The 121,205-nt window shown below is 40.7% G+C and overlaps 1 protein-coding gene across 1 annotated transcript; it reads left to right on the plus strand.

The window, feature by feature from the left end:
• The first annotated feature begins 22,534 nt into the window (after positions 1-22,534).
• LOC149776082 (dipeptidase 1-like) lies at positions 22,535-101,605 on the plus strand. The gene is made up of 10 exons (XM_089942359.1): positions 22,535-22,884; positions 24,227-24,368; positions 24,996-25,128; positions 61,381-61,531; positions 62,787-62,853; positions 63,603-63,779; positions 64,339-64,435; positions 65,049-65,124; positions 98,391-98,526; positions 101,286-101,605. The coding sequence occupies exons 1-10, from the start codon at positions 22,607-22,609 to the stop codon at positions 101,373-101,375; spliced, it is 1,347 nt and encodes a 448-aa protein (XP_089798485.1). The 5' UTR covers positions 22,535-22,606; the 3' UTR covers positions 101,376-101,605.
• Positions 101,606-121,205: the final 19,600 nt, after the last annotated feature.

Genomic DNA, 121,205 nt, shown 5'->3' on the forward strand with positions numbered 1-121,205 from the left:
ATAATCAAAGTGATATTCCTATTTTATTGTAATGTTTGTAATCGTTGCCACATTGTGCGGTTGGATTTGATGGTCGAGGATTAAGTCACCTTATGTCATTCAATTTTTTGGGTTAGTTTGTGACTTTATTTTTAGGTGCCTTACACCATTTCATCATGGGGACGCAAGATGGAGCGAATAGAGTAGGGGTTAGTAATTGGTTACCTAGCATGTATTGTTAAGTAAATTGTCCAGTTTGTATTATTGCCTAATGTATATGATAGTTAAGTAATTTCTCCATAATATATGTGTTAATGACATATTCTTTATTGACATTGCTTATTGTTGTTGATTTTTGAATTGACCATTATCCAATGGCATTGCTTTAGGCATTCTGATGATATACCTGTTAGCTATTGACATTGACTATGTACATTATTAGCCGCATCCTATCCCTATATATGGAGGGCAGGGAATTCCAGTAGTTAAGTGGGCCACTATACGTACAATGGAAATTAGCATTACGGAGACCCCTGGGCGATTATACGTACAATGGAAATTTAACATGGCGAAAAATCGTGGGTTAATATACGTACAGGGGGAATTAACATGGGAAAAAATTGTGGGCCGATATACGTACAAGGGGAATTTAACATGGGGAATAGAGTTTGGGGGTTGTTTAGGGACAAAGGGGAATTGAATATGGGATTTTTTTTTTTTAAATTTTTTTTTTTAAAAAGGGGTAGGCAATGGAAAGGCTATCTCTTTTCGAGAAATATGGCTGGCCCTGAAAAGGGCCTTTGGGTTTATGTTAATGTATTCATTAACATAAATGGTACCGCATTGGTCTTCTTCTTGTCCTTAGGCTACGTCTCACTGTTGGTCCGTAAATCAGCACTCTTTTCAGGCATCCTTGTCTTTCAACGTAGATCCTACGTATCCACAGGCTGGTGTTTGTCCTGTGGACAACGGTCCACTTGGATCGGACATACATGAGCATGTCCGTCCGGAACATCATGGAAGACACAAGCGTAGAAGATTGCACATCGGTCCACATCTTGAAGCGACGAGAACAAGTGAATCAATGCAGTGAACTGCGCTTATTTATAGGTACAGGAAGGATTGAAACGGATTGAATTCATTCACCAATCCGAACACGCGTTACAAAATTCAGTCAGCTCGCATCCAATCCGAAGAGAGCAGTCTGTGACGTCAAGTGGTCTATATAGATTCGCTAGCGCTTGTGTGCAGTCAATCTATGCGACAGTGATTCAACATGACGGAAACTCAGAAAACGATCCATTGGGGTGCACCAGCAGGGGAGACTGCCCAAGGGAACCCGGACTTACTTTCAGAAGAGGTACATTGGGATTTTGTGGATTTTCTTACCTCGCAAGAATTTGTTCCGGAACCTTCGTTACCTTCTTCATTACCGCAAGTGGAGAATTTTAGACAGAGACAGAAAGAAGAATTGGAGAAATTTATGCAACGACAAAAGGAAGCGGAACAAGCTTTTCTCCTACAGCAACAGCAACAGCAACAAGAAGAGGTAAGAAAAAAACAACAGCAACAACAGCAAGAAGAAGTAGCAGCAAAGAAACAAGAGGGTGAAAATCAAACGGCTACGGTACTGTTGGACATTTTAGCGGAGTTAAGAAGTCTGAAACAAATGTATCAGACTTCTTTATCACGACCGAAGAGAATACGACCTTCCCGAGCTAAACACGCCAACCCTGTGACTAAGCCTGTCGTACCACCCTTAGTGATTTCAACCCAATCATCAGAAGTTGGCCTTGGCCGTGGCAAAGGCTTAAGGCAGTTAAAGTTGATTGGTTAAACTCACCCCTACACCAAAATAAAAAGGCCCTTTTCAGGGCCACCCACATTTCTCGAAAAGAAATACAATTTCAATTTGTCAATAACTCAAAAATAAACCCCCACCCATTTTACCCTTATAGTACGTATCTGTGTATGAGTGCGTGAGTGTAGCTTCTTATTTTAAAATCAAAACTCAAAGACACTTACCTTATATCATTCATGTATTCTTTTATCCATTTTTTTACAATCCAATTCACAATTCACCACAGAACACTTTAATTAAAAGTTCATTGACTTCTTCTTTCTCCTTCTTTAGTCTCTCTGTTTTTTTAATTTCTTCACCGTTTTTTCCTCATTTTCTTCCCTTCTTCTTTTCTTCTCCTGTTTCTTTGCTTCTTTTAAATAGAATTGTCTTCTTTCTTCCTCTTCTTCCTCTGAAGAATCCCTCTCTTCTTCCGAAGAATCCCTCTCTTCTTCCGAAGAATCCCTCTCTTCTTCTGAAGAATCCTTCTTTTCTTCTGACTCCTCTTGTTTCTTTTTTGGGCAATCTGGAGACCAATGTCCTTTTTCTTTACAATAATAACAGGTATCTTGACTTTTGTCTCTTTTAGTCCCTGTTTTTGTTCTTTTTTGACGGTCTGGACACTCTGAAGACCAATGCCCTTTCTTCTGACAGATATAGCAAGTATCTTGACTTTTATCTCGAAAGGAAGGAGACTAGTCCGTCGGCTGGTCTGAAGAGAATTTTCTAATGACCCCTCGCAAAGCTCTGACGAAACGTTCCATCTGGGTAGTCTCTTCCATCGTTGTGCTCGGCTTGAGAGTGAAATGAATAGTGAAAGGACAAGACACACACCCTTTTTATATACGCTGGTTTGCCAAGACTATAAATTAGTCTATGGTGTTTAAACTTGAGTCATTTGACGTTTTGCACTCAAGATGAAACGATCCCATTCATTCGAGAAGAAAGAAGAAGAAGAAAGTAAGAGGCAGAAACGTGATCTATCGCCTCGTACCAGGGCTGAAATCTTGGCACAAATTCATGCCAGTGATTTTGAAGAGGACATGAGTGAACCAGAATTTGAAACCTCTAAACCAAGTTCGTCACCCTTAGTCAACCCTGAAAAATACTATTCCATTCGAGAGACGGAAAAGCGCTCCTCTAGAAAATTTAGAACCACGGCTTACACCTACACGGTGAAGTTTAAAGATTTCAAGGCCGACGTACCCTTGGAGAAAGCAGAAGGGTTCATCACCGAGATGTGGGATTCTTTGCTCACCGCACTCAAGCGACAATGTCAACCCAAAGAAGACGATCGCTTGACACTATCCATAGATCACGACGGTTTGAAATCCCCTGTTTGGATCGAGTTTAACAGACCTGCAGAACTAACCCCTTCCAAAATATGGACAAGATTCAACACGTACAACAATCTAATGACCAGTTTGACATCACCGATGGTAAAGCCACACTGAAAATGGCCCACGTCTCTCTTCCTCAAGGGACAGGACGCAAAAAGATGTTATTGGTGAACGAGCTTCGCAGCATTAAGCGTAGTCTTGTCCAAATTCACAATCCTTATGACCAGATGTGTTTAGCCCGTGCCATCGTGGTGGGACGAACCTATGCCAACAAGAACGACACGACAGAATGGAAAAGAACCTGGAACACTATTCAACGATCCGATCGAGCCAAACAACGAAACGAAGCAGAACTCCTGTTGCAACAAGCTGGCCTGTCCAAAGACACACCCTGTGGCATTCCTGAGATGCAAAAATTGCAAGATGCCCTAGCTCCACGCTACACCTTGAAAGTGCACCCTCAAGAAATGCGCGGGTCTCTGTTGTTTCGAGGCCAAGACTTTAAGGACGGAAAATACATTCATGTTTATCATCACGATGACCATTTCGATACCATTACCAGCATCACCGGATTCCTGGGATACAGATATTACTGTGAGAAATGTGACTATGGTTATAATAATCGAAAGCAACATAAGCATTGTGGATGGAAATGCCCAGGATGTTTGGCCTCTCCACCCTGTCTGAGCGAAGAACCAGTGCCTTGTTCGACTTGTCTGCGCACGTTTGTCAGCCCTACCTGTTACCAACAACATTTGAAAACACAAGGTTCACAGAAGAAATGTGCTTGTCAACTCCTGAGATTGTGCCCTACGTGTAGACAAGGCATACGTACCAACAATGCCAAGGCACGCGTATGTCGAGGAAAGAAAAAATGTCACATTTGTCACCACATCGTGGACTAGGAACACGAATGTTACGTGCAAAAATACCAACCCCCACCAGAGAAAGAGGACGGTTACAAGAAGAAAGGCAATTTCATCTTTTTCGATTTCGAATGCATGCAAGAGACCGGCATTCACATTCCTAATTTCTGCGTGGCTCATCGAGCGTGCGAGAAGTGCATTCAAGAACCTATCTTCAGTCATTGCCCTCACTGCAGCAAGATTCCTGGAGGACGTGAAAAAATCTTTCGGGGACCGAACACGTTAGCCGATTTTGCCCGATGGGTCTTAGACCCCATCGACAAGACGTGGAGCCAAGAGGACATCGAACGTTACGGAGATTGTCATCGTCATGCCACGGTGATGGCTCACAATTTCTCCGGATACGATGGACAGTTTCTTTTGAGGTACTATACGGAACATGGCACCGAACGTACTAAAGTGATTTTGAACGGAGCCAAAATCATTTTCATGCAAGTGGGACAAGTACAGTTTAAAGATTCGATGAGTTACTTGGCCATGCCTTTGAGTCGAATGCCTAAAACGTTTGGAATGACAGAAATGGCTAAAGGGTACTTTCCACACTTTTTCAATACGGAAGCCAATCAACATGCCGTTCTACCCCATTTGCCCGAGGCTCACTATTACGATCCCGACAACATGCGTAACGAACAACGAGAAGCTTTCTACGCTTGGTACCAGGCTCAAGCCTCTGACCCCTTCGACTTTCAGGAAGAAATGTTAAAGTATTGTCGTTCCGACGTGGACATTTTACGGCGTTGCTGTGGAAAATTTCGAGAACTGTTCATGGAACACGGAGGGGTCGATCCTTTGAAAGAAGCTTGCACCATTGCCAAAGCGTGTTCCTTAGTGTACCGCCAACGATTCATGCCTGAAAACACCGTGGCTCTCATCAGTCCTCAAACGACCCACTATGTCAAGCGTCAATACTCGGTCAAAGCCCTACGTTGGTTACATTACTTGTGCGACAAGGAAGACAAATGGATTCAGCATGCCCGCAACGGAGGAGGCGAAAAGACCATCGGAACGTATTAGGTCGATGGCTGGGACTTAGAAAACCCCAAGATCGTGTACGAGTTTAACGGTTGCTTATTTCACGGATGTCCCGTCTGCTACCCTGACCGTGACACTAAAAATCAGTTTTTGCAACGAACCATGGAAGACTTGTACCAGGACACTTGTCAGCGACGTCTAAAGTTAGAACAGCAAGAATACCAAGTGGTGGAAATGTGGGAACACGAGTACGATCACCGTTTGAAATCCGATCCCGAGTTTAAACGCCTCGTGGAAAGTTACCAGTTCATGGACCCGCTGAACCCGAGGGATAGTTTGTACGGAGGAAGGACCAATGCCACCTGTTTGCTGTACCAAGCCGACGAAGAGAAAGGAGAAGAAATCAAATACTTGGACGTGTGTTCGCTGTATCCCTACGTGTGCAAATATTGTCGCTTTCCTGTAGGGCACCCGCAATTGTTAACGGAACACATCGACCTGAAAAACATTCGACAATACGAAGGCTTGATCAAGTCTAAAGTTTTGCCTCCCACGAACCTATACCATCCCGTCTTACCTCACCATTGTCAAGGCAAACTGATGTTTCCCTTGTGCCGTACTTGTGCCGAAACGTGCAACCAGGACCAACCTTGCCATCACAGCCAGGAAGAACGTGCCTTGACGGGAACCTGGGTCAGCGTGGAATTGTTCAAAGCTCTGGACATGGGATACCAACTGTTAGAAGTGTACGAAATTTGCCACTTTCCCAAGACACAACAGTACCACAAGGGTGACCCTACTCAGAAAGGCATTTTCGCCGACTACGTGGATGCCTTTTTGAAACTGAAACAAGAAGCCAGCGGCTATCCTTCCTGGTGTCACACTCCCGAAGACCAAATACAATTCAAAGAGAAATACTATGCACAAGAAGGCATCTCTTTAGACCACATCGAAAAAAACGAAGGCAGGCGATCGTTTGCCAAAGTGATGTTAAATTGCTTGTGGGGTAAAATGGCACAACGACCGTGTTTACCCAAGACGGAATATTTGACAGAACCTTCCCGCTACTTCCAGATGATTCACGACAAAACCAAATACATGAAACACGTGGACGTCGTTCGCGAGGATTTGATCTTGGTCAATTACGAAGAAGATCTGGACTTTGTACAAGACGACCCTTTTGGAAATGTCATCATTGCGGCTTACGTGACAGCTCATGCTCGCTTAAAATTGTACGAAGCTTTAGAACTGTTAGGGGAACGCGTCCTGTACTTTGACACGGACAGTTGCATTTACATCCATCACCCGATTCAACAGCACCCTGACATCGAAGGAGACCGTTTAGGAGCCTGGACAGACGAGCATCCCGACGACAAGATTCTAAGTTTCGTCAGTGGTGGTCCCAAAAATTACGGCTACGAATACCGGGACAAACAAGGAGAAGAGCACACGACGTGCAAAGTGAAAGGACTGACTCTGAATCATCGTACCAGTCGAGTGGTCAACTTTGGGGTATTGAAAGAAACCTTGCAATCGGGAGAGGATGGAAACTTTAAAGTGACCACTTATCAACCGAACAAGATTGTACGTTTAACCACTCACCACATCGTCAGTCGACCCTTGGAAAAAGTCTATCAAATTGTATACCAGAAGCGAGTGCGACTTCCCAATCCCTTCACCTTACCGTACAGTCACGTCGGTATTGGTCTGTATATAAAAAGGAACCCTAGGCAAGATCGATAGTTCATTGTTCATTGAAGTAACTTACCATGTCGTTGACGAAGAAGAAACCAGATTGGTTAGGAGTCAAATGTTGGATATCACCGAGACCAGGGTTTTGAGGCTTGGACACAAGAGGTGGCCCAGTATGCACGAGAGTTATTCAAGGAAAAAAGTTACTTTTCAACTGTGTTAGTGACGGTGCCAGAAGAACCCGTCACCCAGGACAGGACTGTCGTGGACAGGCCTGAAAGACCCTTTCGGGAGGACACTTGTGTGACCTTACCCTACTATAGAACTGGTTAGAACTTTACCCAAAACATGTTGTACAGACACTTGTGTTTATTCCACGTTCATCGTTATCATGTGCCTTTTATTCTTGTACTTAAGCCTTTGGCTTTTATGTATTTTTGTCTTTCGTATTTATGCTTGAAAAAAACATTCAATAAACGTGTTCTGAAAAAGTATATAAACTCTTGTCTTGTTTGTTTTTCGTGTCACAAGTGACATTTCTCACACCATGGCTACCTCTGCTGTCTCTGCTCCCTCTTCCTCTACTGTCAAAGTCATCGACGAACACTTAGATCGTGCCAGTTGGGAGGCTTTGTATCTTCGCCATCCCTTTAACATGCTCATTTCTGGACCTAGCGGTTCAGGCAAAACCGAATTCGTCAAACGTTTGATCGAACATAAACATCATTTGATCGATCGACCCCCTCAACGAATCGTGTGGTGTTACAAAGAGTGGCAATCGGCGTACAGCCTCTTGCGAGAAAGTCAAGGCGATTCCATCGTGTTTGTGGAAGGCATTCCTAAAGAAGACGATGGCATCGTCTCTGACTCCCGTCTAACCCATTTGGTCATTTTCGACGACATGTTAGGAGAAGACGAAGAAGAAATTAAACTGTGGTTCACGCGCAAAGGGCATCACCGTAATGCCAGTGTCGTTTACATCACCCAAAATTTGTTTCAACAAAGTAAAGCCCATCGCACCATCAGTCTCAATGCGCATTACGTGGTCTTGTTTAAAAGCCCTCGAGATAAATCGCAAGTGCAAGTCTTAGCCAAACAGTTAGGAACGCCTTGGCTGACTCAGGCGTACGACGATGCCACTCAAACTCCACACGCCTATTTACTCGTCGATTTGAAACCTACGACTCCCGAGGATTTGCGATTTCGTACCCACTTGTTTCACCACTGGTGCCAAGACGGAGGGCCTGTCCTGTACACGTCTCCGTCCTCGACTTCATTTCACTCCCCATAAAAAAATCTATAAAAACCTCAGACCCTTTTTCGTCTGTCTCACTCTCAGTGCGAACATGACGTCCCTTCAGTCGCATCTTCCCGTCAAATTGATTCGTGCCTTGTATGGCATCAGTCGAGAAAAAGATCCACAAACACGAGCTCGTGTCTTAGAAGCTAGACTCAAAGAAGTCTTACGATGGTTCACGGTCACGGCACGTCAATTACTCCAGGGAATCATTCAGATTCCTCATCAAACCAAACGCTTTTTCGATCGAAACAAAGTCGCTTTGGTCCAACTGGCCGATCCCCGCATCGACACTCAAACCAAAAAACAAATCATTTTGAAACCTGGAGGGAGCGGTACTCTAGGAGGGGTCATCATTCGCTCACTCTTAAGATGGGATCCTAATGCCCCCAAAGTTATACCCAAGACAAAAGTCCAACGAAGCCCCAAGAAGAAAAAGACCAGGTCCCCAAGGAGAACTTCTCCAGTGGCAGGACCCTCCTCTGACCAGACACCACCATCACCCCGGAAAAAGAAAAGAAGCCCCCAGAAAAAGAAAAGTCCACAGAAAACTAGTCGCAAGAGAGGCACTTCGGCCAGGACGCAACCTTACACTCGCAAACCACGACCTGCCACGGCGGTGACTGCGTCTCCGGCAGCTTCACGTTTGTCCACTTCTCCGTTAATGACACCCAGAACTAAAGAGTACTTGGAGACGTTGATCACACCAAGAACTTCTCCGTTGATGACCCCCAAAAGAACTTCCCCAGTGGCAGGACCTTCCAATATAGTGGCAGTGGCTGCTGCTCACAAAGTACCTTCTCCCAAAATCAAAGTTCAAGAAAGATCGGGCATGTTACAAAGTTTACTGGATTTGTCCAAGCAAGAACTGGCTCGATTTAGTCCGTTACGTACCCCTGCACGACGTGTCATGCCTGTCCTGAAACTAATACGACGTAAAGACAATCAGTGGCGACGCGTTCCAGTATAAAAAAGGCCTGTGACCACGTCGGGTATCAGTGTTTTTTGGTGCTCCTGAAGACTCAAAGATGTCACCCTCCAGAAAACCCCAAGGAAAGAAAAGGAAAGGACTGCCACCACGTTTAGCCAAACATGGGGACATGTTATCTGTCCTGTCCAAAGCTTCTCCACCCCTACGAAAAAAACTCATTCAAACAGCCTCCAAAGAGGTCATCGATACCGTGTGCGAATGTTGTTTGAACGTTTTGAAAGGCACGATCCCTTTGTCCAAACACCAGAAACAATGCTTAGGCAAACATCGTCACGTTCTTCGCCAAATGGTTCAAAAGAAAATTCCCATTCGTCAAAAAAAGAAGATGTTAGTGCAACGTGGAGGTATTTTACCTTTCTTGTTAGGCCCCATACTGAAAGGAGTCTTGGGAACCATGTTGGGAGGACTGGTGGGAGCAAGATAAAAAGGCCTCGGAAGTTCCAAGATCTCAGAATCGACCGCTGACAACCCCATGGAAGGACGAAAACTAGCTTTAGTGCCTTACAAACGATGGATGGAATACCATCGGTGGCAAGAACAACACACCCCGCATTTACCTCCCAATCCCCATTTGAGCGAGATGTCCCAGTTACAACACGAACTGCAGTCCTTGATGGATCGCCAAGATTTGTCCGAAACAGAAAAATCACAAAAGTACGGTCAACTCTTGCAACGACTGCAACTCTTTCACCAGAAAGCTTTAGACGAAACAGCTCTACCCACTCTGAAAGATTTTAAGACCTTCATGAAAAGTCCAGCACCATCACCAGTACCAGTACCAGTACCAGTGACCAAGACAGAAAAAGGAAAAGAAGAAGAAGAAGGGTTTCAAACTCCACCAGAAAAAGTACGCAAGGTAACAACACCACCTACCTCCAGAATTGGATGGATTAAAAAGATGATGACCACCCCTTCTTCCTCACAAGAGAAAAAGAAGGTGAAGACAGAAGTGAAGACAGAAGTGAAACAAGAACCGATATCCCCCGCTCAGACATCCTCCTCCTCTTCATCACCTATTGCCGGTCGCACACGCAAAGCATTGCAATCCAAGAAAATACCCCAAGAGAAAAAGAGTAGCATCCTCCAAGAGTGGGTGCCTTATTAACACACCAACCAACACAAAAAAATGGAAAAAGTCTTTGCCAGCATTTACTACGATCCCTCCCATCCTGCAGGTTACGCAGGAGTTCAAAAATTGTATCGTGCTGCCAAAACTCGACTGAAAAGTCTCCTTTTACCTCAAGTGCAACGATGGTTACAAGAACAAGCTACCTACACTTTACACAAACCCATTCGACGCAAGTTTGCCAGAAGTCGCACCCGAGTGGAAGGCATCGATCATCAATGGCAAGCCGATTTAGCCGATGTCTCTCATTTGGCCAGCTACAATCGTGGTTACAAATATTTGTTTTGTGTCATCGACGTCTTTTCCAAATTTGCTTGGGTCGTACCCTTGACTTCCAAATCGAGCAGCGAGTTAGTGCGAGCCCTGCAACGAGTGCTGAAACAAAGCGGTCGTCACCCTCTTCGATGGCAAACGGACAAAGGCACCGAATTTCTGAACCAAGCTTTGCAAAAAGAATTAAAGAAACGTGACATTCATTTTTTTACCACCGAGAATCCCGAAACCAAAGCCAGCATCGTGGAACGTTTTGAACGCACTTTGAAAGAACGCATGTGGAAATATTTTACGCATCACCACACTCTGAAGTACATCGACATCTTACCGCACCTGGTGCAAGCGTACAACCAATCTTACCATCGAAGCATTGGACGTGCCCCGCAAGATGTGACTCCCGACAACGAAGTGTTGGTGTTTGAGCGCCTGTTTGGTACGTCCCCGACGAGGGCTGTCCCCAAGAAAAGTGGAGAGTTGGCCGTAGGAGATTGGGTGCGCATTGGCAAAACCAAACGCACTTTTGACAAAGGTTACTTACCTAACTGGACGACCGAATTGTTTCGCGTCACTGGACGAGTGCATGGCCGTCATCCTGCCGTCTATAAATTGGAAGACATGAACGGAGAAGTGCTCAAAGGAACGTTTTATTTGCCCGAGTTACAACGTGTCACCAAAAAAAGAAGACGACGTGTACGACATCGAAAGCATTCTCGAACGCAGAACCCGTAAAGTGGGCAAACGACGTGTCAAAGAAGTCAAAGTACGTTGGAAAGGATATCCACCCAGTTTTGATTCTTGGATCGACGCTTCGCAACTCATCGACTATAAAAAAAAGTGATCATCATGCCTTTTCACACAGACGCAGCTACGTCGACCACTCCTCCTTCCCCTAGTTCTTCTGTGCAAGATTTACAAAAACAACCCTTGTGGGTGTGGTGTGGAGAACGTGTGCCTAAAACGCAAATCGTCTTTTTCTGCCAAATCTTCGTGGTGTATTGTGTCATCGGGGCAGCCATCGCCAATTTGAGTTTGCAACAAGGAGACAAACAATTGTGGACCATTTTATTGAGCAGTTGCATCGGTTACCTGCTTCCTAATCCCTCCCTGAAATTCACCTCGAACGGCAACCACGGGAACCTTGTGTCCAGTGCCAGTGCCAGTCACCACTCCAACCACAACCAGAACCCCATTTTGGGCGGAGACACGCCTCTGACGTCCAGTAACCCCTCGGACAGCCACAGAACTCTGGAATTATGAGTCACCAAAACCAATTTTACTTAACCTTACCCAGTGACAGTTCCATGGAGGTGTTTCCCAAGAACACGTTGTGCTGTTACACGGCCAAATTACCTCAAGCCATCCCTTTAGATCACGAAGCCCATTGGGAAGTGGCTTTAGTAGAAATGATTCACCCGACCCAAGTCCTCAATGTCCTTCCCAATCAAATTTTTTTTATGTGGAAGTTCATGACGAACAATTGCAACAGTGGATGGATAGCAATGTCAAATATGACAAGAAAACCCGTACACAAAAGTACACCACCTATCACTTGTTCATTTCCCCAGGCTATTATTTTAGTGGTCAACATTTGGTCAGCACCATAGCCTCCAGGTTTAATGCCGTGTTTCTGAAAGCTTTGGAGCATGTTAACAAAAGTGTCACCATGGAGTACCACAAAACAGCTCGTCGCTTCTTAATGAAATTTGAACGGAGTAAAATCCTGTCCATTTTATTTTGTCCTGAATTGTATGACATGTTGGGCGGAGACATGAACCTGAGAATGAGCATGATGAAGAAAAGCGAATTACCCATCGTTTACGACAACGAGTCTTTTAGCAAGTTATTTCGTGCCCCGGTAGAACTGAACCAAGGACTGAATTTGATGTTTGTGTACTCCGATGTGGTGGAGTATAACGTGGTGGGACACACCTCCGTACTGTTACTGCGTGTCATTCCTTTCAAAGTGGATTCTGCCACGAACACTGACGAGGAAGGTGGAAACACTTACCACGTCCACCGCCAATTTGTCCATCCTCACTATTTGCCTGTCAGTAAGTCGTATTTGGACACGGTCAACATTACTATAAAAGGAGATTTGGGACAAAATATTCCATTCACCAAAGGAAAAGTCACGGTGAAACTCCATTTTCGAAAACGGTTTTCTCACGATTCGTAAGTCATGTATCCAGTGTACCGAGGGGTTGCTCGACAGCGAGGACACGGCTTAGGAGATATGTTAAAATCGGCCTTTCGTTCGGTGGCTCCGGTGTTGAAACCGATGGTGACACGCGGATTGCACGCTTGAAAGATGCGGCACTGACGCAAGGCAAAGAATTTCTCCAAAATGTCATCATCGACAAACAAAACCCTAAAGAAGCCTTGATGAGGGCAGGCAAAAATGTCTTGCTGCAAACGGGCAAAGACATTTTAGGCCAACGAGAAACACCTATAAATGCCCTGCACGCTACCGAGTCAGGCATTCAGCAAGGACAAGGCAGAAAGAGACGACGAAGAAAACACCCTTTCACCAGACTTCAAGCGAGAAAGGCCAAGAAAAGAAGAACCGTTCGAGACTTAGACGTTTTCGATTATTGAGAAAAGAGACAAAAAAATGATGCACCGAGAATCTTGCGCTTGTTCCAAGACGGAACTGGATCTGTTTGCCATGCCCCCCACGATGATGACGATGCAAGAATCCCAGTGGGTGGAATTTCACCCCGTCTCCTCACTGACCGATTCCGCTCCCATCGAGTTTGAAATCAAAGGACAGCCCGAAGATTGCATCGATCTGAATAGCAGTTACTTGTACCTGAAAGTCAAAATTCTAGATAAGACTGGAGGTGCTATAGACGATGAAGCAGTAGCTCCCGTCAACAATTTCATGCATTCCTTGTTCAGTGGAGTGGACTTGTACTTGAATAACAAACTGGTCAGTAGCAGCATGGATACTTACCCTTATCGTGCCTACCTGGAAAATCTCTTGACGTACGGAATAGATGCCAAGAACACTCATCTCAATGCCTGTGTGGTATGGGAAGCTGACGAACCTACCAAGTTTGAAATATTGGAAACTGATGAAAAGAAAGACAACAATGATGGATTTGTAGAACGAAGAAAGAGAATCACGGGAGCCGACACAAGTTTAGAACTGATGGATCGTTTGCATTTGGACATGTGGTTGCAAGAAAAGTATTTGCTGAACGGGGTGGATGTCCGCCTGAGACTGAATCGTAGCAGTGCCGCTTTCCATTTGATGGCTGATAGTGACGGTTACAAATCCAAAATCCTAGAAGCCAGACTCTACGTACGCCGTGTGGAAGTGTTACCTAAAGTGGGAAACGACATCAGTCAGACGTTGAGCAGAACGACTGCCAAGTATCCCATACGACGCGTGGAAGTGAAAACCTTCACCATTCCCAAGGGACAGCGATCCATGATCGAAGATCATCTGTTCCAAGGACAGTTACCCAAACGTTTGATCGTTGGTATCGTCGAGAATACAGCCTTCAACGGAGCTGCCGAAAAAAATCCTTTCTACTTTCAACACTTTGGCGTGTCCAAAATAGAAGCCAGTCGCGATGGCAAGACCTTGTGTACCCGACCTTTCGAACCTGACTTTACCAAGAAGAATTACTTGAGATCGTACTTGTCCCTGTACGAAGGCACCGGACAGTTAGGAACCAATACCAGTCACGGTGTTACGTACGAGGATTATGCAGGAGGCTACGCTTTGTGGGCTTTCGATTTCACTCCAGACCAAGGCAGCGACGAGGGACATTTCCACCCTATAAAATCCGGCCAGATTCGTGTGGAAATTCAGTTTAAAGACCGAGACCCTGATGAAACGGTGAACGTCATCCTGTATGCAGAATTCGATAATACCATAGAAATCAACAGTTTGAGAGAAGTCATCCTAGATTACTAGAAACCATGGAAGACTGTTATCCCTCTTTACCTAGTGGAGAAACTTTAAAGATGGAATGTGAGGAGACTGTGGAAAAAATGTTGTGTTTTGAAAAAAAAATTGTTTGATGTTATGATGTTGGATTATTGATAAAAATGTTAGAGTTGTTGTTTAGTGTTAAGTGATTTTTGAATAAAAAATGTTGTGTTTTGAAAAAAATTGTTTGATGTTATCATGTTGGATTATTGTTAAAAATGTTAGAGTTGTTGTTTAGTGTTAAGTGATTTTTTAATAAAAAATGTTGTGTTTTGAAAAAAAATGCCTTTGTGGCTTGTTTAGCTATAAGAATGTTGGATTGATGCTCTTTCATTTCTTACTATCCCTCGCATGACACTCACTGAACGTTGCGGCTCGAAAACCGTGTGGGGGATGTTTTCCTTCACGTCCGCGCTTTGACTTTAAGAACCGGGGTTGTTTCCAGTCTAACCATCCATTGTCGACTCATCCTCCTAAGAAGATGTGTTCCAAACTAGCTAAACTCAACGAAGCCTACGTGAATTTGCATAGGGTCAGACACAGTCTGATACCGAAGCCAGAAGAAATAGAGAATGTGAGAATGTTAAAAATCACTGAAGACCTGATAGAAGAGCTCTTCAGAGAAGAAATGAACATGGAGAAAGAAGAATGGACGGAGAAGTACAGACTTCAGAGACAGCAGCAACAGCAGCAACAACAACAACAGCAGCAGCAACCTGAAGCTGACAGAGGCTTTGTCGATTGTCGTATCGACACCAAAGAGTTCTTCATCTCTTTTCGAAGAAGCAGACCTATCGCCAGAAAGTCTATCCTCAGAGGACATCGCATTCTTAGAAACTAAAAAAGAATGCCATAGCAAACAAAAAACAGCCCTTTTCAGGGCTACCCAATACTCTAGAAAAGAAATAACAATCCATTTGCCAATGTGTGTAGGTAGAGTAGTGTGAAAATAAACACTAACCCTTTTTTTAAAAAATGTGAGGGTATGTGTTTGTGTGTTTGTGTTTGTAAGTGGTTAAGTAAGTTGGTATGGATAGTAGATTAAAATGATGTCTTTTTTGGTGTTTGAGGTGTAAATTTGGGGTTAGATTGGATTGCTTTGAGTATGTGGATAGTCTATTGAAGTGATTTATAAAAAAATTTTAAAATAGTGATGGGTAGCATAAAAAGTGAGTGAGTGTTTCTTTTAGGTCCGCGCGTTGTTGTTTTTTGGTCATGATGTAGGTAAGATCAATTTTATGTTTTTAGGGGGATGTTTTCCATCACGTCCGCGCTTTCACTATAAATTGAAACTCGCTGGGCAGTCTAGCTACCCTTGTTGATTGTTCAACACAAGAATGAATAGCAGAATAAGCAAACTTCTTGAACTCCAGATACATCTGGAATATGTCAGGCGCCTGTTAAATGAACTGGCCGCGGAGGCTATAGTAGAAGAGGAAAGAATGAAGAACGAAGAGGAGGAGAGAAGACAGAGGGAAGAGGAGGAAAAGAAACTAGAAGAGAGGATGTCGTACATTATTCCCGAGACAGAGGATTGGGGTGTTGAAGCGAATCATCCTCCCTCTGCGCTCCCCAGAAGAAAGGTGAAAGGAGACTGGGGAAGAAGATGCGTGTGTGGCGCCAGGCCAGGAAGGTGCAACCATTAGATAGGTGCATCTGGAGTTCAAAAAAAACAGCCCTTTTAAGGGCTACCCAATACTCTAGAAAAGAAATAACTATCGATTTGCCAATGTGTGTGTGTGTGTGTGTGTGTGTGTGTGTAGGTAGAGTAGTGTGATTATAAACACTAACTCTTTTTTCATAGTGCGAGGGTATGTGTTTGTGTGTTTGTGTTTGTAACTGCTCACGTACGATTGTGTGGATAGTAGATTATGGATTTTGTTTATTGTTTCTTAGCGTATGTGGAGAGTATAGTTTGGGTTTTGTAACCGCTCACGTACGATTGTGTGGATAGTAGATTATGGATTTTGTTTATTGTTTCTTAGCGAATGTGGAGAGTATAGTTAGGGTTTTATTATATGAAATGAAAAAGTAGGGGGATGTTTTCCTTCACGTCCGCGCTTTTCGTATAAGAACCCACAGTATTCGTCGTTCAAACCATTCTGCAAAGAATAAAAAAAAGAAGATGGCTTCTAACCAAATGGACAAAATGGAAAAATTGCAAAACGTCCTCGACAATTTAGGAATGATAGAGCAAATGTTGGTTAACCTAAACGAGGATCACTATTCTTATAGTCCCCATCGAGTGAAGATGGAGATAAACAATTTACGAAAAATGAAGGTAATCATCAGTGATCTGTTGAAAGAAATAAAGGAGGAGAAGGAGGATGAAGAGGAAAGGATAAGGATGAGAGCATGGAATGAAAAAATTGAAAAAGAAGAAGAAAATGAAAAGAGGAAGAAAGAAGAGGAGGAAGAGAAGAAGAAAGAAGAGCAGGAGAAAAAAAAGAAAGAAAAGAAGAGAAAGAGTGTTGGAGATAAAATAAGAACTTGGTGGAGAAAAAGAAGAAACTAGAAGCAGAAGAAGAAGAAGAAGAAAACCCAAAGGCCCTTTTCAGGGCCAGCCATATTTCTCGAAAAGAGATAGCCTTTCCATTGCCTACCCCTTTTTAAAAAAAATTTTTAAAACAAAAAAATCCCATATTCAATTCCCCTTTGTCCCTAAACAACCCCCAAACTCTATTCCCCATGTTAAATTCCCCTTGTACGTATATCGGCCCACAATTTTTTCCCATGTTAATTCCCCTTGTACGTATATTAACCCACGATATTTCGCCATGTTAAATTTCCATTGTACGTATATTCGCCCAGGGGTCTCCGTAATGCTAATTTCCATTGTACGTATAGTGGCCCACTTAACTACTAATTCCTTCTCGACCCTGGCTGGGTTCGAGACGCCTTAGCGATATCAGGTCTGAATGACCTCACGTTCCCTGTCTTCCCTGCACACCGTCAAGACCGTGGGTGTGTATATCAACTAATATCCCAGTTAGTGAGTTTGGCAAATTGATAATTGGATATTGGCATTCTTAATGCGGACTGAATGGGCGTGATCTATATGTGGGTGGTAAAGTTTGTGTAACTGATGGTTGATGGATTAGTTTTCCCTCTTTTTCCAATATCAGTTATAAATTTAATAATGTTATTGTACATTGAGAATTCCGGATAGGTTGGTGGTGCGCCTACATGGTGTTGTTTGACCTTGAAAAAATTCCGTTGTACGTCGTAACGTGGGCATTCATTAACCTATGTTGGAGGTCTTCGTGTGTTGGGCAGAATAAACAGTTGGGAGGAATCTTCATAAACTGCTAACTAGCAATGTTTTTCCAACCTTGATTCTGTTTATGATTATAATATCATGTTTATTAGCTGGCTAAGGGACTTTCAAGTTTCTGCAAATTTGTTTATTTGTTTATTGTTGTTTTTTTATGAATATAGTTTTCGTCGCCATGACTAATGTCCAATTCCTTCTGCACTTTGTCGTTAATTTGTTGTCTTATAATGCTGCAGAAATTTTGTGTGCAGTAAGAGTTATGTCTGGTTCAGCTCGTCCAGTTTGGTTTTGGCTATTTTGTCAGCATTTCCATTGCCAGGTATGTCAATATGATATGGTGCCTACATAAACCCCACTATATTGTATTAGTGTTGTTTGATACTAAGTGTTTGAGTAAGAGGTTAACTTCCTGTACTAAATTTTCCCTGTTCGTAGAGTTGCCTGATTCCAGGGATCTTATAACACATAGTGAATGGCAGATGATAAAAGACTTCATTGCATTTGTTGATTTAATCCATTTTAGGGCTTCATCTAATGCCCAGAATTCCGCGGTGTAGACGAAACACCCATCAGGGAGTCGTGCTCTTAGCTCGATGTTTTCTCCCGGGATAACTGCACCAGATTCAGTTCTGCTGTGATAAGATGATTTGGATCCATCCCATTAGGTGAAGTCTGGATATAATTTGTTTAGTTCAGCTAGGATTTTAGCCTTTATCTTATGTTTAGATTTGTATTTGATAGCGTGTAGGTTGATTGTCGATGTTGTGCATGTCCGTGGTACGTCTGTTTCTTCTAACGGAATCTAGTATTATATATTAATCAGGAGTAACTCTTCCGTCTTTTTCTTCATCGGTCTTCCAATCGGAGATGGTTCTCTAATTGTCACATCTTTTCATAGTAATTGAAACGTTCCCTTTTCTAGAATAAGTTTCTTCCCCTTGGGTCTTAATATATATTTTTAATTTTTCCCTTTGTTGTTCAAAGCCTCAGTTTTGTTTATGTGGCTATCAACCATCAGGTATAACGGTACCAATTGTGCAAGTAAAGGTTGACGTAGCTTAAGGTGTATGAACATTGCATTCAGAAATAATAATAATAATGATAATGAGGACTTTGTATAGGGCCTAATCTTTAGAAGCTTCAAGCGCTTTACAACATTAGACAACACCTATAAGATAAAAAACATATATAATGATATGATTACAAACACAAGCACCATGAAATTAGAAAACATAAAAAAACATGCTGAAAATATTTAAGGTAGAAAACATTAGGTCTTTACGTTTGTTCTTGCAGCCGAAATAAGTGAGTTTTGAGAGCATTCTTGAATGTGATCACTGTGTCTTTGTGTCTAAGTTCAATGGGCAATACATTCCACGTTGCTGGGCCCTGGTATGCAAAAGAACGCTGTCCATATGACTTTGTTTTCGTACTTGGAATAATGAGTATACGATTGTCAGAAGAGGAGCGTAGGTATCTTGCTGGTGAGTACACATGGGTGAGGTCGGATATGTATGTTGGACTAGAGTCCGTCAGTGAAAAGTAGCACAGTTAACACATTTTGTGTTTGATTCTGGATCGAATGGATAGCCAGTGTAGGGTACAGAGCAGCGGGGAGGTGTGCTCTGATCGTGGTACTCTAAGTATGATCCGAGCAGCTGTGTTTTGAACTTTTTGAAGTTTTTGGAGTAGTTATTGAGATGAACCAGACAGAAATGAGTTACAATAATCCAGTCTTGAAAGTACTAATGAACACACAAGTGTTTTGGTGGCATCAGCTGAAACACATTTGCGAATGGAGCCGATGCGTCTCAGCTCAAGATATGCAGCCTTGCATATGTTCATGACATGTTGGTACAGTGTGAGAGTACTGTCCAGAGTAACACCTAGGTTTCGCACTGATTGTGTGAATTTAATGTTGGTGTTGCTGATATTTATTGTTTGAGGTAAAGAATTTGAATGAGAAAGTATTTGTTTGTAATCAGAATGGCCTCAGTTTTATCATCATTCATCTGAAGCTTGTTACATGTCATCCATGATTTCACATCAGAAATGCACCTCTCTAGACCTTGGATGGTAGCATCAACTTCAAAGAACAACACTCGCTGTGATTTGTGCATGATGTAAGTGTTGTACTTTCTGTTAGGCTTAAAAAAGTTGTTCCTCTTGGCAACAATTGAGATTATGTTAATTAATATCTAGATCATGTTTTGTATTTTTTATGATTTTTTTAAAAATGTGGTACACATGGCTGAAACTGTGCCTGTTGTGACTAGATAACTCTTAACCCTGTCTAGTTCCAGCAGAGTTGTCTCTCTTAAATGCAATGGAGTATCTGGTTTTGACTGGTCAAATTGACAATCTAGCATTGTTCTCTATGACAGTGTGTGACATGCATGCTGAGGTAGGATAAAAAGTGTATTTATTCCACAAAACATTAGCATTGAGGTATATGAAAAAACAGTTGGTACCGTGATACCATCAATGCTGTTAGGATATGGGCCATTCTTGGTCTATTTACGTCTGGTACATGCGACATGTCAATCTCCTGCGCTCACTCTGTGTATCTACATTCTAAAAAAAATCCTTCATTGGTGTCAACTTTCCTCGTCTTGAAATAGCTCTCTATAACTGGCATTTTGCGTTGTTCAATATTACCCAGTTCACTTTGTGTATGTTGTGAGCTCAACTCACAGTTCTCAACTCGCAGTTCTCAACTCAGGTTCTCAAAATTTTGTATAATGGAATCCAAGATTTCTTTGAAACTGTCATAGCATTTTTTTTTTTCGTATTCTAATATTCAATAATTCTTCAAGTCTGTCATAGCATTTTTTCCTTTCAGTCCCTTCCCAGCATATCTTACTGGTTAGGACTTAGAGATGTCCCCTCGTGTTTCTAAATTTTAAAAGTTACAAACAATGTCCTTCCCTTGTCCTCCCTCTCCTTTGTATTCTTGTTATGAATGGAAAATAGCAATAATATTTGATTTTGGTTTAAGAAATGTTGTCGAGGTTTCTTTTTGTTTTGATCAGCCATATTTAGTTACTTTTGATATCCCTTTGTTGCTTGGGCCTGAGCTCATACTTTCTCCTCATGACTTTCTTCACCGATTCGATTTCCATACCCATAGTCCTTGCTTGTTTAATCCTGGGTTTTACATCCTTCCTCTGAAAATGAGCATACCTACACATCTCCCGTTATCTCGAAAAAGCTCGTTGGGTCCGTGTAATAACGACAAGGATGAGGTTGGAGCATCCTACTACACAACTACTTCAGACAACAGATTCATCTTAGCATATGCCTAAATTAAATGACATTAAATTTAATTTTTAACCTGGCCGTTCGGACGCTAATTTTGTGGTTGAAGATGGCAGCCTTTCTATTATTCAGCGCCCTATTCAGGTATGGATATCGTTGAATAAATATGGTTATTATATGCTCATTTTTTCCCCGTTAACTTTACATTGTCGGAATCGTTCAGTATTCCCCGATACTGAACGCGCGCGACAATGCACATATAGCATTCACGTGAATAAAGGAACTACTTTCTATTGTAAACAAACAATGACGCAGACACCAGCACTTTTGATTTGTAAACAAATCATATACACTCACGTAAGAGGCTCTTTACGTTGTGGTTATTTAAATTTGTTTCTGAATGAACTAAAACATGTGTCGTGGACTGCAAAAACAAAAAAAAAAAAAACCTGTTTTGGCACATTCCGCGTTGATACAATGTTACGGATTTAGGCTAGCTACATTATATAAAACACGGACGATTATGTTCTTACAAACAACATACAAGTGACAAGGAATATACTGTATTCTTTATCTGGTGATAAGAATAGCAAAATAAAATATACTTACAGTTTTACATCCTGAATTTCCTCAAAATGTTTTTTCTTAGTTCTGCAAATCCGAATTACATGAGCCATGTCATAGGTTTTTAATCTGGATTACACATTTCGAAAGTGTGCTGTAATTTCGATGATAAGTGCAACTGCATCCTCCATACTGCACTCAAAATGAAATACACATTAAATTCCATAGCGTCTTTTTGAAAATTGCAATTGAAAGACTTCATATTTTCCCACGTTATGATTTCAAACATTCAATGACAGAAACAGAAACACATTTGCAGACGTAAACACGCTTCTCCCACGCCACTTCAATCCGATGTATTTCATGTATAATTTGCACAGATGAATCCAGTCCAAAATCACAAACCTTCGTCGAATCGAAACAAAATACCAAAATAGTCGTTGCAATGCGCATTCATTCACAATATGGCTGCAAATTTCAATTGTAACTAGACACGCCATTTTCTTTCCAAAGTTATGTCGACCGCGCGACTAAGTTCAAATTTATCTGGGTGGAGCTATGTGCGCATTAATAATGATGTCATTTTGTAATGTCAAATCTGCGCTTGTGTATTTAATTTGGAATACGGAATTCATTCATTTACGTTGTTTCTTGTAGTGTATTTTGTTTATATAATTAAACCTTAGGTAGAATAAAAAAATTAGCATATAATAAAAAGGTTACTGCATTTGTATGGGAAAATATGAACTCGTTTTGTTCGGAAGGATATACTGCACTCACAGGTTCGTGCAGTATTCATTCCGAAAACTCGTTCATATTTTCCCATACAAATGCAGTAACCTATAAGTCTGTTTTATAATTGTTACATCTAAGAAGATAGTTTACCTAAACAAGTTTAATTGCTTGATCTCCATAATATTCCTCTCAAATGGATCAACTGACATCACTACTGAAGTATGCATTTAATTATGTGCATGAGTAGAAGGTTGCATTGCCCTCTAGATAACGTATCAACAGTATACGTTTAACCCAATATTTCGATGAATGTTGACACTTAGAATCATAAGTATTTGCCATTTAGGATCATATCTCATCCACAAGAAGACGTTCAGATTGAAATAGTTTCTACGCGCAATGGAAAACTACTCCCAATCGACGGAAAAACTTTTTACCCGAACTAAATGTTCGATACAAAGTAAAAAGTTTTTCTTTGGATTTATCATAGTTTTAATTCTGGTTATTATTGCAATGGTGATAGCGCTCGTCGTGGTTGGAAAGAAATCCGATACACCTGATTCAAGTCGTGAGACAGAGACAATGTCAACATGGGAGTGTGCGTTGCACCCAGGATCTCAGACACCGGAATTGGACAAAGCGAAATGTTTGTTGGGAAGTTCACCTCTAGTTGATGGGTGAGAAAAAAAATTCTTAACAATATCATCATCATCAACATCAATATTGTCGTTGACGGCAATATCAAAGTCAATATTGTTATTTCAGCTCTCTTGAGCGAAATGATATAGTTGAACTTCCGATAATAAATTCGATTTTCATGTGGAAACCATCGCCTTCCTGACTGGAACAATGAAGAGTATTCATAACATATATCCATGGTTTTCACATACGGTCTAGACCACTGATTCTAGTAGGTGAAAACGTTTGGTTTACTTTGGGCTTTATCGTTCAGACTCACAGCATATTATCCAAATGCTTGATCGTAGAATTTCTCAAAAATTAACTAAACCTTGAATTAAATTTTGACTTGTTATTCGGGATTTGGAATGATTCGCTGTTCTTCCCTCTAGTTCCTAATATTTTATCCATCATCCAATGGGATGAAAACAGAGCAAATACCTTTTTGATTGCATAAGCAATTCAAACTGCTAACTAGATGACGTTGGTAAACAACTTCACTGTCTGGACAGTCTGTTAGACCGTAATGTTAGCCTGACTTTGAACTGCCCATGTTGTCATTTTTAGTTTAAGTTTGACAAAAATATATATTTAACAGTTAAAGCACCATCTGCTGGTTCAATCTTTAAATTTTTGACATGTTACTTTATATTTTTTATAACTCTTGAAAAGGTGATGAGAACAAAGAACAGTTGAAGACGAAATTAACTTGTGGTGATGGTGGTGATTTATGAAGAGACGTAAAGGCGCCACCTAGGTATAAGTTTACCAGATATTAAAAACAAGCAACATTCGATTGGTTTAATGCCAGTGAAGATCAAATGAGAAAATTCGGTTTACAGCGAAACAAATAAGAAACGTACTCGAATCTCCTGTCATGTGTTGTAATATGCTTCTTTTTATGTATGTAATACAATGTTATATGAGCGATTTACGTTCTGTTATCATCTTTTTTGATAAGAAATGAATACAATGAATAGAAGCAGAAGTCTACAAGATGTAAATAAATATGGCTCAAAACTATTTGAAATCAACACATTAACATCTTTTGCTTATCCCCTCCCTCGGTATTTCTCCATGATATTGATTGAACACAACCAATTCGTTTTGTACGTTGCATTTCTACATGCGCCGTTGTTCGAGGATACTTGCCTGCACCAGCCTCCTTGAAAGTCGACATGAAAAGGTATAATAACCTCTTGTATACCATAAACATTTTATGTGCGTCTGTGAAATCTCTGCTCAGTGGATTTTCTAAGAATTTAGTTAAGATTATGTTTTAGTAATTTTTTCCCTATACCTATGAAGATATTCTTGCAGTTGCTTTTCTCTTGCTCGCAGGCATAATGATTTTGCTATGCAGTTTCGAGCATTTGCAAAGAATAAAGTGTACAGCATCGACCTTAACGGTGATCTTCAAAAAGAATGGAACATCAGTCACACAGATATTCCCAGACTACGACAAGGGATAGTAGGTGCTCAGGTATACATTATATACATCGATTTTACTTTATATATTGCATAGCTTCGAGTTTCGGAGCATTACAGTTTTGAACGTCGACTAGTATCCGTCGAACTACGGCACTGGAGCATACATGTCGCATTTAGAACCGGCATGTCCCAAACGAAAACAACATATAATGATTGTACGACTACCAGACAGTTAACTGTAGTGGCAATTACGCAAGTTTTGATCAAAAGTTAACACTTATCTAAATATTCAAAAATTCAGTCACTGTGTAATTTCCTTAGCTTGGTAATTCGATTTTAAGGAGTTCATAAGTCAGTTAGTTTGAAAGTCAGTTGATTGAATTGGATCATGTTACATAGAAATAATTGAATAAGCTGATTATTTTGAAACAATTATGACCAGCTATGCCTAAAACTGTCTAAATTGCTACTTTCACAGGCTGAAAGTTTAAATAAACTCAAAATTAGTTACATAAATAATGTTAATAAGATTGCATACGTTTATGTTAGGAAGTAATTTTACCATCTAATTCGATATATATTTCCTGTTCGGAAGTAATATATCACCCAGTTCAATAGATGTAATTTAAAATCGTATTCGATATGTATAGAACTTTACAGTGCTTGTAATTTATTGTAGTTCTGGGCAATTTACGTCGAATGCTATACACAGTACAAAGACGCAGTACGTCAGTCTCTTGATCAGCTAGACGTAATAAGAAAATTCGTCAACAAGTATCCAGAGGTCTTCCAATTTGTCACCACAGCACAAGGTATGTAACTATTTTCTATCAAAACATAACGGAATTACAGCAGAAATGATAAGAGTTGCAAAGAGGACATCACCATATAGGGATCATCGATATACCATCATCTTTTTGAAGATAAAAATATCGATATTTCAATTCGTAGCTTTAAATAGTCCTTAGTTTATGGACCGGTCAGATCGCCCCAATAGTATATATTCATTTTCTAAATTTTTATTTTTTTCATCTGGTACTTCTCAGTCCTAAGATGCACGTGTCATCCCATGACTCAAATTCACTTTCTGCGTGCAGGGCATGGCAAAAATGGGGGACAGCGGCGCTCCGTTACCGCATATTTCTCTTCGCACCTTAAAATTTTGCATGCGCTATCGGTTCTCCGTGACTCTTCGCGAACAAACTTGGAACCACCAACAAAAACGAAATACTGGCGAGGATTGACATGTGCTACGGTTTTTGTTATAATTTTAAGGAAATCTTCGAGCTAGGTACAATATATATGCCTATATATTGTACGAGATTGTCCGACCTGTCCATTTGAAGAATATTTGACCCAGAAGTAATACCAAGGCAACGGATGACATGAAAGCAATACCGCAACCTGGTGACTTGTTTCAGAGACGACTTAGTAGTCATGAAGCTTATGCGGCGGCGATGGCTGCCTTTGATGAGCAATGTAAATTTACTCAAAAACATATTCCTAAGCTTCAAGCGTAAAAAAAACCCCTATGCTATTTCGTAAGTGTGCTTCACGAAGATATATGAAGGAACTTTTGCGTAACCTACTCGTTTGTAATGGAGATAAATAATAACTAGGTAAAATGTAACATTGCAGTGCAAGATACTCAGAAGGGACGGCGATGAAGATGACGACAACAAGAAAAACAATAACAACACAATGACCCAAAACCAAAAAATCGGGCAAAAAAATGCCTTGACCTATTGGTCATATTTCAATGAAAAATACCTTTTCTTAAAGAAGGTAGCGATTGTTCGTACGTGCGCGTGCACGCGCGCGCGTGTGTGTGTGTGTGATTTATAATTTCGCTCCCTCTAGGCACTGTTAGAATTGCTCCCCCACCCACGCCCAAAGAAAAGCTTTAACACCAGAGCCCCTAAAGACCTCAGCGCTTAAAAATATTATAAAAGTTTAGCTGTATACATTTTTAGAGAAATCTGAATCATTAAATTATGCCGCTCCTGAATTTGTCAACCCTAGGCACCAGGTGTGTGTGCGTGTGTGTGTGTGTGTGTGTGTGTGTGTGCCTGAGAGAGAGAGAGAGAGAGATTGACGAGTTCCAATCGATGATGAATATACAAAATTTAACTCCCTATTGAAGGAAGCGGAAAGTTCCATACTTCTTTATTTATCTATATCAGTTGGTTATCTAATCATTTCACTGTATTTATCGACTTTTATTTTCTTCGAATGCATGTACGCACTTGAACGTCTTCATGCTGTGTCGTTTCCAACGACCAACCAGCAGAGTTCACCATTACATATGCGAAGGTATATGCAACTTTTATGCACTCCTTTGTATCAGCTACAACATTCCAAACTAAGCTGAAATTCATCGCAATACTAAGAATAGAATTTCAATTGTATTTAGATTTCACTTTTTCACTTTCGCTACAATGATTTGCGTTTGAAGACCAAAATCTGAGAAGAACGCACCATCCAGTCGTGCTTTAATACCCTTCCCCGTTAATAGGCTGGACAAACCTTGTAATAAATTAAATTAAATACAGTGGGATATGATGTAGATTGACTGCAGTAGGACGTGGTTCGTCTAAAAAGTATCTCTATCTCTCTCTCTCTCTCAATTCTCTAAACATAGGATTAAGTTATATCTGATAAATATTTTTAACTATATAGCCAAGCATAGTTTTTAAAAATTGTATTTACTTAATATATTATTGCAAGGAAATAAAATTCGATGAAGCATTAGGTTCATGTCTAAATTTATTAGCTTGATATCGTATACACAATGAGTAGTTTTATCTTCCTATTTATTGTATCCACTATGCTCTCCGATTTCTGAACAGCTAACTACCTGATTTAAACAGACACTACAAAGTACGTACGTTCTCCACTGATTATATTTATGAAAATAACTAAATTGCGTTGAAGTCTAATCGAAAAATGTACATATATGCATAGGAAAAATTCAACCGAATTTCACTTGCGACATTGTTAGCGAGATTAAACATAAACAGCTCGAGGCAACAATAAATCAGTTATATTCGTATGTAAATAACCTGATCAAATAATCTGTAAATTCCATGAATCTGATTTTTTTATTTCATTATTTAGTTTTTACACATTTGTGAACTATCTGGCCATCTACATTTTGTATGTAAACTTTGTCAGAACTATTAAGCAAGAACTACCCGAGGTCACAGAGAGAGATTAAATGTCTCGCGTTGTCGCATATTTATCTTAATAAAGCCAAGACAATAAATAAAAATATAAATAAATTATTTAAAGTAGTACATATACTCATTATCATTTTCGAGGCATCTAAGTTCCGTAGAACAGACATTTATTTCAATTTTCTTTCTTGAACCCCACTGCTACACTTTCCCCAATTTCCCCAATTTGACACAAGTCTTGTCTTCTCAATTTGTCGACGCAAAAGCAGAGACACTCCATGCTTAAAGTTCTTGCCTAGCAATGTCAATAAGGTCGTTGCTTTTCTTCTGACACACATTTGTAGCAGGACATTCGAAAATTTAATTGACACAAATAAAATCAACCTTGGTGTCATAGCTTACTGAAGCATATTTGACATTTAATTCTTTCTTTTCCTTGTTAGGGGAGGTGCTGTATATATCTATAGTTTTATAACCCCTGGCACATGACTATATCGAACGTATTTAATTTTATTCATATTTGTAAATTGTACAGATTATCTTTTAGTAGATTTTGCCTACGTGACTAGAGTCTGTTTCAGGAATATTCTGAGCTCAATATTACATAGGATCTATATATATAGATTCTTACGTATGTTCTGACAATTGCTAATAATAATCTTATTTATATGACTTAGCGACATCTTTGGCTCAATTTCTCATTGGCTGATGGGGCTTGTGCGGTTCTAGATGAATTCATTAACTTTCCATTGGTTGGGCTACGTCACATGAATAGGCAGTTTCTTAAATTTGATTAGTAAGATTTGTCACGTTGGATATGTTGTAAAATATAGTCTTAATGGAGGTGTATATAAGGAGAGAACTGACCAATCAGATTCATTCCCATTTTTTGGAGTCACCCTCATTTCTTCTGTTCCTGCTATAATTCTGCATACGTATTTTATGTTGTACTTAGATATTATTCGAGAGGAAAAACATATGTTTGGACTTTTCACTGGAAACAGAAGGTAATCATTATTTGGACTATAATATTATTCTGGAACTATTATGAATTATTCAAAGGAGTTCTGGATAACGCCAACTGGACTACTTCATAATTCTTAGTGGGCAAGTACATTTCTGGTTTTGAAATTTATATGGAACTTTTCATTCTTTTGTACTTGTATAGAACTTTATCAGGATTATTCACTTCATAATATTTTAAGTTCCTCTCACATTTTCATTTATAGCTTTGATAATTAAAAACAGTGTTGGTTTTGCATCTTTCTATTACTTAGTTTTTGACCACAGAGTCGTAATATATAGCTTAAATCAATGACGTCATTTAGCATATCTAGCTCTCTTTCTCCTCATTGTGTTCCTCTTCGACAACCTGTGGAGCTATCTCGCCTTCAACAAACTCTTCGAATTCTCCAAAGAAAAGCTCACCAAAAGATCATAATAACTTCCCTCTGAGTCATTCCTTGCGCATGCATTGGTTATCATAGTTTTAATAGTATTACAGAATGGGTCGTTGTTTTTAGAAACTTTCGAAACAAAATGGGAATTTTTTTATCCTTTCAGCTCCTTTTGTGCTATCTCTGGACAGTTACTTGTCACGAACCCTGCGTTCTTTTTTATTACTTCGAGCCTCCTTCCGGGCTTCTAGTGAACTAACTTATAGATTTATGACTTGTCAATAGGCTTGCATCACGTTTAGCACCTTCCGGTTCAGTGTCAACAGAGCTTTCCTGTCGATCTCAGTAGGGTAACAAATCTGTAATGTAAGCCAATGGCGCTTGTACTGAAATCTACATTGTGCTAAAAATAGACCATGATGTCACTTTGCCTGGCTGCTACCATATTGTTTTCGGACAAAGCACCGACACACGTTGTTTTGTTGTTGTTATAGGGTTTAACGCCATTTTTCAGCACAAGATAGGCTATACATGGCGGCCAGTATTAATGGTGTAGGAAGAACCGGGAATACCCCGGAAAGAACCACCGACCCACGAGAAGCTACCGGCAAGCTTTCTCACCGACAACACGTAGTAATTTACGACATATATGCAAACATAAAGTTGGTTTTATTTGCACTTTCCTCGCTATGTAATGTTTTGATATAATCAACTATAATATGAGTGTGCACAGTAATAATTTTGCACATTTTATTTCTTTGTCATCCTTTTGTATTGTTTACAAATCTACGTTGTGGTGAACCCAATAATATTCATTTATATCTATTTTAATTACCTTTCAATTAGTTATAATGTGTAAAGGGTGTATCATTTTAATGATGACTGTCATCATTAGGGACATCAGTCTTTGTAAAGCTGTTTCCATCAATACATGCATACAATTATACTTCCGGACAAAATGGAATTGTATATATCATGTAATTAAGGAAATGTTGTATCCACGAAGTATAAATATAATCAACCACTACTTCTCTTTTTAACACCGTAACTCTAATGAACATAATGTTTCTTATAGGTTCTAAACTCTCATTAAAAATTATTATTTGTTTGTAAAACTGAGATTAAAATAAATATAAATTTTATTTTCTCCTTTCTTAACTTTGTTACTGATTAACATATTAGAATAGAAAAGGAAAATACAATCACTAATGCATAATACATTCACTAATGTATAATACAAATAAAAACATAAGAAAACAAACAAACAAAGAAACCAAAACAAACATTGATACATGTTTAATTAATATATGGAATATATATGCAACATTCTAGATTCTACATGGTTATCATGCATAACATTACATCAACTAAACAGAATATAATTTTATGCACTAAGCACATTATGAGAAATAGTCACTTTCATACATACATCCCTCTCTATTTTTTATGTTAAAACATGAATCACATATAAGAATACTTCATCGACATTATTTAACTGGGAGGGAGGGCAGTTCCTTTGGAATTTTCATCTCACATTATTCAGGGTATTTGTATCGGTGATGAAATGCAAGCAATTTGTGTATTAAACTGTTCTGAACCACATAAATTGGGGAGTCGTTCGTCAGTCTAAGTGCCCTTTCCGTATAACCGTCGACGTGACGACAAAATGCTTCACTGTCTTGGCCGAAACAAATGAGTCCTACAATAAATATCCTATTTATAATTTAACAGCATTTGGTATTATTGTTATTAACCACTTAAAATGTTAGTTGCATTCATTGTTATTGAAAATATCCAGTCCATTTATTCATATAAAGGGGAGATCAGGCATTATGGTCAATATTTCTCTAAAATATACACAAAATAGCTCATGTCTAGGCTCACCTGTTTCCTAATTTTGTCAATCGTTCCGACAGGGTCCGGGTCTCGGTGAACCCGTAACGCATGCCAAACTTTAAAGTGCTACAAGAAACATGCGGAAACAAAGCGTCAATTTGACCTATTCCTTTCCAGTGAAAAAAATGAATACAAGGTCCTAGAACGACGTGTGTGATACTGTGTAATGAAATAAAATTATGAAAGAATTCAAATCTAATTTTTTAAGATTGCGTTATTGACCGTCATACAGCAACATAGCTATAATAAGTAGGCACATTCTGAGTTAATTTTTCAGGAGCGGTTAACTGAAAGGTTTTCTTCTTATATAATTTTACAATTGCATGTATAAAAAAGAGGGTGCGCTAGAAAACAATCTATATGGCCGTTGTGAATGGTATATACATATATTAATATAAATTTATGGCAGCTGCATTAAAACCTTCTATTTTCTATTCCATTTTCCACTAGAAATATGTCCAAAATTGGGCATGACTGGTGACAGGATAATGTGTCCGGGGGCGGGGGACATCATGCTACCTGTTGCGACATTGTGCCCCAGTGCTAGACATCACTATAAACTGACACACTGCAGACATCGTAGCGATGTGACTGAAAAATTGTTAAAGCTACGTTAAAAATCCTAACCACACACACAAAGCTACGCTAAAACTCCAAATCACACTTCTTTTAATAATGATAATAAGGAAGTGCGATCCTATTTCGATCTAGTCAATACGTTACAGCCGTACTTATGTACTTTCGTATATAATGTCCTTAGAGTCATCCAAAACCTTACGTACTTTCGTATATAATGTCCTTAGAGTCATCCAAAACCTTATGTACTTTCGTATATAATGTCCTTAGAGTCATCCAAAACCTTATGTACTTTCGTATATAATGTCCTTAGAGTCATCCAAAACCTTATGTACTTTCGTATATAATGTCCTTAGAGTCATCCAAAACCTTATGTACTTTCGTATATAATGTCCTTAGAGTCATCCAAAACCTTTAAAACTAAAAGAATGAAACTTGGGTTAATGGTACTCAAATCAATGAAGATTGCACTAACGCTTCTGAAATTTGTATATCCTCCCTTGGAAGGAGTTATTTTACACAAATTTGAAAAAACTCTTTGCCGCGAAATAGCATATATAACCTATGATCTACATGTCAACGGATATCCATCTGGGACTCCTCGGTCATGTCTTGAGATAGTATCAAATCCCGCAGGAAATGAACCCATGGGTCATATCATGGAAACTATTGAGATGTCCATCTTGTTAACCTATATAACCATATATAAACCTGAAAAGGTAACATGCAGCTGACATTGCCCCCGCCCCCCTCCCCCCACCAACTACATTTAAAGACCGATCAATTCGATCAATCTGGTGTTCGTTCCTAACACCGCAGTTTAACCCTATTGTGAACCTTACCCGATAACCATATATACACTTTTTGGGCATACAAGACGGGTTCAGATGTGCTCTTAAAATTAGTTCCTTTTTGTGTTGTTTTGTTTTGTTTGTTTTTTTGTTTTTGTCTATTTGTTAGTTTGTTGGATTGTCTGTTGCTGTTTTTTTTTTTTTTTGGGGGGGGGGGCGTTGTTTGGGGGGGGGGGTGAAGGGTTGGGGGTTGCTCCTGCTATTTAGTAAAACATTAAACGTCATGACATTTAGCAAATAATTTATTCTCTTATGATCACCGTATCTGGTTGTAACTGGTGAAGACCCCTCAATTCACGAGTCTCCAGCTAGAGAAGTTTGCACTAGTGTAAACAGTCTTTGTATATTACGTACTCTATTGGTGCCACTTTCTGTCGATCAATAAAGAGCGCATTAACTTAATGCCTTGAAATGTTAATATGTGCTATGCACGTTTATTAATTTAATGTCCGGTGGTGGCGAGAAGGGAGGTTCGGTCAAGGAGAAGACTGCTCACTAGGAAGGCACCTTGGTTTATCCAGGGTATATTTTGTTTGACTCCCTTGCCTAAAGGTTAATGAATTATCGTCTTGACGGATTTTTGGATATATATCCTGCGCCGTTTTGGTTTTTATTTAAAGATAGTACCGCAACAGGGACCGCTTAGTGATAGTCTTAGGGTTATTTAAACTTTATTGAGTCTGATTTGGGTGGGGTGGTTCATGGTTTGGGTTCACCTTTTTGTGTATGGTTATTTAAACTTTCCTAGTCTTAATGGTGCGCCGCGTTGTGCAACTGGTCCTGATGGTCCTTGGGGTTTGGACCACCTCATATATTCCTAATTTTATAGTCCTAACTAGTTTCGCTAGGTATTTGGTTGCCGCATTGTGCAGCCGGCGTGATGGTCCTTGGAGTTTGGACCACCTTATCGGTATTAATTTTGGGGTTATAGTAAGTTTTCCTATCTTGATACACTTTGCCGCCTTGTGCAGTGGGGCCTGATGGTCTTGGGCTTTTTAGACCACCTTATGTACTCTAGTTTTGGGGGTCTTATCTAGGTATTCTAATTGTGTTTAGTGCCTCGAGGAGAGAGAGGCTGTGCGTTAGTGCAGTTGCGTTTGTTGTACTACATATAATCTGCGGTCACCTTGAGGTAGGGAAAGATGTTAGTGTCCTTAATTTTATGTTGTAGGATTGTGGTGCCCTAGAAAAATAATTATTTTTTTTAAAGAAAGAAATACAATATACAAGAAAAGAATATATATATATATATATATATATATATATATATATATATATATATATATATATATATATATATATATATATATATATACAATCTAGATTAAGAGTTATTGCAGTTTATTTCTTTCTATATGTGTGGGTTTAGGGATGGGCTAAGTACTTGCTAATTTATCTTTATGTTTGATTTATTTTCCTAGTTTTTTGGATGGAGCTATTAGTATGTTGTCATTTTATTTTCAGGCTAAGTCTATTTGATTAAGACAGATATCTTTACCGAATACTCGGGTCGCTAAGACATGCAAAGACATCTGTTCTTATTTTTTCCCTAATTTTAAGTTTATTAGCCTGTCTACTAATTATGATAATTGTTCCTATTTTGTTTTATTTTTGTGATGTTATTTTATTTTCAGGCAAAATCTATTTTGATAAGACAGATGTCAAAGACATCTGTTCTTATTTATTCCCTAATTTTAAGTTTGTTATCCTGTCTACTAGTTTTGGAAGACTTGGACTTATTTTGTTTTGATTATTATCCTGGCTTGTGGATAGAGTTATGTATGTGATGCTATTTTCAGGCTAAATCTATCTTGATAAGACAGATATCTTTGCCGAACGCTCGGGTCGCTAAGACATGTCAAAGACATCTGGTTTTGTTGTTCATTACATTTAGTTTGTTAGCCTGTTCCTTAGTTTTAATTAATTCAATGATAGGTATTAATTGTTTAGCGGGTCATACACTTTTGTTTAAATTCCCTCTTTTTTCCCAATGTCGGTGATTAAGTTTATAATATTTTTGTAAGTAATGTCTTTATTTAAGTTTTGTTCTTTGAGGAAATCTGGATAGGTCAGTGGGGTCCCTATTTTATGTTGTTTAGTCCTAAACCTAGTTCTTAGGGTTCCGTTCTTATGACAGGTGTTAAAAACGTGTTCTAAATCTTCTTGGAGTGGACAGTGTGGGCATTTGCCATTTGAGTTTATGTTGATTGTCAAATATTTCCCAAAGCTGCTGGCTAATTTAGTTTTGACTATTATTATCCTATTGATAAGATTTTGATACTTCTAACGAGTTGTGGTGGGTTTGTATGTCTTGTGACAATGTTTATTATGGAGTTTACCTTGCGTCCCTTTTTGCTGCTATCCCATTGTTGTTGCCACTTATTGCCGATTTTAGTTCCGATGATGCTATACAATTCTTGGACGCTGTAGTATGATGCTATGGAGTCAGGTTCATGGAGATATTGTTTAGCTGCTTGGTCTCGTTACTGCTAGTCCAACATGGGAGGCACCCACATAAACTCTATTATATGTTTGTTATTTAGCAGTTGTTTAATTAAGTGGTTGGTTTCCTTCAGGAAGTTGCTTCTTGTGATAGAGTGATTTGATTTAATCGAGTTGATGACGATAAGGGAGTCGCTAATGATAACTGCTTGTCTAGTGTTTGTTAGTTGGATCCATTTTAGAGCTTCAGTAGTGGCCCAGAATTCGGCTGTGTAAATGGAGCAGGTGTCGGGTAATCTAGCTCCGAATTCTGTGTTGGTTTCAGGGATTACTACTGCCGCAGCAGTTTTGTACGGTTTTGTAATTTTTTAGCCATCGGTGAATGTCATGGTAGTAGTGAATGGGGGCACCCTACGGACAATGGGAATTAGCATTAAAAACACCCTTGGGGCACTCTACGGACAATGGAAATTTAACATGGAGAAAAATCGTGGGGCACTGTACGGACAAGGGGATTTAACATGGGAATAAATCGTGGGTCACTCTACGGACAAGGGGAATTTAACATGGGAATAAATCGTGGGTCACTCTACGGACAATGGGAATTTAACATGGGATTTTTTTTTTTTAAAAATTTAAAAAAAATTTTTTTAAAAAAGGGGTAGGCAATGGAAAGGCTATCTCTTTTCGAGAAATATGGCTGGCCCTGAAAAGGGCCTTTGGGTTTTCTTCTGCTTCTAATTTCTTCTTTTCCTCCACCAACTTCTTATTTTATCTCCAACACTCTTTCTCTTCTTTTTTTTCTCCTCCTCTTCTTTCTTCTCTTCCTCCTCTTCTTCTTTCTTCCTCTTCTCATTTTCCTCTTCTTTTTCAATTTTTTCGTTCCATGTTCTTATTCTTATCTTTTCCTCTTCATCCTCCTTCTCCTCCTTTATTTCCTTCATCACACCACTAATCTTGTCCTTTGCTTTTCTTAAATTGTTAATTTCCATCTTTACACGATGGGGACTATAGGAATAATGGTCTTCAACGAGTCTTATTAACATCTGTTCCATTATTCCTAAGTTGTCTAAAACGTCTTGCAAGTTTTGTATTTTGTCCATTTGGTTTGACGCCATCTTCTTTGTATTCTTTGCAGAATGGTTTGAACAACTAATACTGTGGGTTCTTATACGAAAAGCGCGAACGTGAAGGAAAACATCCCCCTAAAACATAAAATGGATCTTACCTAGATCATGACCCAACAACGCGCGGACGTGAAGGAAAACATCCCCCTACTTTCTCATTTCATATAATATAACCCTAACTATACTCTCCACATTTGCTAAGAAACCCATAATCTACTATTCACACAAACATACCTGAGCTCTTACAAACACAAACACACAAACACATACCCTCACAATATCTTAAGAAAGAGTTAGTGTTTATTTTCACACTACTCTACCTACACACATTGGCAAATTAATAGTTATTTCTTTTCTAGAGTATTGGGTAGCCCTGAAAAGGGCTGTTTTGTTTGGAACTTCATGGACACCTGGTTAATGGTGGCACCTTCCAGGCCTGGCACCACATACACATCTAATCCCCCAGTTACTTTTTACCTTTTGGGGGGAGAGAGCAGAGGCAGGATATGTCGCTTCAGAATCCCAATTTTCACTCTCTGGGATTCTGAAATTTTTTCTTCTCTCCTTTTCCTCCTCCTCTTCTTTATATCTTCTCTCCTCCTCTTCTTTTTTTCTTCTTTCCTCCTCTCTTATCCTTCCCTCCTCGACAATGGCTTCAGCGGCCAGTTCATTTAATATGCGCCTGGCATATTCCAGATGCACATGAAGTTCCAACAGTTTCTCCAGTCTCGTGTTCATTTTTGGTGTTGATCAATCAACAAGGGTAGCTGGACTGCCGAACGAGTTTCAATTTATACTGAAAGCGCGGACGTGAAGGAAAACATCCCCCTAATAACATAAAATTCATCTTACCTAGATCATGACCAAAAAAAAAAACAACAATGCGCGGACCTAAAAGAAACACTCGCTCACTTTTTATGCTACCCATCACTTCAATAGACTATCCACATACGCAAAGCAATCCAATCTAACCCCAAATATACACCTCAAACAGCCCAAAAAAAACAAACATCATTTTAATCTACTATCCACACCAACCTACTTTATCACTTACAAACACAATCACACAAACACATACCCTAAAATATTTGTTAAAAAAAAGAGTTAGTGTTTATTTTCACACTACTCTACCTACACACATTGGCAAATTAATAGTTATTTCTTTTCTAGAGTATTGGGTAGCCCTGAAAAGGGCTGTTTTTTTGTTTTTTTGTTATGGCATTCTTTTTAGTTTCTAAGAATGCGATGTCCTCTGAGGATAGACTTTCTGGCGATAGGTCTGCTTCTTCGGAAAGAGAAGAAGAATTCTTTGGTGTCGATACGACAATCGACAAAGCCTCTGTCAGCTTCAGGTTGCTGCTGTTGCTGCTGTTGCTGCTGTCTCTGAAGTCTGTACTTCTCTGTCCATTCTTCTTTCTCCCTGTTCATTTCTTCTCTGAAGAGCTCTTCTATCAGGTCTTCAGTGATTTTTAACATTCTCACATTCTCTATTTCTTCTGGTTTCGGTATCAGACTGTGTCTGACCCTATGCAGATTCACGTAGGCTTCGTTGAGCTTAGCTAGTTTGGAGCACATCTTCTTAGGAGGATGAGTCGACAATGGATGGCTAGACTGGGAACAACCCGGTTCTTAAAGTTAAAGCGCGGACGTGAAGGAAAACATCCCCCCACACGGTTTTCGAGCCGCAACGTTCATGAGAGGGATAGTAAGAAATGAAAGAGCATCAATCTAACATTCTTATAGCTAAACAAACCACAAAGGCATTTTTTTCTGAACACAACATTTTTTATTCAAAAATCACTTAACACTAACTAACAACAACATTTTTAACAATAATCCAACACTATAACATCAAACAATTTTTTTCAAATACAATCTACTTTAAACAGGGCTGACAACGTTGTGAATGAAATTGTGATTTCCACTGTTGGAAATTATTAGGCCATTGATGGACACTACGTTTCCTAGCTTGAGACAAAAGATAAGCATAATGGTCACAAAACCATCGATCTACTTTCACATCGTTTCTAGCAGAAGAACGAGGATCGAAATGAGTCACTAAATGTTCTAAGGAATAGCCCAGGCTGCGATGATGCAGAAAATACACACAGTACTGTCCACACACCAAGGAATCTGTGCCTTGCAATTTCACATTATTGAATCGGGTGGTCTGAGCATTTCTTCTCATAAAGTTGATGATATCGTCTTCCAAAGGGGGCAATCCGTACGAATCGAAATATTCCACACAGCCTTCTTGAGGAAAGTAAACGGCTACCCAGTGGGTTCCTGGGAGATGACTGTCGTCCGTGTTGATCACGTAAGCTTGATGGTCTTTAGGTTTGCGATGAGGGAGTTCATCTTTAGCACAGACGACAGGATTCCAAGAAGCCGTATACGAACTGTGGTTCAAAAGGTAATAAAGTTCCCAGGTATCCATTGTTTTGTGTTTGTTTTTTTCTTCTTCACAGGTAATAATACGTCGTCAATTCGATCCTGACTTTTTGCTTGAAAATATCTGAGGAATAAACGGTTATTCGTTCTGTTTCCTCACTCTGATTCAGGAGAGCTTCGATACGATGGATCTCTTGAGTGGTTAATGGTGGACAAGAATGTTCACGCAAGTCTTTATACCACTGATGCAACACGTCTTTGTTCGAGATGAGACTCCAAGCTTCGTCCAGATACTCGTCCAATTTTTCTTCTTGACTTAACATTAGGCATTTATCGTGTTGAATTTGACTGGGATGATCGTTTTGACATCCATAGCAATTTTTCTTGATCAATTCCGTCATTTTGTCGACCAAGTGTTTGGCAAAACAGGAGACTAAATGGGCTTCTTGTTCTGGCCATCTTGACTTCATCATGATATCTTCTTCGTCTTTGTCTTGGGATTCTTCTTTTTCCACGGTCTCTTCACATTTCATCTCCAAAGTTTCTCCACTAGGTAAAGAGGGATAACAGTCTTCCATGGCTTCTAATAGTCTAGAATGACTTCTCTCAAACTGTTGATTTCTATGGTATTATCGAATTCTGCATACAGGAGGACGTTCACCGTCTCTGTTAGATTTGTAGTAAACTGAAGTTCCACACGAATCTGGCCTGATTTTATAGGGTGGAAATGTCCCTCGTCGCTGCCTTGGTCTGCAGTGAAATCGAAAGCCCATAAAGCGTAGCCTCCTGCATAATCTTCGTACGTAATGCCGTGACTGGTGTTGGTTCCTAACTGTCCGGTAGCTTCGTACAGGGACAAGTACGACCTCAAATAATTCCCGTCACCAAACTTAGGTTCTAAAGGCCGGGTACACAAGGTCTTGCCGTCGTGACTGACTTCGATCTTGGACACATTGTAATGATTAAAGAGGAAAGGATTTTCGTGGTAGGCTCCGTTGAAGGCTGAATTCTTGACGATACCAACAATCAAACGTTTGGGTAACTGTCCTTGGAACAGATGATCTTGGATCATGGATCGGAGTCCAGAGGCAATGGTGAACGTTTTCACTTCCACACGTCGGATCGGATACTTGGCGGTTGTTCTGCTCAATGTTTGACTGATGTCGTTACCTACTTTAGGTAACACTTCCACACGACGCACGTAGAGTCTGGCTTCTAGGATTTTGGTTTTATAAGTGGCATCATTAGCAGCCATCAAATGGAAAGTGGCACTGCTGCGATTCAGTCTCAGGCGGACATCCACCCCGTTCAGCAAATACTTTTCTTGCAACCACATGTCCAAATGCAAGCGATCCATCAGTTCTAAACTACGACTTCCAGCAATTTTCGCTCGTCGGTCTACAAATCCCTTTGAATGTGCAGCATCCGCAGCAAGTACAATAGCGTTGAACTTAGTTGCTGGGTCAGCTTTCCATACCACGCAAGCATCTAGATGAGTATTCTTGGCGTTTATTCCATACGTCAAGAGATTTTCCAGGTACGCTCGATAAGGGTAAGTATCCATGCTGCTGCTGACCAGTTTGTTATTCAAGTACAAGTCCACTTCGCTGAACAAGGAATGCATGAAATTGTTGACGGGAGCTACTGCATCAGTATTGTCTAGGTCATCGTTGTTCGCTTCGGTTACTTTGACTTTCAAGTACAGGTAACTGCTATTTAGATCGATGTAATCTTCGGGTTGTCCTTTGATTTCGAACTCGATGGGAGCAGAATCGGTCAAAGAGGAGATAGGAAGAAATTCCACCCATTGGGATTCTTGCATCGTCATCATGGTGGGGGGCATGGCAAACAGATCCAGTTCCGTCTTGGAACAAGCACAAGACTCTCGGTGCATCATTTTTTGTTGTTGCTGTGTCTCAATAATCGAAAACGTCTAAGTCTCGAACGGTTCTTCTTTTCTTGGCCTTTCTCGCTTGAAGTCTGGTGAAAGGGTGTTTTCTTCTTCTTCGTCGTCTCTTTCTGCCTTGTCCTTGCTGAATGCTTGACTCGGTAGCGTGCAGGGCATTTATAGGTGTGTCTCGTCGGCCTAAAATGTCTTTGCCCGTTTGCAGCAAGACATTTTTGCCTGCCCTCATGAAGGCTTCTTTAGGGTTTTGTTTGTCGATGATGACATTTTGGAGAAATTCTTTGCCTTGTGTCAGTGCCGCATCTTTCAAGGCGTGCAATCCTCGTGTCACCATCGGTTTCAAGACTGGAGCCACCGAACGAAAGGCCGATTTTAACATGTCTCCTAAACCGTGTCCTTGCTGTCGAGCCACCCCTTGGTACACTGGATACATGACTTACTTACTTACGAGTCGTGAAAGAACCGTTTTCGAAAATGGAGTTTCACCGTGACTTTTCCTTTGGTGAATGGAATATTTTGTCCCAAATCTCCTTTTATAGTAATGTTGACCGTGTCCAAATACGACTTGCTGACCGGCAAATAGTGAGGATGGACAAATTGGCGGTGGACGTGGTAAGTGTTTCCACCTTCCTCGTCAGCGATTGTGGCAGAGTCCACTTTGAAAGGAATGACACGCAGTAACGGCACGGAGGTGTGTCCCACCACGTTGTATTCCACCACATCGGAATACACAAAGATCAAATTCAGTCCTTGGTTCAGTTCTACCGGGGTACGAAAATACTTGACAAAAGTATCGTTGTCGTAAATGACGGCTTTTTGGGGTAGTGGTGTTTGTTCTACTTTCTTCCTCATCTTTATGTCACCACCCAACATGTCAAACAATTCATCATTAAAATAGAAACCCATGATTTTTTCCCCCTCAGGAAATTTCATCAGGAAGCGACGAGCTGTTTTGTGGTATTCCATGGTGACAGCTTTGGCCTTGAAAGTCTTAAAAGCTTCCCCAAACACGCCATTAAACTTGGAGGCTATGGCGCTGACCAAATGTTGACCACTAAAATAATAGCCTGAGGGAATGAACAACTCATAGTCGGTCCACTTTGGATTGACTTTGTTTTGTTTTTTATGGGGATATTTGTTATTGTCATTCATCCACTTTTGCAATGGTTCGTCATAAACTTCCACCGTAAATTTACTTTGATCGTCAATGACATTGAGGACTTGGGTCGGGTGAATCATTTCTACCAAAGCCACTTCCCAATGGGCTTCGTGATCTAAGGGGATGGCCTGAGGTAATTTGGCTGTGTAACAGCACAACGTGTTATTGGGAAACACCTCCATGGAACTGTCACTGGGTAAGGTTAAGTAAAATTGGTTTTGGTGACTCATAATTCCAGAGTTCTGTGGCTGTCCGAGGGAATATTAGTGGATGTCAGAGGTGTGTCTCCGCCCAAAATGGGGTTCTGGTTGTGGTTGTTGGAGTGGTGACTGGCACTGGCACTGGACACAACGTTCCCGTTCGAGGAGAATTTCAGGGAGGGGTTGGGAAGCAGGTAACCGATGCAACTGCTCAATAAAATGGTCCACAATTGTTTGTCTCCTTGTTGCAAACTCAAATTGGCGATGGCTGCCCCGATGACACAATACACCACGAAGATTTGGCAGAAAAAGACGATTTGCGTTTTAGGCACACGTTCTCCACACCACACCCACAAGGGTTGTTTTTGTAAATCTTGCACAGAAGAACTAGGGGAAGAAGGACTGGTCGACGTAGCTGCGTCTGCTGCTGTGTGAAAGGGCATGATGGTCACTTCTTCTTTTTATAGTCGATGACTTGCGAAGCGTCGATCCAAGAATCGAAACTGGGTGGATATCCTTTCCAACGTACTTTGACTTCTTTGACACGTCGTTTGCCCACTTTACGGGTTCTGCGTTCGAGAATGCTTTCGATGTCGTACACGTCGTCTTCTTTTTTGGTGACACGTTGTAACTCGGGCAAATAAAACGTTCCTTTGAGTACTTCTCCGTTCATGTCTTCCAATTTATAGACGGCAGGATGACGGCCATGCACTCGTCCAGTGACGCGAAACAATTCGGTCGTCCAGTTAGGTAAGTAACCTTTGTCGAAAGTGCGTTTGGTTTTGCCAATGCGCACCCAATCTCCTACGGTCAACTCTCCACTTTTCTTGGGGACAGCCCTCGTCGGGGACGTACCGAACAGGCGCTCGAACACCAGCACTTCGTTGTCGGGAGTCACGTCTTGCGGGGCACGTCCGATGCTTCGATGGTAAGATTGGTTGTACGCTTGCACCAGGTGCGGTAAGATGTCGATGTACTTCAGAGTGTGGTGATGCGTAAAATATTTCCACATGCGTTCTTTCAAAGTGCGTTGAAAACGTTCCACGATGCTGGCTTTGGTTTCGGGATTCTCGGTGGTAAAAAAATGAATGTCACGTTTCTTTAATTCTTTTTGGAAAGCTTGGTTCAGAAATTCGGTGCCTTTGTCCGTTTGCCATCGAAGAGGGCGACGACCGCTTTGTTTCAACACCTGTTGCAGGGCTTGCACTAACTCGCTGCTCGATTTGGAAGTCAAGGGCACGACCCAGGCAAATTTGGAAAAGACGTCGATGACACAAAACAAATATTTGTAACCACGATTGTAGCTGGCCAAATGAGAGACATCGGCTAAATCGGCTTGCCATTGATGATCGATGCCTTCCACTCGGGTGCGACTTCTGGCAAACTTGCGTCGAATGGGTTTGTGTAAAGTGTAGGTAGCTTGTTCTTGTAACCATCGTTGCACTTGAGGTAAACGGAGACTTTTCAGTCGCGTTTTGGCAGCACGATACAATTTTTGAACTCCTGCGTAACCTGCAGGATGGGAGGGATCGTAGTAAATGCTAGCTAAGACTTTTTCCATTTTTTTGTGTTGATTGGTGTCTTAATAAGGCACCCACTCTTGGAAGAGGCTACTCTTTTTCTCTTGGGGTATTTTCTTGGATTGCAAGGCTTTGCGTGTGCGGCCAGCAATAGGTGTCGAAGAGGAGGAGGAGGATGTCTGAGCGGGGGATATCGGTTCTTGTTTCACTTCTGTCTTCACTTCTGTCTTCACTTTCTTTTTCTCTTGTGAGGAAGAAGGGGTGGCCATCATCTTTTTAATCCATCCAATTCTGGAGGTAGGTGGTGTTGTTAACTTGCGTACTTTTTCTGGTGGAGTTTGAAACCCTTCTTCTTCTTCTTCTTTTCCATTTTCTGTCTTGGTCACGGGTACTGGTGGTACTGGTACTGGTACTGGTGATGGTGCTGGACTTTTCATCAAGGTCTTAAAATCTTTCAAAGTGGGTAAAGCTGTTTCGTCTAAAGCTTTCTGGTGAAAGAGTTGCAGTCGTTGCAAGAGTTGACCGTACTTTTGCGATTTTTCTGTTTCGGACAAATCTTGGCGATCCAGCAAGGATTGCAATTCGTGTTGTAACTGGGACATCTCGCTCAAATTGGGATTGGGAGGTAAATGCGGGGTGCGTTGTTCTTGCCACCGATGGTATTCCATCCATCGTTTGTAAGGCACTAAAGCTAGTTTTCGTCCTTCCATGGGGTTGTCAGGGGTGAATTCTGAGATCTTGGGACTTCCGAAGGCCTTTTTATCTTGCTCCCATCAGTCCTCCCAACATGGTTCCCAAGACTCCTTTCAGTATGGGGCCTAACAAGAGAGGTAAAATGCCTCCACGTTGGACCAACATCTTCTTTTTTTGACGAATGGGAATTTTCTTTTGAACCATTTTCCGAAGAACGTGACGATGTTTGCCTAAGCATTGTTTCTGGTGTTTGGACAAAGGGATCGTGCCTTTCAAAACGTTCAAACAACATTCGCACACGGTATCGATGACCTCTTTGGAGGCCGTTTGAATGAGTTTTTTTCGTAGGGGTGGAGAAGCTTTGGACAGGACAGATAACATGTCCCCATGTTTGGCTAAACGTGGTGGTAGTCCTTTCCTTTTCTTTCCTTGGGGTTTTCTGGAGGGTGACATCTTTGAGTCTTTAGGAGCACCTAAAAACACTGATACCCTACTCGGTCACAGGCCTTTTTTATACTGGAACGCGTCGCCATTGATTGTCTTTACGTCGTATCAGTTTGAGGACAGGCATGACACGTCGTGCAGGGGTACGTAACGGACTAAATCGAGCCAGTTCTTGCTTGGACAAATCCAGTAAACTTTGTAACATGCCCGATCTTTCATGGACTTTGATTTTGGGAGAAGGTACTTTGTGAGCAGCAGCCACTGCCGCTAAATTGGAAGGTCCTGCCACTGGGGAAGTTCTTTTGGGGGTCATCAACGGAGAAGTTCTTGGTGTAATCAACGTCTCCAAGTACTCTTCAGTTCCTGGTGACATCAACGGAGAAGTGGACAAACGTGAGGCTGCCGGAGACGTTGTGGCAGGTCGTGGCTTGCGAGTGTAAGGTTGCGTCCTGGCCGAAGTGCCTCTCTTGCGACTAGTTTCCTTCTGTGGACTTTTCTTTTTTTGAGGACTTTTTCTCTGTTTCTTTTTCTGGGGGCTTCTTTTCTTTTTCCGGGGTGATGGTGGTGGTGTCTGGTAAGAGGAGGGTCCTGCCACTGGAGAAGTTATTCTTCTTGGGGACTTGGTCTTTTTCTTTTTCTTCTTGGGGCTTCGTTGGACTTTTGTCTTAGGGATAACTTTGGGGGCATTAGGATCCCATCTTAAGAGTGAGCGAATGATGACCCCTCCTAGAGTACCGCTCCCTCCAGGTTTCAAAATGATTTGTTTTTTGGTTTGAGTGTCGATGCGGGGATCGGCCAGTTGGACCAAAGCGACTTTGTTTCGATCGAAAAAGCGTTGGGTTTGATGAGGAATTTGAATGATTCCTTGGAGTAATTGACGTGCCGTCACCGTGAACCATCGTAAGACTTCTTTGAGACTAGCTTCTAAGACACGAGCTCGTGTTTGTGGATCTTTTTCTCGGCTGATGCCATACAAGGCACGAATCAATTTGACGGGAAGATGCGACTGAAGGGACGTCATGTTCACACTGTGTGAGACAGACGAAAAAGGGTCTGAGGTTTTTATAGATTTTTTTCATGGGGAGTGAAATGAAGTCGAGGACGGAGACGTGTACAGGACAGGCCCTCCGTCTTGGCACCAGTGGTGAAACAAGTGGGTACGAAATCGCAAATCCTCGGGGGTCGTAGGTTTCAAATCGACGAGCAAATAGGCGTGTGGCGTTTGAGTGGCATCGTCGTACGCCTGAGTCAGCCAAGGCGTTCCTAACTGTTTGGCTAAAACTTGCACTTGCGATTTATCTCGAGGGCTTTTAAACAAGACCACGTAATGCGCATTGAGACTGATGGTGCGATGGGCTTTACTTTGTTGAAACAAATTTTGGGTGATGTAAACGACACTGGCATTACGGTGATGCCCTTTGCGCGTGAACCACAGTTTAATTTCTTCTTCGTCTTCTCCTAACATGTCGTCGAAAATGACCAAATGGGTTAGACGGGAGTCAGAGACGATGCCATCGTCTTCTTTAGGAATGCCTTCCACAAACACGATGGAATCGCCTTGACTTTCTCGCAAGAGGCTGTACGCCGATTGCCACTCTTTGTAACACCACACGATCCGTTGAGGGGGTCGATCGATCAAATGATGTTTATGTTCGATCAAACGTTTGACGAATTCGGTTTTGCCCGAACCGCTAGGTCCAGCAATGAGCATGTTAAAGGGATGGCGAAGATACAAAGCCTCCCAACTGGCACGATCTAAGTGTTCGTCGATGACTTTGACAGTGGAGGAAGAGGGAGCAGAGACAGCAGAGGTAGCCATGGTATGAGAAATGTCACTTGTGACACGAAAAACAAACAAGACAAGAGTTTATATACTTTTTCAGAACACGTTTATTGAATGTTTTTTTATCAAACATGAATACGAAAGACAAAAATACATAAAAGCCAAAGGCTTAAGTACAAGGATAAAAGGCACATGATAACGATGAACGTGGAATAAACACAAGTGTCTGTACAACAATCACATCTTTTGGGTAATGTTCTAACCAGTTCAACAGGGGGTAAGGTCACACAAGTGTCCTCCCGAAAGGGTCTTTCAGGTCTGTCCACGACAGTCCTGTCCTGGGTGACGGGTTCTTCTGGCACCGTCACTAACACGGGTTGAAAAGTAACTTTTTTCCTTGAACAACTCTCGTGCATACTGGGCCACTTCTTGGGTCCAAGCCTCAAAATCCCATTCTTTCCAGGCACGGACATCTGTCCAATGGGGATGTAAGTCACAAGCTACACACACATCGTCATACACGTCTTGGGTAGCTAAAAGTTGACGAATCTTTTTTTCCCGTAGAGGTCGAGAAGTATCCAGATGAAAACGGAAGGCTTTGAGCAAAAGGAGTTTTTCGTGACCATTTAAGGCCATGGAGGTGGTAAGTACTGATCGTAAAGAGTCCACAAAGAATCGGCTGGTAAACGAAATCCCAAAAAACAAGTCACTAAGACACACACCACTTGTCGTCCCAAATTGAATGGATACAGTTCTTGTAATAATCGATGGTAATGATCCACGGTTTGAATATGGTCATTGAGTTCCTTCCACGGAATCTGTTGGATGACATGTGACATAAGTCGTGGCATGGCAGCCTGTTTTTATAGTCTCTTTGTTTCGGAAACAATACACGTACTTTCTAGACAGAGATCTTCGTTCTCCAGTAGGGAATCTAAATCTTCCATACTGTAACCGAAACTTCAGAGTTCGTTTAGAAGTTTCCTCTTCCTCTAAGTAGATTCCACGTAAAATATGTTGATAATCCTTTAACTTGTCTTCCTCAATGTATTGCTGTAGGTGAATCTCGAAGTAACCAAAATAATGAACATTTCGATCAGTCACTAACTCAAAGTGTTGAACAAGGTCTGACCACTGAAACAATTTCTGACGAATCAGTTCTCTTATACCATTCAGGTACCAGTGGTTAAAGATCTGGTGACGTAACGGATGCAATTGTTCTTTACGTTTCACTTGTATTTTCACCAGCTCTCGGTAAATGCGTTCTCTCAACTCCACAGGCAAAGCACGAATGTTCTCTAGCAAAGTATCCATGAATAGGTCATACTAAATCCTCTTTGGTCTGACACAAGAAATGTACTCTTTGCACAAACATGGTTTCACTTCAGTGTCGAATTTAAATCGTTGAGTCACTAATCTACACATTACAATTCGTTCAGAAGTTTCCTCTTTCACTAAGTTGACATTGTGTTCAAGATGTTGGTAATTCGTTAACTCTTCCTCTGGAATTCGATGCAGTACGTTTACAATGATGTAGGTAGAATCGTCCATACCAAACCAATCCTTTTTAAAACTAGAGGATCGTTCATCAATGTCTGTCCGATGAAACACTTTCAATTGAATCAATCCTTGTATAGCCTTCAGGTACCAGTGGTTCAAACACCGGTGACGTAACGGATGCAATTGTTCTTTACGTTTCACTTGTATTTTGACCAGCTCTCGATAAATGCGTTCTCTCAACTCCACAGGCAAAGCACGAATGTTCTCTTGTAAAGTATCCATGAACAGATTATTATGGTAAGAAGTTACTTCAATGTCTCGGTCCCACTAAAGGTAAGTAATGACAATTCGGTGACCATCGAGCATGTTCAACGTAGGCCGAATCTTGCGGTTCCCAGTGGTGAAGTGACACACCGCAACTGAAGCACTTGACTTTATCTCCTTCGCCCAAGTAGAAAAATCCGGCTCTGGCTAATTCTTCGGGGGTCGGTCCTCCCAGATACTTTGGCCATTTTCCTTTGAACGATTGAAGACGATTTTCAAAGTCGCAGTATTCCGACGAACGCACAGGAAACGAATATTCGTTTTTCACAGGTTCGTTTCGATGAGGGTTGGGTGACAGGAACAGGAGTTTGCTCAGGGCTGGATGACATCCGTAGGGAGGTAAACGTGAAGGTCGACATTCCCCTTTAAACCCGGTAAAATGTCTAAGAGGACGAGCGGCATCGCTTTCGCATCCCTCAGGTTTGACACGCACAGCATCACTTTCCATGATAGGGGCAGTGAGAACAAAGTTCCCATGATGCTTTACGGCATCGCTCAGGTCACAAGGTACAGCATCGTATCCATCGCAAGGCTCACAATCGCACTCGTCTGCAAACTCCGTTACGCAATTACAATGGTAACCACATGGACAATCGCAGTTTCCTTCCGGACATTTTCCGTCGCAATGCCTGGGTCTTATCCATCCAATATTAGTCACATTAGAGGAAGATACAACTTTTTTACAATCCCCTAACTGAAACGATGTCTTTTTCAAAGTATTCATCTTGTTCGCTCGGTCTTGGTAGTCACAATGAACTATCGATCTTGACCATAGCCCCCTTTTTATACTAGTCGCAATGCAGTCTCCAGCTTGTACATCTTTCCTTTTTTACGTTTTTTATGTCTTGTTTCGGAAGGTACCGTCTCTAAGGTACCGTCAACATTGTACCGTAGTGTGATGGGTGGAAAGGCCATAGAAAGGTAAGGGCAGTGCGGAGACCATCGAGTATGTTCCAGAATAGCTGAATCTTTATAGATACATAGATCCATTCGTAACTTCAGTCCGCAAGCGAAACACTGTACCTCGTATCCCAATCCTGACTCAGGTCCCAAGTAGACAAATCCTGTTCTAGCTAAAACATGCGAAGAAGGTAATCCTTCCCTATCCGTAGGCCATTTCTGAAACGTGTCCAATCGACGGGCACAATCACAATAGTCAGGTAAGAAGACTGGAAAATGGTAGGGTTTGAACTTGGAGTTCTCATCGGGTTTCTCACTCGATTCTTGCTGTGGCGAAGTCATCTTTCTGGTGGGTGGCTATCCTCTTACAACCAATGTTTTATACCAACGTGTCCATACGGTAAGGTGAAATGATTGGGAAGTCGAACTCGCTTCTGGTACACGATTTGATAAACTTTTTCCAAAGGTCGACTGACGATGTGGTGAGTGGGTAAACGTACAATCTTGATCGGTTGGTAAGTGGTCACTTTAAAGTTTCCATCCTCTCCCGATTGCAAGGCTTCTTTCAATACCCCAAAGTTGACCACTCGACTGGTACGATAATTCAGAGTCAGTCCTTTCACTTTGCACGTCGTGTGCACTTCTCCTTGTTTGTCACGGTATTCGTAGCCGTAATCTTTGGGACCGCCACTGACGAAACTTAGAATCTTGTCGTCGGGATGCTCGTCTGTCCAGGCTCCTAAACGGTCTCCTTCGATGTTAGGGTGATGTTGAATCGGGTGATGGATGTAAATGCAACTGTCCGTGTCAAAGTACAGGACGCGTTCTTCTAACAGTTCTAAAGCTTCGTACAATTTTAAGCGAGCATGGGCTGTCACGTAAGCCGCAATGATGACATTTCCAAAAGGGTCGTCTTGTACAAAGTCCAGATCTTCTTCGTAATTGACCAAGATCAAATTCTCTCGAACGACGTCCACGTGTTTCATGTATTTGGTTTTGTCGTGAATCATCTGGAAGTAGCGGGAAGGTTCTGTCAAATATTCCGTCTTGGGTAAACACGGTCGTTGTGCCATTTTACCCCACAAGCAATTTAACATCACTTTGGCAAACGATCTCCTGCCTTCGTTTTTCTCGATGTGGTCTAAAGAGATGCCTTCTTGTTCGTAGTATTTCTCTTTGAATTGTATTTGGTCTTCGGGAGTGTGACACCAGGAAGGATAGCCGCTGGCTTCTTGCTTCAGTTTCAAAAAGGCATCCACGTAGTCGGTGAAAATGCCTTTCTGAGTAGGGTCACCCTTGCGGTATTGTTGTGTCTTGGGAAAGTGGCAAATTTCGTACACTTCTAACAGTTGGTATCCCATGTCCATAGCTTTGAACAATTCTACGCTGACCCAGGTTCCCGTCAAGGCACGTTCTTCCTGGCTGTGCTGACAAGGTTGGTCTTGGTTGCACGTTTCGGCACAAGTACGGCACAAGGGAAACATCAATTTGCCTTGACAATGGTGAGGTAAGACGGGATGGTATAGGTTAGTGGGAGGCAAAACTTTACACTTGATCAAGCCTTCGTATTGTCGAATGTTTTTCAGGTCGATGTGTTCCGTTAACAATTGCGGGTGCCCTACAGGAAAGCGACAATATTTGCACACGTAGGGATACAGCGAACACACGTCCAAGTATTTGATTTCTTCTCCTTTCTCTTCGTCGGCTTGGTACAGCAAACAGGTGGCATTGGTCCTTCCTCCGTACAAACTATCCCTCGGGTTCAGCGGGTCCATGAACTGGTAACTTTCCACGAGGCGTTTAAACTCGGGATCGGTTTTCAAGCGGTGATCGTATTCGTGTTCCCACATTTCCACCACTTGGTATCCTTCCTGTTCCAACTTTAGGCGTCGCTGACAAGTGTCCTGGTACAAGTCTTCCATGGTTCGTGGTAAAAACTGATTTTTAGTGCTACGATCAGGGTAACAGACGGGACATCCGTGAAATAAGCAACCGTTAAACTCGTACACGATCTTGGGGTTTTCTAAGTCCCAGCCATCGACCGAATACGTTCCGATGGTCTTTTCGCCCCCTCCGTTGCGAGCATGCTGAATCCACTTGTCTTCCTTGTCGCACAAGTAATGTAACCAACGTAGGGCTTTGACCGAGTATTGACGCTTGACAAAGTGGGTCGTTTGAGGACTGATGACAGCCACGGTGTTTTCAGGCATGAATCGTTGTCGATACACTAAGGAACACGCTTTGGCAATGGTGCAAGCTTCTTTCAAAGGATCGACCCCTCCGTGTTCCATGAACAGTTCTCGAAATTTTCCACAGCAACGTCGTAAAATGTCCACGTCGGAACGACAATACTTTAACATTTCTTCCTGAAAGTCGAAAGGGTCCGAGGCGTGAGCCTGGTACCAAGCGTAGAAAGCTTCTCGTTGTTCGGTACGCATGTTGTCGGGGTCGTAATAGTGAGCCTCGGGCAAATGGGGTAGAACGGCGTGTTGATTGGCTTCCGTATTGAAAAAGTGTGGAAAGTACCCTTTAGCCATTTCTGTCATTCCAAACGTTTTAGGCATTCGACTCAAAGGCATGGCCAAGTAACTCATCGAATCTTTAAACTGCACTTGTCCCACTTGCATGAAAATGATTTTGGCTCCGTTCAAAGTCACTTTAGGACGTTCGGTGCCTTGTTCCGTATAGTACCTCAAAAGAAACTGTCCATCGTATCCGGAGAAATTGTGAGCCATCACCGTGGCATGACGATGACAATCTCCGTAACGTTCGATGTCCTCTTGGCTCCACGTCTTGTCGATGGGGTCTAAGACCCATCGAGCGAAATCGGCTAGCGTGTTCGGTCCCCGAAAGATTTTTTCACGTCCTCCAGGAATCTTGCTGCAGTGAGGGCAATGACTGAAGATAGGTTCTTGAATGCACTTCTCGCACGCTCGATGAGCCACGCAGAAATTAGGAATGTGAATGCCAGTCTCTTGCATGCATTCGAAATCGAAAAAGATGAAATTGCCTATCTTCTTGTGACCGTCCTCTTTCTCTGGTGGGGGTTGGTATTTCTGCACGTAACATTGGTGTTCCAAGTCCACGATGTGGTGACAAATGTGACATTTTTTCTTTCCTGAACATACGTGTGCCTTGACACTATTGGTACGTATGCCTTGTCCACACGTAGGGCACAATCTCAGGAGTTGACAAGCGCATTTCTTCTGTGAACCTTGCGTTTTCAGATGTTGTTGGTAACAGGTAGGGCTGACAAACGTGCGCAGACAAGTGGAACAAGGCACTGGTTCTTCGCTCAGACAGGGTGAAGAGGCCAAACATCCTGTGCATTTCGATCCACAATGCTTGTGTTGCTCTCGATTGTTATAACCATGGTCACATTTCTCACAGTAATAACTGTATTTCAGGAATCCGGTGATACTGGTAATGGTATCGAAATGTTCATCGTGATGATAAAGGTGAATGTATTTTCCGTCCTTAAAGTCTTGGCCTCGAAACAACAGAGGTCCGCGCACTTCTTGAGGGTGCACTTTCAAGGTGTAGCGTGGAGCTAGGGCATCTTGCAATTTTTGCATCTCAGGAATGCCACAGGGTGTGTCTTTGGACAGTCCGGCTTGTTGTAACAGGAGTTCTGCTTCGTTTCGTTGTTTGGCTCGGTCGGAACGTTGAATAGTGTCCCAGGTTCTTTTCCATTCTACCGTGTCGTTCTTGTTGGCATAGGTTCGTCCCACCACGATGGCACGGGCTAAACACATCTGGTCATGAGGGTTCTTAATTCGGACGAGACTTGTTTTGGTGTTGCGAAGATCGTCCACCAATAACATCTTTTTGCGTCCAGTCCCTTGAGGAGGAGAGACGTGGGTCATGTCCAGTGTGGCTTTACCATCGGTGATGTCAAACTGATCATTAGATTGTTGTACGTGTTGAATCTTGTCCATGACTTTGGAAGCAGTTAATTCTGCAGGGGTGCTAAACTCGATCCAAACAGGGGATTTCAAACCGTCGTGTTGTATGGAAAGTCTCAAGCGATCGTCTTCTTTGGGTTGACATTGTCGCTTGAGTGCAGTGAGCAAAGAATCCCACACCTCAGTGATGAACACTTCTGCTTTCTCTAACGGCACTTCAGCCTTGAAATCTTTAAACTTCACCGTGTATTTGTAAGCCGTGGTTCTAAATTTTCTAGAGGAGCGCTTTTCCGTCTCTCGAATGGAATAGTAATTTTCAGGGTTAACTAAGGGTGATGAACTTGGTTTAGAGGGTTTGGATTCTGGTTCACTCATGTCCTCTTCAAAATCACTGGCATGAATTTGTGCCAAGATTTCAGCCCTGGTACGAGGCGATAGATCACGTTTCTGCCTCTTACTTTCTTCTTCTTTCTTCTCGAATGAATGGGATCGTTTCATCTTGAAAGCAAAAAGTCAAATGACTCAAGTTCAAACACCATAAACTACTTTATAGTCATAGCAGACCAGCGTATATAAAAGGGTGTGTGTCTTGTCCTTTCACTATTCATTTCACTCTCAAGCCGAGCACAACGATGGAAGAGACTGACCAGATGGAACGTTTCGTCAGAGCTTTGCGAGGGGTCATTAGAAAATTCTCTTCAGACCAGCCTACGGACTACTCTCCTTCCTTTAGAGATAAAAGTCAAGATACTTGCTATATCTGTCAGAAGAAAGGACATTGGTCTTCAGAGTGTCCAGACCGTCAAAAAAGAAAAAAACAGGGGATAAAAAAGACAAAAGTCAAGATACCTGTTATTATTGTAAAGAAAAAGGACATTGGTCTCCAGATTGCCCAAAAAAGAAACAAGAGGAGTCAGAAGAAAAGAGGAATTCTTCAGAAGAAGAGAGGGATTCTTCAGAGGAAGAGAGGGATTCTTCTGAGGAAGAAAGAAGACAGGTGAAGAAAAAGAAACAGGAGAAAAAAAGAAGAAGGGAAGAAAGGGAGGAGGAAGAAGAAGAGGAAAAGAGTGTGACGGTGAAGAAATTGAAAAAACAGAGAGACTAAACAAGGAGAAAAGAAGTCAATGAACTTTTTATTAAAGTGTTGTGTTGTGAATTGTGAATTGGACTGTAAAAAATGGATAAAAGAATAAATGAATGATATAAGGTAAGAGTCTTTTAGGTATGATTTTAAAATAAGAACGTACACTCACGCACTCATACACAGACACGTACTATAAGGGTAAAATGGGTGGGGTTTTTTTTGAGTTATTGGCAAATTGAAATTGTATTTCTTTTCGAGAAATGTGGGTGGCCCTGAAAAGGGCCCTTTTCTCTTTATGGTGAAGGGGTGAGTTTAACCAATCAACTTTAACTGCCTTATGCCTTTGCCACGGCCAAGGCCTACTTCTGAACTGCGTAATGCTGATGATGATTGGGTTGAAATCACTAAGGGTGGTACGGTAGGCTTAGTCACAGGGTTGACGTGTTTAGCTCGGGAAGGTCGTATTCTCTTCGGTCGTGATAATGAAGTCTGATACATTTGTTTCAGACTTCTTAACTCCGCTAAAATGTCCAACAGTACCGTGACCGTTTGATTTTCACCCTCTTGTTTCTTTGCTGCTACTACTTCTTCTTGCTGTTGCTGCTGTTGTTTTTTTCTTACCTCTTCTTCTTGCTGCTGTTGCTGTAGGAGAAAAACTTGTTCGGCTTCCTTTTGTCGTTGTATAAATTTCTCCAATTCTTCTTTCTGTCTCTGTCTAAAATTCTCCACTTGCGGTAATGAAGAAGGTAACGAAGGTTCCGGAACAAATTCTTGCGAGGAGAGAAAATCCACAAAATCCCAATTCACCTCTTCTGAAAGTAAGTCCGAGTTCCCTTGGGCAGTCTCTCCTGCTGGTGCACCCCAATGGATCGTTTTCTGAGTTTCCGTCATGTTGAATCACTGTCGCATAGATTGACTGCACACAAGCGCTAGCGAATCTATATAGACTACGTGACGTCACAGACTGAACTCTTACGATTGGATGCGAGCTGACTGAATTCTGTAACGCGTGTTCGGATTGGTGAATGAACTCAATCCGTTTCAATCCTTCCTCCGCCTATAAATAAGCGCCGTTCACTGCATTGATTCACCTGTTCTCGTCGCTTCAAGATGTGGACTACAGTTGAGTCATCCACCCTTGTGTCTTCCATGATGTTTCGGACAGACTTGCTCATGTATGTCCGATCGAAGTGGACCGTTGTCCACAGGACAAACACCAGCCTGTGGATACGTAGGATCTACGTCGAAAGACAAGGATGCCTGAAAAGAGTGCTGATGTACGGACCAACAGTAAGACGCAGCCTAAGGACAAGAAGAAGACCAATGCGGTGCCATTTATGTTAATGAATACATTAACATAAAACCCAAAGGCCCTTTTCAGGGCCAGCCATATTTCTCGAAAAGAGATAGCCTTTTGAATTGCCTACCCCTTTTTTTAAAAATTTTTTTTTTAAAATTTTTAAAAAAATCCCATGTTAAATTTCCCTTGTCCGTACAGTGCCCCACGATTTATTCCCATGTTAAATTTCCCTTGTCCGTAGAGTGACCCACGATTTATTCCCATGTTAAATCCCCTTGTCCGTACAGTGCCCCACGATTTTTCTCCATGTTAAATTTCCATTGTCCGTAGAGTGCCCCAAGGGTGTTTTTAATGCTAATTCCCATTGTCCGTAGGGTGCCCCCATTCACTACTCATGGTGTACCATATGTATTTTTCTCCTAGCTCGGCTAATATTTTGGTCCTGATATCATGTTCCTGGTCTTGTTTGTTGCCATAAGTAAGGGCTATTGTGTTACAATTAGGGTCACCCCCCGTCCATGGTGTTGGGTCTGGGTAACTGCATTGTTCAGCTTGTAGAGTGGCTAGGATAAGATCTTTAATTAGATTATCAATTTTTTTTTTTTGCACCGGGTGGTTGTGGTTTCACTTTTGTAATGAAAGGGATATTACTTTGTTTTATAATTTTTCTTATGGGGTGGCTTGTTTTGTGGATCGAGACTTGTGCGGCATATCTTAATATGCTTTCGTTTCTTCTTAGTTGCAATGGTAGTTCGCCTCTCAGTATTTGGAGCTCTTCTAGGGAGGTTGAGTTTAGTGCTCAGTGTAAATGGTTAGTGCCTTATGTTGTATGGAATCTAGTTTTTTAAGTGATGGTTGGTTAGCTGATGCAAAGACTTGGCATCCGTAATCTATTTTTGCTCTTATAGGTGCCTTATATATTGTTAAAAGCGTTCTTGGTTGCCCCCCCCCCATGTAGTTCCCTTGAGGTTTCTTAATAGACTTAGATCAGCTTTACATTTTTGGGTGAGCTCTTTAATGTGGTGTTTTCATGTTAGGTTTTCGTCAAGGAACATTCCTAGGAATTTGGCTATTTTGACAAATTTTATTATTTTCCCTTGTATGTGCAGTTTAGGGTATTCTATGGTATTTCTATTGTGTGGCGAGAACATAATGGCTTCTGTTTTAGTGCTGGATATTTTAAAACCCCATATATCTGCTCACCGACCTATTTAGTACAGACTATATTGTATTTGCCCTATGACTGTTTTGCTGTTTGGATTGCCTGCTTTTCAAATCCCACTATCGTCAGCAAATTGGGATAGATCTACCTTATTTTTGTTAATTACAGTGTCATGGTCGTTTGCCATATGTTGAATAAAGTGGGGCTAAGCATGCTACCTTGTGGTGTATCGTTTTCTAGGTTATATATCTGAATATTGATCCCCTACTTTTGTCAGTATCTTCCGATCTGTTAGGAAGTCTGATATCCAGTTATGTATGCGGCCAGTTATTTCGTATAGATTACGTCTCGCAATAAGACCTTTTGACCAGACCAAATCGAATGCTTTTTCTAGACCGAGAAATACTGCGATTAGATGTCTATTGCATTTGCGTTTTGCATTAAATGCTAGCTTGATGCTTACTTCGAGTCTGAACAATTGGTCCAGGGTGGATCTTTTGTTGCGAAAGCCGCTTTGTGTTTCTGCAATGTAGTTGTTGCTTTCTAGATGGTACTTTAGTCTGTCATTAATTATTTTTTCCATTATTTTGCATATGTTATCAGTGAGAGATATGGGTTTAGATGCATTAATGTCATGTGGGTTTATCCCAGGTTGGGGTATTGGAATGACGATAGCTTTTTTCCAACTTTTAGGTAGTTGGCCCTTCCTACAGCTAGTATTAAGTAGATCTAGTATGATTTCGGTTATGTTTTCAGAGATGTGTTTGTATATTTCATAGCCAAGTTGGTCTTCTCCGGGTGAGGTTGCATTTTTCTTAGCAAGTGCAGCTATCCATTCTGCTATTGTGAAGTCCTCATTTAATTTCGATTGTTTGGATCCTAGGTCGGAGAAGAGGTTTGGATACTTTTGTTCTACATTTTGGCGGTGCTCTATGAATTTTTGGGTATGGTTGGAGTTGCTGCTCACGCTTGCAAAGTGTGATGCCAAGCAGTTTGCCTTTTCTTTGTTAGTTAGATTTCCAGTCAGTTTGGGAGTTGGTTGGTTGCTTTTCCACTTTATTGCTTTTATCTTGCCCCATACCTGTTTTGCATTGGTTTTGAAGTATTTGCTAGAGCAGAAGGCTTGCCAGGATTTTTCTTTTGCATTTCGGATTATTGTTCTCATTTCTTTTTCCCTATTTTTGTAAATCCTAAAGTCATTGGAGTTCCCTGTGTGTTTAAATCGATTAAGGGCCTTTTTTAGTTTTTTGAGCTACTTTACATTCTTCGTTCCACCATGGGATAGTGGGTTTAAGTTGTTGTCCTCCTGTTCTGGGTATACTTATTTTAGCTGCCTCAGTTAGGGCGTTCATTACATTTAGATTGTTTTGATCGATGTTATCATTATAAAGATCTGCTAGAGTTATTGTAGAGAGGACGATTTTAAATTTATCCCAATCGGCTTTGTCACACCTCCACCTTGGTATGTTGTTAGTTGGGTGTGTTTGTGTCATTATAATGAGGGTGAGTAGGATAGGGAAGTGATCGCTTCCAATGGTGCTGCTTTGATCCATTTCCCAATCAGAGATTTGGGCCAATTTAGGAGTGACTATGTATGGTGAGGTCTATTGATGATAGTGCACCTTTGATGGGGTCTAATCTTGTTCCTGCTCCATTGTTAAGAAAAACTAGATTGGATTTGGTTGTCCATTTTTCAGGTAGTTTTCCCCTATGATTCTGCGTTATTCCTCCCCATCAAATGTGATAACATTTTACTCTTTGTCAGTGGTCATTTTCGTATGGTAATTGATTGTTGTTGGATTATCTCCCCCTGGGTCATATACAGATTTCGCCGTACTTTATTGATAAAACGTCAGATTCCTGTGATGAGAGCGACCTCTAGCGAATAAATTCATAGTAATTCTCCACCTGTGATTGGTAACTTTCCAAATGTAAATGCATGAAATGTAATGGTGCATCATAACTGAATACACGAATGATATATCTTAATACTTCATATTATTTTAAATTGTTAAAATTGACATTGTGTAATTTTAACACCAACTCACCATTTCCCCATATACAAAATAACAATTCTGACAAGCAAAATGAAATGTCCAATCACCGCTGTGTAATTCAACAGACACAATCTAAAAATTCAAGATACGAAATAGAACTTTCAGCACAATCAATGTGATTCAATATGTCAAATTTAAATTCTCGACATATGACATTAAAATTTCAACAACCGCCGTGTAATTCAGAAAATACAATCTAAAAACACGACATTGGACATCGAATTTTCAGCCAACGCTGTGCAATTCAACAGATGAAATCTAAATACTCGACATATGAAATGGAACTTTCAACATAAACTCTTTGAACCAATGCGTAAATTAGGAATTCTCGATGTATCACGTTGAAATTTCAACAACCGCCGTGCAATTCGAACGACACAATCTAAAACCACGACATAGAAAATATAAGTTTCAATCACTACTGTTTAATTCAACAGATACAATCTAAAATCTCGACCTATAAAAGGGAATTTTAAGGACAAGCATTTTTTAAACAACACGTGAAATCTGAATTTTGGGCATATGACATTAAAATTTCAACGGCAACGTTTTAATTGGATTAGCTTTTGTCCGCTACGGCGCCTCATAGGTTTGAATTTCTATTTGTTCAGATGCATCTTGGTTTTGATCTGGGGTAACGTCTGAGGTGTTTGGAAGTGAGTCAGTAATATAAGTTGCTAGCCTCCCCCCCCCCTTCAATTTACCGCTTGTTCTATTTTTAGTATATACAGTTGAGCATCCTGGAATTTTGGGGGGTGGTCTTAGAGGAGTTAGCTGGGTTTCTTGCAAAAATTATCACGCATTTACGTTGAGTGGGATACGTATTTATTATTGATATTTACTATTGTTATGATTTGGGTATTGTTTGCTATATCTCGAGTTTTGATTGGGAAATAATTTATTTATTAATTTGGTTAGCACTTGATGAGTCATGTTGATTGGGACATGATCATTCTTTGTATTTTGTACAATGCTATTAGCAAATTCACTAAAGAACCGGAGGACAACATTTGTAGAGTGCCTATTTGATTTGATCGTTTGATTTATTCCTTTCCTCTGGTGTGCTAGTGTATTTGGGAAATTGGATTGTTTGATATCTGGGTGTCTGGTTATTATTATAATGCCTACTAGAAGTTACTGTATGCGGTGTGTTTGGTTTGAGTGGTGCTGTTTTGCTTATGTTAGTTTTCCTGGTTTCTTGGTTCTCATTTTGGCTGGTGGTTTTTTTTTTTTTTTGGGGGGGGGGGTCTCTTTTGTTTCATTGGTGGTAATGTTCAGTTCTGAATTAGTGGGGAGGGTTTGGGGGTCGGATTTTGAATGATATTTAGTCTTGTTTCTTTATATGATGTGTAGTTCGAATCCATATGTTGTACTATAGCAAATTCATGAGCATTATGGGGACATTCATATGATTTAGGGTGGTGAGGTCCTGTACAGTTAGCGCATTTAATTTCTTTCCTCCTGCACCGCCCCTTATGCGTGCCCCCACAGTGGTCGCATTTTGAATTGTTTTTGTAAAAGCTAGTGAAGTGGTCCCACCCTTTGCAGTTTCTCACTCTCATCATTTGTACCTGTTATTTATATCCTCCTCCACAACATATGCCTGTGTATCAACCCAACATTAACCTCCTGTATATCAACCCAACATTAACCTCCTGTATATCAACCCAACAATAACCTCCTGTATCACTGCATCATCCAACTGATCTTTCGATATACCGTTTTCACCTTCCATCTCAACCTCAACCGCATCTTCCCTCTCTGCCTGTCGTTCATCTTGAATCTTGCTATCATCATTGTCTAAGAACGGCCTATATGACAGTAGCCACAAAATGTGAAGGACAATTACGCAGACGCTAAACGAGAAAACGGTTATTTGTGTGCGCATCAAAAATCTAGTTTGACTGGACAAAGCCAGATGTTAAGGTCTGAAGATTTATTTGCAAAATACCCAATCAAACGCTTCGGCCTTACTGACTGATGTGGATAGTAGAACTCCTGATTCAATTAGGAAAGTGTAACAATGCAAAAGCTTGAGACATCAACTATATAGGAAATAGCAACCTATTTAATTCGAGTATCTAGATACAATTTGAAATTAGTGCTAAAAAGAATTTGAACTATTCTTAACAAAACTGTGAGAAAGTTGCACTAAACGTAACGCCATTTAATTCATGCAGAACCGACAGCTATTTACTACTACCATTCACTTTCATAATATCTTTTATATGTGAACGATTAATTTGATTATATGTTAATACACAATTAGATCTGTTTTATTCTACGGTTGTTTGCATGTATATATCTATATATCGCTAATATGACTCCCTCTCCCATTATAAAGACTCTTTACATTAATGTCCCCTACCCCCAGTTTTGAATGCGCAATACATTATATATACCCATCATATAGTATTGACTTATAATCCTCTGCCAGAAGGACCGTTGCAACTTTTTCAGACATTCCTCCACCGCAGCACCACCATTAACCACCACCGACACTTCTACACATTCACCCCCCTCTCTCCAGTGATTAAATCAAACTTTTAACAGTATTATTCACTTTTGTAAGATGCAGACCCAAGCATATCCTATTAAAAGTGAAAGGTATGTGTCTTTAACTGTGTAGAATATGACCTTGTGAATGCTCCAACCACCAAGAGAACTTGCACCCTTGTCGTGTATACTGGTGTTAAAATTGTCTCAATCCGATACGTCAGGAAAGCTACGGTAAAATTGTTTTAATCCTGGAGTGGACATATTTAAACATATTACGCGAGTTTCGGATTGAGCCAAGCAGTTATAAAGAACATTAGTTATTAATACAAGCTTCTGATTGGGTGGACATCGAAAGACAGTCTCGCACTCAAGCTTCGTCTTTTATGATGTCAAGATCAGAATCTTCATACCTAAGTAAGATGACGTACACCCGAAAACTATTCAAAGATCTACTTTCGTAATTAAAATTACCCTGACTTCCAAAATATGTTTTCATATAATGTTATATATATATATATATATATATATATATATATATATATATATATATATATATATATATATATAATATCGATGAAGTGATATTTTAAGTGAGTGCAGATTATGTGCTTCTCTGATAGTATGCCCTGCAGATTATTACACTTCAATTAGGATACAGTCTGGAACTTAAATCAATAGATGTAGACACATGCAGCGCTATTTTACAATGTTAATGCTAACTTTTGGAGCGTAATTGCGAGGGATGTTAATACTGTTCTCATCTTCTCTGCAGGGATCTTGGATGCCTTTCGAGACGGGAAGATAGGCAGCCTACTAGGGTTAGAAGGTGGCCACTCTATAGATAGTAGCCTTGGCAACCTGAGGATGTTCTACGAGTTGGGAGTACGCTACATGACCCTGACGCACAACTGCGACACTCCCTGGTAAGCAAGATTTCAAAATGGATGCATTGGACTTCTGGAAAGAATGAGACATATACCATCGCCCTCGTTGCTGCAAAATTGCACAACGATAATACAACAACTACTACTCCTACTGCCACTACTGTGGCAATCACATTGACAATAAGGCTGCGAAGACAACGAAAAAGGCATAAAAATACTCTTGGAAAAAATGAAGTAGTATAGATGCCAAGAGTAGTTATTGTCTATCATAGTTATTGTAATAGTTGTTGTCATAGTTGTTGTCATTCTTGTTACTGCAGTTAATTCTTATTGACAGATTGTAGTTTCATTAGAGTCATAAAGTACTTGTACTGAATTTACGAGACAACAGAACACATAACTTCAAGCATTTAACGGAATAAAGCAAACATTAAATAAAAACAGCAAAATCAAACATAAAGCTAAACAAAAGCCAACACATGATCCAGAAATTTTTCATTCCAATTTCACTGACTTACATCGGACGTTTATCGCAATCTTTACGTTATCAAAATATTTCAGTCATTTACCAATTTAGGAACAATCAGATCTGTTTTTATAACAATGGATTAAATTTGTCGCTTCTTTTGCTAAATCACAATTATGCCGATTGAAGAGATTATTGCGAATCTATGGTCCTAAATTCAGTAACAGAAAGGAGCGAAAACCAGTAAGTTCTGTACATTAAAATAATTACAAAGGAACTTACAGTATTGTGAATTAAACCCCAAATAATCCTAAAAGTTCTATCTCAAGTCCGAATCTATGACGTTCCAATTGCATTTCAGTGGTGTTTCAAATAAATTCCTAAATGGAATATGTTCATGTGCCTGTAGTCTACTAATAATAATCTGAATACTTAATCTACAATCATAGAGACATATTGGCCACAGTATGTTGCTTACAAAATAAATGTCTCTTGTCAGGTACGCCATCAACTTGAATTTGGACAAGTAAACATACAGATGTACATAACATATATTTATTACGAAAACCCAGCAAACAATAAAGGCTAAATATGCATAACAAGATAAACAAGAAAAAGTGTGAAAAGCGCACTTAAAATAAGACCTCTAAGAAAAGCTCTTAGTGCGCATGCACAAACAGGCAGAAGTTGACAAAGTTAGATGGATCGTTCTATTTGTAATAAGGTCTCTTCAATATGCTATGTTATATGAAATGACGATGTCATTTGCATAAACAATGTTCATTCTACGTGTTCCACTTCTTGTGTTCCATTGTTTTCTATATCAAGGGCAGATAACTGGAAGGTTGACAAAGACAAAATCAAATCGCATGGCGGATTGACAGACTTTGGAAAGGTACGCACACCATTATTTTTGTAATTTAGCAATGTCTCCTATGATAGTCAAAGCGGAAACTATATAGATTTATAAACGACAAACAAGTTCAAAATTAGAACTATGGTTAATGTAAACATGCATACCATATTATATGTTCAGAAAATAGAATACATTTGCTTTTAAACATATATGCAATTAAAATCTCACATGTTTCCCGTGGGTCATCCTGGTCCTTCTTCCAGTAGTCTCGCTCATCATGAAAAGTAGTAACAATCTAGAAATTTTAGAGAATACTGGCGACATCTAGCAACTAACAATGTTTATTGTTTATGGCAAATAAGGATATTTCCTCAGTAAGGGACTGAAGTTGTTTTTATTGACTCTTGCCTGACATTTAAGTACCACTATACGATGGAAATTAAAAAGGTTTCGTCTTATTTGATAGTTCTAACGGATCTTTTAACACACTTTCAACAAGGTGTTGGCCATATCACAAAGAGTAAAGGGGAGCTAAGTATCCTTCCCAAGAACACACGGAAAATGCGGACCATGTCTGGCCCGGACGGGTATCCATGCAATATACAGATAATGAAAGACATCCTTTTGCGAAAATCATTAATTTAAAAGCGATAAATCTTTTTTTTCTCGCAAAGTTGAGATGAAGATAAGGTTTGTGCATGATACTAACATCATCCGTGTGTGTGTGTGTGTGTGTGTGTGTGTGTGTGTGTGTGTGTGTTTTGAGTCTGGATTTTGCTTTTTTCTAGGTTGTAGTAAAGGAGATGAATCGACTAGGAATGCTGATAGATCTATCCCATGTTGCGAAAAAGACGATGATAGACGCCCTGAACGTCACCAAGGCACCGGTTATTTTCAGCCATTCATCTGCTTACTCCGTCTGCAATCACTATAGAAACGTGCAAGATGATGTACTAGAGATGGTGGTATGCATACTTTTCTTTTCTTCAGCTTTATAAAAACGGTTTGCAGAGGAAAAGAGTGAGCTGAATATCATTCCTTTCTTTGTTATTTTTGTGTTTTGTTTCTTTTTTTTTGGGGGGGGGGATTAGTTTTATTGGGGGGGGGGGGTTGTTTATTCTCGAGCAAACTATGTAAGGAAACAACAGTTCTATAAAATATATAAAATATTCGAGAAAAAATATCCTACTGCTCACCACATGTAGACTTTGATTCAAGACCTTGTTAAGTAGTAAGCTAGTATGTTCCGGGATGTGGGAAGCCTTCATTATGCCCTTTTTATCGTGAATTCCTGCACTGGAAGTCTCAAACAAGCTGCCTTGATTTGAGTTGGATATTTAAAAAAAAGTTGTTTATAGAGAATTGTGAAGAAGAAGGTGAAGCAATTCGATACCATATTGTATTGCAAGAACATTCGTCTGCGAGATTATCTCCCACAAGGTTAACACAATCACATCTCTATCATTCAAAGGTGTTGATAGTGAAAAATACTATTCATTAAGTCATAAAATTATATATCTTCAGCGGAGGAACGGTGGTGTAGTCATGGTGAATTCTTACCCTTACTTTGTAAATTGCGACCCAAAGGCTAATGGCAATGCAACATTATCACAAGTGGCAGGTAAGTCTGGAATTGTACGAATTATTTTTGCTTCTTTATTCTGTATACTATGATAGGGGTCTCTAAATGTGCGTACATTATAATATTTTTCGGAAATAAAACTTTCATTGTTGAAATGGTATCGTCCTAAAATGTGCGTACATTACAATATTCTCGGATGAAAAAATGTCAGTGTTGAAACAGCAAGCTTCTTTATAATTAATAGGACATTGTCCATTATTTGTCCCTGGTGTAAAAACTGAAAAGAAATAAGCATATTCTTTTTAGTTATTGAAAGGAATATCTTGTACAGAACTAGACTCTGAACGTTATCATTTCTTGATACTATGCATTGTAAACTACTTCCTTCATCTTTTTACATACTTATATTTTTCGTTTCGACTCAAGATATAAAAATGCTAATATAACATCAATACAAACGATTTTTGTAAAATCTTTTTCTCCTTTTTTTTACAATACTTAATATTATATATTTTGAATCATAAAATAAATCAAAATCTACCTACAACAGCTCTCCTCGCCCACCAACATACCCTCTCTCTAACTATCTCTCAAACACACGCACATACACGCACACAATTACTTTCTTTCAGCTGTATGAATTCTATTTCAGATCATATTGAACACATCAAGAGTAAGATTGGCGTGGATTATATTGGTATTGGCAGTGATTTCGATGGAATTGAAATGTAAGAAGCAATGTACATGTATATTTATATGTATGCATGTCTGTTTGTTAACTGCCCAAGTATATTTTTACGTTACGAATTCCTTTTTAAGTCATTTTTATATTATAAATATTCACTTTGATTATGCATATGCATCGATGTACAGGAAACATTAAAACGGCTTTTCAACAACAAAACTGTATGTGTATCTTTTTGCAGTAGACGTAACAGTTCTACGCATACAGATGGTTTGAAAAATAAATTGTAACAGTTTTGAGTTGATCTACTATGTTGCCATACAGTTTTGAGTAGGCCTACTATAATGCCATACAGTTTTGAGTAAGCCTACTATGTTGCCATACAGTTTTGAGTAGGTCTGCTATAATGTCATACAGTTTTGAGTAGGCCTACTATAATGCCATACAGTTTTGAGTAAGCCTACTATAATGTCATACAGTTTTGAGCAGGCCTACTATAATGTCATACAGTTTTGAGTAGGCCTACTATGTTACCGTACAGTTTTGAGTAGGCCTACTATAATGCCATACAGTTTTGAGTAGGTCTACTATAACGTCATACAGTTTTGAGTAGGCCTACTATAATGCCATACAGTTTTGAGTAAGCCTACTATAATGTCATACAGTTTTGAGTAGGTCTACTATAATAGTAGTGAAGTGGGATACCCTACGGACAATGGAAATTCCAGTCAAAACACCCCTGGGACACTCTACGGACAATGGAAATTTAACATGGCGAAAAATCGTGGGACAATCTACGGACAAGGGGAATTTAACATGGGAATAAATCGTGGGACAATCTACGGACAAGGGGAATTTAACATGGGATTTTTTTTTTTTAAAAGTTTTTTTAAATTTAAATTTAAATTTAAATTTAAAAAAAGGGGTAGGCAATTCAAAGACTATCTCTTTTCGAGAAATATGGCTGGCCCTGAAAAGGGCCTTTGGTTTATGTTAATATGCCCTTAACATAAAGGGCATTTGCGACATCTTCTTGTTCTCAAACTTCGTCTTACAGCAGGGCCATACATCAGAGTCCTCTTGAGGCAACCTTGTCTCTCTATATAGACTCTTCTTATCCACAGGCTGCTGTTGGTCCTGTGGACAACGGTCCACTTGGATCGGACATACATGAGCATGTCCGTCCTGAACATCATTGTTGACACAAGGGTTGAAGATTCAACGTCTGTCCACATGTTGAGGCTCCGAGAATAGGTGAATCAATGCAGTGAACGGCGCTTATTTATAGGGACAGAAAGGATTGAAACGGATTGAGTTCATTCACCAATCCGAACACGCGTTACAGAATTCAGTCAGCTCGCATCCAATCCGAAGAGAGTAGTCTGTGACGTCACGTAGTCAATATAGATTCGCTAGCGCTTGTGTGCAGTCAATCTATGCGACAGTGATTCAACATGACGGAAACTCAGAAAACGATCCATTGGGGTGCACCATCAGGGGAGACTGCCCAAGGGAACTCGGACTTACTTTCAGAAGAGGTGAATTGGGATTTTGTGGATTTTCTCTCCTCGCAAGAATTTGTTCCGGAACCTTCGTTACCTTCTTCGTTACCGCAAGTGGAGAATTTTAGACAGAGACAAAAAGAAGAATTGGAGAAATTTATACAACGACAAAAGGAAGCGGAACAGGCTTTTCTCCTACAGCAACAGCAACAAGAAGAAGAGGTAAGAAAAAAACAACAGCAGCAACAGCAAGAAGAAGTAGCAGCAAAGAAACAAGAGGGTGAAAATCAAACGGTCACGGTACTGTTGGACATTTTAGCAGAGTTAAGAAGTCTGAAACAAATGTATCAGACTTCTTTATCACGACCGAAGAGAATACGACCTTCCCGAGCCAAACATGTCAACCCTGTGACTAAGCCTACCGTACCACCCTTAGTGATTTCAACCCAATCATTATCAACATTACGCAGTCCAGAAGTAGGCCTTGGACGTGGCAAAGGCATAAGGCAGTTAAAGTTGATTGCTTAAACTCACCCTTTCACCATGAAGAAAAAGGCCCTTTTCAGGGCCACCCACATTTCTCGAAAAGAAATACAATTTCAATTTGCCAATAACTCAAAAAAAAATAAACCCCACCCATGTTACCCTTATAGTACGTGTCTGTGTATGAGTGCGTGAGTGTAGCTTCTTATTTTAAAATCAAAACTCAAAGACTCTTACCTTATATCATTCATTTATTCTTTTCTCCATTTTTTACAATCCAATTCACAATTCACAACACAACACTTTAATAAAAAGTTCATTGATTTCTTCTTTTCTCCTTGTTTAGTCTCTCTGTTTTTTGAATTTCTTCACCGTCACACTCTTTTCCTCTTCTTCTTCCTCCTCGCTTTCTTCCCTTCTTCTTTTTTTCTCCTGTTTCTTTTTCTTCACCTGTCTTCTTTCTTCCTCAGAAGAATCCCTCTCTTCCTCTGAAGAATCCCTCTCTTCTTCTGAAGAATTCCTCTTTTCTTCTGACTCCTCTTGTTTCTTTTTTGGGCAATCTGGAGACCAATGTCCTTTTTCTTTACAATAATAACAGGTATCTTGACTTTTGTCTTTTTTATCCCCTGTTTTTTTTCTTTTTTGACGGTCTGGACACTCTGAAGACCAATGCCCTTTCTTCTGACAGATATAGCAAGTATCTTGACTTTTATCTCTAAAGGAAGGAGAGTAGTCCGTAGGCTGGTCTGAAGAGAATTTTCTAATGACCCCTCGCAAAGCTCTGACGAAACGTTCCATCTGGTTAGTCTCTTCCATCGTTGTGCTCGGCTTGAGAGTGAAATGAATAGTGAAAGGACAAGACACACACCCTTTTATATACGCTGGTCTGCTATGACTATAAAGTAGTTTATGGTGTTTGAACTTGAGTCATTTGACTTTTTGCTTTCAAGATGAAACGATCCCATTCATTCGAGAAGAAAGAAGAAGAAGAAAGTAAGAGGCAGAAACGTGATCTATCGCCTCGTACCAGGGCTGAAATCTTGGCACAAATTCATGCCAGTGATTTTGAAGAGGACATGAGTGAACCAGAATCCGAACCCTCTAAACCAAGTTCACCACCCTTAGTCAACCCTGAAAAGTACTATTCCATTCGAGAGACGGAAAAGCGCTCCTCTAGAAAATTTAGAACCACGGCTTACAAATACACGGTGAAGTTTAAAGATTTCAAGTCCGAAGTGCCGTTAGAGAAAGCAGAAGTGTTCATCACCGAGGTGTGGGATTCTTTGCTCACTGCACTCAAGCGACAATGTCAACCCAAAGAAGACGATCGCTTGAGACTTTCCATACAACACGACGGTTTGAAATCCCCTGTTTGGATCGAGTTTAGCACCCCTGCAGAATTGACTGCTTCCAAAGTCATGGACAAGATTCAACACGTACAACAATCCAATGATCAGTTTGACATCACCGATGGTAAAGCCACACTGGACATGACCCACGTCTCTCCTCCTCAAGGGACAGGACGCAAAAAGATGTTATTGGTGGACGACCTTCGCAACACCAAAACAAGTCTCGTCCGAATTAACAACCCTCAAGACCAGATGTGTTTAGCCCGTGCCATCGTGGTGGGACGAACCTATGCCAACAAGAACGACACGGTAGAATGGAAAAGAACCTGGGACACTATTCAACGTTCCGACCGAGCCAAACAACGAAACGAAGCAGAACTCCTGTTACAACAAGCCGGACTGCCCAAAGACACACCCTGTGGCATTCCTGAGATGCAAAAATTGCAAGATGCCCTAGCTCCACGCTACACCTTGAAAGTGCACCCTCAAGAAATGCGCGGGCCTCCATTGTTTCGAGGCCAAGATTTTAAGGACGGAAAATACATTCATGTTTATCATCACGATGACCATTTCGATACCATTACCAGTATCACCGGATTCCTGGGATACGGTTATTACTGTGAGAAATGTGATTATGGTTATAATAATCGAGAGCAACACAAACATTGTGGATGGAAATGCTCAGGATGTTTGGCCTCTCCACCCTGTCTGAGCGAAGAACCAGTGCCTTGTTCCACTTGTCTGCGCACGTTTGTCAGCCCTACCTGTTACCAACAACATTTGAAAACACAAGGTTCACAGAAGAAATGTGCTTGTCAACTCCTGAGATTGTGCTCTACGTGTGGACAAGGCATACTTACCAACAATGCCAAGGCACACGTATGTCGAGGAAAGAAAAAATGTCACATTTGTCACCACATCGTGGACTTGGAACACCAATGTTACGTGCAAAAATACCAACCCCCACCAGAGAAAGAGGACGGTCACAAGAAGAAAGGCAATTTCATCTTTTTCGATTTCGAATGCATGCAAGAGACTGGCATTCACATCCCTAATTTCTGCGTGGCTCATCGAGCGTGCGAGAAGTGCATTCAAGAACCTATCTTCAGTCATTGCCCTCACTGCAGCAAGATACCCGGAGGGCGTGAAAAAATCTTTCGGGGACCAAACACGTTAGCCGATTTTGCCCAATGGGTCTTAGACCCCGTCGACAAGACGTGGAGCCAAGAGGACATCGAACGTTACGGAGATTGTCATCGTCATGCCACGGTGATGGCTCACAATTTCTCCGGATACGATGGACAGTTTCTTTTGAGGTACTATACGGAACAAGGCACCGAACGTCCTAAAGTGACTTTGAACGGAGCCAAAATCATTTTCATGCAAGTGGGACAAGTGCAGTTTAAAGATTCGATGAGCTATTTGGCCATGCCTTTGAGTCGAATGCCTAAAACGTTTGGAATGACAGAAATGGCTAAAGGGTACTTTCCACACTTTTTCAATACGGAAGCCAATCAACACGCCGTTCTACCCCATTTACCTGAGGCTCACTATTACGACCCCGACAACATGCGTACCGAACAACGAAAAGCTTTCTACGCTTGGTACCAGGCTCACGCCTCGGACCCTTTCGACTTTCAGGAAGAAATGCTAAAGTATTGTCGTTCCGACATGGACATTTTACGGCGTTGCTGTGGAAAATTTCGAGAACTGTTCATGGAACACGGAGGGGTCGATCCTTTGAAAGAAGCTTGCACCATTGCCAAAGCGTGTTCCTTAGTGTATCGACAACGATTCATGCCTGAAAAGACCGTGGCTGTCATCAGTCCTCAAACGACCCACTTTGTCAAACGTCAATACTCGGTCAAAGCCCTACGTTGGTTACATTACTTGTGCGACAAGGAAGACAAGTGGATTCAGCATGCCCGCAACGGAGGGGGCGAAAAGACCATCGGAACGTATTCGGTCGATGGCTGGGACTTAGAAAACCCCAAGATCGTGTACGAGTTTAACGGTTGCTTATTTCACGGATGTCCCGTCTGTTACCCTGACCGTGGCACTAAAAATCAGTTTTTGCAACGAACCATGGAAGACTTGTACCAGGACACTTGTCAGCGGCGCCTAAAGTTGGAACAGCAAGGATACCAAGTGGTGGAAATGTGGGAACACGAGTACGATCACCGTATGAAAACCGATCCCGAGTTTAAACGCCTCGTGGAAAGTTACCAGTTCGTGGACCCGCTGAACCCGAGGGATAGTTTGTACGGAGGAAGGACCAATGCCACCTGTTTGCTGTACCAAGCCGACGAAGAGAAAGGAGAAGAAATCAAATACTTGGACGTGTGTTCGCTGTATCCCTACGTGTGCAAATATTGTCGTTTTCCCGTAGGGCACCCACAATTGCTGACGGAACACATCGACCTGAAAAACATTCGACAATACGAAGGCTTGATCAAGTGCAAAGTTTTGCCTCCCACGAACCTCTACCATCCCGTCTTACCTCACCATTGTCAAGGCAAACTGATGTTTCCCTTGTGCCGTACTTGTGCCGAAACGTGCAACCAAGATCAGCTTTGTCAGCACACCCAGGAAGAACGGGCCTTGACGGGAACCTGGGTCAGCGTAGAATTGTTCAAAGCTCTGGACATGGGATACCAACTGTTAGAAGTGTACGAAATTTGCCACTTTCCCAAGACACAACAATACCACAAGGGTGACCCTACTCAGAAAGGCATTTTCGCAGACTACGTGGATGCCTTTTTGAAACTGAAGCAAGAAGGCAGCGGCTATCCTTCCTGGTGTCACACTCCCGAAGACCAAATACAATTCAAAGAGAAATACCGGGAACAAGAAGGCATCACTTTAGACCACATCGAGAAAAACGAAGGCAGGCGATCGTTTGCCAAAGTGATGTTAAATTGCTTGTGGGGTAAAATGGCACAACGACCGTGTTTACCCAAGACGGAATATTTGACAGAACCTTCCCGCTACTTCCAGATGATTCACGACAAAACCAAATACATGAAACACGTGGACGTCGTTCGAGAGAATTTAATCTTGGTCAATTACGAAGAAGATCTGGACTTTGTACAAGACGACCCTTTTGGAAATGTCATCATTGCGGCTTACGTGACAGCCCATGCTCGCTTAAAATTGTACGAAGCTTTAGAACTGTTAGGGGAACGCGTCCTGTACTTTGACACGGACAGTTGCATTTACATCCATCACCCGATTCAACATCACCCTAACATCGAAGGAGACCGTTTAGGAGCCTGGACAGACGAACATCCCGACGACAAGATTCTAAGTTTCGTCAGTGGCGGTCCCAAAAATTACGGCTACGAATACCGTGACAAACAAGGAGAAGTGCACACGACGTGCAAAGTGAAAGGACTGACTCTGAATTATCGTACCAGTCGAGTGGTCAACTTTGGGGTATTGAAAGAAGCCTTGCAATCGGGAGAGGATGGAAACTTTAAAGTGACCACCTACCAACCGAACAAAATTGTACGTTTACCCACTCACCACATCGTCAGTCGGCCCTTGGAAAAAGTCTATCAAATTGTATACCAGAAGCGAGTTCGACTTCCCAATCATTTCACCTTACCGTACGGTCACGTCGGTATTGGTCTGTATATAAAAAAGGAACCCTAGGCAAGATCGATAGTTCATTGTGACTACCAAGACCGAGCAAACAAGATGAATACTTTGAAAGAGACATCGTTCCAGTTTGGGGATTGTAAAAAAGTTGTATCTTCCTCTAGTGTGACTAATATTGGATGGATAAGACCCATGCATTGCGACGGAAAATGTCCGGAAGGAAACTGCGATTGTCCATGTGGTTACCATTGTAATTGCGTAACGGAGTTTGCAGACGAGTGCGATTGTGAGCCTTGCGATGGGACCGATGCTGTACCTTGTGACCTGAGCGATGCCGTAAAGCATCATGGGAACTTTAGTGCCCCTACCCCTGTCATGGAAAGTGATGCTGTGCGTGTCAAACCTGTGGGATGCGAAAGCGATGCTGCTCGTCCTCTTGGACATTTTACTGGGTTTCGTTTTAAAGGGGAATGTCGACCTTCACGTTTACCTCCCTACGGAAGTCATCCAGCCCTGAGCAAACTCCTACCCATTTCACTCAACCCTCATCGAAACGAACCTGTGAAAAACGAATATTCGTTTCCTGTGCGTTCGTCGGAATACTGCGACTTTGAAAATCGTCTTCAATCGTTCAAAGGAAAATGGCCAAAGTATCTGGGAGGACCGACCCCCGAAGAATTAGCCAGAGCCGGATTTTTCTACTTGGGCGAAGGAGATAAAGTCAAGTGCTTCAGTTGCGGTGTGTCACTTCACCACTGGGAACCGCAAGATTCGGCCTACGTAGAATATGCTCGATGGTCACCGAATTGTCATTACTTACCTTTAGTGGGACCGAGACATTGAAGTAACTTCTTACCATAATCATCTGTTCATGGATACTTTACAAGAGAACATTTGTGCTTTGCCTGTGGAGTTGAGAGAACGCATTTACCGAGAGCTGGTCAAAATACAAGTGAAACGTAAAGAACAATTGCATCCGATACGTCACCGGTGTTTGAACCACTGGTACCTTCAGGCTATACAAGGACTGATTCAATTGAAAGTGTTCCATTGGACAGACATTGATCAACGACCTCCTGGTTATAAAAAGGAATGGTTTGGTATTGACGATTCTATCTACTACATTGTAAACGTATTGCATCGAATTCCAGAGGAAGAGTTAACGAATTACCAACATCTTTCACACAATGTCAACTTGGTGAAAGAGGAAACTTCTGAACGAATTGTAATGTGTAGATTAGTGACTCAACGATTTAAATTCGACACTGAAGTGAAACCATGTTTGTGCAAAGAGTACATTTCTTGTGTCAGACCAAAGAGGATTTAGTATGACCTATTCATGGATACTTTACAAGAGAACATTCGTGCTTTGCCTGTGGAGTTGAGAGAACGCATTTACCGAGAGCTGGTGAAAATACAAGTGAAACGTAAAGAACAATTGCATCCGATACGTCACCAGATCTTTAACCACTGGTACTTGAATGGTATAAGAGAACTGATTCGTCAGAAATTCTTTCAATGGTCAGACATTGTTCAAAACTTTGAGGTCGCTAATGATCGACATGTTCATGATTATGGTTACTTCGAGATTCACCTACAGCAATACATTGAGGAAGACAAGTTAAAGGATTACCAACATATTTTACGTGGAATCTACTTAGAGGAAGAGGAAACACCTAAACGAACTCTGACGTTTCGGTTACAGTATGCAAGATTTAGATTCCCTACTGGAGAACGAAGATCTCTGGCTAGAAAGTACGTCTATTGCATCCGAAAAAAAGAGAATATAAAAACAGGCTGCCATGCCACGGTTTATGTCACATGTCATCCAACAGATTCCGTGGAAGGAACTCAATGACCATATTCAAACCGTGGATCATTACCATCAATTATTACAAGAACTGTATCCATTCAATTTTGGACGACAAGTGGTGTGTGTCTTAGTGACTTGTTTTCTGGGATTTCGTTTACCAGCCGATTCTTTGTGGACTCTTTACGATCAGTACTTACCACCTCCATGGCCTTAAATGGTCACGAAAAACTCCTTTTGCTCAAAGCCTTGCGTTTTCATCTGGATACTTCTCGACCTCAACAGGAAAAAAAGATTCGTCAACTTTTAGCGACCCAAGACGTGTATGACGATGTGTGTGTAGCTTGTGACTTACACCCTCATTGGACAGATGTTCGTGATTGGAAAAAGGGGGGTTTTGAGGCTTGGACCCAAGAAGTGGCCCAGTATGCACAAGAGTTGTTCAAGGAAAAAAGTTACTTTTCAACCTGTGTTAGTGACGGTGCCAGAAGAACCCGTCACCGAGAACAACCACTCGCTTCAGGACAGGACTGTCATGGACATGCCTGAAAGGTCATTCCGGGAGGACACTTGTGTGACAATACCTCATGTAGAGACTGTAAGAACATTACACACTGTCCCTAGGACATCTTGGTTACCCAAAACATGTTGTTCAGACACTTGTTTATATTCCACTTTGATCGCTTTGCTGTGTTTTATATTCCTGTACATCACTATTTGGGTTGTATGTATTTTTGTCTTTCGTGTTCATATTTGAAAAAAACATTCAATAAACGTGTTCTGAAAAAGTATATAAACTCTTGTCTTGTTTGTTTTTTCGTGTCACAAGTGACATTTCTCATACCATGGCTACCTCTGCTGTCTCTGCTCCCTCTTCCTCTACTGTCAAAGTCATCGACGAACACTTAGATCGTGCCAGTTGGGAGGCTTTGTATCTTCGCCATCCCTTTAACATGCTCATTGCTGGACCTAGCGGTTCGGGCAAAACCGAATTCGTCAAACGTTTGATCGAACATAAACATCATTTGATCGATCGGCCCCCTCAACGGATCGTGTGGTGTTACAAAGAGTGGCAATCGGCGTACAGCCTCTTGCGAGAAAGTCAAGGCGATTCCATCGTGTTTGTGGAAGGCATTCCTAAAGAAGACGACGGCATCGTCTCTGACTCCCGTCTAACCCATTTGGTCATTTTCGACGACATGTTAGGAGAAGACGAAGAAGAAATTAAATTGTGGTTTACGCGCAAAGGGCATCACCGTAATGCCAGTGTCGTTTACATCACCCAAAATTTGTTTCAACAAAGTAAAGCCCATCGCACCATCAGTCTCAATGCGCATTACGTGGTCTTGTTTAAAAGCCCTCGAGATAAATCGCAAGTGCAAGTCTTAGCCAAACAGTTAGGAACGCCTTGGCTGACTCAGGCGTACGACGATGCCACTCAAACTCCACACGCCTATTTACTCGTCGATTTGAAACCTACGACCCCCGAGGATTTGCGATTTCGTACCCACTTGTTTCACCACTGGTGCCAAGACGGAGGGCCTGTCCTGTACACGTCTCCGTCCTCGACTTCATTTCACTCCCCATGAAAAAATCTATAAAAACCTCAGACCCTTTTTCGTCTGTCTCACACAGTGTGAACATGACGTCCCTTCAGTCTCATCTTCCCGTCAAATTGATTCGTGCCTTGTATGGCATCAGTCGAGAAAAAGATCCACAAACACGAGCCCGTGTCTTAGAAGCTAGTCTCAAAGAAGTCTTACGATGGTTCACGGTGACGGCACGTCAATTACTCCAAGGAATCATTCAGATTCCTCATCAAACCCAGCGCTTTTTCGATCGAAACAAAGTCGCTTTGGTCCAACTGGCCGATCCCCGCATCGACACTCAAACCAAAAAACAAATCATTTTGAAACCTGGAGGGAGCGGTACTCTAGGAGGGGTCATCATTCGCTCACTCTTAAGATGGGATCCTAATGCCCCAAAAGTTATCCCCAAGACAAAAGTCCAACGAAGCCCCAAGAAGAAAAAGAAAAAGACCAAGTCCCCAAGAAGAACTTCTCCAGTGGCGGGACCCTCCTCTTACCAGACACCACCACCATCACCCCGGAAAAAGAAAAGAAGCCCCCAGAAAAAGAAACAGAGAAAAAGTCCTCAAAAAAAGAAAAGTCCACAGAAGAAAACTAGTCGCAAGAGAGGCACTTCGGCCAGGACGCAACCTTACACTCGCAAACCACGACCTGCCACAACGTCTCCGGCAGCCTCACGTTTGTCCACTTCTCCGTTGATGTCACCAGGAACTGAAGAGTACTTGGAGACGTTGATTACACCAAGAACTTCTCCGTTGATGACCCCCAAAAGAACTTCCCCAGTGGCAGGACCTTCCAATTTAGCGGCAGTGGCTGCTGCTCACAAAGTACCTTCTCCCAAAATCAAAGTTCAAGAAAGATCGGGCATGTTACAAAGTTTACTGGATTTGTCCAAGCAAGAACTGGCTCGATTTAGTCCGTTACGTACCCCTGCACGACGTGTCATGCCTGTCCTCAAACTGATAAAACGTAAAGACAATCAGTGGCGACGCGTTCCAGTATAAAAAAGGCCTGTGACCGAGTAGGGTATCAGTGTTTTTAGGTGCTCCTAAAGACTCAAAGATGTCACCCTCCAGAAAACCCCAAGGAAAGAAAAGGAAAGGACTACCACCACGTTTAGCCAAACATGGGGACCTGTTATCTGTCCTGTCCAAAGCTTCTCCACCCCTACGAAAAAAACTCATTCAAACGGCCTCCAAAGAGGTCATCGATACCGTGTGCGAATGTTGTTTGAACGTTTTGAAAGGCACGATCCCTTTGTCCAAACACCAGAAACAATGCTTAGGCAAACATCGTCACGTTCTTCGGAAAATGGTTCAAAAGAAAATTCCCATTCGTCAAAAAAAGAAGATGTTGGTCCAACGTGGAGGCATTTTACCTCTCTTGTTAGGCCCCATACTGAAAGGAGTCTTGGGAACCATGTTGGGAGGACTGATGGGAGCAAGATAAAAAGGCCTTCGGAAGTCCCAAGATCTCAGAATTCACCCCTGACAACCCCATGGAAGGACGAAAACTAGCTTTAGTGCCTTACAAACGATGGATGGAATACCATCGGTGGCAAGAACAACGCACCCCGCATTTACCTCCCAATCCCAATTTGAACGAGATGTCCCAGTTACAACACGAATTGCAATCCTTGCTGGATCGCCAAGATTTGTCCGAAACAGAAAAATCGCAAAAGTACGGTCAACTCTTGCAACGACTGCAACTCTTTCACCAGAAAGCTTTAGACGAAACAGCTCTACCCACTTTGAAAGATTTTAAGACCTTGATGAAAAGTCCAGCACCATCACCAGTACCAGTACCAGTACCACCAGTACCCGTGACCAAGACAGAAAAAGGAAAAGAAGAAGAAGAAGAAGGGTTTCAAACTCCACCAGAAAAAGTACGCAAGTTAACAACACCACCTACCTCCAGAATTGGATGGATTAAAAAGATGATGGCCACCCCTTCTTCCTCACAAGAGAAAAAGAAAGTGAAGACAGAAGTGAAGACAGAAGTGAAACAAGAACCGATATCCCCCGCTCAGACATCCTCCTCTTCGACACCTATTGCTGGCCGCACACGCAAAGCCTTGCAATCCAAGAAAATACCCCAAGAGAAAAAGAGTAGCCTCTTCCAAGAGTGGGTGCCTTATTAACACACCAATCAACACAAAAAATGGAAAAAGTCTTAGCCAGCATTTACTACGATCCCTCCCATCCTGCAGGTTACGCAGGAGTTCAAAAATTGTTTCGTGCTGCCAAAACACGACTGAAAAGTCTCCGTTTACCTCAAGTGCAACGATGGTTACAAGAACAAGTTACCTACACTTTACACAAACCCATTCGACGCAAGTTTGCCAGAAGTCGCACCCGAGTGGAAGGCATCGATCATCAATGGCAAGCCGATTTAGCCGATGTCTCTCATTTGGCCAGCTACAATCGTGGCTACAAATATTTGTTTTGTGTCATCGACGTCTTTTCCAAATTTGCCTGGGTCGTGCCCTTGACTTCCAAATCGAGCAGCGAGTTAGTGCGAGCCCTACAACGGGTGTTGAAACAAAGCGGTCGTCACCCTCTTCGATGGCAAACGGACAAAGGCACCGAATTTCTGAACCAAGCTTTCCAAAAAGAATTAAAGAAACGTGACATTCATTTTTTTACCACCGAGAATCCCGAAACCAAAGCCAGCATCGTGGAACGTTTTCAACGCACTTTGAAAGAACGCATGTGGAAATATTTTACGCATCACCACACTCTGAAGTACATCGACATCTTACCGCACCTGGTGCAAGCGTACAACCAATCTTACCATCGAAGCATCGGACGTGCCCCGCAAGACGTGACTCCCGACAACGAAGTGCTGGTGTTCGAGCGCCTGTTCGGTACGTCCCCGACGAGGGCTGTCCCCAAGAAAAGTGGAGAGTTGACCGTAGGAGATTGGGTGCGCATTGGCAAAACCAAACGCACTTTCGACAAAGGTTACTTACCTAACTGGACGACCGAATTGTTTCGCGTCACTGGACGAGTGCATGGCCGTCATCCTGCCGTCTATAAATTGGAAGACATGAACGGAGAAGTACTCAAAGGAACGTTTTATTTGCCCGAGTTACAACGTGTCACCAAAAAAGAAGACGACGTGTACGACATCGAAAGCATTCTCGAACGCAGAACCCGTAAAGTGGGCAAACGACGTGTCAAAGAAGTCAAAGTACGTTGGAAAGGATATCCACCCAGTTTCGATTCTTGGATCGACGCTTCGCAAGTCATCGACTATAAAAAGAAGAAGTGACCATCATGCCCTTTCACACAGCAGACGCAGCTACGTCGACCAGTCCTTCTTCCCCTAGTTCTTCTGTGCAAGATTTACAAAAACAACCCTTGTGGGTGTGGTGTGGAGAACGTGTGCCTAAAACGCAAATCGTCTTTTTCTGCCAAATCTTCGTGGTGTATTGTGTCATCGGGGCAGCCATTGCCAATTTAAGTTTGCAACAAGGAGACAAACAATTGTGGACCATTTTATTGAGCAGTTGCATCGGTTACCTGCTTCCTAATCCCTCCCTGAAATTCTCCTCGAACGGAAACGTTGTGTCCAGTGCCAGTGCCAGTCACCACTCCAACAACCACAACCAGAACCCCATTTTGGGCGGAGACACGCCTCTGACGTCCACTAACCCCTCGGACAGCCACAGAACTCTGGAATTATGAGTCACGAAAACCAATTTTACTTAACCTTACCCAGTGACAGTTCCATGGAGGTGTTTCCCCACAACACGTTGTGCTGTTACACGGCCAAATTACCTCAAGCCATTCCCTTAGATCACGAAGCCCATTGGGAAGTGGCTTTAGTAGAAATGATTCACCCGACCCAAGTCCTCAATGTCCTTCCCAATCAAAATAAATTTGATGTGGAAGTTTATGACGATCAAGTGCAACAGTGGATGGATACCCATAGCAAATATGACAAGAAAACCCGTACACAAAAGTACACCACCTATCACTTGTTCATTCCCCCAGGCTATTATTTTAGTGGCCAACATTTGGTCAGCACCATAGTCACCAGGTTTAATGGCGTGTTTCTGAAAGCTTTGGAAAGTGCCAATAAAGGTATCGTCACCCTTGAGTACCACAAAACAGCTCGTCGCTTCCTGATAAAATTTCCTGAGGGGCGTAAAATGATGTCTTTCTTATTTTGTCCTGAATTGTTTGCCATGTTGGGCGGAGACATGGAGCTGAGGAAGAAAGTAGAACAAAAACCCGAATTACCAATCATTGCCGACAACGAGACCTTTGCCAAGTATTTTCGTACCCCGGTAGAACTGAACCAAGGACTGAATTTGATGTTTGTGTATTCTGATGTAGTGGAGTACAACGTGGTGGGACACACCTCCGTACCGTTACTGCGTGTCATTCCTTTCAAAGTGGATTCTGCCACAAACGCTGACGAGGAAGGTGGAAACACTTACCACGTCCACCGCGAATTTGTCCATCCTCACTATTTGCCTGTCAGCAAGTCGTATTTGGACACGGTCAACATTACTATAAAAGGAGATTTGGGACAAAATATTCCATTCACCAAAGGAAAAGTCACGGTGAAACTCCATTTTCGAAAACGGTTTTCTCACGATTCGTAAGTAAGTCATGTATCCAGTGTACCGAGGGGTTGCACCACAGCGAGGACACGGTTTAGGAGACATGTTAAAATCGGCCTTTCGTTCGGTGGCCCCGGTGTTGAAACCGATGGTGACACGCGGATTGCACGCCTTGAAAGATGCGGCACTGACGCAAGGCAAAGAATTTCTCCAAAATGTCATCATCGACAAACAAAACCCTAAAGAAGCCTTCATGAGGGCAGGCAAAAATGTCTTGCTGCAAACGGGTAAAGACATTTTGGGCCGACGAGACACACCTATAAATGCCCTGCACGCTACCGAGTCAGGCATTCAGCAAGGACAAGGTAGAAAGAGACGAAGAAGAAAACACCCTTTCACTAGACTTCAAGCGAGAAAGGCCAAGAAAAGAAGAACCGTTCGAGACTTAGACGTTTTCGATTATTGAGACACAGAACAAAAAAAAAAAATGATGCACCGAGAGTCTTGCGCTTGTTCCAAGACGGAACTGGATCTGTTTGCCATGCCCCCCACCATGATGACCATGCAAGAATCTCAGTGGGTGGAATTTCACCCCGTCTCCTCATTGACCGATTCCGCTCCCATCGAGTTTGAAATCAAAGGACAGCCCGAAGATTACATCGATCTGAATAGCAGTTACTTGTACCTAAAAGTCAAAGTTGTAGATAAGACAGGAGGTGATATAGACACTGAAGCAGTAGCTCCCGTCAACAATTTCATGCATTCCTTGTTCAGTGGAGTGGACTTGTACTTGAACAACAAACTGGTCAGCAGCAGCATGGATACTTACCCTTATCGAGCCTACCTGGAAAATCTCTTGACGTACGGAATAGATGCCAAGAACACTCATCTCAATGCCTGTGTGGTATGGGAAGCTGACGATGAAGATCAGTTTGAATTATTTGAAATTGATACAACCAAAGAACACAATGCGGGATTTGTAGAACGAAGAGACAGAATCAAAGGAGATAACAAAAGTTTAGAACTGATGGATCGTTTGCATTTGGACATGTGGTTGCAAGAGAAATATTTGCTGAACGGAGTGAATGTTCGCCTGAGACTGAATCGGAGCAGTACCGCTTTCCATTTATTGGCTAGTGCTGACGATTACAAAACCAAAATCCAAGAAGCCAGACTCTACGTGCGACGTGTGGAAGTGCTACCTAAAGTAGGTAACGACATCAGTCAGACGTTGAGCAGAACGACCGCCAAGTATCCCATACGACGTGTGGAAGTGAAAACGTTCACCATTCCTAAGGGACAGCGATCCATGATCGAAGATCATTTGTTCCAAGGACAACTACCCAAACGTTTAATCATTGGTATCGTCGAGAATGAAGCCTTCAACGGAACTATCACTAAAAATCCCTTCTACTTTAAACACTTTGACGTGTCCAAGATCGAAGTCAGTCGAGATGGCAAGACCTTGTGTACCCGACCTTTCGAACCTAAGTTTAAAGAGAAGAATTACTTGAGGTCGTACTTGTCCCTGTACGAAGCCACCGGACAGTTAGGAACCAACACCAGTCACGGCATTACGTACGAGGATTATGCAGGAGGCTACGCTTTGTGGGCTTTCGATTTCACTCCAGACCAAGGCAGCGACGAGGGACATTTCCACCCTATAAAATCCGGCCAGATTCGTGTGGAAATTCAGTTTGCAATCAAAGACCCCAGTGTTGATGATAATCCAACGTTGAAAGTCATCCTGTATGCAGAATTCGATAATACCATAGAAATCAACAGTTTGAGAGAAGTCATTCTAGATTATTAGAAAGCCATGGAAGACTGTTATCCCTCTTTACCTAGTGGAGAAACTTTGGAGATGGAATGTAAGGAGACTGTGGAAGGAGAAGAATCTCAAGACAAAGACGAAGAAGATATCATGATGAAGTCGAGATGGCCAGAACAAGAAGCCCATTTAGTCTCCTGTTTTGCCAAACACTTGGTCGACAAAATGACGGAATTGATCAAGAAAAATTGCTATGGATGTCAAAACGATCATCCCAGTCAAATTCAACACGATAAATGCCTGATGTTGAGTCAAGAAGAAAAATTGGACGAGTATCTGGACGAAGCTTGGAGTCTCATCTCAAACAAAGACGTGTTGCACCAGTGGTATAAAGACTTGCGTGAACATTCTTGTCCAGCATTAACCACTCAAGAGATCCATCGTATCGAAGCTCTCCTGAATCAGAGTGAGGAAACAGAACGAATAACCGTTTATTCGTCAGACATTTTCAAGCAAAAAGTCAGGATCGAATTGACGACTTATTATTACCTGTGAAGAAAAAAACAACACAGAAAACAATGGATACCTGGGAACTTTATTACCTTTTGAACCACAGTTCGTATACAGCTTCTTGGAATCCTGTCGTCTGTGCTAAAGATGAACTCCCTCATCGCAAACCTAAAGACCATCAAGCTTACGTGATCAACACGGACGACAGTCATCTCCCAGGAACCCACTGGGTAGCCGTCTACTTTCCTCAAGAAGGATGTGTGGAATATTTCGATTCGTACGGATTGCCCCCTTTGGAAGACGATATCATCGACTTTATGAGAAGAAATGCTCAAACCACCCGATTCAATAACGTGAAATTACAAGGCACAGATTCCTTGGTGTGTGGACAGTACTGTGTGTATTTTCTGCATCATCGCAGCCTGGGCTATTCCTTAGAACATTTAGTGACTCATTTTGATCCTCGTTCTTCTGCTAGAAACGATGTGAAAGTACATCGATGGTTTTGTGACCAGTATGCTTATCTTTTGTCTCAAGCTAGGAAACGTAGTGTCCATCAATGGCCTAATGATTTCCAACAGTGGAAATCACAATTTCATTCACAACGTTGTCAGCCTTGTTTAAAGTAGATTGTATTTGAAGAAAAGAATGTTAGTGATTTGAAAAAAAATTGTTTGATGTTATCATGTTGAATTATTGTTAAAAATGTTGTTGTTTAGTGTTAAGTGATTTTTTGAATAAAAAATGTTGTGTTTTGAAAAAAATGCCTTTGTGGTTTGTTTAGCTATAAGAATGTTGGATTGATGCTCTTTCATTTCTTACTATCCCTCTCATGAACGTTGCAGCTCGAAAACCGTGTGGGGGATGTTTTCCTTCACGTCCGCGCTTTAACTTTAAGAACCGGGTTGTTCCCAGTCTAGCCATCCATTGTCGACTCATCCTCCTAAGAAGATGTGCTCCAAACTAGCTAAGCTCAACGAAGCCTACGTGAATTTGCATAGGGTCAGACACAGTCTGATACCGAAGCCAGAAGAAATAGAGAATGTGAGAATGTTAAAAATCACTGAAGACCTGATAGAAGAGCTCTTCAGAGAAGAAATGAACAAGGAGAAAGAAGAATGGACAGAGAAGTACAGACTTCAGAGACAGCAGCAACAGCAGCAACAACAGCAACAGCAGCAGCAACAGCAGCAACCTGAAGCTGACAGAGGCTTTGTCGATTGTCGTATCGACACCAAAGAATTCTTCTTCTCTTTCCGAAGAAGCAGACCTATTGCCAGAAAGTCTATCCTCAGAGAACATCGCATTCTTAGAAACTAAAAAAGAATGCCATAGCAAAACAAAAAAACAGCCCTTTTCAGGGCTACCCCAATACTCTAGAAAAGAAATAACGATCGATTTGCCAATGTGTGTAGGTAGAGTAGTGTTAAAATAAACACTAACTCTTTCTTAAAAATTTTGAGGGTATGTGTTTGTGTGTTTGTGTGATTGTGTTTGTAAGTGATAAAGTAGGTTGGTGTGAATAGTAGATTAAAATGATGTTTGTTTTTTGGGCTGTTTGAGGTGTATATTTTGGGTTAGATTGGATTGCTTTGCGTATGTGGATAGTCTATTGAAGTGATGGGTAGCATAAAAAAGTGAGCAAGTGTTTCTTTTAGGTCCGCGCGTTGTTGTTTTTTTGGTCATGATCTAGGTAAGATGAATTTTATGTTTTTAGGGGGATGTTTTCCTTCACGTTCGCGCTTTCAGTATAAATTGAAACTCGTTCGGCAGTCCAGCTACCCTTGTTGATTGATCAACACAGCCAGAAGAATGACTAGCAGAATAGTGAAACTGTTAGAACTCCAGATGCACCTGGAATATGCCAGGCGGATAGTAAACGAACTATCAGCGGAGGCTATAGTAGAAGAAGCAAGAATAAAGAAGGAAGAAGAGGAGAGAAGACAGAGGGAAGAGGAGGAAAAGAAAAGAGAAGAGATGATGTCGTTTAATATTCCTGAAACAGAGGATTGGGGTGCTGAAGCGAATCATCCTCCCTCTGCGCTCCCCAGAAGAAAGGTGAAAGAAGACTGGGGAAGAAGATGCGTGTGCGGCGCCAGGCCAGGAAGGTGCAACCATTAGATAGGTGCATCTGGAGTTTAAAAAAAACAGCCCTTTTCAGGGCTACCCAATACTCTAGAAAAGAAATAACGATCGATTTGCCAATGTGTGTAGGTAGAGTAGTGTGAAAATAAACACTAACTCTTTATTAAGATATTGTGAGGGTATGTTTTAGTGTGTTTGTGTGTTTGTAAGAGCTTAGGTATGTTAGTGTGAATAGTAGATTATGGGTTTCTTAGCAAATGTGGAGAGTATAGTTAGGGTTATATTATATGAAATGAGAAAGTAGGGGGATGTTTTCCTTCACGTCCGCGCGATGTTTGGTCATCATCTAGGTAAGATCCATTTTATGTTTTAGGGGGATGTTTTCCTTCACGTTCGCGCTTTTCGTATAAGAACCCACAGTGTTCGTTGTTCAAACCATTCTGCAAAGAATACAAAGAAGATGGCGTCAAACCAAATGGACAAATTACAAACCTTGCAAGACGTTTTAGACAACTTAGGAATAATGGAACAGATGCTATTAAGACTGGTTGAAGACCATTATTCCTATAGTCCCCATCGTGTGAAGATGGAAATTAATAACTTAAGGAAAGCAAAGGACAAGATTAGTGGTGTCATGAAAGAGATCAAGGAGGAGAAGGAGGATGAAGAGGAAAGAATAAGAATACGCAATTGGAACGAAAAAATTGAAAAAGAAGAAGAAAATGAAAAGAAGAAGAAAGAAGAGGAGGAAGAGAAGAAAGAAGAGGAGAAGAAAAAAAAGAAAGAGAAGAAGAGTGTAGGAGATAAAATAAGAACTTGGTGGAGGAAAAGAAGAAATTAGAAGCAGAAGAAAACCCAAAGGCCCTTTTCAGGGCCAGCCATATTTCTCGAAAAGAGATAGTCTTTGAATTGCCTACCCCTTTTTTTAAATTTAAATTTAAATTTAAATTTAAAAAAACTTTTTAAAAAAAAAAATCCCATGTTAAATTCCCCTTGTCCGTAGATTGTCCCACGATTTATTCCCATGTTAAATTCCCCTTGTCCGTAGATTGTCCGACGATTTTTCGCCATGTTAAATTTCCATTGTCCGTAGAGTGTCCCAGGGGTGTTTTGACTGGAATTTCCATTGTCCGTAGGGTATCCCACTTCACTACTTATAATGTCATACAGTTTTGAGAAGGCCTACTATAATGTCATACACTTCTGAGTAGGCCTACTATAATGCCATACAGTTTTGAGTAGGCCTACTATAATGCCATACAGTTTTAAGTAGGCCTAGTATAATGTCGTACAGTTTTGAGTAGGCCTACTATAATGCCATACAGTTTTGAGTAGGCCTACTATGTTGCCATACAGTTTTGAGTAGGCCTACTATAACGCCATACAATTCTGAGTAGGTCTGCTATGTTGACATACAGTTTTGAGTAGGCCTACTATGCCATACAGTTTTGAGTAGGTCTGCTATGTTGCCATACAGTTTTGAGTAGGCCTACTATAATGCCATACAGTTTTGAGTAGGCCTACTATAATGCCATAAAGCTTTGAGTAGGCCTAGTATAATGTCATACAGTTTTGAGTAGGCCTACTATAATGCCATACAGTTTTGAGTAGGCCTACTATAATGCCATACAGTTTTGAGTAGGTCTGCTATGTTGCCATACAGTTTTGACTAGGCCTACTATAATGCCATACAGTTTTGAGTAGGCCTACTATAATGCCATACAGTTTTGAGTAGGCCTACTATAATGTCATACAGTTTTGAGTAGGCCTACTATAATGCCATAAAGCTTTGAGTAGGCCTAGTATAATGTCATACAGTTTTGAGTAGGCCTACTATAATGCCATACAGATTTGAATAGGCCCACTAAAATGCCATACAGTTTTGAGTAGGCCTACTATGTTGTCATACAGTTTTGAGTAGGCCTACTATAATGCCATACAGTTTTGAGTAGGTCTGCTATGTTGCCATACAGTTTTGAGTAGGCCTACTATAATGCCATACAGTTTTGAGTAGGTCTGCTATGTTGCCATACAGTTTTGAGTAGGCCTACTATAATGCCATACAGTTTTGAGTAGGCCTACTATCATGCCATAAAGCTTTGAGTAGGCCTAGTATAATGTCATACAGTTTTGAGTAGGCCTACTATAATGCCATACAGTTTTGAGTAGGCCTACTATAATGCCATACAGTTTTGAGTAGGTCTGCTATGTTGCCATACAGTTTTGAGTAGGCCTACTATAATGCCATACAGTTTTGAGTAGGCCTACTATAATGCCATACAGTTTTGAGTAGGCCTACTATAATGTCATACAGTTTTGAGTAGGCCTACTATAATGCCATAAAGCTTTGAGTAGGCCTAGTATAATGTCATACAGTTTTGAGTAGGCCTACTATGATGCCATACAGATTTGAATAGGCCCACTAAAATGCCATACAGTTTTGAGTAGGCCTACTATGTTGTCATACAGTTTTGAGTAGGCCTACTATAATGCCATACAGTTTTGAGTAGGTCTGCTATGTTGCCATACAGTTTTGAGTAGGCCTACTATAATGCCATACAGTTTTGAGTAGGTCTGCTATGTTGCCATACAGTTTTGAGTAGGCCTACTATAATGCCATACAGTTTTGGGTAGGTCTGCTGTCTTACCATACAGTTTTGAGTAGGCCTACTATAATGCCATACAGTTTTGAGTAGGCCTACTATAATGCCATATAGTTTTGAGCAGGCCTGCTATAATGTCATACAGTTTTGAGTAGGCCTACTATAATGCCATAAAGCTTTGTGTAGGACTACAATAATGCCATACAGTTTTGAGTAGGCCTACTTTGTTACCATACAGTTTTAAGTAGGCCTAGTATAATGTCATACAGTTTTGAGTAGGCCTACTATGTTACCATACAGTTTTGAGTAGGCCTACTATAATGCCATACAGTTTTGAGTAGGCCTACTATAATGCCATACAGTTCTGAGTAGGCCTACTATAATGCCATACAGTTTTGAGTAGGCCTAGTATAATGTCATATAGCTTTAAGTAGGCCTACTATAATGCCATAAAACTTTGAGTAGGCCTACTATGTTACCATACAGTTTTGAGTAGGCCTACTATAATGCCATACAGTTTTGAGTAGGCCTACTATAATGCCATACAGTTTTGAGTAGGTCTGCTATGTTGCCATATAATTTTGAGTAGGCCTACTATGTTACCATACAGTTTTGAGTAGGCCTACTATAATGTCATACGGTTTTGAGTAGGCCTACTATAATGCCATACAGTTTTGAGTAGGCCTACTATAACGCCATACAGTTTTGAGTAGGCCTACTAGAATGCCATAAAGCTTTGAGTAGGCCTACTATAATGCCATACAGTTTTGAGTAGGCCTACTATAATGTCATACAGTTTTGAGTAGGTCTGCTATGTTGCCATACAGTTTTGAGTAGGCCTACTATAATGCCATACAGTTTTGAGTAGGCCTACTATAATGCCATACAGTTTTGAGTAGGCCTACTATAATGTCATACAGTTTTGAGTAGGCCTACTATAATACCATAAAGCTTTGAGTAGCCCTAGTATAATGTCATACAGTTTTGAGTAGGCCTACTATAATGTCATACAGTTTTGAGTAGGCCTACTATAATGCCATACAGTTTTGAGTAGGCCTACTATAATGCCATACAGTTTTGAGTAGGCCTACTATAATGCCATACAGTTTTGAGTAGGCCTAGTATAATGCCATACAGTTTTGAGTAGGCCTACTATAATGCCATACAGTTTTGAGTAGGCCTAGTATGATGTCATATAGTTTTAAGTAGGCCTACTATAATGCCATACAGTTTTGAGTAGGTCTGCTATGTTGCCATACAATTTTGAGTAGGCCTACTATAATGCCATACAGTATTGAGTAGGCCTACTATAATGCCATACAGTTTTGAGTAGGCCTAGTATAATGTCATATAGTTTTAAGTAGGCCTACTATAATGCCATAAAGCTTTGAGTAGGCCTACTATGTTACCATACAGTTTTGAGTAAGCCTAGTATAATGCCATACAGTTTTGAGTAGGCCTACTATAATGTCATACAGTTTTGAGTAGGCCTACTATAATGCCATACAGTTTTGAGTAGGCCTACTATAATGCCATACAGTTTTGAGTAGGCCTACTATAATGCCATACAGTTTTGAGTAGGCCTAGTATAATGTCATATATTTTAAGTAGGCCTACTATAATGCCATACAGTTTTGAGTAGGCCTACTATAATGTCATACAGTTTTGAGTAGGCCTACTATAATGCCATAAAGCTTTGAGTAGGCCTAGTATAATGTCATACAGTTTTGAGTAGGCCTACTATAATGCCATACAGTTTTGAGTAGGCCTACTATAATGCCATACAGTTTTGAGTAGGCCTACTATGTTGTCATACAGTTTTGAGTAGGCCTACTATAATGCCATAAAGCTTTGAGTAGGCCTAGTATAATGTCATACAGTTTTGAGTAGGCCTACTATAATGCCATACAGTTTTGAGTAGGCCTACTAAAATGCCATACAGTTTTGAGTTGGCCTACTATGTTGTCATACAGTTTTGTGTAGGCCTACTATAATGCCATACAGTTTTGAGTAGGTCTGCTATGTTGCCATACATTTTGAGTAGGCCTACTATAATGCCATACAGTTTTGAGTAGGTCTGCTATGTTGGCATACAGTTTTGAGTAGGCCTACTATAATGCCATACAGTTTTGAGTAGGTCTGCTGTGTAACCATACAGTTTTGAGTAGGCTACTATAATGCCATACAGTTTTGAGTAGGCCTACTATAATGCCATACAGTTTTGAGTAGGCCTACTATAATGTCATGCAGTTTTGAGTAGGCCTACTATGTTGCCATACAGTTTTGAGTAGGCCTACTATAATGCCATACAGTTTTGAGTAGGCCTACTTTGTTACCATACAGTTTTGAGTAGGCCTAGTATAATGTCAAACAGTTTTGAGTAGGCCTACTATGTTACCATACATTTTTGAGTAGGCCTACTATAATGTCATACAGTTTTGAGTAGGCCTACTATAATGCCATACAGTTTTGAGTAGGCCTACTATAATGCCATACAGTTTTGAGTAGGCCTACTATGTTGCCATACAGTTTTGAGTAGGCCTACTATAATGCCATACAATTTTGAGTAGGTCTTCTATGCTGCCATACAGTTTTGAGTAGGCCTGCTATAATACCATACAGTTTTGAGTAGGTCTGCTATGTTGCCATACAGTTTTGAGTAGGCCTACTATAATGCCATACAGTTTTGAGTAGGTCTGCTATGTTGCCATACAGTTTTGAGTAGGCCTGCTATAATGCCGGACAGTTTTGAGTAGGCCTACTATAATGTCATACAGTTTTGAGTAGGCCTACTATAATGCCATACAGTTTTGAGTAGGCCTACTATGTTGCCATACAGTTTTGAGTAGGCCTACTATAATGCCATACAATTTTGAGTAGGTCTGCTATGCTGCCATACAGTTTTGAGTAGGCCTGCTATAATGCCATACAGTTTTGAGTAGGTCTGCTATGTTGCCATACAGTTTTGAGTAGGCCTACTATAATGCCATACAGTTTTGTGTAGGTCTGCTATGTTGCCATACAGTTTTGAGTAGGCCTGCTATAATGTCATACAGTTTTGAGTAGGCCTACTATAATGCCATAAAGCTTTGAGTAGGCCTACTATGTTGCCATACAGTTTTGAGTAGGCCTACTATGTTGCCATACAGTTTTCTGTAGGCCTACTATAATGCCATACAGTTTTGAGTAGGCCTACTATAATGCCATACAGTTTTGAGTAGGCCTAGTATAATGTCATACAGTTTTGAGTAGGCATACTATCTTGCCATACAGTTTTGAGATGGTCTGCTATATTACCATACAGTTTTGAGTAGACCTACTATGTTGCCATACTGTTTTGAGTAGGCCTACTGTAAATGCAAGGAACGGAAATGTCTTGTATCTCAGATGGAAATTATCTTTCCTATATCGTTCTTTGCATCATGATACCCATTTCATTCGTCATTTTCGTGTACAACTTCTGTCAGAAAACTCCCGCATAATTTTCTAATAATTTTTAAGGCAACAAAGATGAAAGGAGAAGCATCATATTGCCCCTTCGTGTTTGTGAATTCGTTCGTTCCTTCGTGACGCTCTTTATATATAGGATACTGTTTCAGTTAATATATTTGATAATATTTTAGTTACATTCAAGAAAATTGGTACGAGAATGCATATGAGGAAAAGAAACCTAGCGACTACAACATAATTTTCATCGGCTATTCGTTCGCTCACACAAAAATATTTGGGCCCTATTTAGCCTACCTTCGTGAAAATGGAACGTGCATGTTTCTAGAAACGAATTACTTAACCGTCCCAAAAATCGGTAATATGACAAACTCGTACGTTTTAGTTTCCTATTTTTTCAGTTATTACTTTGTTACATTCTCAATGGCTTATACCCGATTTCACCTTCATTCATAAAAACTAGTATGCGTATTTGTCTCTGGATAAATAATTTACACGGTTATCAAAGGAAGTCATTATGACCTAATATTAATGCTTGATTGACGTTTGTAGCTTCAGTCGTTTATCCATTACACCTTCAACATTCTGGACTCTGTTTCACCTGCATGTTTGAAAATGTATCTGCCTATGCATGGTGAGTGACAAAGTCAAGCCAAAACTTGATCACTTTGACATCTTTCACACAAAGAAGGAATTCTATACTTTCATTTGTTACACCTTAAATATCTTAGGGTTTCAAGGGTTGTCATCGCCGGGGGCGGTTGTGGGAGATAAGCACCCACTTCCCTTGGAAATCTCCCAATGGCTTGCGTCTGATAGAGCCTCTGACAACCAAATCCAGCTCCAGGCCTCCACGAGTGGCGGAACCTGTTTAAACTGACTGGAGAAGGGATGACAGGCGAGCTTCTGGCGCCTCAAAACCAGATGCTTCGGGCAGATGGGGCTCATTAACCTTGGGTGGTCGCCCATCTAGGAGAAGGTACACTCCGATTTCAAACCTTCGCTGCCTTGCGACTATACTCTCTCAGGGGAAAGGCTAAGGGAGTAAAACCCAACAGAAAATCCGGAGTCGGAGTCCCTAAGGCGACTTGGCATTGATTTCAGTGTCATCTCGGCAACTCCTGCGACGCAGCTGGTGCCATGACGTATTGGCTTGTCCTTTCAATGGATCCATCAGCTGCGTGGAGAGGGGGAATCAGCTGCATGGGCAACAGTTGATTCTCCATTTCACCCTGCCCAGGCTTGCGCCCTGGAGAGGATACTCCAGCTTCGCTCCATAGCGTCGACACAACACGGGAAGCAGCAGTTTACCGGATATAAGTCACCGCTCGATTGGCGTAGAGCCAGACGCCAGGGGTTGCTTCCGACGGTGGGAGAGACCAACATGTTTCACTGAACAGCTACCGCCCGCCTCAAACTGGGCAAGCCAATAAGGTGCCGTCCCGCCACAGTTCGCCTGCCTTGCTGGGTGCGTAAGGCTTAAGGTACTCGAGTACCTGACAAATGGACTGCAACTACTGCACCAAGAAATAACAAAATAAAAATAAAAAAGAAGACTTCAATCCTCAAGCTAGGTACCTGGAATGTCCGGACCATGCTGACTGGGCTTTCAGATGATCTCCAGACAATCAGTGATGTTCGTAAGACTTCAGTCATCAACGACGAACTTGCAAGGCTCCAGGTCGACATCGCCTCAATAGAGGAGACACGACTACCAGATTCTGGGTCCCTCAGAGAAAAGAACTATACATTCTTCTGACAAGGAAAGAGTGCAGATGAAGCCAGAGAGTTTGGTGTTGGATTCGCTGTCAGGAACACTCTGCTGGGAATGATAGAACCCTGCCAACAAGGAAATGAAAGACTGCTATCCCTCCGCCTCCACACCACAAACGGGCCTGTCAACCTGATCAATGTTTACGCTCCCACACTAAGATCCGCCACAGATACCAAGGATGAGTTTTATGATGAGTTAAACTCGCTCATTGACAAAATTCCCAAGGAACAAAACTTCATTCTGCTGGGCGACTTCAATGCTAGGGTGGGTGCCGATCATGACTCTTGGCCCTCCTGTCTTGGCAAGTTTAGCGTTGGGAAGATGAATGAGAAGGGGCAGCGCCTTCTAGAGATGTGCTCGTACCACGAACTCAGCATCACCAATTCATTCTTTCAGACAAAGCCACAGCACAAAGTGTCTTGGAGGCATCCCAGGTCTAAACACTGGCACCAGCTGGACTTGATCATTACAAGACGGTCAGCCATGAAGGGTGTGCTTCTTACCCGTACCCTCCACAGTGCTGACTGCGACACCGACCACTCGCTAGTGTGCTGAAAAATGAAGCTTCAGCCAAAGAAGATCCACCGCTCTAGGCAAGAGGGTCAACCACGCATTGATGTGAGCAAGACATCATATCCAGACAAGGCTGAGGAATTCACATATGTTCTTTCCAAGACGTTTGACTCAGAACCCCCCAACGGCAGTGCCAAAGAAAGATGGGATTACATCAGAGAGACTGTATACAGCACAGCCACACTGATCTTAGGTAAGAAGCAATCAAAGAACAATGACTGGTTTGAGGCTAACTCTGCTACACTCATGCCAGCCATAGAAGAGCGTCGCAGTGCTCACCTGCAATACAAGCGTAAGAAGACACTACAGGTATACAGGTCTACCAGAAACAAAGTGCAGAGATTAGCACGGCAGTGTGCCAATGAATACTGGCTTCAGCTCTGTCATAGTATCAAGTCAGCAGCAGATATTGGAAACATCAGAGGCATGTACGATGGCATAAAGAAAGCAATGGGTCCCACGAAGAAACTGACAGCACCACTGAAGTCTGCCACAGGCGATACCATCCACAACAAGGGTAAGCAGATGGAGCGTTGGGTGGAATACTACTCCGAACTGTACTCCAAAGAGAACCATGTGAACAATGATGCCCTCAACGCCATTGAAAACCTCCCTCTCATGGCCGAACTGGATGAGAAACCTACTGTAGACGAACTAAAGAAGGCCTTAGAGAAACTGTCTCTAGGTAAAGCCCCAGGGAAGGATGGCATCACAGCAGAACTCATCAAGTGTGGATGTACGGTGCTTCTCACACACCTGCACGACCTCCTCTGCCAGTGCTGGGACGAGGGGGCAGTGCCTCAGGACATGAGAGATGCTAACATCATAACCCTGTACAAGAACAAGGGCGACTGAAGCGACTGCAACAACTACAGGGGCATATCACTTCTCAGCATCGTGGGTAACGTTTTCGCATGCGTCATCCTGAACAGACTGCAGACGCTTGCTGACAGAGTTTACCCAGAGTCGCAGTGCGGGTTCCGCGCAGATAGGTCCACAATCGACATGATCTTCTCTGTCAGGTAACTGCAGGAAAAATGCAGAGAACAACACAGATCCCTCTTCCTGGCCTTTATAGACATCACCAAGGCATTCGATCTGGTCAGTAGAGACGGACTCTTCACAATCCTGGCGAAAATTGGTTGCCCTCCAAAGCTGCTAAGCATGATCCAGTCCTTCCACGATGATATGAAAGGCACAATGCAGTACGATGGCTCAACATCCGACCCCTTTGACATCCGCAGTGGAGTTAAACAGGGCTGTGACTTGCCCCCACGCTCTTCGGCATCTTCTTCGCAGTCCTGCTCAAGCACGTCTTTTGGGACGTCCACAGAAGGGATTTACCTGCACACACGATCAGACGGCAGACTGTTCAACCTGGCACGACTCAAGGCAAAGAGCAAAGTGCGTGAAGTAACCATCAGGGACATGCTGTTCGCAGACGATGCTGCTCTAGCCACCCACACAGAAGCTGAGCTTCAGCGCCTGATGGCCCGCTTTGCTAAAGCATGTGATGAGTTTGGGTTAACCATAAGCCTAAAGAAAGCAAACGTGATGGTTCAGGACGCGGACCCCACAAGCATCAACATCAACAACTACGAACTTGAGGTGGTGAGTCAGTTCATGTATCTCGGCTCTACCATCACCAACAACCTCTCGCTCGATGCTGAGCTCAACAAGCGGATCGGAAAGGCATCAACAACTCTCTCCAGGTTGTCGCAGAGAGTGTGGAACAACAGCATGCTGACCATGAACACTAAGACCACCGTGTACCGTGCATGCGTGCTAAGCACTCTCATGTATGCCAGTGAAACCTGGACTCTGTACGCCTCACAAGAGAAAAGACTGAGCGCCTTTCACATGCGATGCCTCCGACGCATACTCGGGATCACCTGGAGCGATCGAGTAACAAACAACGAGGTGCTCGAGCGTGCCAAGATTCCCAGCATGATGACACTCCTCCGCCAACGCCGCATCAGATGGCTGGGCCATGTACGTCGGATGGGTGACGGACGGATCCACAAAGACATTCTTTATTCGGAACTCGCCTCTGGCAAAAGGTCGATCGGACGGCCACATCTCCGCTTCAAGGATGTCTGCAAGCATGACATGAAAGCCCTTGATATTGATGTTAACACCTGGGAAGAGCTCGCTCTAGACAGATAAGGCTGGCGACATGCTCTGATCACTGGTCTGAAAGCCGGAGAGGACAAGCAACGCTTGCTAGCTGATGAAAGACGATCGCAGAGGAAGAAGAAGCAGCTTCATCCAACACCTGACACAACCTTCAAGTGCAGCAGGTGCAGCAGGGACTGCCACTCCCGCATTGGACTATTTAGCCACAGCAGACGCTGCACAACCACCAACCGGGACATCTCTCATGGGCGCAGTTCCATCGTCTCTCGAGACTAATGGATGCCAACAAAATATCTTAGATCCTATCTCACCTCCTCTTCACGAAAACGGATATGCACTGCATTTAATTATGCGTATTTCAGCCATTTCCACGTTATATCTTAAGTGACGTGCATACTTTGTGTTACTTGTTCTTTACATCCTCAATGCGTTTGTACTCAAGTTCACCCACACTTATGAAAATTGCCATGTGCAAAGATCTCTGGAATCATATCAAAATAAGTAATCTATGACCTAACTTTCACGCTTGATTGACTTTTGTAATTTCAGCCATTTGTTCGTTACATCCTCGATATGTTGGTTCCTTTTTCACATACACGCATATAAAATGTGATTTAGATGCATTTTAAGTTTTAAAAGAAACTACGCCATATCAACGTTACAATCTAAGTTCAACGTATGAATGACTTGTTCTTTCAAGTTTTTGTTCATTCCAGCATCATTGGCATGGCCCTATTTCACCAATACACATGAAACTTGGCTTGTGCATTCATATAGAACGACTCAACCATATCAAACACAGGTCACTGTAACCTAAGGTTTACATCTGAGTGACGTTTGGTCGCCATGTTTGGACCCTTATGAAACTTTGCATGTTTATGCATCTCATGAAAGACCATATAACAGTGCTATTTCCTTATTTTACATGGTGTCTCAGGTCTTTCTTTTAAGTGACAATCAGTGGGTAGTGGGTTCGAATCATGTTATGTTCAGCACGAGTAGTCCGCCATGGCGTTTCTACTTTGCAAGACACTTATATTTGCTTAGAATCAGTCCACCATACCAGTCTGTCGATTGATGACTGCTCCAAATGTACTCTTGTGGGTACATTCATTCATGTCATCGAGCATAGTTCAATGTTTCACTATTTCTAATTAGGTTTGAAAGTATAACTATTATATTCTTATTAAATTTGAAGTATCGCTGTTCTAAGTTCCTTATATAGTTTCTTCATTTTTCTATATTTTTAAAACGTCCGTTGCATTAGTTATAAATTCAGATGCACCAAGACTATGTTAGTTATTTTGGACACCATTTTGGACACCAGACCATGTTAGTTATTTTGGATACCAGTTTGGACACCAGACCATATTAGTTATTTTGGACACCAATTTGGACACCAGACCATGTTAGTTATTTTGGACACCAATTTGGACACCAGACCAATGTTAGTTATTTTGGACACCAATTTGGACATCAGACCATGTTAGTCATTTTTGACACTAATTTGGATACCAGACCATGTTAGTTATTTTGGACACCAATTTGGACATCAGACCATGTTAGTTATTTTTGACACTAATTTGGATACCAGACCATGTTAGTTATTTTGGACACCAATTTGGACACCAGACCATGTTAGTTATTTTTGACACTAATTTGGATACCAGACCATGTTAGTTATTTTTGACACTAATTTGGATACCAGACCATGTTAGTTATTTTTGACACTAATTTGGATACCAGACTATATTAGTTATTTTGGACACCAGTTTGGACACCAAGACTATATTAGTTATTTTGGACACCAATTTGGACACCAGACCATGTTAGTTATTTTGGACACCAATTTGGACATCAGACCATGTTAGTTGTTTTTGACACTAATTTGGATACCAGACCATGTTAGTTATTTTGGACACTAATTTGGACACCAGACCATGTTAGTTATTTTTGACACTAATTTGGATACCAGACCATGTTAGTTATTTTGGACACCAATTTGGACACAGCATATTATGTCAGCGGTATATTAATATTGCAATTTAGGAATGAATTTATTTGAATTTTTAATGCAGTTGACCTGTCCCTAACCGGCCGAATCACGCCTGTTTTATTTTGTCATAGTGCACAAAAGCCAGCGATACACATTTTATTTTCTGTTTAGGCCTTACTATTTCTATCTATGTAATGCAAGTAAATATTTTCATTGGTCAGCAAACTTCCGGGAAATATCAATAATAAAATATCAATGATTTTCTTTGGAACTTCATTAAGATGTAATAACATCTTATTGTGTAATAATACGTTGAAGAGCATGTCATAACATCTTGTTGGTTCGAATAGTGTAATAATACTTTGAAGAGCAGCACTAAAAGCATACATAGAAGCAACAGCTCAAGGCTGAAGTAAACACATTGAAGTGATACCATACAGTCAATTTTGTTTGCGCCAAATGAAGTCCCAAATTAATTAAAAGGTTTGGAATCATGTGACATATTAATATTACAGTATAGTAGGTGTTTGTAAGAATGAATTCTTGTCAAAGTCGGATGCCTCCCAGCTTTATAAAAGAAAAGTATATTTTTCAGCATTTCATTCTCTTAGTGACCTCCATATAACTGGTTTATTAAATTATTTCTTTAAATAGCTATCAGTTATTTTACCATGGGTTTCCCTCTGTGTGCGTTTTAGAGTCCATATACTTGCTAGGTTCCTTGTATAGTCTTTCATTGTTTTACATTTTTAATGAAATCCAGTGAATTAATTATAAGTTTAATGCACCAAGACTACCTTACCTTTGGTAAGAAAAATATGAACACAGCATATCGAAATTGTCAGCATAGATTCCCCTTTATTTTATTGTCAGCATAGATTACCCTGCATTTTATGAACACAGCATATCGAGATTGTCAGCATAGATTACCCTGCATTTTTTGAACACAACATGTCGAGATTGTCAGCATAGATTACCCTGTATTTATGAACACAACATATCGAGATTGTCAGCATAGATTACCCTGTATTTTATGAACACAACATATCGAGATTGTCAGCATAGATTACCCTGCATTTTGATTGACAGCATAGATTATCCTGCATTTTATGAACACAGCATATCGAGATTGTCAGCATAGAATACCTGCATTTGATTGACAGCATAGATTACCCTGTATTTTATGGAATTAATTGCATTTGAATGATAAGAGTGGATCTTTTCCTGTACAAATGACGTTTTCAAGACCGGCCGAACTATACATATTTGCTTCGTCTTCATCTGACTGATTTCAATATAAATATTCTTTTATGTAAAAGTTGTAATGCCTCATTCTGTTCGACGGAAGAAAACTTCTGCAATGTTTAGAACATGTCCTGGAAAAAACAATGACCAAAATATTCGTGATTTTCTTCGCGACTATAAACAGAAGGTATTGTCTGTCTATTGGTTCCATCTGAGTATAGATACATGCAATTAAATATCAGATGATTTTTTTAAATTTTCAGTGTAACTCATGGCCTTGAGGACGTGTCTAAATTTCCCTACTTATTTGCGGAACTCATTAAACGGAACTGGACAAACGAGGATTTGAAAAAGCTGGCTGGCCTAAATATCATCAGAGTTCTGAAGGAAGCCGAACAGGTAAACCAAGAAAATAAATATTCATGATCATTAGTGAAGCATCACAAACATTGTAATTGGTAATTGTCTCTGCAAAAGTATTTCTGGGCTTCTTTCTTTTGCAAGGTTGCAGGATCAAGACGTATCACACAAAGTTATTATGTACTATATCATTGTGCCCATGTGACAAGATTTAAATGAGAAATCTTCAGAAATCTTTCACCTACCTGAGCATTTTTCTTCTCCTTATTCGCTCCTCTCCGGTCCCAACCAAATAATAAAATCCCCCCACCCTAAAATCCAGCTGTCGAATTTATCGTTGGTCCATCACCAGGACGGTGCTTGTGTATGTGTCACAAAACCTTTGCTTTTCCTAAAATGTCAGTGGTTCTAGCAGATTTCTGATGCTGTCCTTAGACACTATAGTTCATGATAGCATACATGCAAATAAGTCAAGCCATGTAAATAATTAAAGTATTTTTCTTCTTTTTCCCTGTATTTGTTTATGTTTGAGAACGTACAGACATCTTAAATTTGGAGACAATTTAGGAAGTAAACGTTTTTACGTCAGCGGTTCATCCTAAAGTATATTTCCAGTTTACTTGTGTTATACTCAGTGATTCGCCGAACATTAAGAGTATTCGAAATGGGATACATATGGCACAATCAAAATACTTTATACTACATATATGTGTTTTCCTCCAGTGTCGGTTAGTGACCAAAAACAAAATGTAAATAATGTGCATATATTCTGCATTTGGTTTACGCCCTTCTGGCCCACCACATTTTAACCCAGTTTCCAAGACTGTGTCAAATCCCATCTTTTAAAATGTAAAGCTCTTTAACAGCCCATCAAAGTCAATCTATTGTGTAATAGTAGCATTACCAATGTTGTATGTTTATTATTGTTATTATTATTATTATTGTTAGCCTAGTCGAGATGGAAATACATTTACGTTATAGCGTAAGGACAAATTATTCTTCTGTTGTGTGGGTGTGGAGGGAGGGGTGAGCTAGGAAAGATTCGCACGTCGAAAGTTATAAGCACGACATGACATTCTTTGTTCCAAGTCTTAGACCAAATCTGACTCGGTGTGGGAACGGGCTGCGGACTTTAGGCGTTTATATATAACTTGCAGTACAGTAAACTAGTTCTTTCCTCCGAATAGGACCAAGATATGTGTGGGGTTTTGTATTTACTAAATACTTCCTCTGTCTGAACAGTTTGAACTAAATTTGAATAGCATTTGGCTCTATAAGAGATACTTTTTTTTATCTAAGAATATTCAAGCTCAGAGATTAACAACAACAGCTAAATAAGCAAGACTGTTTTACGTATAATAAAATCCAAAATAATGCATAAGTACATTCCAGAGTTTTGTCTCTCGACCTAAAGTACTAAATGAATGGTATGGAATTAAAAACACACAGTTCACATTAGTGTTGAAGGCAACGTCAATATGAAAAGTTTGTTTGATATATACCGAAAACGAAATATTAAGTTTTTTCTACGGTATTATTTCTCGTCCTTGAATGTTGAAGGATGAGCTGTTTTACATAAATCAAGCACAGAAAATTACAGCTTCTAAACTACGCATGCAGAAATAGAGATTATTACATTATAATATAGGGAATGTCAAGAAGAAATACAATAAGCCATATCATTTGACAAAACTCATTTCCTGCAGAACTCCTAAATTCATCAAATTGCGAAAATGTTTGGGCAACTCTGGAAACGAGTTACATAACGCTCTTCTGTGAGACGGGAATCGCGTCAATATCCCGAATAGTTGGAGCAGTTGAACATTTTTGGAAGTTATTTGTATAACGACCTTTAAAGAGATCTGAAATGCGGCTTTCTTGTGGTTTAATTGTCTTCTGTCTTGCTAAACATTTTTATACATTTACTTGGTGTACAATAATTATGTGTTTCTTAGTATTATTCTTTTCTTAGAAATAGTCATTAATTTGCAAATATAAAGATATTAAACTCCTTTTTCTGATTCCTTTTATAGCAAGTATCTATGCCGTGGGGGAGGGGGCTTAAAAACTTAAGCTCGAGGACAGTTAGCCTTTATGTCATCATGACAATTATTCAAGTACATATGTACTTAAAATTTACATTTACCAGTTGCAGAAGCTAGTGTAGTTAGGGCAACAATAAATCATATCTCTTTACATAAACATTACTGCATCTTGGAGAGGGATGACACGTTAGCACCTCATGCTAAATAGTTGAAAACCTTTGTTGAGCATCTTCGTAGTCAGCGAATGTCTAATTGCATTTCGCACATATATATCAATAAAAGGATTTTATCAGAAGTTGACATAGCATGTTAAAGCTGTAAAACAGCTTGAACTGGACTCGTACAATATGTTAACATACGTACACTATTTTTTTGGCATACCAGGCAACGTTCTTTTGCCAACCAAGGCCCAGCAACGTGGAACGAATTGCCCACTGAACGTAGACAAAAAGACACTGTGATCCCATTCAAGAGTGCTCTTAAAACTCACTTATTTCTACTGCAGGAACAAACTTAAAGACCTAATAATGTTTCCTCCCTTAAATATTTTCAGCATGTTTTATGCTTTCTAATTTCATGGTGTTTGTTTTTGTAATCATATCATTATACATGTTTTTATGTTTTAGGTGTTGTCTAATGTTTAAAGCGCGTAGAGCTTCTAAAGATTTGGCGCTATACAAAGTCCTCATTATTATTATTATTATTATTATTATCTATAATATCTAAACACGCTATTATCAATATATTACCTAGGTAAAACAAGAATTAAGTTACCTGCCGCCTTACGAAGATCTCCTACCTGTGAAAGAATATGTGAATACCACCTGTAGAACTGACTTCTGAGAACATGAGATGGAGATATGGCCGTGAATATGTCGTTATAAGGGAAGGTATGTCCAATGACATACAGACAAAAAGATAATGATTGGGACATAACAAGATGTAGTAATATAGGAATCAAAAATAATTGCTGACGCAGTTAATTCCCATTTTTTCTTCCGTTTATGACGATTATCTGAATGAATTGTATAAGATATACAATATAATTTTGAAAATAAAGTATTTTTTATCTTTGTGTATTTTTATTTCCTAAATATACAATATCTCCTACATAAGAGAAACGTAGCAATTCTCCTATGATACAATCCATTGCTTCTGATGAATTTCAAAATAAACATTCTGTACAATTTATATGGGGGAACATCAGATGGAGATCATGTGTTATGTATATCTATATTTTTCAAACTTTTGTTCATGACTCTAAATTGTAGTGATTGTCAATAGCTAGTTTTTGAACACGGATGTACATTCTATTTTAAGATATTAAGAGTGTCTTTAGATTGCCTGAGATCTATAAATAGCTGTATTTCTAAGTTTCTAATGATTAAATCTGTTTGCGGTTATTTCCCGTTGCTTCTTAGAAGAATTAAGCTATTTCCTGTTTGATGGGTCAGGTCAGGTGAGTATTTCAGGATGTGGGTTTTTTTACAAAATTTCAGGTAGTAACGAACATAAATTTACGTTTTAGGACTCTGTGTTTGTACATAAGGACAGAACTAATCAGTTGATTTCATTCCTAGTTTGGATATCTTATATCATATGTTCTTGTGTTAATGTCCGTCTGCAGATGTATTTGAGTAAGATATTATTCTGGGACTATTATGAATTTTTGAAAGGAGTTATGGATAATGTCATTGAGATACGTCAGGACTGTTGGCAGACCAGTATATTCGAAGATCTAAAATTCATTCAAAACATTCGATTCTAAAATTCATTTGGAACATTCGATTCTAACATTCATTCGGAACATTCGATTCTTTTAGATTTTAACTCTTAAGGATTTTTATCGATTTAATTCATAATACTGTACGTTCCTCCCAAATTTCCGTTTTGTAACTTGGATAAATAAATTAGTTCTTTACAGTGGCGTCGCTAGTGGGGTGCGGGGGGTGCGGACCGCACCGGGTGACACCATCTCAGAGGGGTGACACCAAAATGAAAAATTGCAAATTTTACAGAGCACACACTGCTCGGTCTAGTCGGATTTCATAAGCGGATAACCGATCATAGTTAAATACATGACTAGCAGGCACAGCAGTGGCGTCGCTAGGGGGATACGGGGGGTGCGGACTGCACCGGGTGACACCATCAGAGGGGGTGACACCAAAATGACATTACTAAGGATTCTGTATGGTCTGTTACGGAAGGAGGACCATGGGGGTGACACCATGAGCTACCGCACTGGGTGACACCAACCCGAGTGACGCCACTGGTTCTTTATACAACATGTTGGTTTTGCTTCTGTCGCATACTTAGTTTATAACCATAGAGTCGTATGAGAAATTGGGGGCTCGTCTGGGATACGAATTTCAGAAATATTTCGGAGAAACGAAAACTGCTTTGAAATTTAAATTCATTTTGTTTCGGAATATTTTAGACCGTTATATTTTGATTTCACATTGTAAAACCAACAATCTTTCATAATGGCATTTACGACAGAAATTTCTATTTCCAATCCGACCCAGGAAGGTTGGGGTGTTTAGGGAAAAATCAATTGCTGCAACTTACCATCCGCTATTCTATTTCGGACGTAGAACCGTCTTTGTTAACACAGGAAATTAAAATATTTTGGTCTGGTATATGGTGGTAAAGGAGATGAAAGTAATAAAGTTGCAATTCAGATGGAAATAAAGCTAAAAACAAGCTTAAACTTCAAAAATGTAATTATGGAACTCCAAAATCAGAAAGTGAAGAAACAAGAGACACTGCAGATACAAAAAGAAATTAAGAACGAAAAAAAGAGGAAAAACGCAAATGAAAATGCAAATGCAGAACGAAGAAAGAAAATTGCAGTTGGAGAAAAAGAAATGTAAATGCAAGTGGAAATAAAAAGAACTAGAACTGGCAAGCAAGAAGTCCTTTCCTCATGAAAGTTCAGTTCTTGGTTTACCAAAAATATTAGGTTAGTGCCCCCTTTTTAATATTAGGTTACTGCCCCCTTTTTAATAAAAATTATAGGTTAATGCCCCCTTTTTAATACAAATATTAGGTTTCTGCCCCCCTTTTTACTAAAAATATTAGGTTACTGCCCCCTTTTTAATACAAATATGTAGATCAATATTTTCTACATTTTGAAAAAAGGTGAAAATTTTAAACTGCCAAGAGAGCACAGGGCTTGGTTATTACATAGTGTACTTAATGGCAAAGCTCGTGAAGATTACACTTTACTGTCAGTAGAAGCACGTGCTAATTGTGATTTAATTAAGGAAAGTCTCTTGAAATGATTATGAGTTAGTGCCTCAGGCAAATCGACAGTGGTTTGGAAATTTAATTGTGATAAGGAAACTAAACGAAACCGTGTCGCGTTTGCTAAGGGAAAAGAACAAATATTTGATATGTGCTGTGCTGCTGAAAAGATCGATGAAGATGATGACTAATTTGCCCAGTTCTTACTAGTCGAAGAGTTCAAAAATTGCGATCAATGTAATGTCAAGTTTTACCTTGATGAATACCATATAGACAACGTGTAAAACGCTGGTCATACAGCTGACAAATATTACTTACCTCACAAAGTTTCATATGTCAATACGTCTACCTTTCATCAGGCTTTTGTAACAAACAATCTCAGTCTCATATGAGCATTTCTTAAATTCAATCGGGCACATCTTACAAGCATTAAATTTCTGATAATATTGAGCAGAAATCCTTATCTTCCTACATGCACCTATTGCAATAAAATAGCACACGTTATTTCTGATTGCTAAAAGTTGAAAAAATAAACAAAATAATAAAGACATGGCTATTCACAATGGCATTGTTTCTAAGAGGTCAAGGTTATGGCCATGTGTTGGAAACAAGATATTGACTGAGTCAGACACACCATAATCTGATATTATTATAGATAATTTTTCATCATTCATGTCGAAAGATTCTATCACTTATTTGTGATTCTGCCAATCCATTCCCTATTAAAATATTAAGAAACATATTAGCTTCTCGGAGTCTTTTATTATCAGGTACTTTGCCTTTATCTGAGAAAGTGTTTTTACATAGGGATTAGAGTGCGCCTTTATTCAAATTGCACTTCATAATATTAATTTGTCATCACTTAGTTTCAGAACCTGTAACTATCGGAGCTGTGTTTCTTTGTCCATTGAAGGTATTCATTTATTGCTAGATAATGCTTTAGCTGGAGATAAGGTTAATATTAATGCACTTGTAACTGACAAGCCTTGCTTGGAGCAAAATGTTGATCTCATTGAGAATGAAATACCTGATTTATACCCTGCATGTACAGCTACAAGAGCTATGTCAAAAAGAGCTATTGAGAATGAAATACCTGATTTATACCCTGCATGTACAGCTACAAGAGCTATGTCAAAAAGAGCTCTTGAAAATGAAATACCTGATTTATACCCTGCATGTACAGCTACAAGAGCTATGTCAAAAAGAGCTCTTGAGAATGAAGTTGATACAGGAATTATTCATTTATCTGACATTTATAGGTCAGTCACTTTTTGTTCCTGGTATTGATCAATCAAAAGGTACTAATCACAGTGATCCTGATTTTACCACTCAGTCACTCGGTTCTATTCAGGATGGCAAACGGCAATCACTTGTCGTCAAACGGGTAAATAATCTTGATATTTCCTGCTTGTTTCAGAGTTCTATTAGCGAAACTGATTCCGCAGAGGTATCAAGCTGCTATTTTGTTCAAATGGGGTCCTTATGAGAATATGGAGAGCACCTGAGGTACCAGCTGATGACGAGTGGTCCAAGAGAGGTCACATTAATATAAATAAGAAATTTTTAGTCTATCTCATAAAACTTCCTTGGCAGGTCATTTAGGAGTCAGTAAGGTTGATCACAAGATTTTGAATCATTTTTATCGGTTGAGAATTACATATGATGTTTCTAAATACTGTAGATCTTGTCATGCTTGTCATATCGCAGGCTGTATTCCTTTGAACCAGGTTTTAGAAATATTTTCCGTTGACCGTTGAATTTGTAGAAAGAGAAACTTCTATTAACAGAGGATTCTGGGATTAATTTTATTGATTTTGACTTTGATTTTAAAAATAATTTGTCAAAGATTTGTGAAGTATCAGGAAATAACTTTCACTCTGTGTAGTTAAAATTGAAATTAGGGTATTACAAAACTCCAAAGGAAATACCGTTTTAGCATGGTGATAAAGTTCTGGCTCTCATGCCATTCCTCAAAATAATACTTAGGCTAATTAATATGATCTTCATAAAGTTAAAAATTCATTTAAATAATGACATTAATACTCGTTGGTGGAGGCAAACAGAAAGAACTCTGCTATATATCAGGAAAATATGTTAAAGGAGTATGCTGAAATACATAGCCCCGTTAATTATTCAGTCAATATTTTTGTACCTGTCCAACACAATGATGATTGAAACGACTACGCGCAACCAGATTGCAGTGACTTTGGTTTCAGCAGCCTTCAGAATGCGGAACATATATTATCTGGAACAGAAACTTTCACATCTACAGCCACAAGAAAAGAATGAAATACAACAGCTAATATGTGAATATGAGCACTTGATTCCAGATCTTCCAACCCGAACAAAATAAATATTATTGTGATGTACAAAATTGTAGTTTTTATGCATGTAAACAGCATCCTTGCAGAATAAATCCTCTGAAACAGGAATGTATGAAAAAAGAAATCGAATATTTGTAGGAGAATGATTTTCTTGAACCAAAAAAAAGTAACTTAAGTTCGCCATGCATTCTTTAGCCGAAACTAAATATCACTTTCCGTATCTGCACTAACTATAGGATAGTGAAAAGTGTCACTAAAACATATTCATTTGCAATGCCAAAAGCTGCATTGACAAATCACAAATGCAAAACATGTCACTAAGCTCTACCTGTTGAAAGGAATCTGGCAAATTCCACTTTCGAATTAAGCAAAATAAATTTCGGCCTTTGTAAATAGAAATAGACGTATTATCTTTATTTATATTTTTGTCATTTATACATAGTCCAGTTTTTTTTCTTCAGGTTTGTGGATTTTATGAAAGAAGAAAACAAATACCTTGATTTTGAATTAGTAGGAATCAAGTAGCAGAGTCCACTTTCGTCAAAAAATCACCTTCACGTAACCTTCCGAGTACACTGACTTTCACTACCGTATCAGAATAAATTTAAATAGCCGCTGATAATTTTCATACTCATTTAATGGTCGGTACGCTTCCAAAATATTCTGATTTCAGTCCAAGACATCAATGGCATTTCCCTTATCTGCCATCAGTATTACCACATATTTGGTTTGGAGATAATATTTCTGACGCCCTAATTTCTTATTTACTGAGTTTTGTATTCTGAATACGACACCTCATAACGATAGATATATAACGATACAATTTGCCATATCTGATCACCATCCGTATGCTAATCTAAATGTAATTTTCTTCCACCAGTCATATAGACGGTACTCGATAAGCATATCAAAATGTATCCCCCATAACACAATGTCGTAGATTTGTATTTGAAAAACAGAACACATCGATATTCTCACCAGTATTACCTGTTCTGTGTATCGTATGGGGTGGGGGGCACATATATTATTCTCAGCACTCTTCCCATTTCTGAAACCTAATATGATATAAAGAGTTCAAGCACAAATACCTACCAAGAAGCATGATTTTTCTCAGTAGGACTATAATTAGTGGAAACACAAATTTCTTAAAGGTCACCGGCTATAGTTATACTCTAACATTTTTCTTTTTACATCAGATTTTCATTACATGATTAAAATTAGGTATACTCGCACAAAAAGAATAAACACAATTACCAAGTGTACGTGTGTGAGATTTGGATTTTTTACGTAGCTTTACGATGTATGCACTGTGGCAGTTTATAGTGATGTCTAGCCCTGGGGCATCATGCCACAGACATGTAGCATCATGTCCCACCCAGTCACATTATCCTGCCATCAGACCGACTAGTCCAAATACTAACCTCTGAGCGCCAAGCGAGGCAGCTGTTACTACCATTCTTTTATAATTCTTTGGTATGACTCGGCCTGGGATCTAAACCGCGATCTCCCGCATTCAGGGCGGACGCTCTAACCACTAGGCCACCAGAGCGGTGCCAAGTGTAAAGAAAAAATAATTTAATTACTCGAAATAAAAGTATACAACGCTGTTACTTCCCCTTAGCGACGATTTCCCACCTACACAGGGCGCCAACTAAAAATGACGTACATTTATCCCCACAAGAAGAAGTACATGTTTCTTTTTGTCGAAAAATAAAACACTATAAGCCATGGATAGGGAACATTTAGATGAAACTATCAAAAACTAATTGTTTTTATTGGTTCTACTTACATGACATCGAGAATATCATCGCTGCAATGACAATAATTCATTATAAACAATTAGATTGACAAAAGTATTAAACTTAAAGAAAAAAGAAAGAAAAAAGTGGTTATCAGCAAGATTATTAATTACGCAATAATAAAAGCAAAAACATGTTTGACTTTAGAAAGGGTTAAATATCTAACAAATAGTGAATCTGCTTAATTTCCGACACATATTTAGTTTAGTAGGAGAGATAGATGGGTGGATGGACCTCAAGTTTACATGATCCTGCAATGTATCCTAAATGATATGTTCATTTTGCTGTATTGTTTATAGTGCAACTATTATCATACCCTCCTCATCCACCTTCACCACGAAATTATCCAATTCCCACCCACCAGCAATTTCTGAATTTCCGCTGCATCTAGCACGGAATTGAATTTCTGAATGAAAGGTGGGTCCTTATATTTGACCTGTAGGTGTATGCTATTTAGAAAGGAATTAGAGACGCTTTATGTTGGCGTGATCACTTTGATTTACACATTAGGTACGTACACTATGATACGGGTATCTAGCTCAGCATGTTTAACACAGGGTTCGAATATCAAGATATGTGCTAAAAATTAAAACCCAATTTTAGAAGCAAAATTAAGTACAAATTTTATTAAGGATATTTTTTAAAGTTTACCTGGTCACGTGTCCTTCACATTTAAAAAAAGAAGGGATAATTAAGTCATATTAACTGTCATATAAGTGTTGATATAGACCAATTCCTTTGCCAGTAGAGAGAGTAAAATTAATCATTTTCTATATCTTTGAAGTACTTGCTCACATGCAAACTTTTAACGGGTGCAATGCGATCATTATTTCAAATTGTATCGAAGCATTCATTCCCTTTTGTATATTAATTCAAAATGATCACGACGGGGTTCGAATGCCCTAACTATAGCTATGCGCCCAGAAAAAAATGCATAATTTTAAACAGCAAAAACATTTACCCAAACCTTCCAGATCAAATTGTTCAGCCGTTGTGTTATGTGACTTTGTAATATGTCCAATAGGTATCACATGTCTTTGTCCAAAATTACACAACTGAAACAACACAATTACACCGCTGTAGACAACAAAACTACACCACTGTAGACAACCCTGGCTGATCCGACTGTACGGTTCGAACCCTCGCCTTTAGTCGCAAGCCCTGAAAGCTAAATACTGAGGCACTGAGGCCCTTGATTTAATTAGTCGCTTCTCGCGACATGCATGAGTGCATCTCGAGCCTATTACATATCCCCTATTAAGCAAGGTGTGAACCTGACAGGAGTGTACGAGTGTTACATTTTCATAAAACTGGAGCATAAATTTTAGGACCTAAATCCACTGTATAACATACATTCCCGTTACTAATTGAGGTTACTGTTTCTCAAATGTTTGTGATCTTTCTTAATTTTAAGATAATTAATAGAAACAATGACAATCCTCCCTAATACACTCATGTGTCACTCTCCACTTCTCTCTCTCTCTCTCTCTCTCTCTCTCTCTCTCTCTCTCGTATTATTTTGATGGCGTAAGAAAAGAAAGAAAAGACATTGTACACTATTGCAACGTACATTAAATAAACTATTCTGGCTTGAAATTTTTCACAAGTCATGATACGATTTGAGTGTTATTTTTAGCTGTTAAGGGAATAAAATACTAAAGTCGTTTGGGACAAGTGTCCATAACAACAGAACCTATTTGTGGCTGAAATGATAAGCAAAATAGCGGTAATGTGTCCTTAATGCACTTGATTAACCTGTTTAGTCTACATCTTAAATGTATGTTAATACCGTGCATATTTGCTAATAAGCATTGAAGTGGATAATGATTATGATAGGGTTACAGGAACTTTTGTGGTACCGTTTTCTATTTGCTTAGAAAACAAATACAATTACAAACTACACAGACCCAGATATGCCGTCACATAATGATCTGGCAAATCTCGGTATGTGCTATTTGTTAGGAATAATCAGTAGAACAAACAACATAGACCCTGATCTGCAGGCGAATTTTGCTAGAGCAGATTAGGATCTTTGTTGTTTGCAGTTTGACTCGACTTGTAAGCGGGCACATACGGTAGTTTCGTAGGTGAGCATAACATTTTCCATTGAATGTATGTCGTATCATGTGCAATCCAAGGACTCACAAAGGTGCTCGTATCGTTGCTAAGAATTTACCTACAAATCATACATATACTATATAATCCTGCCAGGTTGGACATATCTCTCTTACGGGGCGACCTATTTAAGAATCAAGACTAATATTTCAAGCTATGTGCGTACAATATTTGGTAACGACTTTAAGCTCAGGCATTTGACTTTGTACGCCTACACAAAGTTTGACTTACTATTATACCTTTATGGAATGAAGATCATTGTCAACACACTGAATGGAATACTGTCCTTTATTGGTCGACTGAAAATCGAGGAAATCAGTAGGCGCAGTTCGTTATTACATCATAAGGGAAATGTCCTCTCTTATACTATTAATGGTAAATTTTAAGTAACGATTCGGGCACCGGGAATTACACTTTGGAGTCAATGGATTCAAGCTAGACTTACTAAATTTACAATTTCCCACATACAGCATTTAAGGATTCCATTGGTACCAGATGTCTTGATGGTATGTATCGCAGAATGATTGCCACGGGGTTCAAATGCCAAAATATGCGAACCAAATGAATGCCTAATTTTGAAAGCAATTTCTTTTAATCAAATGTGTAGATTAAACATTAAAAAAAGTTTAGAGGGTCACAATGTTTTCCCAATTTAGTTAAAATAAAGTAAATTACGCTACTTCGATTTCCATGCAAATGATGACGCATACAAATGCGTTTGTCAGAATAGAGACAGGGCAACAATATCGCTTTTCGAATATTTCTGAAGCATATATGCTCGTTTGCAACCAGGGTTTATGCGAAGACAGAATAATTCTAACTTAAACACTCATTATATAGACAAAATTGCATATGTGGGCGGAAATAACGAGTTTGGTACGGCGTAAGAATGTTGGGGCATTGAGGTCGAGACGTATGTTCGTAAGTCATATTAAAAGAGTTATTTCCCCTCCTGCACAGAACAGCAACACTTGTGAGGTTTTGTATATATTACATATCCCCTTTTTATTCACGCAATATTTTTTGAGAAAAAAAAATTATTGCATACTTTTCAAACATGAATTAAGGATTCGAGCGTTAGTAGTGATGGGGATACCCTACCGACAACGCGACGTTAATGTTAAATTGGTGGGGTTGTACCTTACTGACAAGATTTCTACGGACAAACGGCACAGCTGAGGGTTTCTACGGAGAAAAAGTTTGGAACTGTCTACGGACAAGTGAAAGTGGAATATAGGTTATGTTTTGTATAAGGACAATATGAATGATGACGTCAGGGTACCAGACATTGCCGACAATGTTGCAAGGGGCTAACCTCAATCGGACCAAACAGCGGGGGAAAAAACTAGAACGCTTGGCGGGACTGGCGGGGTATAGACATATAACACAGACGTAGATTTATGAACATAAATCTATCACACATACTATATAAAATAGACTAAAAAATCTTAAGGCAAGAGAGAATAGCTATATTTTCGTAGCAATGGAGTAGCTCTGAAAAGGGACTTTGAGTTTCTTCTTCTTGTTCTTCTAATTTCTTCTATTTCTCCACCAGCTTCCTTTTTGGTCATATATTCATCTCTTTCTTCTGATCTTTCTTCTCCTCTTTCCTCTCCTTCTCGTCCTCTTGTTTTCTTTTTTTTGTTTTCTCTTTCTGTTTAAACTTTTCGTTCCACTCCCTCATTCTGTGTATTTCTACTTCATCGTCCTTCTCCTCCTTTTCATGTCTCAATAATTATCGTAATCTTTCCCTTGTCCTCTTTAAGTTGTTAATTTCTATCTTGCGCCTGTGAAGATCATAGGCACCATACTCCATCCTCAATAAAAATTCCTCCACTATCCACACGTCATCCATGGCCTCTTGCAGCGTCTTCATTTTGTCCAAATAGTTTCTCGCCATCTTCGTTTTGGTTATTCAACGTTGAATGGCGCAAATGAAGAACGCTGTGCTTTATATACTTGAAGCACGGACGTGAAGGAAAACGTCCCTTACAATAACTTCACATATTATCTACCAGCCACAAGAAGAGAAGACAATAACCCCAAATTTACTATCCACACACGGGAAGAGGAAAATGTCAAACACAATATCTACTATCCACACACGGGAAGGAGGGGAACAAACCAAATCTACTCTCCACACACAGGAAGAGGAAAGAAGAAATCCCAAATATACTATTAACACACGGGAAGGAGAAAAACAAACCCCAAGTCTACTTTCCATACACGGGAAGAGGAAAAATTAAACACATACACACAGACGTAAGCGCGCAAAGCATCAGACACATACAAACACACAAATATACTAGCGGACACACACACACACACACACACACACACTATCAAATCAATAAAGGAGTGAGTGTTTATAATCACGCTACTCCACACTCACCCAAATTGGCCACTTGAATAGTCTCTTTTCATGAGATTTTCGTTAGCCCTGACAACGTTGACATCGTAGTGAAATCATGTTAGACTCCCACTGAGGGAACTCATTGGGCCATTGATGTACACTATGTTTCCTAGCTAAAGACAAGATATATCCATAATGGTCACAAAACCATCGATCTTCCATCATTTCTAGAAGAGTGACGATCAAAATAGGTCACTAAATGTTCTAAGGAATACCCAAAACTGCGTTAATGAGGAAAATACACGCAATATTGTCTACACACCATGGAATATGTGCATTATAATTTCACATTATTGAATCGTGTCGTCTGGGCATTTCTTCTCAAAAAGACGATAATGCCATCTTCCAAAGGCTCTAATCCATACGAATCATAATACTCCACACATCCATCGCGGCTGACTTCAATTTTGGACACGTCAAAGTGTTGAAAGTCAAACGAATTGTCCTCGTAGGCTCCATTGAAGACTGAATTATCGATGATGCCAATGATTCAACGTTTGAGCAACTGTCTTTGAAACAGATGATATTCGATCATCGATCGCTGTCCAGTGGAAATGGTGAAAGTTTTCTCTTCAACTCGTCGTATTGAATACTTGGTGGTCGTGTGACTGATATCGTTTCCCACTTTAGGTAACACTTCACGCGGCGTACAGAGAGTCGGGCTTCTCGGATTTCGATTTAGTAGTAGGCAGCATTAGCCATGAAATGGAAAGCGGTACTGCTGAAATTCGGGCTCAGGTGGATATCCACTTCGTTCAGCAAATACTTTTATTGCAAACACATGTCCAAATGCAAAAGATCCATCAGTTTTAAAATTTTGATGGGTCCTTTGATTTTGTTTCGTGGGGAATTGAATCCCTTATTATGGTTAGGTCCTTTCTCTGTAATTAAATCGGTATCGTCAAACAGGTATGACGTGTTAGGTTTCCATACCATGCAAACATCCAGATGTGTGTTCGTGGCTTCTTTTCCGCACGTCAGGAGATTTTCCACGTACGCTAGTTAAGGGTACCTATCCATGCTGCTGTTACAAGTTTGTTATTCAAGTACAAATCCACTTCGCTGAACACGAAATGCATTAAATCGTTGACTAGGGCTACTCTATCGTCGTCCTTAAGATCAGGGCCGTCCATCGATGTGTCGATCACTTTCTCTTTCAAGTGCATGTGACTGCATCAGATCGATGTAACCTTCGGGCTGATTTCAAACTCGATGAAAGCTGAATCTATCAAAGAGGAGACGTGATAAAATTATACCCATCGGGATTCTTGCATCGTCATCATGGTGGGTGGCATGGCAAATAGATCCAAGTCCGACCTGGAACAGGCGCAAGACTCTCGGCGCACCATTTCCCTTCTTTCCCTCTGTGATTTCATAATCGAAAACGTCTAAGTCTCGGACGATTCTTGTTTTCTTGGTCTTTCTTTCTCGATGGGTGTGATGGAATATGGAGGGGTGTTTTGTCATCTCCTTCTGCCTTGTCCTTGCTGTATTGTCAGGTATTATGCAACCTATAGGTGTACCATTTAAAGTGGCTGGTTGGTGGATCTGTCTTAGCATCAGTTGCAGTTACAACAAATGTGTGATTTTTCAAGTAATCTTGCACTTTTTCGTCATAAACTTCGACATCAAAAGTGTTTTGATTTTCAGTGATATTTAGAATTTGTATTTCCGCCAAAGCCATTTCCCAATGACCTTCGTGATCCAATTGAATGGTTTGAGGTAATTTGGCCGTGAAACAGCACAAAGTGTTTTTGGGAAACACCTACATGGAACTGTAACTGGGTAACGTTAAGTAAAATGTATTGTTGTTGTTCACAATTCCAGAGTTCTGCTGTCCTAGGGGTCAGTCGAAGTCAGAGGAGTGTACAAAAGAGAGTTATTGTGGTGGTTATTGCTAAAGTAGTGAATGTTGGAAGGGTGACTGGCATTGGACGTAAGACTCCAGTTGTGACCGCTCGATTAGTATTTCATGGAAGAATTGGGAAGAAGGTAACCGATGCAACTTCCCAGTAAAATGGTCCACAATTGTTTGTCTCTTTGTTGCAAACTCTACTTGGCAAAGGCACCACCGATGACACAATACACCACAAAGATTTGGCAGAAAAAGACGATTTGAGTTTTAAGCACGCGTTCTCCACACCACACCCACAACTGTTGCTTTTGTAGATCATGCAGAGAAGAACTCGGTGAAGGAGTGGTCAGTTTTGTAGTGGTGGCTGAGGCTGTGCTGAAGAGCATGATGGTCACTTCTATTTATAGTCTATGACTTGCGATCCAAGAATCAAAACTGCGAGGGTCTCCTTTCCAACGTACTTTGACTTCTTTGATAGGACGTTGTCCCAATTTACGGGTTCATCGATCAAAAATTATTTCGATGTACACTTTGTCTTCTTTTTTGGTTACGCGTTGTAACTCAGACAAGTAAAACGTTCCATTTAAGACTTCCCCGTTCATGTCTTCACAGTCACGCACTCGTCCAGTCACACCAAACAATTCGGTAGTCCAGTTGGGTAATGACCTATGTCTAAAGTTCGTTTGGTTTTGCCAATGCACACCCAATCTCTGTCTACCTACACTCCACCTTTCTTGGGGACAGTTACAGTCGGTGACGTATTGAACATGCGCTCGAAAACGGTCACTTAGTTGTCAGGAGTCATTTTTCTTGGGAGGGAGGCACATCCAATGCTCCGGATTTTTGTACGCTTGGACCAGGTACGATAAGACTTCGATGTACTTAAGAGTGTGTTGATGCGTAAAATATTTCCACATGCGTTCCTTCAAGGTGCGTTTAAAACGTTCCACGATGCTGGCTTCGGCTTCGGGATTCTCCATGGTAAAAAAAATATGATGTCTCGTTCTTCAATTCGTTTTGGAAAGCTATGTTCAGAATTTCGGTACCATTGTAAGTTTGGCATCGAAGAGGATGACGACCACTATGTGTCAACACCAGTTTGAGGGCACGCACTAACTCGGTGTTCGATTTAGAAGTCGATGGCACGACCCAGGCAAATTAGGAAAAGATGCCACTGACACAAAACAAACTATTTGTAGCCACGATTGTAAGTGGCAAAATGAGAAACATCGGCTAAATCAGCTTGCCACTGATGATCGATGTCCTCCACTGGGGTTCGACTTCTGGAAAGGTTTCGTCCAATGCGTTTGTATAAGGTGTACGTGGCTTGATCTTGCAACCATCGCTGCACTTGTGGTAAACGGAGACTTTTCAGTCGAATTTTGGATCCAAGATGCAATTTTTTAACTCATCTGTATCCCGCAGGATAGGCTATATCGTAGTATATGCATGCTAACACCTCCTCAGTGTTTAATAGGTCACCAACTCTTCACTGATGCTACTTTGGATGGGGCGAGGGGGTGGTTTGGAAACGGCTTTACGTGTTCGATGTGCCACGGGAGTAGACGTCGAGGGTGGTGTTGGCGGCTGTAATGGGATGGCTTTGGTTTAGATTTCTTTTTTTACTTATAATTTCCATTCTTTCTTTTTAACTTCTGTCGAAGGAGTAGTGGACATCATCATTTTAACCCAAGCTTTAAGTGTTTCTCGTTGGGGGTTGGGGAAGGGGTCAACAAGGATGCTGAAAACTTGCAGGAGATGGGAGCTGCTGACAGTGTTTGAAAAAGGTCTGGTCCCTCTTATTCCTCCGGTATCCGTAGGGCTGCATCTGTCTTCGTAACTGGGGTGGTGGTGGTGGTAGTGGTGATGGACTTTTCAACAGGGTATTTAAAATTTTCAGAGTTCGCTGAGCTGTTACGTCTACAGCTTTCTGTAGAAAGAGTTGAGATCTATCAACGATTGAAATTTGTGTTGTAACTGGGACATCTCGGTCAAATGATGATTGGGAAGTAAATGTGCGGTCCGTTGTTCTTGCCAGCGATGGAATTCCATCCATCGTTTGTAAGGATTCATTCAACCAGATTCCAAAGCTTACGTCTGAGATAAGTTGACTTCGGAGACCTTTTATCTTCTTGGCCCTTTTTATTTTGCTCCTATGAGTAAACCCAGCATGGTTCCCAATACTACTTTCAGCAAAGTTCCTAACAACAGGGGCTAAACTCCTCCGCATTGCACTTATATCTTTTTATTTTGACGGATGGGTATTTCTTTTAGACCATTTGGCGAAGAACGTGGAGACAAAGGTATCGTACCTTTCAAGACATTCAGGCAACATTATCTCACGGTATAGACGACATATTTGGAGGACGTTTTTGTCGCGTGAGTGGATGGGATTTGGACAGGACGGAAAATACATCCCAATGTTTCCCTAAACGAGTAGGCAGTCCTTTCCTTTTCTTTCCTTTAGGGGTAGAAGAGGGATGGCTTCTGAGGGTGGGGTGACATCTTTGTTTGTTTGTTTGTTCCCAAGCACACACATAAACGACGCTGACGTCGATGACGTGTCACACGTCCTGGTATTTTTAAAGGAGTTGGCTTCTTGCTGTGTGACCTGTTTATTTGATGAGCTCTATTCTTATAAAATTGTCAATCCACTATCCTCCCCTTTGGTTGCTTCTCGTTTTCTTTGGAAGAGTTTGTTCAAATGTAGACGTCGGTGCTTGGCCACGCAGTCCTTTTCTTTGTCCTTTTCCGTTTTAGACAAAAGAAATACAACGGAGGTTACGGTGTGTGTGCACTTGTTTCAGCGGACATCTTTGGGTGTTAAGGAGCACAAGAACACTCATACCCATCCTTTGCCACAGGTATTTTTATACTGCAATGCTTCGCCTCTGATTGTCTTTACGTCGTATCAACTTGATGACAGGCGTCACGCGTCGTAGAGGGGTTAGCAACGGACTCAATCGGGACAGTTCTTGTTAGGACAAATCCAGTAAACTCTGTAACATATACGATCTCTTATGGACTTTGATTTTGGGGGCAAGTACTTTGACACAGCAGCTAAAAATGTGTGGGGTCATCGCTCTAAAAAAAGTTCTTGGAGACACGGGTTTCCATTTTGTCGTCAAATGTGGAAGAACGGGCGTCAAATTGGGTTAGCCTGGCATCACTAGTAACGGAGAAGTGAAAGAACCTTAGGCTACTGGAGACATGGTCACCGGTGCTGCAGGTCATGGCCTCTTGTGGGAATAAGCTGTTTTCTGTGATCCTTTATGTGGGCTTTTTTCTGGGGCTTTTATATTGTCATGTTTACCCCGACCCAGAGTAGCCTAGTTGAAACATGTATAATCAAGGTAATTCTGACGGGCCATTGTTTGATGTTAAACATTGCCGAAGGCTAGCACTAATCCCTTACGTAAGATTGTTGTAGCTAGACGGGAAGAACCGGACATCGGAGTTGCGAAGTCACAGACAGCCAATTATCACCTAGGTGTCGAAATGTTTTCCAAGATCAAAAGAAGTTGCCTGGAAGAAGTGGGAGTGTCTTAACTTCTTTCCCTGCAAACAGACAGACAGGTTGAACTGGCCGCTAAGACGATTGGACAGGGGCACAGCGCCACCCAATCAGAATCGAGATAGGGGAGAGACCTTGATTTGGGTAGAGTGATATCCCCGCGTCTCCCGGCAAGAGTTAGTTCGCTGAGAGAAATCATCCAGAGTGGAGGTTAGCGTAACTCCGAATAGCCATTCGTTATTGGCGGGAAAATCTTAGAGCAGGAAATTCTAAGTAGAGAGCTTCAAATAAGGAAGCTTTGAGGGACAGACCAGTTAAAGTTTGGTCCCGTTGTCTCAGATAGAGAGACGGAGGAAAGGAGGGAAGGAGAAGAAGGTGAAGTTGAAGTCTGGGAGCGAAATTGGAGGAGGAGATAATAGAGAGGGAAAGGAGAAGAAAGGAGAAGTTGAAGTCTGGGAGCGAAATTGGAGGAGGATATAGTAGAGAGGGAAACGGAGTTAGAGGAACGGACAGAAGGAAGGAATCAGCGGGAAAGAAATAGATGAGTAGATGCAAGGACAGGGGGAAAATCGAATTCACACTGTAAATCACGGGATGAATTAGGCTGTCACTTGGTCGAGGGAAAGACGAGTGATTGGAAGTTATCGTTTTAAATTATCAAATTTATTAAATTGTTATTGATTGAATTTCATCTTCTTGTTCTCTATAAATTTAACCGTCGGCATTGCTGACTGGGGGCTCAGAGCTGTAAATCTATCTCGTCACTAATTTAACTTTCTAACCTAACGAGCCAGGGTGGAACTTTCATCATAATTTAATTAAATTATATTGGAAGAACCCCACCCCAATACGTCAGAACGTCACATATATTTAGGGGGTTGTGACGACCTGGTCTTGACACCACTGCTCTTTTTCTTTTGGTTCCATTTGGCAGTTTCGGGACTGACGTTTTCCTTGGGGATGCCTTTGTTGGTATTGGGATCCCATCTGAAGAGGGAACGAATGATGACACCTCTTGGGGAACCTTTAGCAACAGGTTTCAAAATGATTTGCTTTTTGGTTTCAGTGTCGATGCGGAGATCTGCCAGTTGTGTCAAGGCTACTTTGTTTCTCTCAACAACGTGCTTGGTTTGATGTTGACTGTGAATGATTCCTTGCAATAATTGTCATGCTGTCACCGTAAACCATCGTAAGACTTCTCTGAGACTAACTTTTAAGACACGAGCCCGTATTTGTGGTATTTGTTTCATGACTGAGGCCGTGCAAGGCACGAATCAATTTGACGGGAAGATGAGACTGAAGGAAAATCATGTTGTCTAGGTGTGAGGCAGACCCAAAGTGTCCGAGGCTTTTATAGATTTGTTGGTTGCTGTTACGTCGACGACGGGGACGTGTAAACGACAGGCCCTCCATCTTGTCACCAGTGGTGAAACAGATGGGTACGAAATCGCAACTAATCGTGGATGGTGGGTTTTAAATCCACAAGTAAATAGGCGTGACGGATTTATGTGGCGTCCTCGTGCGCATGAGTCAGCCAAGGCGTTCATAACAGTTTGGCTAAGACTTAAAACTTGCGATTTATCTTTAGGACCTTTAAACAAGACCACGAGGAATGAGCATTTAGACTGATGGTGCGATGTGCTTTACTTTCTTGAAACACATTTTGAGTAATGTGAATGATACTGGAATTCTGGTAATGCCCTTTGCGTGTAAACCACAGTTTAATTTCTTCTTCGTCTTTTCCTAACATGTCGTCGAAGATGACCAGATGGGTTTGACTGGGGTCAGACACGATTCCTTCGTCTTCGACAAGAATGCCTTCCACAAGCACGGTGGAATCGCCTTGACTTTTGGGCAGGAGAATGTACGCCGATTGCCACACTTTGTAACACCACACGATACGTTGAGGTGGACGATCGATCAAATGATATTTATGTTCGATCAAACGTTTGACAAATTCGGTTTTGCCTGAACCGCTTGGTCATGCAATTAACATGTTAAATGGATGGCGAAGATACAAGGCCTGCAGACTGGCACGATCTAAGTTTTCGTCGATGACTTGGTGGAGGAAGAGGGAGCAGAGAATGTAGAGGTAGCCATAGGGTCGAGATTGTCACTTTTGACACTAACACAGACAAGGCATGAGTTTTTATACTTATTTTCAGGATACGTATATTTCTTTAAAATGGAACAACACGAAAGATAAAAATACATAAAAGACAAAGGGTTAAGTACAGCGATAAAATAGATAAATCACAACGATCAAAGTGGAATATAAACATGCAACTGTATTACATATTTTTGGTAACAAAGGTGTCGAAGGGACAGTGTGTAATAACCTTAGAGTGTCAACACTAGGTACAGTCAAGTAAAGGTCCTCTAGTAATGGTCTTTCACGGATGTCCATGTTGATGCCGGTCCTGTCCTGCATGGGGTGGTTTTCCTCAGTGTCTGGTTCTTCTGGCACTACTGTTAACACAGGTTTAAAAGTTACTTTTTCACTGTACTTTGGTCTTGAGGATTGCAAATCTTGGACATAGTTGGCCACTTCTTTGCCACTCAAAACTCCAACTTTTCCAGTCACGTACATCTACCCATTGAGGTTGTAAGTCACAAGGTACACATACATCGTCGTAAACATTTTCAGTGCCTAAAAATTTACGAATCTTTTTTTACCGTAGAAGTAAACAATTATCGACATGAAATTGCAAGGCTTTTAACAGAATGAGTCCCTCATGTACTATTAAAGGTACCACTGTCATGGTTTTGGTACAGTACAGATCGTAAAGAGTCCACACGTAATCGGCTGGTAAACGAAATCCCAGAAAGAAAGTCACTAAGACATGCACTACACGACGACCCCAATTCAATGGACACAGTACTCGTAATAAGTGTTGATAATCCTCCACCGTCTGAATATTGCCATTGATTTCCTTCCATGGCATTTTTAGAATTACGATTGAGGTACAAAGTCTACTTTTCGAACAGAAGCGATTTTATCTCAGTACCGTACCAATTTGTTTTAGTCACTAGTCGCATGTCCCACGTCCCACAGAATTTTCCTCTACAAACACAATTTGATCCCATAAAAGATGTAACTCTTCCTTTGGAATTTGGTGTAGTATGGCTACCTTGTAGGAAGTAGGATGAGTAGCCACCAAAATCGTCTGGTCCTCGTCATGTTGAACAATGTCTTACCATTGGAACGTTTTCAAATGAATCAGTCCTCTTATAGCATTCAGGTACCAGTGGTTCCAACGTTGGTGACGTAACGGATGATATTTTTCTTTGCGTCGTACTTGTATTTTGACCAACTCTTGGTTAATGCGCTCTCTCAGCTCCAGAGGTGGATTGTAAATGTACTCTTCTAAACTATTCATTTACAGCAATATATTTTGACGAAGGCA

The sequence above is a fragment of the Sinohyriopsis cumingii genome, chromosome 18 (assembly GCF_028554795.1).
Source record: "Sinohyriopsis cumingii isolate HCF-2022 chromosome 18, ASM2855479v2, whole genome shotgun sequence".
In the NCBI taxonomy this organism is placed as follows: domain Eukaryota; kingdom Metazoa; phylum Mollusca; class Bivalvia; order Unionida; family Unionidae; genus Sinohyriopsis; species Sinohyriopsis cumingii.

Excerpts from the sequence above, each read along its gene's own strand:
- LOC149776082 (XM_089942359.1), top strand. The coding sequence starts at position 22,607 with ATGGAAAACTACTCCCAATCGACGGAAAAACTTTTTACCCGAACTAAA. Across the intron at positions 24,369-24,995 it reads AAGGGATAGTAGGTGCTCAG|TTCTGGGCAATTTACGTCGA; the intron begins GTATACATTATA and ends AATTTATTGTAG. Across the intron at positions 98,527-101,285 it reads TTCTGAAGGAAGCCGAACAG|GTAAAACAAGAATTAAGTTA; the intron begins GTAAACCAAGAA and ends TATATTACCTAG.